This window comes from Patiria miniata, unplaced genomic scaffold, assembly GCF_015706575.1.
Source record: "Patiria miniata isolate m_02_andy unplaced genomic scaffold, ASM1570657v1 HiC_scaffold_13, whole genome shotgun sequence".
In the NCBI taxonomy this organism is placed as follows: Eukaryota; Metazoa; Echinodermata; class Asteroidea; order Valvatida; family Asterinidae; genus Patiria; species Patiria miniata.
Genome location: NW_024037051.1, coordinates 1,177,897 through 1,322,075, shown reverse-complemented (window position 1 = coordinate 1,322,075; position 144,179 = coordinate 1,177,897). Strand labels below are relative to the sequence as shown.

Below are 144,179 nucleotides of genomic sequence, written 5' to 3'. Positions count from 1 at the left end.
ATGATATTATGTCTTATAGACGAACATTCAACTGGGGCAGCAGGTCCGGTCCATGGACCACAGTTTTTGTACTTTTGCTGATCCATGCCATTCTTTTTATTTTTACAGAGTGGCTGAAAAAAAACAATAAAAAACATTGAGCGTCGACATTAGGCCGTCATAAATATATAGCAAAATGAAAAGTCGCAACTTTTCTTGGATGTTAAACTAATCTTAATTAAAGTATATAGGGGATATAGGATATGGCGCTAATTATGTACCTTCACAAATGTTGACGCATCAGTATAATCGTCCGTATCAATAATAACTAGAAATTGTGGTTGTGAACAACCACAGAGCTGTTCCCAATATTGATTATCTGTTGGACCCATAGACAAACCGCATTATGATTTGTTTTTATCAATAATACGTCCCTGACTATGCATGAACATAAAATCTGTCAAAGTTAGCCGGAAATCGGCTAAAACGGTCACTGTGGACAGGATTTGACCTAAGCGACACGTGCGCTGTGCGCAGGCTGACTGACATACGATATGTACAACGTACGTGCATGTACATGTACATGTACTGTACATTGTGGACGTCCTGTGCATATTTCAAAGCAGAGGTATTGTCAATCCGAAGTTTTAAGCGTGCGCAGGGCATGTCCGAGTTTGCTTATTGCCTCAGAGCTTTCAAATGTTTTAGACCTACCCTTCAATCGACAATTAAAGTAAAAACTAATATAAAAACTGCCATGGTTGATTTTTCAGGAATTTTCTGAGGAAAAAGGGTCTTTTCATTATAACTTCCGGTCTGATGACGTCATACACCTTAAACTTCGCACAAGTCTTAAGTGGGTCAAGGTCATCATACACACCAATATTTAGGTGATTCCGACAAACTTCGCCACAGACATCTATTCGAAATACATTTTTTAAAATTTTCAACCTGTCGCTAGAGGGCGCTCGAAGATTGCATGACGTCATCGGTAAATGATTTGAAGAATACTATCAGCCAAGAGACTAACACCGTTGAAAGCAAGTTCATATCTATTACCACTTTTAAATAATAAGCCACTTCCGGTTTTGGCCTTTTTCGACCGGAAGCAAGGGTCACGTGATTTCACGCACACTGAATGAAATAAAGACTTGAACCTACTCTACCACTTGCCGGCAACAGAATGCTGCGGACGCGTACGGTTGATTTCTTATGCATTTTTAAATATTAAAAGTGTTACTATTCAATTGCCTATAAATAAACACCGGATGACGTCATCATGACGTCATCATTACACAACGTTGTTTGAATCAGGGTCTTTGCTTGGACAAAGATTGGTGTAAATGAATTACTGGCAACGAGTCGAAAATGCCCTCTGAAAATTGACATTTTTAAAAAAAATTCTGTGTACAAAGTCTATGGGAAAAATTACATATTCAAAATTCCATAATAAATCACGTGATGACGTCAGCATGACGAAAAGTTTCGGCACACATCCTCAGATGATGATTAATAACTATGCTGAGTTTAAAGTTGATCGGATTTAAAATAATTGCAAAAGTGGCTTGTAGAATAAAAACGTGTACAAAACCTATGGGGAAAGCGGAAAAAGAAAAAAAAAAAAAAAACTAGAAATTGTGGTTGTGAACAACCACAGAGCTGTTCCCAATATTGATTATCTGTTGGACCCATAGACAAACCGCATTATGATTTGTTTTTATCAATAATACGTCCCTGACTATGCATGAACATAAAATCTGTCAAAGTTAGCCGGAAATCGGCTAAAACGGTCACTGTGGACAGGATTTGACCTAAGCGACACGTGCGCTGTGCGCAGGCTGACTGACATACGATATGTACAACGTACGTGCATGTACATGTACATGTACTGTACATTGTGGACGTCCTGTGCATATTTCAAAGCAGAGGTATTGTCAATCCGAAGTTTTAAGCGTGCGCAGGGCATGTCCGAGTTTGCTTATTGCCTCAGAGCTTTCAAATGTTTTAGACCTACCCTTCAATCGACAATTAAAGTAAAAACTAATATAAAAACTGCCATGGTTGATTTTTCAGGAATTTTCTAAGGAAAAAAAGTCTTTTCATTATAACTTCCGGTCTGATGACGTCATACACCTTAAACTTCGCACAAGTCTTAAGTGGGTCAAGGTCATCATACACACCAATATTTAGGTGATTCCGACAAACTTCGCCACAGACATCTATTCGAAATACATTTTTAAAAATTTTCAACCTGTCGCTAGAGGGCGCTCGAAGATTGCATGACGTCATCGGTAAATGATTTGAAGAATACTATCAGCCAAGAGACTAACACCGTTGAAAGCAAGTTCATATCTATTACCACTTTTAAATAATAAGCCACTTCCGGTTTTGGCCTTTTTCGACCGGAAGCAAGGGTCACGTGATTTCACGCACACTGAATGAAATAAAGACTTGAACCTACTCTACCACTTGGCGGCAACAGAATGCTGCGGACGCGTACGGTTGATTTCTTATGCATTTTTAAATATTAAAAGTGTTACTATTCAATTGCCTATAAATAAACACCGGATGACGTCATCATGACGTCATCATTACACAACGTTGTTTGAATCAGGGTCTTTGCTTGGACAAAGATTGGTGTAAATGAATTACTGGCAACGAGTCGAAAATGCCCTCTGAAAATTGACATTTTTTAAAAAAATTCTGTGTACAAAGTCTATGGGAAAAATTAAATATTCAAAATTCCATAATAAATCACGTGATGACGTCAGCATGACGAAAAGTTTCGGCACACATCCTCAGATGATGATTAATAACTATGCTGAGTTTAAAGTTGATCGGATTTAAAATAATTGCCAAAGTGGCTTGTAGAATAAAAACGTGTACAAAACCTATGGGGAAAGCGGAAAAAGAAAAAAAAAAAAAAAACTAGAAATTGTGGTTGTGAACAACCACAGAGCTGTTCCCAATATTGATTATCTGTTGGACCCATAGACAAACCGCATTATGATTTGTTTTTATCAATAATACGTCCCTGACTATGCATGAACATAAAATCTGTCAAAGTTAGCCGGAAATCGGCTAAAACGGTCACTGTGGACAGGATTTGACCTAAGCGACACGTGCGCTGTGCGCAGGCTGACTGACATACGATATGTACAACGTACGTGCATGTACATGTACATGTACTGTACATTGTGGACGTCCTGTGCATATTTCAAAGCAGAGGTATTGTCAATCCGAAGTTTTAAGCGTGCGCAGGGCATGTCCGAGTTTGCTTATTGCCTCAGAGCTTTCAAATGTTTTAGACCTACCCTTCAATCGACAATTAAAGTAAAAACTAATATAAAAACTGCCATGGTTGATTTTTCAGGAATTTTCTAAGGAAAAAAAGTCTTTTCATTATAACTTCCGGTCTGATGACGTCATACACCTTAAACTTCGCACAAGTCTTAAGTGGGTCAAGGTCATCATACACACCAATATTTAGGTGATTCCGACAAACTTCGCCACAGACATCTATTCGAAATACATTTTTAAAAATTTTCAACCTGTCGCTAGAGGGCGCTCGAAGATGGCATGACGTCATCGGTAAAAGATTTGAAGAATACTATCAGCCAAGAGACTAACACCGTTGAAAGCAAGTTCATATCTATTACCACTTTTAAATAATAAGCCACTTCCGGTTTTGGCCTTTTTCGACCGGAAGCAAGGGTCACGTGATTTCACGCACACTGAATGAAATAAAGACTTGAACCTACTCTACCACTTGGCGGCAACAGAATGCTGCGGACGCGTACGGTTGATTTCTTATGCATTTTTAAATATTAAAAGTGTTACTATTCAATTGCCTATAAATAAACACCGGATGACGTCATCATGACGTCATCATTACACAACGTTGTTTGAATCAGGGTCTTTGCTTGGACAAAGATTGGTGTAAATGAATTACTGGCAACGAGTCGAAAATGCCCTCTGAAAATTGACATTTTTAAAAAAAAATTCTGTGTACAAAGTCTATGGGAAAAATTAAATATTCAAAATTCCATAATAAATCCTAGATGACGTCAGCATGACGAAAAGTTTCGGCACACATCCTCAGATGATGATTAATAACTATGCTGAGTTTAAAGTCGATCGGATTTAAAATAATTGCCAAAGTGGCTTGTAGAATAAAAACGTGTACAAAACCTATGGGGAAAGCGGAAAAAGAAAAAAAAAAAAAAACTAGAAATTGTGGTTGTGAACAACCACAGAGCTGTTCCCAATATTGATTATCTGTTGGACCCATAGACAAACCGCATTATGATTTGTTTTTATCAATAATACGTCCCTGACTATGCATGAACATAAAATCTGTCAAAGTTAGCCGCAAATCGGCTAAAACGGTCACTGTGGACAGGATTTGACCTAAGCGACACGTGCGCTGTGCGCAGGCTGACTGACATACGATATGTACAACGTACGTGCATGTACATGTACATGTACTGTACATTGTGGACGTCCTGTGCATATTTCAAAGCAGAGGTATTGTCAATCCGAAGTTTTAAGCGTGCGCAGGGCATGTCCGAGTTTGCTTATTGCCTCAGAGCTTTCAAATGTTTTAGACCTACCCTTCAATCGACAATTAAAGTAAAAACTAATATAAAAACTGCCATGGTTGATTTTTCAGGAATTTTCTAAGGAAAAAAAGTCTTTTCATTATAACTTCCGGTCTGATGACGTCATACACCTTAAACTTCGCACAAGTCTTAAGTGGGTCAAGGTCATCATACACACCAATATTTAGGTGATTCCGACAAACTTCGCCACAGACATCTATTCGAAATACATTTTTAAAAATTTTCAACCTGTCGCTAGAGGGCGCTCGAAGATTGCATGACGTCATCGGTAAATGATTTGAAGAATACTATCAGCCAAGAGACTAACACCGTTGAAAGCAAGTTCATATCTATTACCACTTTTAAATAATAAGCCACTTCCGGTTTTGGCCTTTTTCGACCGGAAGCAAGGGTCACGTGATTTCACGCACACTGAATGAAATAAAGACTTGAACCTACTCTACCACTTGGCGGCAACAGAATGCTGCGGACGCGTACGGTTGATTTCTTATGCATTTTTAAATATTAAAAGTGTTACTATTCAATTGCCTATAAATAAACACCGGATGACGTCATCATGACGTCATCATTACACAACGTTGTTTGAATCAGGGTCTTTGCTTGGACAAAGATTGGTGTAAATGAATTACTGGCAACGAGTCGAAAATGCCCTCTGAAAATTGACATTTTTAAAAAAAATTCTGTGTACAAAGTCTATGGGAAAAATTAAATATTCAAAATTCCATGATAAATCACGTGATGACGTCAGCATGACGAAAAGTTTCGGCACACATCCTCAGATGATGATTAATAACTATGCTGAGTTTAAAGTTGATCGGATTTAAAATAATTGCCAAAGTGGCTTGTAGAATAAAAACGTGTACAAAACCAATGGGGAAAGCGGAAAAAGAAAAAAAAAAAAAAAAAAAAAGAAAAAAAAACTAGAACTATGTGGTTGTGAGTGAACAACCACAGAGCTGTTCCCAACATGTTTTTGATTGTCTATTGCACAGTACAAAATGATTCAATGATTTGTTCTAAACAAATTTTACTCTTAAATTGAAATTATAAATGAATCGGTGATGGTCTTGTTCGGGACACATTTTCCGAAGAGAAGCTGGTTGGGTTCTGAAAACATAAAATTAAAAATATATTTTTGGGAACAGGTCTGTTTGTACGAGATATAGACATATAAGTAGAGATCTATGTCTGTTTGCAACAGAAGATGCGGCTTTTCCGCATTATGATTTGTTTTTATCAATAATACGTGCCTGACTATGCATGAACATAAAATCTGTCAAAGCTAGCCGAAAATCGGCTAAAACGGTCACTGTGGACAGGATTTGACCTCAGCAACACGTGCGCTGCGCGCGGGCTGACTGACATACGATATGAACAACGTACGTGCATGTACATGTACATGTACATTGTGGACGTCCTGTGCATGTTTTAAAGCAGAGGTATTGTCAACCTGAAGTTTTAAGCGTGCGCAGGGCATGTCCGAGTTTGCTTATTGCCTTGAAGCTTTGAACTGTTTTAGACCTACCCTTCAATAGACAATTAAAGTAAAAACTAATATAAAAACTGCCATGGTTGATTTTTCAGGAATTTTCTAAGGAAAAAGGGTCTTTTCATTATAACTTCCGGTCTGATGACGTCATACGCCTAAAACTTCGCACACGTCTTAAGTGGGTCAAGGTCATCATATACACCAATATTTAGGCAATTCCGACAAACTTCGCCACAGACATCTATTCAAAATACATTTTTGCAAATTTTCAACCTGTCGCTAGAGGGCGCTCGAAGATTGCATGACGTCAACGGTAGATGGTTTGAAGAATACTTTTAGCCAAGAGACTAACACCGTTAAAAGCAAGTTCATATCTATTACCACTTTTAAATAATAAGCCACTTCCGGTTTTGGCCTTTTTCGACCGGAAGCAAGGGTCACGTGATTTCACGCACACTGAATGAAATAAAGACCTCAACCTACTCTACCACTTGCCGGCAACAGAATGCTGCGGACGCGTACGGTTGATTTCTTATGCATTTTTAAATATTAAAAGTGTCACAATTTAATTGCCTATAAATAAACACCGGATGACGTCATCATGACGTCATCAGTACACAATGTTGTTTGAATAAGGGTCTTTGCTTGGACAAAGATTGGTGTAAATGAATTACTGGCAAAGAGTCGAAAATGCCCTCTGAAAATTGACATTTTTAAAAAAAATTCTGTGTACAAAGTCTATGGGAAAAATTAAATATTCAAAATTCTATAATAAATCAGGTGATGACGTCAGCATGACGAAAAGTTTCGGCACACATCTTCAGATGATGCTTAATAACTATGCTGAGTTTAAAGTTGATCGGATTTAAAATAATTGCCAAAGTGGCTTGTAGAATAAAAACGTGTACAAAACCTATGGGAAAAGCGGAAAAAAAAAAAAAAATAAAATAAAAAATAAAACTAGAAATTGTGGTTGTGAACAACCACAGAGCTGTTCCCAATATTGATTATCTGTTGGACCCATAGACATATAAGTAGAGATCTATGTCTGTTTGCAACAGAAGATAGGGCTTTCCGCATTATGATTTGTTTTTATCAACGTCCCTGACTATCACTATGCATGAACATAAAATCTGTCAAAGTTAGCCGGAAATCGGCTAAAACGGTCACTGTGGACAGGATTTGATATGTACAACGTACAAAGTACGGGCATGTACATGTACATTGTGGACGTCCTGTGCATGTTTTAAAGCAGAGGTATTGTCCACCTGAAGTTTTAAGCGTGCGCAGGGCATGTCCGAGTTTGCTTATTGCCTCAAAGCTTTGAAATGTTTTAGACCTACCCTTAAATAGACAATTAAAGTAAAAACTAATATAAAAACTGCCATGGTTGATTTTTCAGGAATTTTCTAAGGAAAAGGGGTCTTTTCATTATAACTTCCGGTCTGATGACGTCATACACCTTAAACTTCGCACACGTCTTAAGTGGGTCAAGGTCATCATGTACACCAATATTTAGGCGATTCCGACAAACTTCGCCACAGACATCTATTCAAAATACATTTTTGAAAATGTTCAACCTGTCGCTAGAGGGCGCTCGAAGATCTCATGACGTCATCGGTAGATGATTAGAAGAATACTATCAGCCAAGAGACTAACACAGTTGAAAGCAATTTCATATCTATTACCACTTTTAAATAATAAGCCACTTCCGGTTTTGACCTTTTTCGACTGGAAGCAAGGGTCACGTGATTTCATGCATACTGAATGAAATGAAGACCTCAACCTACTCTACCACTTGCCCGCAACAGAATGCTGCGGACGCGTACGGTTGATTTCTTATGCATTTTGTAATATTAAAAGTGTCACTATTCAATTGCCTATAAATAAACACTGGATGACGTCATCATGACGTCATCATTACACAATGTTGTTTGAATTAGGGTCTTTGCTTGGACAAAGATTGGTGTAAATGAATTACTGGTAAAGAGTTGAAAATGCCCTCTGAAAATCGACATTTTAAAAAAAAATTCTGTGTACAAAGTCTATGGGAAAAATTAAATATTCAAAATTCTATAATAAATCACGTGATGACGTCAGCATGACGAAAAGTTTTGGCACACATCTTCAGATGATGCTTAATAACTATGCTGAGTTTAAAGTTGATCGGATTTAAAATAATTGCCAAAGTGGCTTGTAGAATAAAAACGTGTACAAAACCTATGGGAAAAGTGGAAAAAGAAAAAAAAAAAAAAAAGGAAAAAAAAAAACTTTAACGAAAACAATAGCTGTTCCCAATTGAAATTGGGAACAGCTAAAAAAAAAAAAGGAAAAAAAAAAACTTTAACGAAAACAATAGCTGTTCCCAATTGAAATTGGGAACAGCTAAAAAAAAAAAAATAGAGGTTGTGGTTGTGAACAACCACAGAGCTGTTCCCAGTTTTGATTCTCTATTGGACCATAAACAAAATGATTTAATGATTAACAAAAAAATGAAAGTAATAAATTAAAATTATTACTTTTAAAGATTCCACTTCCGGTACAACCTTTTAAATATTCATGACGTCATAGCATAACAATAATTATGTGCACAGTAATAATAATTCAATTTAATTATCTGTCAATATAGCTTTGTATTAATGTGAAATTTCAACCTGATCAGATTAATAATTCATGAAATATGATATAAGGGTCTAAAATTAGCACTTCCGGTAAAACCGGAGGTGAAGGTCACATGACCTCGACATGTCAATTTTTATCTATAACACTTCCCTGTCTGTATACCTGCCAGGTTTGAGATCAATCGGTCAAATAGTTCTATAGTTATAGGACTGTAAAGATTGTCTCATTAAATATTCATGATGTCATAACATGACAATAATTATGTGCACATTAATAATAATGCAAGAAAATTATCTGTCAATATAGCTTTGTATTAATGTGAAGTTTCAACCTAATCAGATTAATAATTCATGAAATATGATTTAGGGGTCTAAAATTACCACTTCCGGTAAAACCAGAAGTGAAGGTCACATGACCTTGACATATCAATTTTCATCTATAACACATCCCTGTCTGTATACCTACTACATTTGAGATCAATCGGTCAAATAGTTCCATAGTTATAAGACTGTAAAGAGTGTCTCATTAAATATTCATGACGTCATAACATGACAATTTATGTGCACAGTAATAATAATGCAAATAATTATCTGTCAATATAGCTTTGTATTAATGTGAAGTTTCAACCTGATCAGATTAATAATTCATGAAATATGATATAGGGGCCTAAAATGACCACTTCCGGTATAACCGGAAGTGAAGGTCACGTGACCTTGACATATCAATTGTCATCTATAACACTTCCTTGTCTGTATAACCTACCAAATTTGAGATCAATCGGTCAAATAGTTCTATAGTTATAAGGCTGTAAAAATTGAATCTATAAATAGATGTCACGTGACCCCTGATGACGTCACGATGACAACAAGTTTCGGCATACATCTTCAGATGATGGTTAATGACTATGCTGAGTTTAAAGTTGATCGGATTTAAAATAGTTCCCAAAGTGTCTTGTAGAATAAAAACGTGTGATATTTTTATTGAAATTGCATAAGTGTCCAACTTCCCCTAAAGCAGAACAAAAATCACTGAGACAAGTCTACTGATTGGCGAATGGGGGCGCCATTCACTTTATACGGTGTGCCGTTATATTTTTTTGGTGACGCGCAGCTGTCCTTATTTTGATCCCGTAAAAGTGTTCAGGCACAGCCTAGCCTGCGCGCCCGTAAAACCGTTAAAGTTATGTACTGCCCTCTTTTGGCGAGAATGAAGGGACGTAATGTACATTGAACGACGTTTCAAAGCCACGTGTACGTGCTATACAATTGTGCATGGTTTAAAGCTCTCTACCACAACTTGGGCAAGGGTATTTTTTGCCGACGTCGCGTCAACTGTGTGAACAATTTGACAAGCTGGGAACTTGGCACTGTTGAGGCAAATGTTTACGCTATCATTTAATGGGCAATTCAAGATTATATCTGTACGGATTGATTTTTCAGGAATTTTCTAAGGAAAAAAGGTCTTTTCATTATAACTTCCGGTCTGATGACGTCATACACCTTAAACTTCGCACACGTCTTAAGTGGGTCAAGGTCATCATGTACACCAATATTTAGGTGATTCTGACAAACTTCGCCACAGACATCTATTCAAAATACATTTTTGAAAATTTTCAACCTGTCGCTAGAGGGCGCTCGAAGATTGCATGACGTCATCGGTAAATGATTTGAAGAATACTATCAGCCAAGAGACTAACACCGTTGAAAGCAAGTTCATATCTATTACCACTTTTAAATAATAAGCCACTTCCGGTTTTGGCCTTTTTCGACCGGAAGCAAGGGTCACGTGATTTCACGCACACTGAATGAAATAAAGACCTCAACCTACTCTACCACTTGCCGGCAACATAATGCTGCGGACGCGTACGGTTGATTTCTTATACATTTTTAAATATTAAAAGTGTCACAATTTAATTGCCTATAAATAAACACCGGATGACGTCATCATGACGTCATCATTACACAATGTTGTTTGAATAAGGGTCTTTGCTTGGACAAAGATTGGTGTAAATGAATTACTGGCAAAGAGTTCAAAATGCCCTCTGAAAATCGGCATTTTTTTTTAAATTTCTGTGTACAAAGTCTATGGGAAAAATTAAATATTCAAAATTCAATAATAAATCACGTGATGACGTCAGCATGACAAAAAGTTACGGCATACATCCTCAGATGATGGTTAAGAACTATGCTGAGTTTAAAGTTGATCAGATTTAAAATAATTGCCAAAGTGGCTTGTAGAATAAATACGTGTACAAAACCTATGGGGAAAAGTGGAAAAAGAAAAAAAAAGAAAAACTAGATGTGGTTGTAACTGAACAACCACAGAGCTGTTCCCAACTTGTTTTTGATTGTCTATTGGATAGTAGAAAATAATGTAATGATTTTTGCAAAAATCTCTAACTTGTAAAATTGAAATTATTATCTTACATAATTGCACTTCCGGTAAAAACCGGAAGTAAAGGTCACGAGACCTTGACATATACATTTTCATTTATAACCCTTCCCGGTCTATATATTTACCAAGTTTCAGATCAATCGGTCAAATAGTTTTATAGTTAAAGGACTATAAAGATTGCCTCATTAAATATTCATGACGTCATAACATGAACACATTAAACTGCCCATTAATAATAATGCTACATATTTATCCTTTGATGTTGCTTAATACTAATATAAGGTGTCAACCCAATTAAATTTCTAATTCATTAGATATGATAATTAGGGTCTTAAATTAACACTTCCGGTAACACCGGAAGTAGAGGTCACATGACCCGGATATACCAATATTCATGTGTAACACTTCCCAGTCTGTATACCTGCCAGGTTTGAGATCAATCGGTCAAATGGTTGTATAGTTATAGGACTGTAAAGATTGCCTCATTAAATATTCATGACATCATAACATAACAATAATTAAGTGCACAGTATAAAAAATAATGCAATATAATTATTTGTCAATATAGCTTCGTATCAATGTGAAGTTTCAACCCAATCAGATTAATAATTCATGAGATATGATATAGGGGTCTAAAATAACCACTTCCGGTAAAACCGGAAGTGAAGGTCATGTGACCTTGACTTATCAATTTTCATTTATAACACTTCCCTGTCTGTATACCTACCAAATTTGAGATCAATTGGTCAAATAGTTTTATAGTTATAAGGCTGTAAAAATTGAATCTATAAATAGATGTCACGTGACCCCTGATGACGTCACGATGACGAAAAGTTTCGGCATACATCTTTAAAATAGTTCCCAAAGTGGCTTGTAGAATAAAAACGTGTGATATATATTTGAAAATGCATGTGTCCAACTTCCCCTAAAGCAGATCAAAAATGACTGAGACAAGTCTACTTATAGGCGAATGGGGGCGCCATTCACTTTTTACGGTGTGCCGTTATATTTTTTTGGTGACGCGCAGCTGTCCTTATTTTGATCCCATAAAACTTAAGGCTCTGTGCCTTAAGAACAACTATTAAAGTTATGTACTGCCCTCTTTTGGCGAGAATGAAGGGACGTAATGTACATTGAACGACGTTTCAAAGCCACGTGTACGTGCTATACACATTGTGGAAGTCCTGTGCACGTTTTAAAGCTCTCTACCGCAACTTGGGCAAGGGAATTTTTTGCCGACGTCGCGTCAACTGTGTGAACAATTTGACAAGCTGGGAACTTGGCACTGTTGAGGCAAATGTTTATGCTATCATTTAATGGGCGATTCAAGATTATATCTGTACGGATTGATTTTTCAGGAATTTTCTCAGGAAAAAGGGCATTTTCATTATAACTTCCGGTCTGATGACGTCATACGCCTAAAACTTTGCACACGTCTTAAGTGGGTCAAGGTCATCATATACACCAATATTTAGGCGATTCCGACAACCTTCGCCACAGACATCTATTCAAAATACATTTTTGCTAATTTTCAACCTGTCGCTAGAGGGCGCTCGAAGATTGCATGACGTCATGGGTAGATGATTTGAAGAATACTATCAGTCAAGAGACTAACACCGTTAAAAGCAAGTTCATATCTATTACCACTTTTAAATAATAAGCCACTTCCGGTTTTGGCCTTTTTCGACCGGAAGCAAAGGTCACGTGATTTCACGCACACTGAATAAAATAAAGACCTTAACCTATTCTACCACTTGCCGGCAACAGAATGCTGCGGACGCGTACGGTTGATTTCTTATGCATTTTTAAATATTAAAAGTGTCACAATTTAATTGCCTATAAATAAACACCGGATGACGTCATCATGACGTCATCATTACACAACGTTGTTTGAATTAGGGTCTTTGCTTGGACAAAGATTGGTGTAAATAAATAACTGGCAAAGAGTCGAAAATGCCCTCTAAAAATTGAAATTTTTTTTAAAATTTCTGTGTACAAAGTCTATGGGAAAAATTAAATATTCAAAACTCTATAATAAATCACGTGATGACGTCAGCATGACGAAAAGTTTCGGCATACATCCTCAGATGATGGTTAATAACTATGCTGAGTTTAAAGTTGATCGGATTTAAAATAATTGCAAAAGTGGCTTGTAGAATAAAAACGTGTACAAAACCTATGGGAAAAGTGGAAAAAGAAAAAAAAAAAAAAAAAAAAAAAAAAAAAAAAAAAAAAGGAAAAAAAAAACACTTTAACGAAAACAATAGCTGTTCCCAATTGAAATTGGGAACAGCTAAAAAGGAAAAAAAAAAACTTTAACGAAAACAAGAGCTGTTCCAAATTGAAATTGGGAACAGCTAAAAACTTTAACGAAAACAATAGCTGTTCCCAATTGAAATTGGGAACAGCTAAAAAGGAAAAAAAAAAACTTTAACGAAAACAATAGCTGTTCCCAATTGAAATTGGGAACAGCTAATAATAACAAAATATATAAGGCGCATGGTATCTGCAGGACCATTCAAAGGCGCTGGTCTCTACAGAATCACTCTGGTTCAAAACATTGAAAAGATGAGTCTGTAAATGTATCCTGATGAATACACTTTTTGGAATAGCGCCCTCTGTTGAGGGACAGTGTACCGCATAGCAACTAAAAACGCAATGGACGACCTCATGGTAGCTAATCTTTTCGACACCGACTTTAATCGTTTTGAATCTGAAATCTGCTGATGATACTGATCATTAATCACAATAGGATGCAAGGAGGTAACTTTCTGATGATTATATTGTCTTATGCAAGAAGTATTGTCTTTGAATTGGATATGATTTTATGATAATTTTGCGACTGAATTCTTAGTAATTCGCAACATGATAGAGATGATTACTTTTGTGTGCTCTAACCCAGTCCCGCTTTCTGATAATGTTAATCACACTTAAACATGTAATCAATGTACACTCTCGACATAATTTTGATTGTACTTTGTGATTTACTCTGGTTTATTCACAGTTTTCACGGAGCCAATAAATACATGTAGAACCTGATGAGGCTTTTGTCGAAACCCTTGCATTTCTATGACCTGCGACCTATGACCCACACCTGTGCGATTCCCCAGCTGTAGCACTAGAATTGAGGAGCTATACCACCTGAAGTGCTGCCGCTACAGAGTCTTATGGCATTTGAATAATGACACATCAGTTGTTTCCCTTAACTCGTCTGGTAATTAACGAATTCCCGAGACGTGATGCACAACTGGAATTGCGCCCGCTCCCCGCAGTAGCCAGGCGAGTTTTAGGAACAGATAATATCTGTGATAAACAAGGCCTGCTCGCAGGTTTCTGAAACCTCAATCTTGCAAAATGCAGTTAAAAGATCCACGCTTTTCAAAAATCTGAATGTAAAGTCTGAACGCGCATTTTGATGCTGAGGTAAAGATGTCGAGTATCCTCATTGAAAATCGTAATACATGTACACAGTACATGTATTATACTTTATTACGTATTCGTACGTATGAAATCATGATTTTGTAAGTTTACACCACAAAACCTGCATTGTCCACAACATACATGTCCCCCGGCCTCCGAAAAATGAGAAGCCCGCGCACTCGCCACAAACGCCGGTCAAACTATTGTTGCGTCACGACTTCAACCAAATTTTGCTTGTGAAGTTAGCAAGCTCTTCGCAGTGCTTACTGCTAATTCCGGCCTCCGTGAAATAGACTCCGTTAACAGAAAATCGTGTGCTTAGCAGCGCCATCAAATTGGGCCCAGGTCCCCACGTACTCTACGCGGTACCGTCATGATGCCACAAATTTATGCGGCTTACGTAAATGTGACACAAACTTGTAGTTCGGTATGTGAGTTGGAATAATCATGATTTATCAGAACTAAACAAATTTAAAGAATTTCTAATTTTGCATACACCTATGCTTTTTGTGTTAGCTGGTTGGTTCACATACAACACTGCTTAAGACAGAAACACGGATTTGATTGTTTTTGTGGACGACGACGACGATATTTACCCATACACTTATTGCATACAGGGATACTCAGAATTGATGTCTTTTGTAAGTTGGCAAGTACGTGCAAACTAAAGCGTTTGAGGGAAACAGAGATTTCATATGTTTTTTTAGCTGCTTGGTTCACATACAACGCCGGTTAAGACAGAAACACAGATTTGATTGTTTTTGTGGACGACGACGACGATATATACCTATACACTTGTTGTATACACGGATACTCAGAATTGATGTATTTTGTAAGTTGGTTGGTTAAGTACGTAGGCCTACAAACTAAAAGCGTTGGAGGGAAACTCAGATTCGGTGTATTTAACCGCCATTATTTTTCTGAGGCCTATAACTACACATCTGTTGGTCCGATGTGGTTGAAACTTGGTAGTAACCTATATTGGGATTTGTTATACATGCAGAAGAAAATTGTAGTCATCATGACGTCATCACAAGTCATGTTACAACACATGAAACGAGCATGTTTCTAAAGCTTATAACTACAGAACTATAGGTCATATTTAGCTGTAACTTTTTATGTACTTATATTGGAATGTGCTACAGATAAAAGTTAATTGCCGTGATCATACCGTCATCACAAGTTATGTGACGTCATATTAAACCAATTTTATGTCAGATTGGGTTTAATACATGTACATGTACATACATATATGTACGTTTACCGGGATGTGATGAAAAATAGTGTGATATTATCGTGGCGTCATTGCATGTTATGTGATTTCATGTCATGTTAACTAAAGGGACATTGTTTCTGTGGTCTATATGAATATCTAAAGAACTATACGTTGTAACTTAATTTGGTTGTAACTTGGTATGTGATCGAACTAAGGTCCGATTCGCTTGTAATTGTGTTATGTGCATAGGTCGTCAAGCATGAAACCAAAAGGGCCTTTCAAAATGTGCAGCGGTCAAAACAATTAATGTTGTCAATTTCTCTCAATTTTTGAAATATTTGTCCCATTGCTCTTTCGAAAAGTACCTTAAATCGTCACGTGTCATGCCTAACACTTTCTGTCATCGTCTCATCATATCGGTTGTTTCGTTTCAGCTAAATAACTGATTGAGTTGTAACTTCTTGTTATAGTGTCATACGTGAATTTAATAGTGACATCATGACGATGTCGTCACAAGTCGACGTCTCTCCAAACAGCCGAAACAGCTGTGTTTGTACACAAACACCTCTAGTTAGCTGTTCCCAATTTCAATTGGGAACAGCTATTGTTTTCGTTAAAGTTTTTTTTTTCCTTTTTTTTTTTCTTCTTTTTCTTTTTCCACTTTTCCCCATAGGTTTTGTACACGTTTTTATTCTACAAGCCACTTTGGCAATTATTTTAAATCCGATCAACTTTAAACTCAGCATAGTTATTAACCATCATCTAAGGATGTGTCCCGAAACGTTTCGTCATGCTGACGTCATCACGTGATTTATTATAGAATTTTGAATATTTAATTTTCCCCATAGACTTTGTACACAGAAATTTTAAATAAAATGTCAATTTTCAGGGGGTATTTTCGACTCTTTGCCAGTTATTCATTTACACCAATCCTTGTCCAAGCAAAGACCCTTATTCAAACAACATTGTGTAATGATGACGTCATAATGACGTCATCCGGTGTATATTTATAGGCAATTAAATTGTGACACTTTTAATAATTAAAAATGTATAAGAAATCAACCGTACGCGTCCGCAGCATTCTGTTGCCGGCAAGTGGTAGAGTAGGTTGAGGTCTTTATTTCATTCAGTGTGCGTGAAATCACGTGACCCTTGCTTCCGGTCGAAAAAGGCCAAAACCGGAAGTGGCTTATTATTTAAAAGTGGTAATAGATATGAACTTGCTTTTAACGGTGTTAGTCTCTTGGCTGATAGTATTCTTCAAATCATATACCGATGACGTCATGCAATCTTCTAGCGCCCTCTAGCGACAGGTTGAAAATTTGCAAAAATGTATTTTGAATAGATGTCTGTGGCGAAGTCAGTCGGAATCGCATAAATATTGGTGTATATGATGACCGTGACCCACTTAAGACGTGTGCGAAGTTTAAGGTGTATGACGTCATCAAACCGGAAGTTATAATGAAAAGACCCTTTTTCCTTAGAAAATTCCTGAAAAATCAACCATGGCAGTTTTTATATTAGTTTTTACTTTAATTGTCGATTTAAGGGTAGGTCTAAAACATTTAAAAGCTTTGAGGCAATAAACAAACTCGGACATGCCCTACGCACGCTTATAACTTCAGGTTGACAATACCTCTGCTTTAAAACATGCACAGTGTGTCCACAATGTACATGTACATGCACGTACGTTGTACATGTCGTATGTCAGTCAGCCCGCAGCGCACGTGTTGCTGAGGTCAAATCCTGTCCACAGTGACCGTTTTAGCCGATTTTCGGCTAACTTTGACAAATTTTATGTTCATAGACAGGGACGTATTTTTGATAAAAACAAATCATAATGCGGAAAGCCCTATGTTCTGTTGCAAACAGACATAGATCTCTACTTGAATGTCTATGGGTCCAACAGATATTCAATATTGGGAACAGCTCTGTGGTTGTTCACAACCACAATTTCTAGTTTTTTTTTTTTTCTTTTTCCGCTTTCCCCATAGGTTTTGTACACGTTTTTATTCTACAAGCCACTTTGGCAATTATTTTAAATCCGATCAACTTTAAACTCAGCATAGTTATTAATCATCATCTGAGGATGTGTGCCGAAACTTTTCGTCATGCTGACGTCATCACGTGATTAATTATGGAATTTTGAATATTTAATTTTTCCCATAGACTTTGTACACAGAATTTTTTTTAAAAATGTCAATTTTCAGAGGGCATTTTCGACTCTTTGCCAGTAATTCTTTTACACCAATCTTTGTCCAAGCAAAGACCCTAATTCAAACAACGTTGTGTAATGATGACGTCATGATGACGTCATCCGGTGTTTATTTATAGGCAATTGAATAGTAACACTTTTAATATTAAAAAATGCATAAGAAATCAACCGTACGCGTCCGCAGCATTCTGTTGCTCGCAAGTGGTAGAGTATGGTTCAGGTCTTTATTTCATTCAGTGTGCGTGAAATCACGTGACCCTTGCTTCCGGTCGAAAAAGGCCAAAACCGGAAGTGGCTTATTATTTAAAAGTGGTAATAGATATGAACTTGCTTTCAACGGTGTTAGTCTCTTGGCTGATAGTATTCTTCAAATCATTTACCGATGACGTCATGCAATCTTCGAGCGCCCTCTAGCGACAGGTTAAAAAAAATTTTAAATGTATTTTGAATAGATGTCTGTGGCGAAGTTTGTCGGAATTACCTAAATATTGGTGTATATGATGACCTTGACCCACTTAAGACTTGTGCGAAGTTTAAGGTGTATGACGTCATCAGACCGGAAGTTATAATGAAAAGACCCTTTTTCCTTAGAAAATTCCTGAAAAATCAACCATGGCAGTTTTAATATTAGCTTTTACTTTAATTGTCTATTGAAGGGTAGGTCTAAAACATTTGAAAGCTCCGAGGCAATAAGCAAACTCGGACATGCCCTGCGCACGCTTAAAACTTCGGGTTGACAATACCTCTCCTTTGAAACATGCACAGGACGTCCACAATGTACAGTACATGTACATGTTCATGCACGTACCTTATATATCGTATGTCAGTCAGCCCGCGCACAGCGCACGTGTTGCTTAGGTCAAATCCTGTCCACAGTGACCGTTTTAGCCGATTTCCGGCTAACTGTGACAGATTTTATGTTCATGCATAGTCAGGGACGTATTATTGATAAAAACAAATCATAATGCGAAAAAGCCCTATCTTCTGTTGCAAACAGACATAGATTTCTACTTTTTGTCTATGGGTCCAACAGTTAATCAATATTGGGAACAGCTCTGTGGTTGTTCACAACCACAATTTCTAGTTAGCTGTTCCCAATTTCAATTGGGAACAGCTATTGTTTTCGTTAAAGTTTTTTTTTTTCCTTTTTTTTTTTTTTTTTTGGCTTTTCCGCATTGTTGCGGAAAAGCCTTTCTTTTTGTTCTGATTTTTTTTCTTTCTTCTTCTTCTTCTTCTTCTTCTTTTTTCCCCAAAACCCCATAGACTTTGTACACGTTTATTCTACACGCCACTTTTGGCATTAATCTTTGTCATACATCATTCAAAGTTAGCATAAGCATAGCCCCTATAGCAAAGATGTGTCCCGAAGATTGATGTCATGGTGACGTCATCGACTAATTTATTATAGATTTTTGAATATTTAATTTTTCCCATAGACTTTGTACACAGAAATTAAAAAATAATTGTCGATTTTCAAAGGGCATTTTTGACTCTTTGCCAGTAATTCATTTACACCAATCTTTGTCCAAGCAAAGACCCTAATTCAAACAACATTGTGGAATGATGACGTCATGATGACGTCATCCTGTGTTTATTTATAGGCAATTAAATTGTGACACTTTTAATATTTAAAAATGCATAAGAAATCAACCGTACGCGTCCGCAGCATTCTGTTGCCGGCAAGTGGTAGAGCAGGTTAAGGTCTTCATTTCATTTAGTGTGCGTGCAATCACGTGACCCTTGCTTCCGGTCGAAAAAGGCCCAAACCGGAAGTTGCTTATTATTTGAAAATGGTAATAGAAATGAACTTGCTTTTAACGGTGTTAGTCTCTTGGCCGATAGAATTCTTCAAATCATCTACCGATGACGTCATGCAATCTTCGAGCGCCCTCTACCGACAGGTTGAAAATTAGCAAAAATGTATTTTCAATAGATGTCTGTGGCGAAGTTTGTCGGAATCGCCTAAATATTGGTGTATATAATGACCTTGACCCACTTAAGACGTGTGCGAAGTTTTAGGCAAATGACGTCATCGGACCAGAAGTTATAATAAAAAGACCCTTTTTCATTTGAAAATTCCTGAAAAATCAACCATGGCAGTTTTTATATTTGTTTTTACTTTAATTGTCGATTGAAGGGTAGGTCTAAAACATTTCAAAGTTTCGAGGCGATAAGCGAACTCGAACATACCCTGCGCACGCCTAAAACTTCACGTTGACAATACCTCTGCTTCAAAAGATGCACAGGACAGGACGTCCACAATGTACATGTACATGTACATGCACGTACGTTGTACATAGGCACATACATCGTATGTCAGTCAGCCTGCAGCGCACGTGTTGCTGAGGTCAAATCCTGTCCACAGTGACCGTTTTAGCCGATTTTCGGCTAACTTTGACATATTTTCTGAACTTCGGCTGAGAATTACTATGAGAAGGAAAAAGAAATCGTATTTTTTTACGCCTGTCATTTGATTGACAATATTCCCAAGAGTTAGAATAGCAAGTAATATTTTATAAGAATGTTTCAGTTTAAAGGAAAATCACTAATTTAAAGGTGCAGTTTTTCTGCTGTGGGATTTTTAACCTATTAACGTTTTCAAGCCACCATTTTCATAACTTGGCGATCTGGAATCGTCATCAAAGTTACAGCCAAGAAAGACCCTCATACAAAAATTATGCCAAGACTAAGACATCATGATGACGTCATCATCAAATGATTTATTATGGATTCATGAATAATTAATTTTTCTCATAGACTTTGTACACAGCTTTCTCCACAAGTCTTTCCCTATACAACACTGATATATCTTACTGAGTAGTTCTGAACTTCGGCTGAGAATTACCATGAGAAGGAAAAAGAAATCGTATTTTTTTTCGCCTGTCATTTGATTGAAAATATTCCCAAGAGTCAGAATATCAAGTAATATTTGATAAAAAAGTTTCAGTTTAAAGGCAAATCACGTATTTAAAGGTGCAGTTTTTCTGCTGTTGGATTTTTAACCCATTGACTTTTATGTGTACACGTTTTCAAGCCACCATTTTTATAACTTGGCGATCTGGAATCGTCATCAAAGTTACAGCCAAGGAAGACCCTCATACAAAAATTCTGCCTAGACTATGACGTCACGATGACGTCATCACCTAATTTTTTTATTGATTTTTGAAAATTTACGTACATATTGTGAAGTCTTATATCTACAGAAATGTAAGTCCGTTTGGGTTGAAACTTGGTATGTGGCTATACCAGGATGTGTTATAGATTAAAAATGAGGTGACGTCATGATGTCGTCATCCTGAGATTTTATATGAATATTTATTTGTTTGGACCTTTTAGCCATATCTCCCGAACGCAACATGCAAAATGCAAAATTCTTTTGACAGATTTTATGTTCATGAATATTCAGGGCATATTATTGATTAAAAAAAATCATAATGCGGAAAAGCCCTATGTTCTGTTGCAAACAGACATTGAGCTCTAGTTTTTTTTTTCTTTTTCCACTTTTCCCCATAGGTTTTGTACACGTTTTATTCTACAAGCCACTTTGGCAATTATTTTAAATCCGATCAACTTTAAACTCAGCATAGTTATTAACCATCATCTGAGGATGTGTGCCGAAACTTTTCGTCATGCTGATGTCATCACGTGATTTATTATAGAATTTTGAATATTTAATTTTTCCCATAGACTTTGTACACAGAAATTTAAAAAAAAATGTCAATTTTCAGAGGGCATTTTCGACTCTTTGCCAGTAATTCATTTACACCAATCTTTGTCCAAGCAAAGACCCTAGTTCAAACAACATTGTGTAATGATGACGTCATGATGACGTCATCCGGTTTTTATTTATAGGCAATTTAATTGTGACACTTTTAATATTAAAAAATGCATAAGAAATCAACCGTACGCGTCCGCAGCATTCTGTTGCCGGCAAGTGGTAGAGTAGGTTGAGGTCTTTATTTCATTCAGTGTGCGTGAAATCACGTGACCCTTGCTTCCGGTCGAAAAAGGCCAAAACCGGAAGTGGCTTATTATTTGAAAGTGGTAATAGATATGAACTTGCTTTCAACGGTGTTAGTCTCTTGGTTGATAGTATTCTTCAAATCATCTACCGATGACGTCATGCAATCTTCGAGCGCCCTCTAGCGACAGGTTGAAAATTTTCAAAAATGTATTTTGAATAGATGTCTGTGGCGAAGTTTGTCGGAATCGCCTAAATATTGGTGTATATGATGACCTTGACCCACTTAAGACGTGTGCGAAGTTTAAGGTGTATGACGTCATCAGACCGGAAGTTATAATGAAAAGACCCTTTTTCCTTAGAAAATTCCTGAAAAATCAACCATGGCAGTTTTTATATTAGTTTTTACTTTAGTTGTCGATTGAAGGGTAGGTCTAAAACATTTGAAAGCTCTGAGGCAATAAGCAAACTCGGAAATGCCCTGCGCACGCTTAAAACTTCAGGTTGATAATACCTCTGCTTTGAAACATGCACAGGACGTCCACAATGTACAGTACATGTACATGTACATGCACGTACGTTGTACATATCGTATATCAGTCAGCCCGCGCACAGCGCACGTGTTGCTTAGGTCAAATCCTGTCCACAGTGACCGTTTTAGCCGATTTGCGGCTAACTTTGACAGATTTTATGTTCATGCATAGTCAGGGACGTATTATTGATAAAAACAAATCATAATTCAGAAAAGCCCTATCTTTTGTTGCAAACAGACATAGATCTCTACTTATATGTATATGGGTCCAACAGATAATCAATATTGGGAACAGCTCTGTGGTTGTTCACAACCACAATTTCTAGTTTTTTTTGGCTTTTCTTTTTCCACTTTCCCCATAGGTTTTGTACACGTTTTTATTCTACAAGCCACTTTGGCAATTATTTTAAATCCGATCAACTTTAAACTCAGCATAGTTATTAATCATCATCTGAGGATGTGTGTTGAAACTTTTCGTCATGCTGACGTCATCACGTGATTTATTATAGAATTTTGAATATTTGATTTTTCCCATAGACTTTGTACACAGAATTTTTTTTTTTAAATGTCAATTTTCAGAGGGCATTTTCAACTCTTTGCCAGTAATTCATTTACACCAATCTTTGTCCAAGCAAAGACCCTAAATCAAACAACATTGTGTAATGATGACGTCATGATGACGTCATCCAGTGTTTATTTATAGGCAATTAAATTGTGACAATTTTAATATTTAAAAATGTATAAGAAATCAACCGTACGCGTCCGCAGCATTCTGTTGCCGGCAAGTGGTAGAGTAGGTTGAGGTCTTTATTTCATTCAGTGTGCGTGAAATCACGCGACCCTTGCTTCCGGTCGAAAAAGGCCAAAACCGGAAGTGGCCTTTTATTTGAAAGTGGTAATAGATATGAACTTGCTTTTAACGGTGTTAGTCTCTTGGCCGATAGTATTCTTCAAATCATCTATCTTCTGTTGCAAACAGACATAGATCTCTACTTATATGTCTATGGGTCCAACAGATAATCCATTTTGGGAACAGCTCTGTGGTTGTTCACAACCACAATTTCTAGTTTTTTTTTGGCTTCTTCTTTTTGTCACCTAAACCCCATAGACTTTGTGCACGTTTTTTCTCAACGCCACTTTTGGCATTAATCTTTGTCGTACATCATTCAAAGTTAGCATAAGCATAGTCCCTATAGCAAAGATGTGTCCCGAAGATTGACGTCATGGTGACGTCATCGACTAATTTATTATAGATTTTTGAATATTTAATTTTTCCCATAGACTTTGTACACAGAAATTTTAAAAAAATTGTCGATTTGCAAAGGGCATTTTTGACTCTTTGCCGGTAATTCATTTACACCAATCTTTGTCCAAGCAAAGACCCTAATTTAAACAACATTGTGTAATGATGACGTCATGATGACGTCATCAGGTGTGTATTTATAGGCAATTAAATTGTGACACTTTTAATATTCAAAAATGCATAAGAAATCAACCGTACGCGTCCGCAGCATTTTGTTGCCGGCAAGTGGTAGAATAGGTTGATGTCTTTATTTCATTCAGTGTGCGTGAAATCACGTGACCCTTGCTTTCGGTCGAAAAAGGCCAAAACCGGAAGTGGCTTATCATTTGAAAGTGGTAATAGATATAAACTTGCTTTTAACGGTGTTAGTCTCTTGGCCAATAGTATCCTTCAAATCATCTACCGATGACGTCATGCAATCTTCGAGCGCCCTCTAGCGACAGGTTGAAAATTAGCAAAAATGTATTTTGAATAGATGTCTGTGGCGAAGTTTGTCGTAATCGCCTAAATATTGGTGTATATGAAGACCTTGACCCACTTCAGACGTGTGCGAAGTTTTGACAAATGACGTCATCAGACCGGAAGTTACAATAAAAAGACCCTTTTTTATTTAAAAATTCTTGAAAAATCAACCATGGCAGTTTTTGTATTTGTTTTTACTTTAATTGTCGATTGAAGGGTAGGTCTAAAACATTTCAAAGTTTCGAGGCGATAAGCAAACTCGAACATACCCTACGCACGCTTAAAACTTCACGTTGACAATGCCTCTGCTTCAAAACATGCACAGGACAGGACGTCCACAATGTACATGTACATCGTATGTCAGCCTGCAGCGCACGTGTTGCTGAGGTCAAATCCTGTCCACAGTGACCGTTTTAGCCGATTTTCGGCTAACTTTGACAGATTTTATGTTCATGCATGCGCATAGACAGGGACGTATTATAGCACTCTTGGCATTAATCTTTTTCAGATATCATTGAAAGTTGGCATAAGCATAGTCCCTATAGCCAAGACGTGTCCCGAAGAGTGACGTCATGGTGACGTCATCAAGTGATTTATTATGGATTTATGAATAATTAATTTTTCTCATAGACTTTGTACACAGCTTTCTCCACAAGTCTTTCCCTATACAACACTGATATATCTTACTGAGTAGTTCTGAACTTCGGCTGAGAATTACTATGAGAAGGAAAAAGAAATCGTATTTTTTTACGCCTTTCATTTGATTGAAAATATTCCCAAGAGTTAGAATAGCAAGTAATATTTTATAGAAATGTTTCAGTTTAAAGGAAAATCACGCATTTAAAGGTGCAGTTTTTCTGCTGTGGGATTTTTAACCTATTGACTTTGTACACGTTTTCAAGCCACCATTTTCATATTTTGGCGATCTGAAATCGTCATCAAAGTAACAGCCAAGGAAGACCCTCATACAAAAATTATGCCAAGACTATGACATCATGATAACGTCATCATCAAGTGATTTATTATGGATTCATGAATAATTAATTTTTCTCATAGACTTTGTACACAGCTTTCTCCACAAGTCTTTTCCTATACAACACTGATATATGTTACTGAGTAGTTCTGAACTTCGGCCGAGAATTACTATCAGAAGGAAAAAGAAATCGTATTTTTTTACGTTTGCCATTTGATTGAAAATATTCCCAAGAGTCAGAATATCAGGTAATATTTTATAAAAATGTTTCAGTTTAAAGGCAAATCACGTATTTAAAGGTGCAGTTTCTCTGCTGTTGGATTTTTAACCCATTGACTTTGTACACGTTTTCAAGCCACCATTTTTATAACTTGGCGATCTGGAATCGTCATCAAAGTTACAGCCAAGGAAGACCCTCATACAAAAATTATGCCAAGACTATGACGTCACGATGACGTCATCACCTAATTTTTTTATTGATTTTTGAAAATTTACCTACATATTGTGAAGTCTTATATCTACAGAAATGTAAGTCCGATTGGGTTGAAACTTGGTATGTGGCTATACCAGGATGTGTTATAGATTAAAAATGAGGTGACGTCATGATGACGTCATCCTGAGATTTTATATGAATATTTATTTGTTGGGACCTGTTAGCCATATCTCCCGAACGCAACATGCAAAATGCAAAATTCGTTTTTGCATTTGGTCTGTTATGTAATAGCTATTCGCACAAAACTTGAAAAATGTGTGACGTCATCATGACGTCATCAAAATGCGATTTTGCAAAACTCATATCAGGAAAGGTCCAATTGTCATGAAACTTGGTGGGTAGGTAGTTAATCATACTAGTATGCAAAGTTCGAAGTGACGTCACGATGACGTCATCAACAAATTTAAAAATATTTGTCGATTTTCAAAGTGCGTTTTCGACTCTTTGCCAGTAATTTATTTTGATCACTCTTTGTCCAAGCAAAGACCTTGTGCACACACACATACATCGTAATGCCGAGGTCAAATCCTGTCCACAGTGACCGTTTTAGCCGATAGTCAGGGACGGGTATTATTGATAAAAAAAAAATCATAATGCGGAAAAGCCCTATGTTCAATTGCAAACAGACATAGATCTCTAGTTTTTCTTTCTTCTTCTTCTTCTTCTTCTTCTTTTTTCCCCAAAACCCCATACACTTTGTACACGTTTATTCTACACGCCACTTTTGCCCTTAAACTTTGTTGCATATCGTTCAAAGTTGCATAGACATAGTCCATACAGCATAGATGTGTGCGGACGAGCGACGTCATGATGACGTCATCATGGGTCACGTGACGTCGTCATTCATGTGCATATTACAAAGTGGGTGGGTAGACAATAACACTAGTAAACAAAATCTTGAATGACGTCACGATGACGTCATCGGTCGATTTTTAAAGATTTTTTTAATATTGCCAATTTTATTCTGCTAACAAAATTTAACACTTTTATTAATCCGATTCTTTTCAAACTTGGTACAGACTAAAACCACAATAAAATAATGAGCACTGCCAAGTATTGTTACGATGACGTCATCATTAGACATGTGACGTCATTGTTAACTTGTATATTTTAAGCCCCTATATCTCATGAACAGTACGTCAGATTGGGTTGAAACTTGGTATGGGGGTAGGCCGGGATGTGTTACAAATAAATATTGAGGTGACGTCATCATGACATCATCGTGTGATTTTATATAGATTTTTGAAGTTTTGGACCTTTATAGCTATATATCACGAACCCAATATGTTAAATTTAAAATTCTTTTTGTATTAGGTTAGTTAGGCAATAGGTGTATGTACAAAATTTGGAAAAATGTGTGACGTCATGATGACGTCATCAAACATGCGCTTTTTTGAAACACATATAAGATAATGTCCGATCGTCAAGAAACTTGGTGGTGGGTAGATAATAACACTAGTACACAAAATCTTAAATGACGTCACGATGACGTCATCAGTATATTTTGTTACAATTTTTTTAATATTGCTAATTTTATTCTGCTTACAAAATTTAACTCCTTCATTAATCAGATTGTTTTCAAACTTGGTACAGACTAAAACCGCAATAAAATAATGAGCACTGCCAAGTATTGTTACACTGACGTCATAATTAGACATGTGGCGTCATCGTTTGTATATTTTAAGCCCCTATATCTCATCAGCAGTAATTTAGATTGGGTTGAAACTTGGTATGGGGGCAGGCCGGGATGTGTTACAAATAAATATTGAGCTGACGTCATAATGACGTCATCTTGTGATTATATATATATTTTATATATGACAAATGCAATATGCCAAAATCAAATTTCCATTTGAATGAGGTTTGTTAGACAAAACGTAAATGCACACAGTTTTGCACAAAACAGAAAAACATGACCTCAATTTAAAAAAAAAACATAATGCGGAAAAGCCCTATGTTCTGTTGCAAACAGACATAGACCTCTAGTCTTTCTTTCTTTGAGTGGTCGGGCACAACCCGACCACTCTCTGTTATTGTTCTGGTAAATCTTTTTTTTTTCCGGACAATACTTCTCCGCGGCTTTTCTCATAAACGGTATATGGTATGAACTTGTAACTCTCAATATATATCGACCCTCAACCGAAGTGGTGCATATTACTCTGACGTCATGATTACGTCATCAGGTGTCAAATTACAAGTGATTTTATCTGAAAAAGTGACCAATTACTTTCACCTATAACTTTTGAACTAAACTTTCAATGATGTTTGTATTCTGTCATCAGATAGACCATTAATCGCTTAACAGTTTTTGTCGCGTACGTGAACTCGCTTGACCTTTACTTCCAGGTCTACCGGAAGGTCAAAGTTAGGTGAATTCAAAATGAAGACGTTAGTCTGAAATCAAAACAAAGCAACATTTCTTCCGAACGGTTCACGGTATGATCACAAAACCTTGTGTGAACTTGTACCGTGTTACGAAGATGTTATAAATTTTGTTACGTCATCATGACGTCATCAGGTATCAAATTACAAGCGATTTAAGGACAAATTTTAACAAAATAGTTTGCTTTATATCTTTTGAACTAAAAAGAGTATCGTGTTCGTTTTTTCGTGAGGTTGTAGACTATGCCGTGAGAAACATTTCGTGTTCCCGGACGCAAAACCGCTTGACCTTTACTTCCGGTGTTACCGGAAGTGCAATAAAAACTGAATATAACTCAAAAGCGGAAGCATTTTACAACAGACATATATATTATGAAAGTGTTTAGTGAGGAATGCAAGATGCAAAAAACAGTGTGATGACGTCATCATCCGAAAGGGCGCCCCCTATTGGCACATAAAATAGAGTTTTTCTTCTTTAATTGTAAAACCATCCGTCCAAATTTTACCAAATCGCCCCTTGACATTCTCTGATTAACCACAGATAACTTGGCAAGGTTTCAAATTCATGACGTCATCGAACCGGAAGTTGCCTTAAGGAGAATTTGAAAAAGATCATGGTTTTAATTTAATTCTATCATTTGATCCCTGTCATATCTTCGAAGTCCAAATAATGATATCCATTACAATGTTCACCTAAAAAATCAATCGTGAGAGATATAATCTGAAATTGTCCATTAAATGATAGATTAAACATTGGCGTCATTTGTGCCAGGCGCGTGGCTTGTCAAATTGTTCACACACGTGACCCGCCGCCGACAAAAATACCCTAACGGTAGTCCGTCGCTCAAAAATCCAATGAAAGCGTAGAGCTGGGTGTGCGTGAGTGCACTGCATGTACAGGACATTGTACATGTACATGCATTCAGTGCAGATGCTTGTTGGAACGGGGCCAAACACGTGGCGCGTAGTCTTGTGCTCAAGACACTTGGTCTTCTATAACAAATCCCATAGACTTTGTGCACGATTTTTCTCGTCAGCATTTTAGTCATAAAGCACACTCATTATGACATTGAAACTTCGTTGGCGAAGATGGACGCAATGATGACGTCATCATGTGATTTATTATGAAATTTTGAATATTTATTTCAGCCCATTGACTTTGTACACAGTTTTTCCACTTTGTGCCCTTCTTTTTCAAGGGACCTTTTTGGCCACTTTTCAATGGGGCATCTTCATCAAAGTAACACCAAGCAAAGACGGAATGCTAAGATTGTGCCAGAACAATGACCCGGGCATGATGACGTCATCAGGTGTCACGTGACAAGCAATTAAACTTTGATATTTTTTTATCTTTAAAAATCTATATAAAAGCAATAATGAGATCTGTCGTCTTGCTGTTTGTGGCATGTGATAGAGTAAATTAAGTCTTTATTTTTTAACGTGTACGTAAAATCACATGACCTTTGCTTCCGGTCGAAACCGGAAGTGGCTTATTATTGGCTTATTATTTAAAATTGGAAATAGATATGAACTTGCTTTCAACGGTGTTAGTCTCTGGGCAGACAATATTCTTCAAAACTTGTACCGGTGACGTCATGAAATTCTCGACCGCCCTCTAGCGGCAAGTTTAAGAATGTCCAAAATGCATTTTGAATAGATGTCTGTGGCGAAGTGTTTTGTAATCGCCTGAAAACTGGTATATATAATGACCTTCATGCAAACAACACATGTGTGAAGTTTGAAGTTGATGACGTCATCAGACCGGAAGTTACAACGAAAAGACCTTCTATTCTTCAAAAATAAATCAATCCTGAGAGATATAATCGTGAATTGTCCATTGAATGATAGCTTAAACATTGGCGTCAATTGTGCCAGGTTCGTGGCTTGTCTAATTGTTCACACACGTGACCCGCCGCCGACAAAAAAAACCTTAAGTAGTCCGTCGCTCAAAAATTCAATGAAAGCATAGCGCGTCGCCGTTCGGCCACGGCATAGGGCGCGCACGCCCGCTGAACGTAGCCTGGCTTTTCGTTTGCTTTTCGCGGGCGTACATGTACATGTACATGTCCAGTTATTAGTACGTAGACTCTGAGAAAGTCTGAGGAGAAGTACTGTCGTCACGCGTGTACGACTAAAATAGATCGCTGCTCGCGTCTTCGTCTTGACATAAAAGCAAGACAGAAAAGCGCGCATGCGCAGTTAATGTGTCAAAACCGGGGTTAAGCTTGTACACTGCATGCACACTGTGATTCGGAAAGTAGAATCAGTGCACTTGCTACGCTGTTCGTTTTGTTAGTCTTTACATAAAAAATATTTACCATAACTTAACTGGACAGTGTTTCATAAAATAGTTGTCTACCCGACCACTCTGCGTTTGTAACAACAAACGCCAAGCTCTAGTAAATCTTCTTTCTTTCCTTTTTTTCCGGACAATACTTCTCCGCGGGTTTTCTCCTAAACGGTATATGGTATGAACTTGTAACTTTCAACATAAATTGACCCTCATCCCTAGTGGTGCATATTACTCTGACGTCATGATGACGTCATCGGGTGTCAAATTACAAGCGATTTTCGTTGAAAAAATGACGAACTCCTTTCACCTATAACTCTTGAACAACACAATCAATCATGTTCCAACCTTGTATTCAGATAGACCTTTATTTCCGGGTCAACCGGAAGGTCAAAGTTAGGCGAATTCAAAGACATTAGCCTGAAATCAAAACAAAGCAAAATTTCTTCCTAACGGTTCACGGTCTGATCATAAGACATATTGTGAACTTGTACCTTGTTACAAAGATGTTATAAATTGTGTTATGTCATCATGACGTCATCAGATATCAAATTACAAGCGATTCCAGGGCAAATTTTGACAAAATCGTTTGCACTATATCTTTTGAACTGAATAGAGTATCGTGTTCATTTTTTCGTGAGGTTGTAGACTATGCCGTTAGAAACATTTCTTGTCCCCAGACACAAAACCGCTTGACATTTACTTCCGGTGTTACCGGAAGTGCAATAAAAACCGAATATAACTCAACAGCGGAAGCATTTTACTACACGCATATAAATTATGAAAGTGTTTAGTGAGAAATGCCAGTCACAAAAAGTGTGACGACGTCATCATTCAAAAGGACGCCCCCTAGCGGCACATTTAATATTGTTTGCTTTCTTTAATTTGAAAACCATCCGTTCAAATTTTACCAAATCGCCCCTTGATATTCTCTGATTAACCACAGATAACTTGGCAAGGTTTCAAATTCATGACGTAATCAGACCGGAAGTTACTTCTATGAGAATTTGAAAATGATCATATTTTAAATTAAATTCTATCATTTGATCCATGTTGTATATCTTCGTAGTCCAAATAACGATATCCATTACAAATTTACAATTTTCACCTTTTGCTTCCAAATACTGTGACGTCATCAAACCGGAAGTAAGGTGTTATGAATACTACACTTATATTTTCCAGATTTTCATGCGTTAATTAACTTCACAATGGATATTTATCCACAAATCAGTATCACTTCCCGTTTGTGAATAATGACGTCATCAAGCAAGAAACTAGAGGTTCGCGTTTGTTGAGTTACAAACGCAGAGTGGTCGGGCTGGCATATTCTCTTGTGTTTACAGTGACTAAATCATAATTGAACTGCACAATACCCCTCCCTTTACCCTACACCCATTACCCTGTGTTTTTTACATAGAAAATCACACAACCTGCAGTTGAACTTGTTGCTACCTCGACAAGACTTGTATGCCTATCAGGAAGCGCACATCTGGTGCTGCATGGATGGCTACAACCAGTTGGGACTATTGGTAGAGTTAACGAAGTCTCTAACGTCGTTAGAATTTATGCAACAGAATTATGCTAATCTTAAAATAAAATGGCTTTTTTGTTAGCTGTTTCGGTGTACAATTGACAGAGCGTCTCATGTCGTTAAAGTTTATGAAACATAATTGTGCTAATTTTAAGATAAAATGGCTTTTATATTGTTTTTGTTGTTGTTGGTCTTTTGCATGGGTATAATAAAATTCTGCACTGAATTTATGACAACGGTAGACTTGACGGAGCCTCTAACGTCGTTGGAGTTTATGCAACATATGCTAATGTTATCATAAAATGGCTTTTATGTTATTTTTTTCTTTTGCATGGGCATAATAAAATTCTGCACTGAGTTTACGACAGAAAAGTTTGTGGCTACACGCTGTAGAAATATTAATTTTCAGCATTCAGATATGAGAGGAAAACTGGCGAGGCGCGATTTCAATCGGTTATGGGGAAAAATGTCAGAAAATGGACGAGAATATTAGAATTGAATTCATGGTCAGAATCGGAATCGGTAGACTTGAGGGAGCCTCTATGACGTGTTTGGAGCTTAATATATGCAACATTTGATTATCTCAATATCAAAAATAATGTCTTTTGCATGCATGGGCTTCCTAAAAATCTGCACTGAGATAACGAAAAAAAAGTTTGTGGCTACACTGTCGAAATATTAAATTTCTGCATAAAGGTACGAATTAAAGAATCAGTCATCAAAATGTCAGGCTAACCCCTTGCAATGTTTGCCAATTTTGGTCAAAAAATTAAAATGCTCCAAACTTCCTGGAAAGACTCCTAAGGGACCCTGGAACACATTCCAACTCGATTTAGGGACAGATATATCATTAATAAGAAATTCATATTTTAGCCAAATTTTATGAAAAATGTAAGGCTAACCCCTTGCAATTTTTGTCAATTTTCGTCAAAAATGAAATTGCTCCAAACTTCCTGGAAAGACTCCTAAGGGACCCTGGAACACATTCCAACTCGATTTAGGGACGGATATATCATTAAAAAGAAATTCATATTTTAGCCAAATTTTATGAACAATGTAAGGCTAACCCCTCGCAATGTTTGCCAATTTTGGTCAAAAAATGAAAATGCTCCAAACTTCCTGGAAAGACTCCTAAAGGACCCTGGAACACATTCCCACTCGATTTAGAGACAGGTATATCATTAAAAAGAAATTCATATTTTAGCCAAATTTTATGAAAAGAAATTCATATTTGAGTCATATTTTATGAAAAATCTCAGGCTAACCCCTTGCAATGTTTGCCAATTTTGGTCAAAAAATTAAAATGCTCCAAACTTCTTGGAAAGACTCCTAAGGGACCCTTGGAACACATTCCAACTCGATTTAGGGACAGATATATCATTAATAAGAAATTCATATTTTAGCCAAATTTTATAAAAAATGTAAGGCTAACCCCTCGCAATGTTTGCCAATTTTGGTCAAAAAATTAAAATGCTCCAAACTTCCTGGAAAGACTCCTAAGGGACCCTGGAACACATTCCCACTTGATTTAGAGACAGGTATATCATTAAAAAGAAATTCATATTTTAGCCAAATTTTATGAAAAGAAATTCATATTTGAGTCATATTTTATGAAAAATCTCAGGCTAACCCCTTGCAATGTTTGCCAATTTTGGTCCAAAAATTAAAATGCTCCAAACTTCTTGGAAAGACTCCTAAGAGACCTTTGGAACACATTCCAACTCGATTTAGGGACAGATATATCATTAATAAGAAATTCATATTTTAGCCAAATTTTATGAAAAATGTAAGGCTAACCCCTTGCAATTTTTGTCAATTTTCGTCACAAAATTAAAATGCTCCAAACTTCCTGGAAAGACTCCTAAGGGACCCTGGAACACATTCCCACTCGATTTAGGGACAGGTATATCATGAAAAAGAAATTCATATTTGAGCCAAATTTTATGAAAAATGTAAGGCTTACCCCTTGTAATGTTTGCCAATTTTGGTCAAAAATTTAAAATGCTCCAAACTTCATGGAAAGACTCCTAAGGGACCCTGGAACACATTCCAACTCGCTTTAGGGACAGATATATCATTAAAAAGAAATTCATATTTGAGCCAAATTTTATGAAAAATGTCAGGCTAACCCCATGCAATTATACTTGGACGCAAAAGAGATAAAGGGGAAACAAATATTCTTGGTTCTTTGCTGCAGCCAAAAGCAGCTATTTATTAGACCAAAACTTCTTGAGATAACCAAACGATGGATCATCACTATGGTCCCTTAAACTTATTAGTGGGCACACCTGACCCAAACCAATTGGACCTTTACCTTGGTCATCTTTTTGTGGGCACACCTGACCCGACCCAGTTGGACCTTTACCTTGGTCATCTTTTTGTGGGCACACCTGACCCGAACCAGTTGGACCTTTACCTTGGTCATCTTTTAGTGGGCACACCTGACCCAAACCAGTTGGACCTTAACCTTGGTCATCTTTTGCGGGCACACCTGACCCAAACCAATTGGACCTTAACCTTGGTCATCTTTTAGCGGGCACACCTGACCCAAACATGGACCTTACTTTTGGTCCTAATTTTATTGTGTTGTTTTTAATTCCATGTGATATTAACACAGATGTGCTGTTCAATCGTCGTACGGCTGGATCGAACAATAATCTCTCGTGGAACAGCAGGAGAGTTTGCAAGTCTGGGTAATTCATAAATCTCTAATGAACATAAAACGTTATTAAACACTACATTCTACAAAAACAGTTTTTCAAAACAAAATACCATGGCTGTCTGACTCCCGCAAATAAGGCCAAACGCACAGCGTCCCAAGGGAAAGACAGACCAACAAGCATGACCAAATTACACTATGAAACAACAGTCATGCGAAAAAAGCTATAATGTAGGCCACATTACAAAAAGGCAGAAATGGCTTGGCACAGATTATCACGAAAAACGCGATGCCTAGAGGAGACAGATGTACTGCATCAAATGTATAGAGGGCAGACTCAGTCCACTTGAATTGTGGATGATGTAAATTACTAACCCCCATCCAACTACCCTGAGACCGCGCCCAGCGGTTCAATGTACGCCGTTTTTTCTCCATCCCTTTCTGCGACCGAGCCCCGAAATAGTACAGACGCGGTAATAAATCGGACCAAATCACTGTGGCATGCGGGAATTGCTCGGCACAAGTACGCATTGATAAAACTAATCTTTGTCTGAAGGAAAATTCATCGACCGCAATCAAATCGTTAGTTCCCAGATGAATAAGCAGAATTGACGGGGGAGGGCCAGGTATATCTGTCAACAGCTGATGTACATTACCTAGTTGTGCACCACTTTGTCCTTGCCACATCACTGTGAGTGGGAGACTTAAAGGGGCTTCCGCCCAACGCACTATCGAATCTCCCACTATCCATACCGGACCTAGGAACAATGCAAAGGACATTATGGCCGTGAATAATCACCGATTTGCTTGTCTGAAAGTATACTGGTCTACACCCCTGGCCAGGGAGAACTTGGCACAGGACGTATGCATGTGGCAACCGCGTTTGAGCGCCATCGACCCATGGATTGTATGCTTTCTCGAGGGACCCCCATTTGAAATGCCACAGAGGCTGCTCCTATCCGCAAGGAATGACCTCTAATGCGGTCGGCAGGTATGTTGTTAAATGCAAGTGCTTTCTTAAGTACTGCGTTGAACTGATAACGAGTAAGGGGGCTACAATCAAAATGGCAGAAGTATGGACCTGCGTGGTGTGGACGTACCTGAGCATATGTGCGCAGCGCTGAAACTGGACAAATAGAAACATTATCAGATGGCTGTAAACATACAAGTTGTGGAGGACCACGGTGATTATTTTTACTCTGTTTGAATGATATGTTAACAGAACATCCGGAATTGTTGTGCCAAAAATTCAACGTCAGAATCGGTAATCAAAGATGGTTGGGTTTGACTAGATCGTGAGTTAGCCGTGAATTCTCCAATACGCATGAAACCAAAAAACGCACTTAAAATTGCTGCTGAAAACATTTGGGACTCATACAGAGATGAACAAACATGGGGAAGAGACTGCACGATCTGAGTTAGCATTGGTATAGAAATGGGCAGGCGAGAATCTCGTGAGGGGCGTGCGCGGCGGCAACCCTCAAGTAGTTTGGAAACCAAATAATCTTTAGTCGGGTCAGGCCAACCTTGTAACCTGTGTTTGTATCCAACTGCCGACACGTAGGTAGCAATGGTAGATGGGGAAATAGATTGCAATGACAGCCAGGCTATAAACTGCCGGATCTCATACGTATTCGCCGGGTTCACCCCTGATAGTCGCTGTTGACGAAACCGACAAAATGAAACCCAACCCGTTTCATATGTTTTATGAGTACCTGGAGCTAATGAAGCGTCTAACAGCCGGCGCATTTCATTCTCTACCAGACCGCAGGAAGATGAGGTAACGGAGTTGGGATCGGGTCTGCTTGTGGGGCCAGTTCGCGGAAACGGGACATCTGGAAACGGGATAGAGAGTCAGCAATTTCATTGTGTACCCCGGGCACATGCACGGCTTTGAAAACAATATTATACTTCAGGCATTCTAGAACAAGTAGACGCACCAGATGCATAATCCGTGGGCAGGGAGATGATTGCTTGTTAATAATATGGACAACGGCCATATTGTCAGTGTTAAACCGCAGTTTGCGGTTCCGAAAACTAGACGCCCAACCAAGGATAGCGACCACTATGGGAAAGAGTTCGAGGAATGCAATGGATGGCGGGTGGGTTAATATATCAGAGGACCACTGACCTTGCATCCATTTCCCATCAAAATATGCACCAAAACCTATGCTAGCGGCCGCGTCAGTGTACAAAGCAAGTGTTTCGTTATCCTCCCATTGCCGTCCAGAAAACGCTGATACGCCATTAAAACGCCCTAAGAATTCTAACCACATGAGTAAATCAAGTCGCGCTCCCTGAGAAATACGAACTTTGTAGTGGGGCCGGTTCAAGCCTTTAGTGAGGTTGGTTAATCGTCGCAAAAAAGCCCGACCTGGGGCGATCGCCCTGCACAAGAAATTGAGTGAGCCTAATAGCGACTGCAGTGACACAAGCGTGGCCTTTGTCTTACTCAAAAATGCATGAATTTGATTACAAGTTGCACGAACTTTCTCCTGAGGTACTTTAACTAGGGCATGAACAGTATCTATTTCTAAACCCAGATACTTAATAGTTTGTACCGGTCCTTCGGTTTTCTCATGGGCTAAGGGGACAATTAGCTGGGCACACATAGATTGGAAAACATCTAGTAATCGTGAACATGAGGCAGATGAGTTGCCCACAAACAAAAAGTCATCAAGATAGTGCGTGACTAAAGATGTGTGACCCATGTGCTTAACTTGAAATTCCAGAAATGAACTAAACTTCTCAAAAAGCGAGCAGGAAATGGCACATCCCATTGGCATACATTTATCGAAGTAAAATTGACTTTCAAAGGAAAACCCAAGCAATTCATAATCAGTAGGTGCATGAAACTGGCAACAAACGAAATGCAGACTTAATATCGGCTTTAGCTAACCAAGCCGATTCCCCCACGTTCATGATCAAATCAACGGCCTCATCGAATGAGGCATAGTGAACTGCACATCGTTCCCTGTCGATAAACTCATTGATGGAGTCACCGGCGGGGTACGAAAGGTGATGAATTAGTCGAAAAGTGTTAGGCGTACTCTTGGGAACCAATCCTATGGGGGAACACTGTAGATTAGAAAATGGCCGGTTGTTATAGGGGCCCACTATCCTGCCTAATCTGATCTCTTTCTGAAGTTTTTCTTTAACGACCAAGGGGCGTTCCGATGCTGAAGCTAAACATTTGGAATCACGCGGCCTACGTGGACCGTCATACCCTAATGAAAACCCATGTTTAAAGCCATTACTCAAAATATGACCGTCATCTGTGAGCGGGTAATGTGTGAGCCATTGATCTAAAACGGTCTGATTAATTGGCGTTGGGACCACGAAAAGAATTCCCTTTGGAAGGAAGTTGAGTTATGGAAGGGGGTGGTGCAGTATGGCCTGAGGAAGTGGCAGTAGAAAATGGTTTATTGTAATGTCCGCCCTTGATGGAATTGGTGAATGGAACTCTGGGCTGACGGGGACCGGGTTGTGACTGCGTACGCTGCGTGAACACATTGCGGGGCGAACCCACTGAGCAACGTGATGCTCCGTGGCTAGGGCGCAGGCACTTGCTACAGGTATGAGCATATTTACAACCAGGAAATGCACAACCGTGATAACTATTGAAAGCAAAGCAGTGCCCAGGCCTTATGTTCTTAGAGGTCGTTGCCCCCATTTGGCTGTTAACAGCACGACTGACAGATACGTTAGTCACCGGAACCGCGGCAACCGTCACCCAGAGTTCCATGTCTATTTCTCCCCATGAACGAGACGGTTCAATTTCCATCTTTAAACGAAACTGCTCGTCATATGTACGCCACCCGAACCCTGTGAACTGGGTGGACGCCATGCGAACGATTTCACAGTATTTTAGCAGTTGTGCAAATCTATGGGTGTGTTTCTCTAAATAAATTGTCATAGACGTATGAAAGGCGGATTGCCATACCAGGAAAGACTCGATCGGCTTTCGAGATGGGCCAGGTTTTTTGAGTACCAGGTTGTCTCCTTCCATTGCAAAGGTTCAATTGGAAGGCTCAGATCGTGAAAATACCGCATGTGCGGTATCGTTAAACAGAGGCGCCAAATCTACATATTGCCCGGACCAAATCTTGTCCTTTGTACTCTGGGCCACATGAAAACCCAACGATGCACACTTACTGATTTGAAACAATGGGACAGGGCGGTCATCCTCTACATGAACTCCACTAAATGAAATTGTCTGCTTAGTGTAAGAAGTACATTGAATACCATACTCACCACCCCCAGGACTACTAGAATTGATCAAACTAGGCCTTGGCACAGAGTCATTGTTCATATTGGCATGAGGCAGTTCATCTTGTAGTTGAACTCGGGGAGGATGCACATCCAGGATTGCCGGCTCATCCGCATGAATCTCCTCTGGGGCCGGGTTGGGGTGCGTTCGGGGTCGCCATCGTCCACGGCCTCGTCCACGGCGAGCTGGTGGCTCCGGTGCACGACGAGCTGGTGGCTCCGATTGGTAAGCAACAGGTTGGCGCGATCTCTTCGGCTGAGGCGCTCCGTCAGCATCTTCTCCGGCTGGTCGAACTGCTGTCTTCTTTTTGTAAGGCATGTCTACAGCGTCAACGATGAAATACGTCGGTGTTCTGTCGTCCTTTCGTCCGTCCAACAGGAGCTGACAAGTGAGCGATTTCTCAATATCTTGAAAAATCGAGATGAAACGTGAAGACGAGGGAACAGAATGACGAAAAATAGAAGTTTTGGTCAAGTTTCTTGCTGAAAAGCTGCAACGCAATGATGGCCGCCAAGCCTCGTGGTCTTGGCTAAATACCTAGGCCATTGGACAGACCTTTCATCTGATTGGTCAGGGTAAGATATCATGAATCTTCATTGGTCAATCTAAACCTCACAATCTGCATATCAGCAAAACAAGACCATATTTGGTAAGGAATTTGTTTCCTTCGGTTTCTTGCGCAATTGGTCAACGGAACATCTTCAGATTTCGCAACCAACTCGAGACAAAGGCTGAACGTAGTTTGTTGCGCAACTCAAAAACGACATAAAATTAAAGTGCACCAAGTATAAAGCATTTTATCTTTCAGAGATAAAATCAATTTTTGTCAAGTTTTGTCAAAAAATAAAATTGCTCCAAACTTCCTGGAAAGACTCCTAAGGGACCCATGGAACACATTCCTCCTCGATTTAGGGACAGATATATCATTAAAAAGAAATTCATATTTGAGGCAAATTATATGAAAAATGTCAGGCTAACCCCTTACAATGTTTGCCAATTTTGGTCAAAAAATGAAAATGCTCCAAACTTCCTGGAAAGACTCCTAAGGACCCTCGAACACATTCCAACTCGATTTAGGGACAGATATATCATTAAAAAGAAATTAATATTTTAGCCAAATGTTATGAAAAATGTAAGGCTAACCCCTTGCAATTTTTGTCAATTTTCGTCAAAAAATTAAATTGCTCCAAACTTCCTCGAAAAAATTCCTAAGGGACCCTGCAACACATTCCAACTCGATTTAGGGACAGATATATCATTAAAAAGAAATTCATATTTTAGCCAAATTTTATGAAAAATGTAAGGCTAACCCCACGCAATGTTTGCCAATTTTGGTCAAAAAATGAAAATGCTCCAAACTTCCTGGAAAGACTCCTAAGGGACCCTGGAACACATTTCTACTCGATTTAGGGACAAATATATCATTAAAAAGACATTCATATTTGAGCCAAATTTTATGAAAAATGTAAGGCTAACCCCTTACAATGTTTGCCAATTTTGGTCAAAAAATGAAAATGCTCCAAACTTCCTGGAAAGACTCCTCAGGGACCCTGGAACACATTCCCACTCGATTGAGGGACAGATATATCATTAAAAAGAAATTCATATTTTAGCCAAATTTTATGAAAAGAAATTCATGTTTGAGTCATATTTTATGAAAAATGTCAGGCTAACCCTTTGCAGTGTTTGCCAATTTTGGTCAAAAAATGAAAATGCTCCAAACTTCCTGGAAAGACTCCTAAGGGACCCTCGAACACATTCCAACTCGATTTAGGGACAGATATATCATTAATAAGAAATTCATATTTTAGCCAAATTTTATGAAAAATGTAAGGCTAACCCCTTGCAATTTTTGTCAATTTTCGTCAAAAATGAAATTGCTCCAAACTTCCTGGAAAGACTCCTAAGGGACCCTGGAACACATTCCAACTCGATTTAGGGACGGATATATCATTAAAAAGAAATTCATATTTTAGCCAAATTTTATGAACAATGTAAGGCTAACCCCTCGCAATGTTTGCCAATTTTGGTCAAAAAATGAAAATGCTCCAAACTTCCTGGTAAGACTCCTAAGGGACCCTGGAACACATTCCCACTCGATTTAGAGACAGGTATATCATTAAAAAGAAATTCATATTTTAGCCAAATTTTATGAAAAGAAATTCATATTTGAGTCATATTTTATGAAAAATGTCAGGCTAACCCCTTGCAATGTTTGCCAATTTTGGTCAAAAAATTAAAATGCTCCAAACTTCTTGGAAAGACTCCTTAGGGACCCTGGAACACATTCCAACTCGATTGAGGGACAGATATATCATCAATAAGAAATTCATATTTTAGCCAAATTTTTTGAAAAAAGTCAGAATAACCCCTTGCAATTTTTGTCAATTTTCGTCAAAAAATGAAATTGCTCCAAACTTCCTGTAAAGACTCCTAAGGGACCCTGGAACACATTCCAACTCGATTTAGGGACAGGTATATCATTAAAAAGAAATTCATATTTTAGCCAAATTTTATGAAAAATGTAAAGCTAACCCCTTGCAATGTTTGCCAATTTTGGTCAAAAAATGAAAATGCTCCAAACTTCATGGAAAGACTCCTAAGGGACCCTGGAACACATTCCAACTCGCTTTAGGGACAGATATATCATTAAAAAGAAATTCATATTTGAGCCAAATTTTATGAAAAATGTCAGGCTAACCCCATGCAATTTTTGTCAAGTTTTGTCAAAAAATAAAATTGCTCCAAACTTCCTGGAAAGACTCCTAAGGGACCCATGGAACACATTCCTACTCGATTTAGGGACAGATATATCATTAAAAAGAAATTCATATTTGAGCCAAATTATATGAAAAATGTCAGGCTAACCCCTTACAATGTTTGCCAATTTTGGTCAAAAAATGAAAATGCTCCAAACTTCCTGGAAAGATTCCTAAGGGACCCTGGAACACATTCCAACTCGCTTTAGGGACAGATATATCATTAAAAAGAAATTCATATTTGAGCAAAATTTTATGAAACTTGTCAGGCTAACCCCATGCAATTTTTGTCAAGTTTTGTCAAAAAATAAAATTGCTCCAAACTTCCTGGAAAGACTCCTAAGGGACCCATGGAACACATTCCTACTCGATTTAGGGACAGATATATCATTAAAGAGAAATTCATATTTGAGCCAAATTATATGAAAAATGTAAGGCTAACCCCTTGCAATGTTTGCCAATTTTTGTCAAAAAATGAAATTACTCCAAACTAACTTGAACGACTTCTAAGGGACCCTCGAACACATTCCAACTCGATTTAGGGACAGATATATCATTAAAAAGAAATTCATATTTGAGGCAAATTATATGAAAAATGTCAGGCTAACCCCTTACAATGTTTGCCAATTTTGGTCAAAAAATGAAAATGCTCCAAACTTCCTGGAAAGACTCCTAAGGACCCTCGAACACATTCCAACTCGATTTAGGGACAGATATATCATTAAAAAGAAATTAATATTTTAGCCAAATGTTATGAAAAATGTAAGGCTAACCCCTTGCAATTTTTGTCAATTTTCGTCAAAAAATTAAATTGCTCCAAACTTCCTCGAAAAAATTCCTAAGGGACCCTGCAACACATTCCAACTCGATTTAGGGACAGATATATCATTAAAAAGAAATTCATATTTTAGCCAAATTTTATGAAAAATGTAAGGCTAACCCCACGCAATGTTTGCCAATTTTGGTCAAAAAATGAAAATGCTCCAAACTTCCTGGAAAGACTCCTAAGGGACCCTGGAACACATTTCTACTCGATTTAGGGACAAATATATCATTAAAAAGACATTCATATTTGAGCCAAATTTTATGAAAAATGTAAGGCTAACCCCTTACAATGTTTGCCAATTTTGGTCAAAAAATGAAAATGCTCCAAACTTCCTGGAAAGACTCCTCAGGGACCCTGGAACACATTCCCACTCGATTGAGGGACAGATATATCATTAAAAAGAAATTCATATTTTAGCCAAATTTTATGAAAAGAAATTCATGTTTGAGTCATATTTTATGAAAAATGTCAGGCTAACCCTTTGCAGTGTTTGCCAATTTTGGTCAAAAAATGAAAATGCTCCAAACTTCCTGGAAAGACTCCTAAGGGACCCTCGAACACATTCCAACTCGATTTAGGGACAGATATATCATTAATAAGAAATTCATATTTTAGCCAAATTTTATGAAAAATGTAAGGCTAACCCCTTGCAATTTTTGTCAATTTTCGTCAAAAATGAAATTGCTCCAAACTTCCTGGAAAGACTCCTAAGGGACCCTGGAACACATTCCAACTCGATTTAGGGACGGATATATCATTAAAAAGAAATTCATATTTTAGCCAAATTTTATGAACAATGTAAGGCTAACCCCTCGCAATGTTTGCCAATTTTGGTCAAAAAATGAAAATGCTCCAAACTTCCTGGTAAGACTCCTAAGGGACCCTGGAACACATTCCCACTCGATTTAGAGACAGGTATATCATTAAAAAGAAATTCATATTTTAGCCAAATTTTATGAAAAGAAATTCATATTTGAGTCATATTTTATGAAAAATGTCAGGCTAACCCCTTGCAATGTTTGCCAATTTTGGTCAAAAAATTAAAATGCTCCAAACTTCTTGGAAAGACTCCTTAGGGACCCTGGAACACATTCCAACTCGATTGAGGGACAGATATATCATCAATAAGAAATTCATATTTTAGCCAAATTTTTTGAAAAAAGTCAGAATAACCCCTTGCAATTTTTGTCAATTTTCGTCAAAAAATGAAATTGCTCCAAACTTCCTGTAAAGACTCCTAAGGGACCCTGGAACACATTCCAACTCGATTTAGGGACAGGTATATCATTAAAAAGAAATTCATATTTTAGCCAAATTTTATGAAAAATGTAAAGCTAACCCCTTGCAATGTTTGCCAATTTTGGTCAAAAAATGAAAATGCTCCAAACTTCATGGAAAGACTCCTAAGGGACCCTGGAACACATTCCAACTCGCTTTAGGGACAGATATATCATTAAAAAGAAATTCATATTTGAGCCAAATTTTATGAAAAATGTCAGGCTAACCCCATGCAATTTTTGTCAAGTTTTGTCAAAAAATAAAATTGCTCCAAACTTCCTGGAAAGACTCCTAAGGGACCCATGGAACACATTCCTACTCGATTTAGGGACAGATATATCATTAAAAAGAAATTCATATTTGAGCCAAATTATATGAAAAATGTCAGGCTAACCCCTTACAATGTTTGCCAATTTTGGTCAAAAAATGAAAATGCTCCAAACTTCCTGGAAAGATTCCTAAGGGACCCTGGAACACATTCCAACTCGCTTTAGGGACAGATATATCATTAAAAAGAAATTCATATTTGAGCAAAATTTTATGAAACTTGTCAGGCTAACCCCATGCAATTTTTGTCAAGTTTTGTCAAAAAATAAAATTGCTCCAAACTTCCTGGAAAGACTCCTAAGGGACCCATGGAACACATTCCTACTCGATTTAGGGACAGATATATCATTAAAGAGAAATTCATATTTGAGCCAAATTATATGAAAAATGTAAGGCTAACCCCTTGCAATGTTTGCCAATTTTTGTCAAAAAATGAAATTACTCCAAACTAACTTGAACGACTTCTAAGGGACCCTCGAACACATTCCAACTCGATTTAGGGACAGATATATCATTAAAAAGAAATTCAAATTTGAGCCAAATTTTAGCCAAATGTTATGAAAAATGTAAGGCTAACCCCATGCAATTTTTGTCAATTTTTGTCAAAAAATGAAATTGCTCCAAACTTCCTGGAAAGACTCCTAAGGGACCCTGGAACACATTCCAACTCGATTTAGGGACAGATATATCATTAAAAAGAAATTCAAATTTGAGCCAAATTTTATGAAAAATGTAAGCCTAACCCCTTACAACGTTTGCCAATTTTGGTCAAAAAATTAAAATGCTCCAAACTTCCTGGGAAGACTCCTAAGGGACCCTCGAACACATTCCAACTCGATGTAGGGACAGATATATCATTAAAAAGAAATTCATATTTAAGCCAAATTTTATGAAAAATTTAAGGCTAACCCCTCGCAATGTTTGCCAATTTTGGTCAAAAAATGAAAATGCTCCAAACTTCCTGGAAAGACTCCTAAGGGACCCTGGAACACATTCCCACTCGATTGAGGGACAGATATATCATTAAAAAGAAATTCATATTTTAGCCAAATTTTATGAAAAATGTAAGGCTAACCCCTCGCAATGTTTGCCAATTTTGGTCAAAAAATGAAAATGCTCCAAACTTCCTGGATATGGACCTTGGAACACATTCCAACTCGATTTAGGGACAGATATATCATTAAAAAGAAATTTATATATTAGCTAAGTTTGATGAAAAATGTTAGACTAACCCCTTGCAATTTTTCTCAATTTTCTTCAAAATATGAAAATTCTCCAAACTTCCTGGAAAGACTCGTAAAAGACCCTGGAACACATTCCAACTCGATTGAGCGACAGATATATCATTAAAAAGAAATTCATATTTTAGCGTCACACTCTCTGGTGCATGGCGGCGAGTTCGATCCAGACGTAGACATGTCTTCTCTTTGTCAGAAATTATATCTTGGGGGTTCAGAGATCACAAGGAATATTTCGCTAACGGACAGAAGCAGCACAGTGCAGTATGCAAGTCATGTGGGCTGCGGATTTCGGAGAAGTCTGAAACAACTTTACCAAGCAAAAACAACACTTTTTAGTATGTGTACGTGTTAAATTTCTTGGAATATCAAATATAAATAACGGTGTTAATTCCCATAATGCTTTAGATTAAAAATAAATGTACTCGGGATGTACTCGATATCTTTGTACTCGTACTCGGCCCGTACTCGGACTCTGAAAAACTCGAACTCGGATTTTTGGCCGAGAACTCGACTAAAAAGTACTCGGACTCGGCCCGTACTCGGCACTGTGTGTACTCGGAAAACTTTATACTCGAGTTTTGGTACTCGACTACAACACCGCCTCAAACTTTTGTACCAAGGAGCACCAAGGAATGGGAAATTGCACATAGGCAAATGATGAAGGGTACCAAGGCAAACGATGGAGGACACCAATGTATATGAGGACACAACAAAGCAAAATAGTACCCACCATGTCTGTACAATCCACGCTTGAAAAAAAAGCCCCCAAAAGCCGCATCGCCGCATCAATTCCGGAACTTTGGTCTGACCACAGAATGACTAGTTTTTGTTGGCCTTATCACGAAATAGATAAGATTTTACATAAAAAATAGGAATTTCCAAAGCGTGTTGTTTCGTTGCGAATTGAAGTATTTTATGTAAGGCACATTTAGTCCGAATTTCAGCCCAGGAAATTAATTCTGGTTAAAATAGGAGCATTTTGAAAGTACACTTTCAAACTCAAAAACTTCAGTTCACGAGAACAAAAAAGTGACTCCACAAGGATACACATTTCAGTATGGGTGATTTCAAAACATTACACTTTGGAATCCTGGATATATGCGTGCTGTGTTGATCTAACTTGTACAAAAGTATGAAGGTGGCCTTGATATACAATAATATCAAAGCCCACAGTAAAAACGATAAAGGCTACTTCATCATGCCTTTTCGTGTACAAGGTTATCATTCTCTGATCCTATTCTATAGAGCAGTTCTGTAGACATGTTCAACATGAGTAATGACAATTGAACCATGCACTTTGTTGAAGGGTAGTTTAATTTTCAACAATGGGAGGGAGCAATAATAGGGTTGGAAACACGAAAACACGAATTGTTCACCACTAATGTTGGTTTGTTTTTCATCTTAATCAGAATCAATATTTCCAAGTAACATTGTGTTCAATGTGAAATGAACATTTCTCATAATAACTTCTATTGATGCATACAAAATTTTGATTGTCGACTCAATATTCTGGATCTTGCATCAAGGGTTGACGATCTTTTTTCCCCAAAAAACAAGCGACTTTATAACACAGTGGTCATTTCTCTTGAAAGAGATGCGCCATGCTGAATCTTAAATACTCTGCAGCTTTAATAATCCGTGAAATATTGTTGCACACATTTCTAGCCATGCGCTGTTTCTATCTACACTTTTCTTGTAAATACTTTGTACTCATTTAAAAGGATAGATATATATTTCCTTGCTCTCCTTAAAGGTATGGTTTTAAGCGAAATGAGCTACAATTGTCCCTTCATCACCTACGTTTTCCAAGAAATATTACAGCAAAGCTTTCGGTTTTTTTCTTAAATATTTCTGTACATAAGACTTCATGAACCATTCTCTAATTTTTGGAACAGGTTAAACCAGTCAAAAACATTACAAAAATGTTCTCAAAACATTTTATGAAATTTCAATTCTAGCTACTTAACAATACTTTAAAAAATAATATTTCTTTCTCTACATCATTTGGTTTGATCTTTAATATCACAATCAACCCGTAGATATGATTTGAAGACAAAAGTATGTCTTGCTTCATGTAAATACATAATTGTGGTGTCAGCTTAACAGTAATAATGGTCTCCTCTGAACTTTTGATTCAGATGTAATCACATCGCATCAGGTATCTGCTATCGGTGACAAAAAAAATTTAAAAATGAAGACTTACAATTAGTGCATTGGTCATAAGTGTTAGCTATGAACATTTTATGGTAAAGTTGGTCTTTAAATATCTCTGCGAGATCCAAAAAAAAAAAAAAAACATTTTTATGTAAAGTTAAATGTTAACACTAAAATGACGTTTCGGTTATGAGAATAAATGGTTCGCTCTATAGGCTAATTGATAGACTTAAGTGTCCTTAAAACTGTAAACAATTGACAAAAATATTCAGGTCTGAACAGGTCTCCAAAAAGGTCTCGGCTGCTGTACCAAGTGCTTGTTTCCAAGGACCATGCATGTGTGTCTGTTGTTAAAGAGGTTGTGGAATGCTCGAAGACATTTCCGTCATTTTTCGGGTATATGTAGCCTAAGGTGTGATGAAATAAAAATGACTATTGTGTCTGTCATGAAATGAGTACAAAAGGTACTTTCGAGAGCTGTTCTTCGGGTCCTGTTTCGACCCGAAGGTGCAATTTGTGTAAAAGTCGTCGTTGGGGGCAGCAAACAAAACATAGTAAATCCTGACGTAATAAACAGGACTCGTTTATACTACGCTGCATCGGGAGTCCTGTTTATTACGTCACGATTTACTATATGTTTTGTTTGCTGCCCCCAACGACGACTTTTACACAAATTGCACGTTCGGGTCGAAACAGGACCTAAAAAACAGCTCTCAAAAGTACCTTATGTACTCATTTCATGACAGACACAATAGTCGGTTTTATTTCATCACACCTTAGGCTACATATACCCGAAAAATGACGGAAGTGTCTTCGAGCATTCCACAACCTCTTTAACAACAGACACACATGCATGGTCCTTGGAAACAAGCACTTGGTACAGCAGCCGAGACCTTTTTGGAGACCTGTTCAGACCTGAATATTTTTGTCAATTGTTTACAGTTTTAAGGACACTTAAGTCTATCAATTAGCCTATAGAGCGAACCATTTATTCTCATAACCGAAACGTCATTTTAGTGTTAACCTCTGTGGCAGTTGCTTCCCACAAGCGTTCAGAAAGTACCAATTATAAAGTGTGGTTTCGAAATTAGATTAGTTCTGTTACTCGAGTATCGGTTTGGGTCGACGGTTCTTGCCTATAAAAGTGGGGGGGTTTTGTTCTGATTTATTGTAGTCCATGTAGGAGGCATTTGGGCAGATTTTGTGTGACCAGACAATACATACACATCAGCTGGCTAATTAATCAGAATATCTTTTTCCCGAGTGTTCGAGATATACATGCATGCCTAACTAGCTTTTTAAGCTTTCACAATTATACCTCTTTATTTAATCTCAATCACTCGCTCCATCATCCAAATCACGTGCTCCTGCGTCCTCAGCTTACGGGGCGTCTTGTACTGCATGACAGAAGCCGTTGTCATGGCCACCCTAAAGTCCCTTAGCTCCAGAAACGTACCTGTCCTCACGGATTTCAGCTGGGCCGGGGAGATGGTGTTGGATACCCGCAGGCCGCTGTAGTAGACGTGTTCTTGCTGAAGATGTTCATCAAACTGAAATGAAAGTGGACACTTGTCTCGTTACCAAATGGGTAGCTCTACAAAAATATTGATATAGTTGTACGTGTATTTGCGACATCTTGCGCGCGGTGATTTCAAAGAACCTATGCATTGTCATATTTCTGTTATATAGCAACACAAACTAGTAACTAGTACATCTAAAAGTAAGGTTGGTTATCTTTGAAAATTCGCTTCAGAGTTGACTGAATTACCTTTGACCTTTGCTCTTCTGTGACTTCATTCAGCTCCCTCTTGTCAGGATCGACCTCAAGAAATACGATGTAGTATAGCTCTGTGACGAAACAAAAGGTCAGACAGAAAAAAAACCGCTCAGTGGTTGTTGCAGCATTTTTAGTATTTTAGGAGTCGGAGTAGATTTTTAAATAAAGCTTACCTGAACTTTCAGGATCGTAAATTGGGCTCTCTGCGCATGTCCAATCCACTAGTTGAATTCCTGGCCAGCCTTGAATGGTGTTCTTTATGGCAGCGTCAACAACTTGGGTGTTCACTTTCTCGTAGACTAAATTAAGATATTCTCCTGACCTGAAAAAGAGCGTCATTAAACAATGCGATGCACTGTTAGCTGGTGCCAGAGGGCCAGCTATAGTGATATCGTATAGGACTACAGAATGCATGTCCATTGTGTATACCAGATGCATGAACAGACTTCCAGTGAAAAGCCATTCTGAATTTTTTTTTTGTCATCAGCTTTATTATGATTACGTATAGTCTTGGTTTTGTTTACCTGTAGAGCATGCGCATGACAGGACAGTTCTCGTGGAATCCCACAATCTGGATGACATCTCCATTCCGATAACGATATAGCCCGGAGCGCGTGGTCAACAGCAGTTCATATCTGCCACCGACCTCAACCTCGTCAATGAGAAGAGTCTTTGGGTCTTCATCCGAACTGTTCAAAAGAAACTAAAAAGTTGAACAAAGAAATCGACTAGACAGAGGTAATGGGACATGTAGCCTCCGGATTACCAAATCGGCGCCTTACCAAGAGAGCTATCCATTTGGCCGGTTTCCTAATATGTCAATGTATCTGTTCAGAGGCGCTAGTCAGAAGCCATCAATCCGAATGGGTTGAACAAAGAAATCGAATAGATAGCGGCATTTGGACACGCGGCCTCCGGATTACCGTATCGGCGCCCTACCAACAGAGCTGTCCATTTTGCTGGTTTCCCAATTAAATTGTGTCAATTTGTTTTGTTAAAGGGCGCTTTTCAAAAGCCATAAACCCATATGCCATGTGCCTAGGGATCACGCCCTAAGTCAAGATGCTTACAATAACGCAAATTTACAGGAAATACGGGAATCACTCAGAGATACCATACGGATTTTTATTACAACTTTCCATGATGAAGTAATCTTTTGGTATTAAAAAAAAAAAATAGGAATAAGAAAAGGGAGGACAAGTAAAGTGGACCACTTTGTCTTCTATAATAATCACACACCTGTTTTGCTCCGGGATAAACTCCAAGACAGCCATGTGGGGGCAGGGAGCGTATCGAAGCTCTTTCTCATGCAGCCACATGTTGATCGCGAGGTGGCCTACCTCTGTGCCGCCGTATCCCCAACTGAAGCAAGGAACACCTAGCCAAGACAAGATCAATGGTTATTTAATACCGATACATTTTTTAAGACAATTGTATTAATGAAGATGGCAAATATTAACTTGGCACTTAGTATTCCCCTTTTTTGGTGGGACCAATACATGAATCGATTCTGTTGGGCTCCGGTTCTTATGTGTAGTTTCATAGTGCTTGCGTAGATTGAATTTAAGGCACACACTCTTCAGATTTCTATTCAATTTAACTCTTACCATAACTAAATTTTTCTTCTAGTTTCTTCTTGAAACCCATGATGTCGATTCCCTCAATGGCGACCAGATGAGGCCAGATTCTCTTCAAATGCCATGGAAGCCTTTCTCGAATTCCCTTCTCAACTTGAATACTTGGGCCTTGTCCAGTCTGAGATAGCGTTGGATTGACCGGCGTATATCAGGGTCTAGAGGGATCTTAGCATTGATCTGCCCGGTAGATAGATCATCTAACATTGCTTGCCAGTTGGTCTCCAGACACTTTAGAGCTCGGTACAATTGGGGAGTAAACATGGTAGACAAGAGAGCGAGATTGGTGTCGGCAATCGCGAACAGCATGTGAACGTAGGCGGCAGAAGGCTCATTTGTGATAGTGAAGGCCGGTGGAGGAGAGCTGAGCTCCGATAAACGCATAGTGTCCTCCTGTTTGATGAACATGTACGGAGAAATGACACGGCCAGTTTTGGTGAGAGAGATTTTGGGATGGATGTCGAAGAAACGGCGTTTCTGTACAGGGCTTGGCCGGTGAGCACCCTGGTACAAAGCCAAGCGCCTGATCTGCATGCAGAGTGCATCTCCCTCTAGCCAAAAAGAAACCAGTGGTATTTTCTTCCCGGCTCTGGTGGTTCCCGATGTGACGCCGAATCGCACGGGCTCCTCGTCAAGAAAGACGCCTTCTTCTCCGTCTGCCAGCCGCTGGATGTAATCCCTGTAGTGATCGTACGTGGTGAGCGGATGCTTCTTGCGGAGGTCTTCCACTGATTGGATCTCCCCAAGACGGTTCTTGCGCCCGTACTCCGTCTTGGCATGTCGACTGGTCAGCTCCCGGATCAGATCTTCCTGGGCTTCTCGCGGATGTTTCCACATGTGATTGATCTTTGCCAAGATGGAGGGCGTGGCTAGTCGTTCACCCTGGCGCCACCTGTAGGACATGAGTAGGGTTGTGAGGGTGTGAATCTCAGAGCATCGTAGAGTCGAGATGTGGAAGGCAATCAGGGATGAGATGCCCAGCAGCACTGCCGCAGCACCTAATCGATCAAGGTCATTCATGTGAGTAAAATTTGTTTGTATAATAGGGACGTTTGTATATTAAATTCTCTCCGTAATTTCAGAGTGGCAGCATTTGGTAGTATTTTGGCATAAGCGATTCGACGTGCAGCAACGACCCGCGCATGATTTCGCCCCGATCACCACATTTTCTTTATGGTATATGTTTTCCGTTGGGTAGATGTCCATGAATAAATACCTCATTTTTTACAAGCGTACTCAGTTTCGCCAGAGGGGTTTGCGAGACCAAAATAGCGCTGCTTAATATGTATCTCCCAATGCGTCACTAACAGTCGAGCCTGATGTAAAAACTGGCCACAATTCTATTCAACTGATTTCAGAATGGCTGAGTCTGTTTCTGCACTCAATAGGGGACGTTGAACCATTGATGTCAGAACTCTCTAACCATTTTTTTAAATTATTGCTGAAACAAAACAATTGTCAAAAAAATCCGCCGGGGGGGGGCAAAGTTCCTCCCCCCCCCCCCCCCCAGGATACGCCACTGCTAGGTTGACCCTCTGTGTCCAGGAAAACTATTCAAGCTAGACCATTGGATGTTGTAATTATTTTCAGCCAACGGTAAATTTCTATTGTTGACCCGATAAAGTGGGTTTGTTTGAGATTAAGGTGGAGCCATAATTATCCCAGATAATCAGTTGGGATTGTGCCTGGCGTACATGGACTAGTATAGATTTCATTAATTCTTTGGAAAATGAAACCTAATCCCCTCCCCCTCCAAAAAAGAAAAGTCATTGGAAACGACAACTCACCTACTGTTACTCGGAGGGCCAGATGGGATTGAGAAGTCATGCAATAGCTGAGAAAGACCGCAGCTAGGAGCGAGGAGATGAAACCCCAGCATGCACAGCGAAGATTCCAAGTAACCGCCATTTTGACTGGAGGACCTAGGTGGCGTCGGTGTGTACATTTATCAAAACAAATACCCGTACACACGATAAGGCTACTTCACCGTGCCCTTTGATATCATTCCCTTATCCTAAACAACTTCAACAATTAGAAAAGTAGATGAGAATGCAGAAGACACGATAATACGAGTTGTTTGCAACAATAAAGTTGTTTTTGTTTTCTAAAAAATAAAAGAAAGGAACTGCGATGTGCGAACCCTTGGGTTTGTGATTATGGTAGCTTGTCACCATGTGTGAAGAATTTCTTCTTCCTGGGACTGACCAGTAAATGACACTCTTTCCACTTAGATTTTCTTCTACTTCAGTATTTGATTTAATGAATGGGAGTCTCCATACTCTCTACGATATGAAGGAAATAACAAACCCCAACCACCAGGTATTAAAGACATTCCACTGCCTCGAGTTTAAATGCAAGAGAATACTACAGTGCAGTGGTCACTGTTTTTGAATCCGAGCACAATCCTGCTTCCAGCTCGTCAAGGTTTTCATTGTGCGGTCCATGCAAGGAATAACAGTGGTCGTTAGGAAGGGCGTCCTTTGGGACGCAGCGGTTTTAAATAATCGATTCCCCACATAAATATATACACATACAATCAATAATGAAATAGCACTTACTTCGATGTTAGATGGTAATTTTTCAAATTATTTATCCATTATAACTTTCACTTTGCAACTGAACACTCTGGATCCATCATCAACGGCTGACAGGCTTTTGCAAAATATCAACATTCTGACACTGCGGTTAATTCTCTTGGTAGAGATGTGACATTCTAACTCTTAATAACGAAATGTTAGTACATGAGCTATTCAATTTTGCGTGGCACATTTAACAATTTATGAAAATGGTTAGACATTAGATTGGTTTCCTTTCAACCAGATGTTTGAAATAGGATAAGTAAACAATCCAAAGCATGAGATTTTCGGGGATTTCAGGACGCAGTGCCCTTTTAAGCTCTACTCCATATCAAAACGGGTAATGGCCCGCGAAACCCTGGCAGAGAATACACATCGACTGCGCTGGCCTATTCTAAGGACAGACGATCCTGGTAACTGTTGATGCACATTCAAAACGGCCTCAATTCTTCCAGACAACCACTTCACTATCAAGCTGGACGACTGATCTCCTAAGGGGCATTCACGCCCAACACATTGTCCCTAAGCAACTTGTTAGTATCAATGGTCCGCAGTTCAAATCAGAGGAATTAAGGATCCTGAAACACCATGGAGTGTGGCACATAGCTTCAGCTCCTTATCACCCAACGACAAATGACTTGCAGGGCGCTTCGTCCAAACCTTCAAGAATGAACCGAAGTCGATGGAGGGGGAGACAAGATTAGTAATAAGGTGCCTAAGGTTTGGGTGCCCACTTAACCCTTTTAACCTACTGTGGCAAAATGAGGAATGTCCCCCAAAACCATGTTCTGAGTAATCAACGCCTGAAGTTGGATGCACTAGAAAAATCATGCAAAATCAATATGTTTTTTTTTCTTATTTTTAAGTAGCCAAGGTATCCAAGATTCACACTATGCATTTTTGTTCAATACCCCCAAAAGTTGGAAACTAAATAACGTTTTCCACTGCCGTTGGCGGCGCAATGCGTATTTCTTTTCTTTTTTTCAAAGCCGGTTTTTTTCACGAAATGAGGTTGGCGAAGTTCGGCGAGACACTGTTGAATTTCCTGGCATATCTTTGGAATAAATTTCGCTATATAAATAGATTTGGTATCATTGAAAAGCCAATGATTTGTGCTTTAACATGATGTACGTAGCTTGAAGAGTCACAGGTGGGGGATATTCCTCATTATGATATGGCAGGTCATCAGCTTCGTTGTCTCTTCAAAACTTTTGAATCAGATATAACCACAAGTTAACAATTTCAAGTATCGGTATTGATATAAAAAAACCGTATCGAAAGAGGAGACTTAAAATGATAAAGTATTAAGAAGTGTAAGATTGTCATTATTTAGACTGATTTTCTTTCACGGAATGTAGGCGTGCCGTGTAAAAAGACGCATCTTTATTTTGTACATATGCGTGCTGTGACGTCATTCAACACTAAATCAGCCAAACTAGGCATACAATACTTCATTCTTGTGCATGTGGTTGGTCCGGTCAAAGGTCATCCAGGATAAAGACGACCGAACTGCAGAAAGCACCATAAGAAACCGATACAGCTTTCTTGTCATGTCTCGAAGATCACTTCTGTATGTTATCCCGAATGACCCATGATCCGTTATAATTAACGCATGCACACTTGAAATACCAAATTGACCATTTTATCAAAAAAATGATAAGCATTCACATGTTAATCAGTAAAAATCCCTTTTTCCTAAGTGGTGTGCGAGATGATAACTAGCTTTTTGACTTTTTGCAATAGTCTCCCTAATTGGTCTCGATCACTCTCTCCATCAGCCAAATCACGTGCTCTCGCGTCCTCAATTTACGAGGCGTCTTGTACTGCATGACAGAAGCTGTAGTTTTGTTCACCCTGAAGTCCCTTAGCTCCAGAAAGGTACCTGGCCTCACAAATTTCACCCGGGATGGAGAGATGGTATTAGACTCCCGCAAGCCGCTGTAGTAGACGTGGTCTTGCTGAAGATGTTCATCAAACTGAAATGAACGATGAAAATAGTCTCGTTACCGAAGGATACCTCTAAAACTGTTGATATGTTAAACATGTATTTCCGACAGCCTTTCCGACACATTACTGGCTTTTACTTTAAAGAACCTGTGCATAGTAGGCCTATGTCATAATCTCATACGAAGGAAAACAAACTCCCTTTATAAATCCAGAATATTCAAAGCTCGTAACTATTTGTGAAACTTCTCTAACTTTGGAGTTGACTTAATTACCTTTGACATTTGCTCTGCCGTGACGTCATTCAGCTCCCTCTTGCCAGGATCGACCTCAAGAAATACAATGTAGTATAGTTCTGTGCCGAAACAAAAGGCCAGAAAAGAAAAGGAAAGTTATCGCGTCATTAAATCGCTCCTCAGTGTTTGTTGCAGCATTTTCAAAATCTGGTGATTCAAAGTAGTTTTTAAATATAGCTTACCTGAACTTTCAGGATCGTAAACTGGGCTCTCTGCGCATGTCCAATCCACTAGTTGAATTCCTGGCCAGCCTTGAATGGTGTTCTTTATGGCAGCGTCAACAACTTGGGTGTTCACTTTCTCGTAGACTAAATTAAGATATTCTCCTGACCTGAAAAAGAGCGTCATTAAACAATGCGATCAAACTTTTAGCTGGTTCTAGAGGGCCTAGCCTAGTGTCCCTATCTAGCTCGCGGACTTTAATACTGACTGTCACTTGTCAGATGGACTTCAATTATAATATAATCCTATGGTATAGGTTTACAAAATGCATATCCATCATACAGGGTGAGTAAAAAAAAAAAACGAAACCCAAATGTCGGGACCATTGCTTTAGTGAAGTTCTAAATGTAGCACTTTTAGAATCTAGGATATAAAAGCCCGAGTCATAAGCTTTCTTTTAGTACAAGAATCATTCAAATCACTTGTGTACTGTTCAAGTTATGGGCTTTTAAACACAACCACCGTTTTAAAGTTCTGTCCACGGATCACAAAAAGGTAGGTGTTCTTTCAGCAAAATGAAAACAAATCGCAAAGGGATGTGAATTGTTTTCGTTTTGCTGAAAGAAAGCACACTTTCTGTGTGATTTGTGGACAGAACTTTAAAACGGTGGTTGTGTTTAAAATTCTGTAACTTCAAAAGTACATACGTGATTTGAATAATTTTTAAACTAAAAGAAAGCTGATGAATTGGGCTTTAACATCCTAGATTTTAAAAGTGCTACATGCAGAACCTCACTAAAACAATAGTCCCGACATTTGGGTTTCATGTTTTTGACTCACCCTGTATAGACCAGATGCATGAAAAGACTCCCATTGAAAAGCCATACTGAATCAATTAAATTTTGCCCGCTCTGGCATCAACTTTCTAGGATTACTTGGTTTTGTTGTTTACCTGTAGAGCATGCGCATGGCAGGGCAGTTCTCGTGGAATCCCACAATCTGGATGACATCTCCATTCCGATAACGGTATAGCCCGGAGCGCGTGGTCAACACCAGTTCATATCTGCCACCGACCTCAACCTCGTCAATGAGCAGAGTCTTTGGGTCTTCATCCGAACTGTTCAAAATTAAAAGGTCTCAAGTTGAACAAAGATATCGACAAGAGTGGTAATTGGACATGGCATGCAGCCTCCGTATTACCGTATCGGCGTTCTACATGTACCTACAAAGCTATCCATTTTCCCCCAAGAGTATCTCCCACTGTTCAGAGGCACTAGTCAGAAGCCATAAATCCGAATGCCATGTTGCCAGGGATTGCGGCCCGGATGTCACGATGCAAGCAAAATAAGCAACGTCGCAAACCTAGGAAATATGGGAATCACTTTTCACATTAAACCACAATGGGAAAGTGACCTTGTGTATTATCACTACATAATGATTGTGAAGTCGACCCATAACAACAATTATTTGAACTGGAAAAATAACAGAAGGAATTAAATAGATTGACCATTTTGGGGGTTTGCTTTCATGGCAAAGGAATCTGTAAGTATTTCAAGAAACTAAGGATTCGAAAAGGGGAACAAAAATAAAGTGGACCATTTTTTTTTCTTCTGTGATTATCACACACCTGTTTTGCTCCGGGATGAACTCTACGACGGCCATATGAGGACAGATGGCGTATCGAACCTCTTTGTCATGAAGCCACATGTTGATCGCCAGCTGGCCTACCTCTGTGCCGCCATATGCCCAATTGAAGTATGGAACTCCTAGCCAAGACATGACCAGTGGTAAGTTATTACGAATCATGTTTTAGACAAGTGGATAGATCAAGATGGCTTACGACACTTGACAGAGTTTCCTTTTTTTTCTTTTTTTTAGTAGGACGAGGATAATGATTTGATTCTGTTTTGCTCAGGTTCTTTCACAGTGCTTACGCAGATCGTATTTAAGGCGCACGATGAGATTTAGGTTCAAATTAACCCTTACCATCAGTATATGTTTCTTCAATTTTCTTCTTGAAACCCGCGATGTCGATTGCTTCAATGGCGATCAGATGAGGCCAGATTCTCTTCAAAATGCCATGAAACCCTTTCTCGAATTCGCTTCTCAACTGGGATACGCGGGCCTTGTTCGGTCTCAGATAGCCTTGGAGAGACCGGCGTGTATCAGGGTCTAGAGGGATCTTAGCATTGATCTGCCCGGTCGATAGATCCTCCAGCATTACTTGCCATTTGGCCTCTAGACACTTCAGAGCTCGGTACATTTGGGGAGTAAGCACGGTAGACAGGAGGGCGAGATTGGTGTCAGCAATTGCGAACAGCATGTGAACGTAGGCGGCAGAAGGCTCATTTGTGATAGTGAAGGCCGGTGGAGGAGAGCTGAGCTCCGATAAACGCTTAGTGTCCTCCTGTTTGATGAACATGTACGGAGAAATGACACGGCCAGTTTTGGTGAGAGAGATTTTGGGATGGATGTAGACGAAACAGCGTTTCTGTACAGGGCTTGGCCGTTGAGCACCCTGGTACAAAGCCAAGCGCTTGATCTGGCTGCAAAGTGCATCTCCCTCCAGCCCAAAAGAAACCAGTGGTATTTTCTTCCCGGCTCCGGTGGTTCCCGATGTGACGCCGAATCGCATGGGATCCTCGTCAAGGAAAACGCCTTCTTCTCCGTCTGCCAGCCGCTGGATGTAGTCACTATAGTGATCGTACGTGGTGAGAGGATGCTTCTTGCGGAGGTCTTCCACCGATCGGATCTCCCAAAGACGGTTCTTGCGCCCGTACTCCGTCTTGGCATGTCGCCTGGTCAGCTCCCTTATCAGATCTTCCTGGGCTTCACGGGGACGTTTCCACATGTCAGTGGCCTTTGCCAAGATGGAGGGCGTGCTTAGACGTTCACCCTGGTGCCACTTGTAGGACATGAGTAGGGTTATGAGTGTGTGGCTCTCAGAGCATCGTAGAGTCGAGATGTGGAAGGCAATCAGAGATGAGATGCCAATCAGCACTGCTGCAGCGCCTGATGCAATGAAATGGATTCATAGGAGTCAGTCAGGCAAGCCTGGTAAAACTGGTAACAGGACGGATTTAGTTGATTCAGATTGGCCATTCACTGCATGGAAGTCTTTCATGCATGTGGCGTACATACACAATTGGTCGGATTGAGCAATGACCGGCTCTCTTTACCGGCGAACAACCAGGCTAAGCCATACGTGAGAGTGTGTAAGTCAGTGGGTCAGTCAGTGATGAGATTGGTACAAAGAGGACATAAGCCTGGCCCGCAGGCAACTATGTTAATAAGACCATTGGCTGTACAGTCGTTATTTCAGCTATCCGTAAATTTCTGTTCTCTTCATAATTATTTTATAATATAGCAAATGAGCCCATAGAGTGGGTCTCGTTTGAAATAAGATGGAGACACACTTATCCCACGTAATACGTCTTGGTATAGGTTCCATATACAATTTAGAAAGTTGCAACTTTACCCCTAAAAAAGGATTTTTGTTTGTCAATAAAAGCAACAACTCACCTGCTATGACTCGGAAGGCGAGATGAGACTGAGGAGAAAAGCAACAGTTGAGAAGGACCGAAGCTAGGAGCGACGAGATGAACCCCCAGCATGCACAGCGAAAATTCCACTTTACCGCCATTTTGATTATAAGACTTCAGAGTGGGCGTGTCGGGTCTTTTGAATCTTCCACTTTGGAATCCGTTATGCCTGCTGTGATCCAACATACTTAGTAAGTGGCGTCGATGTATACTTATCAAAACACACGGCACAGTTAACACGTATGAGATTGTTCCCAATTTGCTGTTCTATTCATAAGAACGTCTCTATTCATTATAGTCGGGTAGCATTACTGTAAAATTTGTAAGCAATTTGGCCTGGAACGGCTCTATTTTGCAATGGAGCGTAGGCGTTTATCTCCAAAATGGCGATAGACTTGAGGAATGCTTTTATAGGGGTGATCAACTAGATAGAATTTTCTCCCGAAAGTCATCGGTTCCCCCCCAAAAAAAAAAAACACCGGAAAATGAAAGATGATGAAATAAGCTTTATACACCTTGGAAGGTTCACGAGTCCATTTCTGCACCCCCAAACTCGTCTGCTGCTAGTACTAGCCAGTGGCCCACCCATTGGGTTTTTTTTAATGGGGGCAGACTATATTGACGTTGGTGGCACCACTTACACCCCTATTATACTACTCGAAAATTGACCTAATACATATCACCAAGGTCAAATCGTGGGATTAAATTTAAAAAAAAAAGACGAAACAACCCCTTGGTGGGGGGCTCGAGCCCCCCGAGGCCCCCCCCCCCCCCCCCCTTGGGTGCGGCACTGAGCTAGGCTAGTCTGTTTTGGCTGCTCAACTACCTCCCGTTTTGATAATGTGAAATATTTATTGAAGGTTTTTTGGGGTAATTGGCTTGGAAAGACTACATACTTCCTTAGAATATTTGGAACGTTGGGCGTAACAGCCTAGATCGGAAAAATAACCACTTCGCCCCATTACCACCTCTTCGCATGTGACATTGGTTGCCTTTCATCTCAATCCAATGGTGGTCACTTTGCCAGTCGCATTCCGTTGGCCGCGAGCTTTATCAAATTAACTTCAAATTCGAAAGTTTTTTCCAGCAACGTGGGAAATAGGCCGAAAGCTCGCGCCTTAAAATTACATTTCCTTATAACACAATACTTTAGCTATTTTTGTATCAATTTCCAAGGCTGGTCGGCCGAACAGCGTTGGAAAAAAAAACTGGCTTTTTTGCAAATACTGTCCCCAATTGACAATATCTAGTTAGTCCGCATTTGTTTGCAATCGATTAAACATCTATGAACGGATACAAGCCAGCTAGACTGGTTCCCAGACCTTACAACTCCCAAATGTCTATGAATTGCTCCGTTTCATCTTAAATGGAGTCAGGGAACCAGACTACAGGAAACTGATTGTTTTTATTGGTTTTTATAGCATCTACGAACCCAAAACGTCAAAAGAGACAGTGTAACCATATTTGCTATGTATTTCTGTCTATCTATCCATTTCCGAAAATTACAGCAACAGCAAATGATGTTAATTCCCTATGTTCTCGACATGTAATTATGCAAGATAATCTGATTTTTTGAATCGCACTTCTGGTCCTGCACATAAGGCCTGTGGCTACTCAAAAAAAAACAGCATCAGTAGACCTCAATATGGAGTTTGACGGAACCTGTAACGTCCTTGGAGTTTATGCGGCAAAATGCTCATCGTCTGAAATAAATATTTATGACTTTTTTGTTTTTGCATGGGCATACTGAAGTTCTGTTCTGAGCTAACGAACAAATAATGGTTTGTGGCTTCACTGTACGAAATTATAATTATTTAGCTCAGAGCAGAACTTTATTATGCCCATGCAAAAACAAAAAAAGGATAAAAATTCCTTTAAATGACAAGCATATGCTGCATTTGCAGAAATTAAAAAAAAAAAGGTATTTTCTACAAAATAATGCAACATATGCTTCTCCAAATAAGGCCCAGTAAAAAAAAACTACATTTTTGGGGGAAAAATGGAGGTTGCATGGCTTTATATTTTTACTTTTTATTTTCAAGATGGCAGCCATTCTTTTTCAAATTTCCGACAACCGTTGGTTTTTATACTGTTCAAAGACACAAAAATGGTACAGACATGCTCGACAAGAGAAAAACATATTTACAGTGGTTTTCAATTATGTTTTGTTAAGTATTAGTTTTACAAGAATTACAAGAATTAAAAAACACTGCAATAGATTTCTCTATTTTGAGTAAATGGTAAAGGTGTTGAAGGAACACACATTCAACACATTTTTGGTGGCCCAGATTGATACCATGCCATGAATGCCGACTAAAGATTATCCGGGGCTGGCATTAAGACTTGTCTTTGCGCACATTGACCTCTTCACCTCGACCGGGGATAGAGAGAGAAGACAGAGAACGAGAGAAAGGAAAAATTAAAAACGTGACGCTTGGTGTGACATTTTGATCAACAATAAATATATGAACTGACTTCACGTCTGTGTCCAAAAATCCATGCAACACGAACATTCATGACCGCCATGCATCCACGTTTTTCATTCAACTACAACCCAACAAAAACATTAGATTTATAGATACAAGAGATACTACTTTACTAGTAGAGATCGAGGATTAAGATCGAGGTACTTAGATTTGCTTACGATCTGGATGAAAAGTAAAATTTCTATCTGATATTGAACCCTCACTTGGTTTAGGTTCGGTTTCGGTTTCGGTTCGGCAATGTTTATCCGAACATATTGGCTGGGTTCGGGTTCGGCAGCAAATTAGAACGTCAACACATTTGCTGCGGGAGTATACCTGTTAAGTTGTGGGGTGCTGTGGTCCATTGGTTACGGTGTTCGTTCGACTCGTGTCCCGTGGTATGTGGGTTCGAATCCTGACTGGGAACAAGGTGCTTGTGCTCTTGAGCAAGGCACTTTACCATTTTTGCTTCGTCCTTTGGATGGGACGTAAAGCCGTGGGTCCCGTGTGTTGTGTAATGCACTTATCGCAGAAGGGGTTAGCCCGCCGGTGTTTCTGGCAGTGACTGCAATATGCACCGCAGCACCTTGTAAACCCTTATAAAGGTGCTACATAATGGGTATCACATAATTGCCTGCATTAAGATATGATAGGCAAACGTGAGGGTACGACCACCTAAAGGTCGAAGTTTCCGCATTGAACATTTGAATAATTAGTTTTGTTGATAATAATGTTTTAATAATAAAAGTTATATTCAGTTATCACTACACTGAAAAATAAAGATTTTTTTTTCAAAGACAATATCTACCACCTCACTAAAAAGAACAGGCTACTCAGATCAGTTCAAAATGTATAAATGAAAGTATTTTGTCAATTTTGAACCTTATATCGCTTGTACTTTGTTGCATCGGATCACAAAATGTTAAAATGACTCTTGGTTCGGTACATGAGTTATTATAACAATCTGTATTTTTTAAATATAATTTTATGTAAGATGACGTCATAATGACGCCACACTATATCTTGCGATCAAGCTTAATGTAAACACCGAGTTTCTGTTGTATGCGTTGTCCGTTTGAAAGAAAAGCTGCGGAGAAGTATTGGCCAGAAAAAAAGACAGAAAGAAGAAACCAACACGAAACGAAAATGTGATCCTCATTGTACTGCTGGTAACGCCGATAGTAAATGTCAAATGGCTTTGCGGCTGGAAATAAGAATACATTGCCTGAGGCAATGTCTAGCCTGCAACACTACACAAAATGGGAACGTTACTCTAGCCTGTTTCCTTGTAAACGTATAATTCAAAATGGACCAGGGTTTAAATTCATACATTTTCAAATCAGCAAAATTCCTGTGATAGTTTTTAATCATCGGCTGAATAAATCAATTTTAAATACCAAGTTTTATCGTCATCGCGTTAACAATTGGAAGAACTTCTTTTTTATTTTAAGGATTCTGTTTGCATTTTGAATTCACCTACCTTTGATCTTCCGGTAGCTACCCCCAGAAAGAAAGATCAAGCGATTCCAGTACACGACCAAAACAAATCATCAAGGTATGCTCTATCAGACTGCATGGTACGAAGATGATTGATCATTTTGTTCTCGAGTTATAAGCGGAAGAATATGTGTCGCTCTTTCACTAAATGACGTCATCATGACGTCAGAGTAATACGCAAACCTGTGGCTCAGGGTTGATGTTGGTTCAAATTTTCAAGTAATACCGGTCAGAAGAAAACCCGCGGAAAATTATTGTCCGGGGGAAAAAAGAAAGGAAGAAAGAAGATAAATCCCGACCATTGTCCGATCACCAAATTACTGCACAACACTTTGTTGGCACATGATGCGCGCGTACTGTACACCTGCAATGCGTAAGACTGTACTATTATTTACTTACAGTCAAATTAGGTGTTTCAAAATAATTTGGTAGTTTGGTTTCGTATTGTTTGCAAATGTTGTAGATTACCTTTAAACACACTGCCGTGAAAGACCGTTTGTGTTGTTTTTATGTTCAATATTCAAAAGGTTAGAACTACAGTTTGGCCTTTGGAAACGCAAAACGTATACGAAGTAGAGTGTAACAAGGTTTGGCTGACTGCAATCGTGTCTCCTAGACAACCATTTTCAGGATTTTTAAAACCATGAAGCGTCTGCAATTCGCAAAACGCTCCCAAAGATAATGTTTACTTAAGAAAGATATCTGGCCGTGACCAGAATCCTAAAACCACCGATAATTATAACTAGCAATTTTCTGCTTCAAACACTATTGTTGGCGTTAAGCAAATCGCACGCCTTTAAAAGGTTTCAGATGTGATTCGTAGTGTTTAAACGTACCGCAAAAAAACTCACTTTTCAATCTTGCTCTTCTTGACAGTTTTCTCCGTTTGTCGTCTGAAGTTGAATATGAGCTTTGGTCGTTGTGAGAATATAGAGGCCGTTCCTGCTTTAAAAACTCGCCATCGATTTCCCAAGCAGTGACTAAAAAACTCGGCCCCTGTTTGTGATTGGCCCCTGCCCGCTGCCAGTCAGACATCACCAACTCCCTCATTGGTCAGCAGGATGTATATATGCTAATTGTTACTGATTAAAATTTTCAGTGAGACTATATTTAATTTGAACTTCAAATTACCTATGCTCTGTGCATGGTCGTATTTATATTTGCACAAATCTCGTAAAGCTCCGTTGGCATACGTACGTACACAGTGTACATGTACGTTGATATCGCACGCGATGCAATTAGTATCCTATAACATATTTCTAAATAGGTCAGGGGTTGTGAAAAAGACTGTACAGTCTATCTGGAACCACTTCCCTGATAGAAAATATATATACATAAAAGCTTAAAATAACTATATTAAACTGTAAATGAGAAAGAACACTATTTAAAATGTAAAATTTAAAAGAAAAATTAAACATTTAAACAATTTTGAAATTCGAAAATAAACTGAAGTAGGAGTACAATAAGGAACTGAAAAGCCTAATATACGAGTGTAAAAATATTTAACTAAAGAAATAAAATGAAATGAAATAAAAATAAAATTGTAAAATTAACACGATAAAACTCACTGCCCAACAAAAACAAGGGAGATTAGATAAAAGTATGATCGAAAAAATTACACGCAAAAATGAAGCATTAAAATGTGTAAATATACAACTGATTATTAAATAAGTGACATTAAACAACGAAATGTCGCAATCAATATGCAGAGTAGTAGATATGTTGTTAATATTATTACAATTATAATCTCGACATATCTTTGCTACTTGCTACTATTGTCCTTATGATTTGTTGATTGGGAGGACTCAATTTTTTTCTGCGATCATCGTCAGTTAAAAACATGAATAAACCAAGAAATTGATAAAACCATCATTAACCTTTGTTAATGGCCGACCAGCCGACCAGCCTTGGAAAAATACAGTTTTTCATGAAAATGTCATGAAAATGTCATGAAAATGTCAGCACACCAGGAGCCATGATTTTACAGGATGCTTTAGACTGTCAATCTCTAACAATTCAGTAAGGTATTTCGTGATAATTTGGTCATTTTGTTTTTTGATGTTTGCCAATGTTGTATCTTCCCTTTAAGTCAGATTATAGCAAAGGCTCTAAGGCTTGGAAAAGTCCATTTTGCTGATCAGAATTAAAAGAAAAAGACACTAAAATAAGTGTCTGTGTTCAGACATGAGGGAAAGCGGACCCTCCTCGTTATCTGGTGCAGTGACCAAAGGGTTCATGGGAATGATCCCTCCTTTGAGAGGGATCGGACCGACCAGTCAGTGAGAACTGACGATATCACTCGCAGTTAGTCGTATTCAGAGGAAATGAATCAATTTTAATCATTTTCTTTTCCAAACAAATCTTAATTTATACTTTATATCCGCTCATTTCCAATGCAAAATAAATTACAGTATAGTAGAAATGCACAACTGTTGACACAGTTGGAGGCCCATGCATGTTCATTTTAAAGTCTCGCCTCTTAACACCTGCTGACTTTGGCAGAAATAATGCCAGGCGAATACACCGGCGCGTTCGATTAGCCTCATTTCGCGGCTTCTAAGAGTGTAAACCTCGTGTATTAACCAGGAATCTACTTGAACGTACCCATTGCTCACTTAACCAGGGAAGCCTTCCAATTTTCAATGATCTTTTTCAATGCTGCCATCTAATTTGATGGCATGTGTCTTTGTTATACTCTCTTATTAAGATGCAGTTGCAGAAGTCGGTGTCGAATAACGGGATAAGGATCTACTTGGGGGAAGAAGCCGCGGAATACGTTCTGTCAACAAATATCTCAAGTTGGACTTTGAACATTATTGTTTGCTCAGTAAAGGAAATATATATATTGGCACGTATGGCTACTCAAAAATAGAATTTTCTTTTTTTTACATTGCCGACCCTATCTGTCATTATTATATACTGCAGCCAGCAAACAGTACAACGCCAGATATCATAGGGCCTGGACAAGAAAAGCGCTAGCAAAGAACACTCGTTAATAAAAATTTAAAAAAACCACTCTGACCACGGTCCCATGGTTCAACAAATTTATTGAAATCGCGTACTGATGTGATTGCATTTCAAACAAGCGCTTTTCTTCAAAATGGTACAATGGATATACATGACACTTTCACCAAATATGTCCAAAATACCAGCCTACAATATATCTCATTTGCACTTGTTTTGATAATAAGTGCTGCATATTTCTAATTGAGTGGTCGGGCACAACCCGACCACTGATTGGAGTTGTTGCGCTTAATCTTCTTTGAGTGGTCGGGCACAACCCGACCACTGTCTAGAATTGTTCCGATTCATCTTTCTGTCTTTCTTTCTTTCTTTCTTTCTTTCTTTTTTTTTCGGACAATACTTCTCCGCGGGTTTACTCCTAAACTTGTAACTTCGAACACATATCGACCCGATCCCGAGTAGTGCATATTGTGCTGACGTCATGATGACGTCATCAGGTATCAAATTACAAGCAATTTAGTGTTTCTATTTTTTAATCATTACAAATCGATATAAAATCAACTGGAGAGACCGGAACTTGTTTTTAACGGCAGTCAATAGAATATTACTGGGTCTTCAATTTACTTCGTGGGTGTCAAATCATACGACCCTTACTTCCGGTCGAAACCGGTCGAACCCGGAAGTGCCTTGTAATTTAAAAATGGTATAAGATATGAACGTGCTTTCAACGATGTTAGTCTTCGGCAAGAAAGTACTTTTCGAAACTGTAACCGATGACGTCATGAAATATTAGAGCGCCCTCTAGCGGCAGGTTGAAAAATGTCCAAAATGAATTTTGAATAAATGTCTGTGGCGAAGTTTGCTGTAATCTTTTGAAAATATATGATGACCTTAATGCAAACAACACACGTGTGAAGTTTGAAGCCGATTACGTCATCAAACCGGAAGTTACAACGAAAAGACTTTTTATTCTTCAAAAATCGCAAAAAAATCAATCGTGAGAGATTTAATCTTAAATTGTCCATTAAATGATAGATTAAACATTGGCGTCAATTGTGCCAGGCGCGTGGCTTGTCAAAATTGTTCACACACGTGACCCGCCGCCGACAAAAATACCCTAACGGTAGTCCGTCGCTCAAAAAATCAATGAAAGCGTAGAGCTGGGTGTGCGTGAGTACACTGCATGTACAGGACATGGTACATGTACATGCATTCAGTGCAGATCTATTATTTCATCATCGTCATGCTTGTTGGAACGGGGCCAAACACGTGGCGCGTAGTCTTGTGCTCAAGACACTTGGTCTTCTATAACAAATCCCATAGACTTTGTGCACGATTTTTCTCGTCAGCATTTTAGTCATAAAGCACACTCATTATGACATTGAAACTTCGTTGGCGAAGATGGACGCAATGATGACGTCATCATGTGATTTATTATGAAATTTTGAATATTTATTTCAGCCCATTGACTTTGTACACAGTTTTTCCACTTTGTGCCCTTCTTTTTCAAGGGACCTTTTTGGCCACTTTTCAATGGGGCATCTTCATCAAAGTAACACCAAGCAAAGACGGAATGCTAAGATTGTGCCAGAACAATGACCCGGGCATGATGACGTCATCAGGTGTCACGTGACAAGCAATTAAACTTTGATATTTTTTTATCTTTAAAAATCTATATAAAAGCAATAATGAGATCTGTCGTCTTGCTGTTTGCGGCATGTGATAGAGTAATTTAAGGTCTTTATTTTTTAACGTGTACGTAAAATCACATGACCTTTGCTTCCGGTCGAAACCGGAAGTGGCTTATTATTGGCTTATTATTTAAAATTGGAAATAGATATGAACTTGCTTTCAACGGTGTTAGTCTCTGGCCAGACAATATTTTTCAAAACTTGTACCGGTGACGTCATGAAATTCTCGACCGCCCTCTAGCGGCAAGTTTAAGAATGTCCAAAATGCATTTTGAATAGATGTCTGTAGCGAAGTGTTTTGTAATCGCCTGAAAACTGGTATATATAATGACCTTCATGCAAACAACACATGTGTGAAGTTTGAAGTTGATGACGTCATCAGACCGGAAGTTACAACGAAAAGACCTTCTATTCTTCAAAAATAAATCAATCCTGAGAGATATAATCGTGAATTGTCCATTGAATGATAGCTTAAACATTGGCGTCAATTGTGCCAGGTTCGTGGCTTGTCTAATTGTTCACACACGTGACCCGCCGCCGACAAAAATACCCTTAAGTAGTCCGTCGCTCAAAAATTCAATGAAAGCATAGTGCGTCGCCGTTCGGCCACGGCATAGGGCGCGCACGCCCGCTGAACGTAGCCTGGCTTTTCGTTTGCTTTTCGCGGGCGTACATGTACATGTACATGTCCAGTTATTAGTACGTAGACTCTGAGAAAGTCTGAGGAGAAGTACTGTCGTCACGCGTGTACGACAAAAAATAGATCGCTGCACGCGTCTTCGTCTTGACAAAAAAGCAAGACAGAAAAGCGCGCATGCGCAGTTAATGTGTCATAACCGGGGTTAAGCTTGTTCACTGCATGCACACTGTGATTCGGAAAGTAGAATCAGTGCACTTGCTACGCTGTTCGTTTTGTTAGTCTTTACATAAAAAATATTTACCATAACTTAACAGGACAGTGTTTCATAAAATAGTTGTCGACCCGACCACTCTCCGTTTGTAACAACAAACGCCAAGCTCTAGTAAATCTTCTTTCTTTCCTTTTTTTTCTGGACAATACTTCTCCGCGGGTTATCTCCTAAACGGTTTACGGTATGAACTTGTAACTTTCAACATATATCGACCCTCGTCCCAAGTGGTGCATATTACTCTGACGTCATGATAACGTCATTGGGTGTCAAATTACAAGCGATTTGGCAAATTCTCATAAAAGTAACTTCCGGTCTGATGACGTCATGAATTTGAAACCTTGCCAAGTTATCTGTGGTTAATCAAAGAATATCAAGGGTCGATTTGGTAAAATTTGAACCCATGGTTTTAAAAGTAAAGAAAAGAAACAATATTTCATGTGCCGCTAGGGGGCGCCCTTTCGGATGATGACGTCATCACACTGTTTTTTTGTGTCTGGCATTCCTCACTAAACACTTTCATAATATATGTGTCAAATTACAAGCGATTTGAGAGGAAAAAGTGGCCAAATACTTTCACCTATAACTCTTAAACAAAGTGATCAATTACGTTTCAAAATTAAAACAAAGCAAAATTTCTTCCGAACGGTTTACGGGATGATCATAAAACCTAGTGTGAATTTGTACCATGTTGCGAAGATGTTATAAATTTGGTTACGTCATCATGACGTAATGTAAGGGTAAAGTGATGGAAGGGCAAATTTTTACAAAATAGTTTGAGCTATATCTTTTGAACTCAATAGAGTATCGTGTTCGTTTTTTTCTTGAGGTTGTAGACTATGCCTTGAGTAACATTTCTTGTTCCCGGACACGAAACCGCTTGACCTTTACTTCCGGTGTTACCGGAAGTGCAATAAAAACTGAAGATAACTAGGAAGCGGAAGCATTTTACTACATTTTACTACGTTTTAATATATTTGTTGGAACAAATAAGAAAGCGACTGCTTACAATAATAGTACTGCTACCACATAATTTCATCATATTTGTTCACCAGGGACTGCAAAATCACAGCTCTTATAAGAATACACCCAGGGGAGGATCCAGGAATTTGTACAAAATCACACAAAGCATTCAATACTAATATTCTAGTCTTTTTTCTGATTTCTTTCGGCGTAACTCGCATATCAACACTGATTCTTTAATTCGTACCTTTATGCAGAATTTAATATTTCGACAGTGTAGCCACAAACTTTTTTTTTCGTTATCTCAGTGCAGAATTTTAGGAAGCCCATGCATGCAAAAGACATAAGCCATTTTATTTTTGATATTGAGATAATCAAATGTTGCATATATTAAGCTCCAAACACGTCATAGAGGCTCCCTCAAGTCTACCGATTCCGATTCTGACCATGAATTCAATTGTTATATTCTCGTCCATTTTCTGATATTTTTCGCCATAACCGATTGAAATCGCGCCTCGCCAGTTTTCCTCTCATATCTGAATGCTGAAAATTAATATTTCTACAGCGTGTAGCCACAAACTTTTCTGTCGTAAACTCGGTGCAGAATTTTATTATGACCATGCAAAAGAAAAAAATTAACATAAAAGCCATTTTAGGATAAAATCAGCATATGTTGCATAAACTCCAACGACGTTAGAGGCTCCGTCAAGTCTACCGTTGTCATAAATTCAGTGCAGAATTTTATTATACCCATGCAAAAGACAAAAACAACAAAAAAAACAATATAAAAGCCATTTTATCTTAAAATTAGCATAATTCTACCAATGTCGTAACCTTAGTGCATAATTTTATTATGCCCATGCAGAAGACAAAAACAAAACAAAACAAAAAAGCCATTTTATTTTAAGATTAGCATAATTCTGTTGCATAAACTACAACGACGTTAGAGGCTTTGTTAACTCCACCAATAGTCCCAACTGGTTGTATGCTTGAGTAGCCATCCATGCAGCACCAGATGTGCGCTTCCTGATAGGCCTACAAGTCTTGTCGAGGTAGCAACAAGTTCAACTGCAGGTTGTGTGATTTTCTTTGTGAAAAACACTGGGTAATGGGTGCAGGGTAAAGGGAGGGGTAATGTGCAGTTCAATTATGATTAGGCCTAAGTCACTGTAAACACAAGAAAATATGCCAGCCCGACCACTCTGCGTTTGTAACTCAACAAACGCAAACCTCTAGTATTTTCTTTAATTTGGGTCCAGATCATTCTGACTCGCCCCATAGTAATGCGTTATTCGGCAAACTTGGAAACATGAGCCAGATAAATCCAGTTGGTTTGTTTGGCAGTACTACGATTAATTGGAAATTAATTAAAACTTTAATACATCACAACTCATTACTGGTATTTGGTGGGGGTTTTTGTGCATCGATATATACCTGCATAATGAATCCAGCTCAAAATTGATCCGCTATTTAATGCGTTACAATGTATTAAAACTGTCATATCAAAAACAAACATCTACTAGAGATTCGCGATTCGCGTTTGTTGTTACAAACGCAGAGTGGTCGGGTAGACAACTATTTTATGAAACACTGTCCAGTTAAGTTATGAATATTTTTTATTTAAGAACAAAGTATCAGGAAATTAAATCCTTTCCAGGACAATCAATTAAGTTTCAGTAAACATTCCATGTACACATACAAGTTATTTCTGGCTTGATAACGTCATTAGTCAAAACTACGGGAAGTGAATACTGATTTAGTTCGGAGTGGATGTTCATTGGGAAGTTAAATAACGTATGAAAATATTGAAAATATAAGTGTATGTATTCTTCTGGTTTGAAGACGTCACGGTGTTCGGAAGCAAAAGGTGAACATTGTAATGGTATCGTTATTTGGGTTAAGATATACGACATGGATCAAATGATAGAATTAAATTTAGAATACGATCGTTGGCAAATTCTCATAAAAGTAACTTCCAGTCTGATGACGTCATGAATTTGAAACCTTGCCAAGTTATCTGTGGTTAATCAAAGAATATCAAGGGTCGATTTGGTAAAATTTGAACCCATGGTTTTAAAAGTAAAGGAAAGAAACAATATTTCATGTGCCGCTAGGGGGCGCCCTTTTGGATGATGACGTAATCACACTGTTTTTTTGTGTCTGGCATTCCTCACTAAACACTTTCATAATATATGTGTCTGTTGTAAAATGCTTGAACTGCTTTTGAGTTGGTACAAGTTCACACAAGGTTTTGTGCTCAGACCGTGAACCGTTTGGAAGAAATGTTGCTTTGTTTTGATGTCAGGCTAACGTCTTCAATTTGAATTCACCTAACTTTGACCTTCCGGTAGACCCGGAAGTAAAGGTCAAGCGAGTTCACGTACCCGACAAAAAATGTTTAGCGATTAATGGTCTATCTGATTACAGAATACAAACATCATTGATTGTTTAGTTCAAGAGTTTTAGGTGAAAGTAATTGGTCACTTTTTCAGATAAAATCACTTGTAATTTGACACCTGTTGACGTAATCATGACGTCAGAGTAATATGCACCACTTCGGATGAGGGTCGATATATATTGAAAGTTCATACCATATACCGTTTAAGAGAAAATCCGCGGAGAAGTATTGTCCGGGGGGGATTAATCGCAACAAATCCAAAGAGTGGTCAATAATATGTTCACTAAGTTTTAACAGTGTGGGAATGGATCTTTACTTACAATATGTGTGATTTCCTTTTAATAATAATAATCAGGGCACTTATATAGCGTTCTTACACAAACTGGTATCACAACGCTTTACACAAGAAAACAATTAAAGTGTATAATACAAAATGATGAAAGGAAATAATAACAACCTATGGGGCAATTAAGTCTGGAAGAGATGTGTTTTCAGCAATGTTTTGAAATCAGTGAGGGAAGTGGCATGACGGATTTCATAAGGAAGATTATTCCAGAGGTTTGGAGCAGCTGCATAAAAAACTTTTTCTGAGATTGAAGAACGAGTTTTGGGCTTAATGAGGATTCTGGTATCGGAACTGGAACGCAGGGTACGATTCGGCTGGTACGGGGTGATGAGTTCAGTGAGATAAGACAGAGCACTGTCACTCAAACAATTATAAGTGATTGTTAATAACTTGAAAATGATTCGTTCATTGATAGGAAGCCAGTGAAGTCGTTGAAGAAGAGGCGAAACATGGTCTGACTTTTTTGCCATAAAAATGAGTTTGGCTGCTCTGTTTTGGAGTCGTTGTATGCGTTTGATGTCTTTGCTGGGTAATCCTTGAAGAAGAGAGTTGCTATAGTCAAATCGAGATGTGACAAGAGCTCGCACAACATGGTGGCATGTGGTTTCATCAATTAGGCTACGAATGCGAGACAAGCTCCTAAGATGAAAATTGACCGTTTTACAAAGTGTGGAAATATGTTGAGACATACTCATGGCAGAATCGAACACAACACCCAAATTCCTTATAGTAGGGGATGGTTTGATTATGGTATCTTCAAGCGTGAGAGAGACTGCGGGTAACAGTTGACTTATTCTTGGTTGTGCAGCGACAAACAATTCCGTTTTTGCATGGTTGAGGAGAAGCATGTTTTGGCACATCCACTTGTTGATGTCCGAGATACAGGTTGTTAAAACGGTGAGAGATTGCTCTATATCACCAAGCTTTCGGGGATCAGTGCAAACATACAGTTGAATGTCGTCAGCATAAAAATGAAAACTGACACTCGGGTGTTGTCCGATTATGTCTGACAATGGGTAAATATACAAGGAAAATAGCTGCGGTCCAACACAGGAACCTTGAGGTAAACCATAGGTAAGCAATCTGGAACCAGAGTAACCATTAGCTATCTTAACCATACACGTTCTGTTTGTAACGTAAGTCTTAAACCAGTTAATGACATTCTTACTAAATCCAAAGACATCTGACAATCTGCCCAACAAAATACTGTGATCGATAGTGTCAAACGCAGCTGACAGGTCTAGCAACACCACCAGGACAGCCTGTTGATTGTCAATAGCATGCATAAGATCACTTTTGACCCTCAACAAAGCTGTCTCGGTGCTATGGCCAGACCTGTATGCTGATTGAAATTTACAATACAAGTTATTATTCTCAATATGTTCAGTGACACGTTTTAAAACAGCTTTCTCAATTACTTTAGAAAGAACAGCAATATTAGATACTGGTCTGTAGTTTTTCAAAACGTCCTTGTCCAAGGAAGTACTTTTCAGTAGTGGTGAGACTACCGCATGTTTGAGAGTTTCTGGGAAGATTCCTGTAGACAGTGATGTGTTGACAATGGATTGGATGGCTGGAGCAATCGTGCACAGATTTTGCTTAAGAAGCCATGTGGGAAGTGGATCTATCATACAAGATTTATTGTTTGAGTTCATGATGATTTTACGCAATTCGTTGTGGTCAGCCACGACGTATCATGATACGATTCGATAACTCCTCCTTTAAAATTAATTATAATTTTCTGCCTTCCTTAATTTGACAGAAAGTAGTGTTTTAATCGTATAGAAATACTGTCTTGTAAACACACGAGACTGTTATGTCTTCAAAAGGGTGGTCTAACAATAACTCTACTGGAAAAAATAGTATTAAATGTACATTATAGGTTCATTGTTTGTTTGTTTTTTGTGCATTTTTTTCATATGAATCTACAAATTTTCTCAACTCAGCGGATAGTATACATTTTTAGAAAACAGTGAAAACGTGCCGTGTCAAGGCCAGAACCAGAGAGCTTACTGCCGGGGGTGAGGCTGTACAAGCATTACATTCACTGTGTGGACTTCCGAACAAAAGAGGTCCACATAAACCAGGTAACAGCGACTTTGTGTGGACTTGCCCACGTCCACACAGTGTTTCCCCATCTCTGGAAAACAGGTTTAGAGGCATTTTTTCTGTAGCAAAATAAAGAGCAACACTAAAGGGAATCGTAGGGGGAAAATGGGTTGAAAGAGTTTTCCAAGTGTGAGTAAACTGAGTTTTTTCACAGGTTTTTGCTTAACTACACGAAAACAAAGGAATGTCCACACTATAGGTATGAAAAAAAAAAATTCACAATTGAAATATGGCCTTATTTGAGAAAAGTTCGGTCACTGCCGGGATTGGGGGGTTTAGCGGCCCCTCCGCAACCCTGGATCCGCCACTGCATGTGCACCATTTGTGGGGGGGGGGGGGGTCTCGTAACTGGATTCCGTTGTTGATGCATGTAAATTGGGTACACTTTTTAAAGCTGCCTTCTATATTGATTGTTTCCTTTTTGAACGATACCATTTTTGGCAGAATATGGCACTATACCCATCTTTACCTTTAGCAAGGTTTTTCTAATTAAATTGGTAAGTCCGTTTTCAGGTAATTACCAAGTTCCTTTACGTGCCTTTAAGATTAATGTAATGTTCACATTTTTAGTGACAGGTACTTTAAGGTAACCGGAAGACAAAGATTTTCTCAAAATTGAGGGCAGCACATGACATCCTTCCCCATGTCACTCGGCATTGTCTGCTGCATCTAAGGACGCACGAAGAATGGTTTGAAAGTCCCGGACTCTGGCAATGGAGGAACCTGAGTGGGGAAAAAAAGATTAAAGAATCCACTTCAGTGAATCGGCTTTTTTATTACCACCCGGAAAAAAGTTGATGTTAATCACAGTGGAAGAGCCCCTATACCTTGCATTAGAATATCCGGTGAAACTATTGACTCTTGTTTGTCAATCGAAACAAATATTCTACCTGTTTAGTGAACTGGTCCTGGCATGCCATGCGGATTCTCTCTGCCGTGGCTGGGCTGTCTAGACGGAATGCTCGAGGGATGCCGGCATCCTCCCTGGCTGATTGGACGGCATCCTTGATTGCGAAGAAGATGGAAGCTGCGAGGAACAAGGGAGGTTCTCCCACAGCCTGCGAGAAAAAAAAGCAGATGCCCCTCCATTTCAATGAAGTTTCTTTCACGGTTCCATAATATTTAATTGAAATAGATTGGTACCCATTGTGGACCCTTTCTGTCTGTCAATCAAACAATGCAAACTGACCAATTGGACCACGACTTTTGGTCAGGTGACCAAGTTCAGTCAAACTCGCTCACGTGCACTTTAAGAGAAGTACGGAAACCCGAGGTGGGTTGAGTTTATGACCGAATCCGGCGGAATGGTCAATCGGAACATGCACAGGGTCTTGGTTCTTGGTTCATTCTTTTTCAATTTTTACGAGGTCTCGTTGAATCTCTGAAATTGCTTGGTGAGAAAAATCACAAACTCTGAAACATGCCTTACACTGTTAATGTTACGGGCACTTTGGATAGCATCGTCTTTCCTTTTTTTCATTGGCAGTGTTGGTATAAAATGAATTGCTATTGACCAATACGGGCACGCTGTGACTTCTAACATAGATGCCCCTTCAATGGTCACCGGATCCCACCATAGATTGACATGCATGTGCATGATGTACTGATAGACCTAGTTTTCAAAATGGCCAGCAGCGCGCATCCAGAAATAGGTTCTATGAGTAGGCTTCTTCAGTTTGTTTCTTTATTCAATCGGGGGGGGGGGCCGAAGCCAAGATATGGTTTGGGAGAGTTATAGGCCTACAATGTCAATAGTTTTGTTAACTCTTTGTATTCTGTTTTGGATTTAGTTGAGGACAGCTGCATTGACTGAGTTGTGCTGACTCGGAATTAATACAACATTTTTGAGAGTGGAAAACTGTGCCGAGTTTCCCTTGTCGGCGTTTGGCTATAGTCCTAAGTTGATTCATGCTACATTTAAGTATTAAGCTTGCCTTTGATGAGCAGATGGCGAATGGGTTAGGAGCCCTGGTCAACAGACTGACATTGAACTCGGCCGGTATGTCGCCAAAGCTGGGGATCTTATAGAATCCAGGACCAGTGGTCAGCAGCTGACCAGACGGGCTGACCCGATAGTCCTCCAGGACAAACAGGCCATAGCCCTGGACGAAACCTCCTTCGATCTAAAGAAGCAATTCGGAGAACAATTTCTAGTTCAATACCAATCAGGAAAAAGATACTTCGTCGTCATTGTTACCATCATTTCAAATGTCGTTGGGATTAATTGACGTCATTTTATATTTCAAGTGGCAACCACTATCATCCTTGTCTTCATATTTTGATTGTCTCTAATGTCTCAACTGTCATTTGTGTCACCTCAATGTGATTGTCTTTCATAGTCAGTATCTTCGCAACCCTGAAGGCAATCTCACTTTGACTTTAAAGAATTACCTGTCCCACATCGATTGCCGGGTTGAGACTGTCACCCACATCCATGACGATGTCGGTCCGTAGCACCTGGTGATCCCCAGTCAAGCAGTCAATCTCCACTTCAGAGACCGCCACACCGTACACGAAGTAGGCGTAAGGTTCTCCTTCGCATGTCTCCCAGTTGAAGTGTACATCACGCGCCTTGCCCAATCCAGTAGATGACAGACTGATGCGGTCTTTGTACGCGGCGTCGACCCAGCTCTCCCAGGTACCTTTGGGATTGTCCTGGATGAAGGGTTCCAGTCGGTGCAATAGAGTTTCACAGGCCTCCTTGACGGCCATCCCGTTGAGATCGGAGCTGAAGCTTGCTGCCGTGTTGGAGGTGTTCGGCACGCTGCTCGTGCTGGTCTCGCTGACGTGAATCTTCTCCTGAGGAATCCTCAGCGTCCTGCTGGCTACTTGGATCATCTTGGTGTGCAACCCTTGACCCATCTCGGTACCTCCATGGGAAACCAGGACTGAACCATCGTTGTAGATGTGCACCAACGCGCCGGCCTATTGGATGATACAGAAGTGGTCTGGTATTGAAAAGAGTCACATAAGTGCAGTGACGTGCAAAACTATGCAAACCGATAGCACTGTTTTATATGGGCCTTATTCACGAGTCGGCCATATTGGATTGAGAGTGATGTAAAATTTTGATTTTTGGAATTGTGTAGAGAAATGAAAGCAAGTTAATTACTAATTAATTCCAGTCTGCTTCAATGAATAATTTCAAATCTGTAATTAAACGTTCCCTTATGTTTAAAGCCAGATTTAAAAAACAAAATGACAGTAAAATAAGGCTGCATTATGCCTGCATAAATAGTCTGGCGCCATCCCATTCAACAGTTAACAATTAATGACATGCTTTCAGGGAACTCGACAAAAATGGCCAACTCGTGAATTAGGCCCATATGTGTACTTATGAATTCTTCAACAAATGTATATATTGGTCATGTAGTGAGACGTCTTTTACGAGGCACCGTACAATTGGCACACAGCCCAGAAAAATTTGTACAAACGCGCACTCAGTGCCGTGAACGCGCGAATATCAGCCCTTTTCTGCCTGCACACCAAAGTGTGAGTATCGTGTGCATAGATTTGTGCTTGAAAACCAACATTTTAGTTTCAAATGAGCGAAATTTGTATTTTCTTTACATTCTAATGTCACAATGCAAGTTCTCTGCTACCGCTGGGATAGGTGTTAGTTTATTTCATGTTGACGAAAGGGATTTGGGGTGAATTAGTCTTCGTTATCTCAAAGTTTTAATCACCGTGTGTCACATGTTGATTTATTGTAATACGACTGTTTCATGTCAGGTGCAATATGGAGGCCTAGTTCACTACACAGCCGTACACTGTCCAGGCGTTCGGGGAACTTCGGGGAACCTGATTAAAATATTAGAACCAAGAATATTAGGAACCTGGGAATCTTAGGAACCGGGGCAACTTTAGAAATACAAACTTTGTGATTATAATTTATCATTGGCAACGTTATTACAATTTATAGAGCTGGAAGTTATATGATTTTTGTAACACTTGTTTTGTGAGTTAGATTGAGATTCAGATCCAGAACTATCGTAATTGATTTTGTAAACAAGTAATCTGTAACAATTTCATGAGACCAAACATAATTTGACTCCTCCTGGTGTTTTGATTTTGTCTGTTTGTCTTGGGTTGTTCTTGGCGTCCTTAAATCTAATCATTTGAGCGGACCTCCTTAATGGCGTACCGCTACAGTAAGATGCGGACTAGGATATGAAATGTAAACTGAATTTGTATCCATACCTGATTACGGTAGTTCTGGTTGAAGGAAATACCAAACTTGGTGGGTGTGACAGCAAGACCACGCTTCCTCCATCGATTCTTACTGTGAACAAAGCATTAAGTTATCATGAAGGCAGTGGTACTACCATTTCGTCGCGGTACGTTCCATGCAAATTTCGTTTGGACAATGTATGCACACAGTGCCCCACTAAAGAATCATAATCGGCAACAATGGTAATCGGCAAAATTGAAAAAGCTGTAAAACACATTGAATCTTCATCAGCAGACTTTCTACTTGGTTTGTGGTCCTCCGAAATATTCCATCTAGGGAATTTAAACTGGAGGTGTGGTGTAGTGAGAGTGGTCAAGATTAGGTTTTGTCACTAAGAGCTTTCTTATAAAGGAGTCTGGGTTGGTAAGCGCCACCGTTGAGTCCGGGAGGTCATTCCAATTTTTAAGTGTTCTTAGGAAAAATGAGAGGCAATTGTGTCGGTCCTGGCCTGGTGGATTTGGAACTGTCTGTTGTGTCCTCTTCGTGATCTTCAAGTTTTGGGGTTGATGTATTTCGTGTAGTCAATGTCCATTAGTCCATTCAGGATTTTAAAAAAGCAAAAGATGCGGTGCTGTTTTCTTCTTTCTTCCAAAGGTGTCCAATCAAGATCTTTCTTGAACTTCATTTTTAAAATAAGTTGTGTGGTTAATTTCAATCGGCATATCATTGGTATAGGCCTACATGTCCAGTTTTGGTATTATGGAGGTTTTCTCGCGTGCTGTTCTTCCAGGCGTGCTATTGAAGTTCTTTTCCCGAACATTTTTATCCCAACTAGATTCGTAACTGGACATAATTATGATGTGTTTTAGTCTATAGCCGTCTTCTTCAACTGTTTGTCCTTGACTCATTTGCGTCTTTACCTGTTATACTGATCCACTTCGCGTCTCCGATTGTCGTAGTCACCTTTCGTGAGGCACTCATCCCAACATCGCTCTAGATTCCAATATTTCAACTCCTGGCCATAATGCGTCAGGTCCCCCTCCTGGTAAAAGTTGATGTCTCGCACCTACAAGTATACAGGGTGAGTAAAAAAAAAAGCGAAACCCAAACCTCAAAAATTACATTTCATATTTAAAAAAAAAACATACGTAGCACCAAAATTAATAATGACTGGATAGCCAAATTCATTAGCTACTTTCAGAAGAAAAAAAAATGAAATTGCTCAATCCGTTCAAAGAATATCACCATTTAAACACAATGACCCTAAAACCCGTCTCGTCCAAAAATGCGATTTCAAGAATCGTCGTCACAATTGTCTTCAAACATCACTACCGATAAACCCTCAGTTTAAAAGCTAAAAATATTCAACAAAGTCCTTTTGAAGGCCCGTCTTCAACAAAAGTGGATTTTATAAATCCTATTTTTTGCCTAACCAGTGTTGTTAATAAAGATATTGTGTACTACAGTTGTTGAAACAGTATTCTGTGTCATTTTCTTTGTTGTTCCAAATAAAACACAAAATAGTTTGGGTTTTTTGTTTGGACGAGACAGGTTTTAGGGTCAGTGCGTTTAAATGGTGATTCTTTGAACGGATTGAATATGATATTTAAATAGGGTATCTGATAGGAATAGAGTATGCAAATTACGTGAAATTTTAGTTACATTAGTGAATACGATATGTACTTTATGCCTGTGTTTTCTCGTGTGAAATGAAGCGAGCCACATATTCTTTGAACATTTTTTCTCTAATTCGGGCACTTTCTTTAGACTCACGTATATACACTCAGGTTGTCCACACGCCTGAGATTTTCTTTTGGATGTAAATGGCAGTTACGCTGCTACAGCTCCTTTTTATGTTCTGAACTTTCATTTTGGAGATATGCTTATCATTACATCACAAAATGTGTTGTCATTCTTTTGTCTATAAGTTGAGTCAGAGCCAAGTATCACGATACATTATTTTCGTATCGCGATACCGCATCGCGATGTATCGCTACATCCTATACTCTATGGTTTGATGCGCACATGTTTTATTTCTTATACCTTGATCTGCGTCAGTCCACATTTCAAGGCGATATCTGACATGATCGTCTCCGCCACCAGCATGGCCTGGGGGCTTCCGAACCCCCGGAATCCCGTGTTGGATGCCAGATTGGTACGGCAGAGGATTCCATTCACGCTGACATTGGGGCATTTATAGCAGTTGTCCATGTGGAACATTGTCCTTTCCAAAACCTGAAAGTAATCAATAATTTCAGACTTTATTTGTGTGCTGAATAAACATCGTTTAGGACAAAGATGTGACCGTCGTAGGCTAATTAAGTTTACAAAAAAAAAATCATGCCATCCAAAAACTGTAAAGGATGTTCACGAATCGATAAAAAAACGTATTTGGACGTATTTAAAGTATCCATTAAAATAAGACCAATGAATATTGAATGATAAACTAAATATTCACGAGAAATTAAATATCCAGCTTGGCCGGCTCATGCGTTGTCGATGTGTAACGTGCCACTAGTCTTCCGGACACGTCAATCACTATGGCCGGGTGCCTCCAACTTAGTTCTGCACGACGTGTGCATCCAAATTGTGCTAAAAAAAACCCATATGTTTCCTAAATATTAAGTTCACATTGCCGGAGCTTCCTGGATTTGTCTTGGGTAAAATCACAAGGTGAGGTGAAAATTGATGTGTTCGGCGGCAGGTAAGTGGTGGCCTAACTACTATGGAATTCTTCCCGCATATTCTTCCCGCATAAAGAATGTGTTGTATTTTATAACACGCCATCGTTAAAACAAAAATCTTTAACGACATGTGTACAACCGTCACAAAACTATGATCTAGTCTTACATTGACTGAAAAGTCGTAGGTACTCCCAGCGTTGGAGTACATATCGATCTCCAGCGCCCTCAGTTGGCCGTAGCTTGTTACTCCTACTTTGTAACGAGCTAGGTACGGGTGTCGTGTACCTGATGTCATCATGTCTTCATTTCGATCAAGCATAAGACGAATTGGGCGCTTGACTCTGAAAAGTAGACAGAGCGATCGATTCCATGAACATGGGAATTTTTTGAAATCTGTGCAATGGACAATGTCTTGTATTTAAAGGAAAAATACAACATTTGCAAACATCAAAAAATTAAACTACCAAATCATTTTGAAATACCTTGCTTGACTGTTAGTGAATGACAGGGTAAAGCATCCTGTAAAATCATGGCACCTGGTATAGGCCTACTGTCATTTTCAAGAAAAGTGGTATTTTTGTATCAATTTCCAACGCTGATCGGCCGACCAGCGTTAGAAAAAACTGGCTTTTTTTTCAAATACTGGCCCCAGTTGACCATCGCACTTGTTTGCAATCGATTACACACCTATGAACGGGTACAAGCCAGCTAGACTGGTTCCCTGACCTTACAATTCCCCAATGTATGTAAACTGCTCTGTTTCTTCTTAAATGGAGTCAGGGAACCAGACTACAGGAAAATGATTGTTTTTCTTGGTTTTTATAGCATTTTCGAACCCAAAACCTCAAAAAAGTCAGTGTAACTATATTTGCTATATATTTCCAACCCCCCAATTCCATCCATTTCTGAAAATTACAGCAAAAGCAAATGCCTAATTTGCATGAGCAACTCGTGAACACACTGTAACACATGTGGGCCCACCTGACATACCTAGTGTCGACATTCCTTTGTCTTGGTGTAGTTAAGTAAAACCGGAGCAAAAAAAACACCTTATTTTACTCCCACCCAACCCAATTATTTTTTGAACCCATCTTTTTAGTCATGATTTCTTTGAGAGTTCGCTTTATTTTGCGACTGATAACCCTAACCCAAAAATGCCTCTAAACCTGTTTTCTCGAAAGGGGGAAACCTTGTGTGGACCCGGCTTAGTCCACAGAAGGCTCACACATCCTGCATCGTGTGTACCTTACCAGCCAGTCTGAAGAAATCCTATTGTGCTGTGATTTCAAAAAAAGTCACTGAGGTGTACTCATGGGTGTATCAACAACAAGTGTGTATGGTTCTGCATACCGGGTAATATTCGTGTGTTGTTTGATGCCTGTACATATTTTTGTGCATGGTCACGGAGTGTTTGAAAACTTTCAGTAATACATATATATTTTAACAGTTACTATTTCTACTTACGTGCAAAAATGATAAATAAGGGCATTGGACCCATCGCCAAAGCATAATATTGAAATTTTGCTTTTTTGACCTAAAATGAGAACCGATGCGTCAAATGTCACGAAACTTGACGCTAGATGTCGCAACCACCTCCCAAACAACATATATTGAGAAAAAGGTCCTTGTTTGAAAAAATAATATTTTATGTGCAAAAGTGATAAATGAGGGCATTGGACCCATCGCCAAAGCATAATATTGAAATTTTGCTTTTTTGACCTAAAATGAGAAATAAACAACACAAAATATCCATATATTTTTAAGACATCGTGTTATTTTTGAACTACGAAAGCTATCCAAAAAATGGCCACAAAAAGTGATAAAAGCTTACCTTAAAGTATTTACGTTCGATAATTCTTCAAAAAATAATGGAAAAATCAGGTCGTGCACACCATGATACACCCCGCAAGTCAAGTACGGGAAACTTGCCAACACTGTCATGACAAATATACGACCAGTACGACCTCGAAATAAATTCACTAACACGGAGAATACATACAAAGATTGATCAAGTTCCGTGAATTAACTTGCAAACAATTCCGTGTTTTTTTGGCATTTTTACGAGTCCAACCGCACCTGCAATACACCGCGCGGCTGGCATTGCATAGACTGGTTACCGCATTTTTATCGTGCCTTCCTTGGCCCGGCGGTGCGGCGGGAACACGTTCATCGCACGTGTTCTAATTATCGTCACCGCGACATCGAATTGCGAATTCGTTAGGCCTAATGCAAAGCGAACCGAAAATAACGGAGGTAAGGCCCAAACAAAAAAAGTCTCCGGTTTCTGGTATGCAGCTTGCCCCAAAAGTGGTGCGGCGACGCGGCTTTTTTTTTTTTTTTACCTGTTTTTTTTTTTTTGGCTTCAAATGTCGGCCGATGACTGCAAATGGTGCCCGACTAAACTTAGTGCACATATATGGGAGTCCAGAGAAGCCACATAAATCTTATTCTCGATCATAACCCAATCTAAAAACACCTTAAAATTGTGCAGCAGCAGAATTCCAGTCAAACCAGTGAGTTTGGCGGTTTTGAAACATCATCTTGTATTGAAAAAAAAACTTTTTCATTTTGCCGACGCGCATGGCTACGGCGACGCGCGCGCATACCAGAAACCGGAGACTTTTTTTTTGGCCTTAGGCTGAAAACAAGTTAGTAAGTAGGCGAACAAATTAATACCACCATTTTTTGACACGTTTTGTGAAGACAGAAAAAGACAACAGGATTTTTAAAATTTATTCGTTCATTTATTAGTATTCTTTTTTTTTTAACTTGCCGAAACAATGTTTAGGGTAGCGGCTTAAATAAATAGGGTGGGCCTAATAAAACTGTTCCGTCGTACGGCCGACTACAGCAGCGCTCCTACGGCTGCCGCCAATCTATACTCTGCGTCCGACCCCGATTGGAGGGGGATGAGCCGTTTTTATCGGAAAGAATGCAGGAATCAATGTGCCTGTTGCTTGCGCCACATCACTTGCAGCCGACTAAGGCAACAAACTTGTCAATCACAAACCGTTATTGCGCCATTACTTGATGAGCCATTAGCCACCTATTTATTACAGGATTATCACCTTACACAAAGCACTAGCCTGACCGTGCGGGATTAAAAACCGCAAAGGCAAAGCGCCCGAAAACAACCCTATTTTAACCGAGAAGCAAGACTGGATGTGAGGGATTAAATCCGCGAAACTGACCGCAGAGTTAATGAGCAACTCTGGAAGCCAAGTCCCGAAAAGACACCTGTTTTAACCGTGTACTTTTTGGTCCCATTATTTAACCGTGTTTCAATCGTGTGCCGGCACGGTTAAAATGTGTGGTTTCCAGATTTAACCGTCAAACTGCATTTTTAACCGTGTACATTTTCATAGTGTGTGGCCCGTGTAAACCGCGCTTGGCCTTGATGTACACGGTACGTGAACAAGGGCGGATCCAGAACACAATTTTTTGGGGGCCCAAAAAAATTTTGGTCCCCCCAAAAAGTGGGGAAAAAATTTACGGCGTTGGGTTCGGGACCCGCTTAAGGGCCCCCAAAAAAATTTGGATTCTAGATGCTCTGTACGTGGTGCGATCTGAGGCAATTTCTGACCCCAATTTTATTTTGGAAAAGATGGTGGTGTACTCATTGCCTGCCTTTATTGCGATGTCACATCAAAAAAAAAAATGGTTTCGTTTTTTTTGGGGGGGGGGGCATGGCCCCCTTTGGCCCCCCCCCCCCCCCGGATCCGCCCTTAGGTGAAGTTTTTTTTATCAGCCGAATTGGATTGGATTGGATTGGATTGGATTGGATTGGATTGGATTGGTTTGGTTTGGTTTGGTTTTGGTTTGGTTTGGATTGGATTGGATTGGTTTGGATTGGTTTGGTTTGGTTTGGATTAGATTGGATTGGGTTGGGTTGGATTGGATTGGATTGGATGGGTTTGGATTGGTTTGGATTGGTTGGATTGGGTTGGGTTGGATTGGTTTGGTTTGGTTTGGTTTGGTTTGGTTTGGTTTGGATTGGATTGGTTTGGATTGGTTTGGATTGGTTTGGTTTGGTTTGGTTTGGGTTGGGTTGGGTTGGGTTGGGTTGGGTTGGTTTGGATTGGATTGGATTGGATTGGATTGGATTGGGTTGGGTTGGATTGGATTGGATTGGATGGGGTTGGGTTGGTTGGTTTGGATTGGTTTGGATTGGTTTGGATTGGGTTGGGTTGGATTGGTTTGGTTTGGTTTGGTTTGGATTGGGTTGGGTTGGGTTGGGTTGGGTTGGTTTGGATTGGATTGGATTGGGTTGGGTTGGATTGGATTGGATTGGATGGGGTTGGGTTGGTTTGGATTGGTTTGGATTGGTTTGGATTGGGTTGGGTTGGATTGGTTTGATTTGGTTTGGTTTGGTTTGGTTTGGTTTGGTTTGGTTTGGATTGGTTTTGATTGGTTTGGATTGGTTTGGATTGGGTTGGGTTGGGTTGGGTTGGGTTGGGTTGGGTTGGTTTGGATTGGATTGGATTGGATTGGATGGGGTTGGGTTGGTTTGGATTGGTTTGGATTGGTTTGGATTGGGTTGGGTTGGATTGGTTTGGTTTGGTTTGGTTTGGTTTGGTTTGGATTGGGTTGGGTTGGATTGGTTTGGTTTGGTTTGGTTTGGTTTGGATGGGGTTGGGTTGGATTAGATTGGTTTGGATTGGGTTGGGTTGGGTTGGGTTGGGTTGGGTTGGTTTGGATTGGATTGGATTGGATTGGATGGGGTTGGGTTGGTTTGGATTGGTTTGGATTGGTTGGGTTGGGTTGGATTGGATTAGTTTGGTTTGGTTTGGTTTGGTTTGGTTTGGTTTGGTTTGGTTTGGTTTGGTTTGGTTTGGTTTGGTTTGGTTTGGATTGGTTTGGATTGGTTTGGATTGGGTTGGGTTGGATTGGGATGGGTTGTGTTGGGTTGGGTTGGGTTGGGTTGGGTTGGGTTGGGTTGGGTTGGGTTGGGTTGGGTTGGGTGTGGTTTGGGTTGGGTTGGGTTGGTTTGGATTGGATTGGGTTGGGTTGGATTGGTTTGGTTTGGATTGGGTTGGGTTGGGTTGGGTTGGGTTGAGTTGGTTTGGATTGGATTGCATTGGGTTGGGTTGGATTGGATTGGATTGGTTTGGATTGGTTTGGTTTGGTTTGGTTTGGTTTGGTTTGGTTTGGTTTGGTTTGGTTTGGTTTGGTTTGGTTTGGTTTGGATTGGTTTGGATTGGTTTGGATTGGGTTGGATTGGGTTGGGTTGGGTTGGGTTGGGTTGGTTTGGATTGGATTGGATTGGATGGGGTTGGGTTGGTTTGGATTGGTTTGGATTGGGTTGGATTGGGTTGGGTTGGATTGGTTTGGTTTGGTTTGGTTTGGTTTGGATTGGGTTGGGTTGGATTGGTTTGGTTTGGTTTGGTTTGGTTTGGTTTGGATGGGGTTGGGTTGGATTAGATTGGTTTGGATTAGGTTGGGTTGGGTTGGGTTGGGTTGGGTTGGGTTGGTTTGGATTGGATTGGATTGGTTGGGTTGGGTTGGGTTGGATTGGTTTGGTATGGTTTGGTTTGGTTTGGTTTGGTTTGGTTTGGTTTGGTTTGGTTTGGTTTGGTTTGGTTTGGTTTGGTTTGGATTGGTTTGGATTGGTTTGGATTGGGTTGGGTTGGATTGGGATGGGTTGGGTTGGGTTGGGTTGGGTTGGGTTGGGTGTGGTTTGGGTTGGGTTGGGTTGGTTTGGTTCCGGTTTGGTTTGGGTAAGTTCGGCGGAACCCGACCACTCTTTGGATCTGTTACGATTAATCTTCTTTCTTTCCGAGTTTCTTTCTTTCTTTCTTTTTTTCCGGACATTACGTTTCCGCGGTTTTTTTCCTAAACGGTATATGGTATGAACTTTTAACTTTCAATATATATCGACCCTCATCTGAAGTGGTGCATATTACTCTGACGTCATGATTACGTCATCAGGTGTCAAATTACAAGTGATTTTATCTGAAAGAGTGACCAATTACTTTCACTTATAACTCTTGAACTAAACATTTAATGATGTTTGTATTCTGTATTCAGATTTGGATGGGGTTGGGTTGGTTTGGATTGGTTTGGATTGGTTTGGATTGGGTTGGGTTGGATTGGTTTGGTTTGGTTTGGATTGGTTTGGATTAGATTGGATTGGATTGGATTGGTTTGGATTGGTTTGGATTGGTTTGGATTGGTTTGGATTGGGTTGGGTTGGATTGGTTTGGTTTGGTTTGGATTGGTTTGGATTGGATTGGATTGGATTGGATTGGTTTGGATTGGGATGGGTTGGGTTGGATTGGATTGGATTGGATTGGTTTGGATTGGGATGGGTTGGATGGGGTTGGATTGGATTGGATTGGATGGGGTTGGGTTGGTTTGGATTGGTTTGGATTGGTTGGGTTGGGTTGGATTGGTTTGGTTTGGTTTGGTTTGGTTTGGTTTGGTTTGGTTTGGTTTGGTTTGGATTGGTTTGGATTGGTTTGGATTGGGTTGGGTTGGATTGGGATGGGTTGGGTTGGGTTGGGTTGGGTTGGGTTGGGTTGGGTTGGGTGTGGTTTGGGTTGGGTTGGGTTGGTTTGGTTCCGGTTTGGTTTGGATAAGTTCGGCGGAACCCGACCACTCTTTGGATCTGTTACGATTAATCTTCTTTCTTTCCGAGTTTCTTTCTTTCTTTCTTTTTTTTCCGGACATTACGTTTCCGCGGTTTTTTCCTAAACGGTATATGGTATGAACTTTTAACTTTCAATATATATCGACCCTCATCTGAAGTGGTGCATATTACTCTGACGTCATGATTACGTCATCAGGTGTCAAATTACAAGTGATTTTATCTGAAAGAGTGACCAATTACTTTCACTTATAACTCTTGAACTAAACATTTAATGATGTTTGTATTCTGTATTCAGATAGACCATTAATCGCTAAACATGTTTTGTTGTGTACGTAAACTCGCTTGACCTTTACGTCCGGGTCTACCGGAAGGTCAAAGTTAGGTGAATTCAAAATGAAGACGTTAGCCTGAATTCAAAACAAAGCAACATTTCTTCCGAACGGTTCACGGTATGATCACAAAACCTTGTGTGAACTTGTACCATATGACGAAGATGTTGTAAATTTTGTTACGTCATCACAACGTCATCAGGTATCAAATTACAAGCGTTTTAAGGGCAAATTTTGACAAAATAGTTTGCGTTATATCCTTTGAACTAAATAGAGTATCGTGTTCGTTTTTTCGTGAGGTTGTAGACTATGCCGTGAGAAACATTTCGTTTTCCATGACGCAAAACCGTTTGACCTTTACTTCCGGTGGGAGTGAAACTAGAAGTTATGCAAGATTTTTTTTTTTCACGTGTGATATCTTTGAGAAAGTAGTATCCACTTCCTTTCATCCTTTGATCTGTCCAAAATCAACAGCAATTTAATATTTATGGGTCGGAAAATCTCGTCTTTTCTTTTGTTTCTGTCCCCTTCACGTTTATTTGTGGCTCTTCACTCTTTCTTCCTTGTAATGAGAAACTCCCGTTAAAATAACTTACTTATTAGCTGCGACAGCACAGATCGCCGCGTAGACGGACGATTTGGTTATCTTCCCACCAAAACCTCCACCGAGGCGCTTCACTCGAGATACCACTCGGTGCTTTGCTACACCCAAAGCCCTGGCAACCATGGTCTGGTACGAATAACAGATAAAAAAAAATAAGTAGCCTTGAATAAAATTTAAAAAAAAATTCTCTAGAAATTGTGTCCCTTTTTTCAAGTAAAATGCATTAACTTTTTGGAGTTGATTAAAAAAAAAACCAAATGCTGTCTTAGGAACATCTGCAGAAGAATGATATTATTGTTTACAACATCAGAATGTACGTTTTCAATTCATTTTTTTGTCTGCCCAGAAGTATCCACAAAACATCACGGAACAGTTGTTAGGCCTACTGTACATATTTCAACTGATTTTGTCGGATTCTCCAGATACATCAGAAATAATTACTGTTTCGTAACCGCCATGGAACCATCGTTAAGAAACAGAAATTGGAGATGTGCACATGGCTGGAGCAGTTACAAATAACAAGCCTGCGGCGTGCGATAGTACTGACATTGTCAGTACATTTTTAAATCAATTTTACCAATTACTCCGTCCTATTTGTCATCAAAAATGTCACGCTGTACAAGTTCCCGATTGAGACATAGCCAAAAAGCATTGTGAGTGCCCTTTAACCACGGTTGAACTTTTGACCCAGACCTTCTGAGGCAAAGCTCGGACCCAGGCCAACTCCAATATGATTTGTATTGTCCAGCTCCAACCACAAGGCTTGGGAAGTATATACTGCGGTTATTACTCGAAGCCTGGAAACAGGTGGTCCTCATCCTTTTGAGTTGAAGTCTAAAAGGACATGTAGTCTTAGGCTGTTATGGTTGGGGAGGCAAAAACCAGGCAGATAAAAATTGAACTTTTTTTCGCAGGGGTACTGACCAAATACAGAGTAATCTGGGCATGTATACCCTTTTTTGGCTTGAAACCGTTTTCTTGAGCGAAGAGGGCCTTTCTTCATCTATTTAGACACTATAAGAAGGGATTATGTTCTCCAAAACGCCTAATGACGGGATTGTGCTAGACCGTAACAGCCAAGTGCCATCACATACTGAAAAAAAAATCAGTGCTGTGGTGGAGTACAGGTAAAATAAAACGATAGCGGCTCGCAGGGTTAACAGTTGCTCCCAAAAATCTAGACCTCCATTGTACTATTAGTACAAACCACGTACATACAAATTAGTTTCACGTCAGTATATGTATTAATTGGTTTTCCAACCTGTATCCTAGATGGTGCCTGGGAGGCTGAGATGACCTCGACCTCCCCTCCTTCTCCCGGGATGACCAAGGTGGTAATTGTCTCCAGGTAGAAGTGCTCCTGGGCACCAATCTTTAGCTCTCCCTCGATGATGTGATCCGAGCTGTCAAAGGCTTCTTTCACGTTTCCCTTCCGGAGGCGGTAGCCGTCAGGGAAGAAGGAGTTCTCCTCAATGGCGTCCTAATAATGGAGTAAAAATAGTTATCTTATAATCTGTCCCTCTTTGAAAAACAATCAGCGACGTACCTCTAATCCTGTTGGTCGGGAGCTGGTTCTTCCACGGAACCTCTCCATGTCCGACGGTTTGGGGTTTTTTTTTTTTTTTTCAAGTGAATAGATTTTACCAAAGGGCATTTTTTTCACTGACCCTTCTTCGCTAGTTTCTTACGCCAATTTCTGCCTCGTCACGTCCATTCATTGTTATAGTTCCTAACGTTAGCACTGCGAGATATTTGTCAAATTTCATGTTTTCCTCGTACTGCCTTTCTTTGGAATTCCCTACCTCAACTTGCTTGCCTTTCTACCCACCAATCGTCACAATTCAAACGAAATGTGAACAGATACCTTCTGCAACAATGACTTCTTTGTCTGATCTTTCTGGTTTGTTATCCTCACCCTTCAGTGGTCACGGCCTTGCGTTTGGACGGTTATCCAAATAAAAAAGAACATTATTCTTCAGCACCTAGCCCTCCTTTCTTTAGGTCAAGTGATTCGGCTAATAAATACCTGTATAGTGATAACAGTCGGCAGCTCTTCGTACTCCACTCGCACCAACTTGGCAGCTCTCTGCGCGATAGCCTGGTTGTCAGCTACTACCACCCCGATCACCTGGCCTATACTATTCACCTGTTGTTGAGGGGAGATATTTCACGGATTTCATTTGAAGGTCCGCATTTTCCATAAGATACCTGAGACAAAAACTTAAGCTATCTCAACCTTGGTGATATTAATTGCGAAGATAATAGGAAGAACGACACAAGGTTTTTTTTTTTAACATCTGTTCGTATCAATCCACCCTTGACCACGTGAATTTTCATTGAACACAATCTGTTATGCATGTGTCCCTTGTGGATTATTATTTTAGATTGGGAAATGTCTATCAAGTAGCAATACCTCAAGTGTTATGTATGTGTACAGCTTTAGGTATTAAAGAGGTTGTGGAATGCTTGAAACATTTCCGTCATTTTTTGGGTATTATGTAGCCTAAGGTGTGATGAAACAAAAACGACTATTGTTTCTGTCATGAAATGAGTACAAAGGGTACTTTTGAGAGCTATTTTTCAGGTCCTGTTTCAACCCAAACGTGCAATTTGTGTAAAAGTCGTCGTTGCGGGCAGCAAACAAAACACAGTAAATCGTGACGTAATAAACAGGACTCCCGATGCAGAGTAGCATAAACGAGTCCTGTTTATTACGTCACGATTTACTGTGTTTTGTTTGCTGCCTGCAACGACGACTTTTACACAAATTGCACGTTCGGGTCGATACAGGCATGACAGGACTTGAAAAACAGCTCTCAAAAGTACTTTTTGTACTCATTTTATGACAGAAACAATGGTCGTTTTTATTTCATCACACCTTAGGCTACATATACCCGAACAATGACGGAAATGTCTTCGAGCATTCCACAACCTCTTTAAAGGCCGCCCTTGTATTTACGTACACTCTAAAAACGCTTGGGTCAGATCATAGCGAAAGGACACACCTGGAGTCTGAAACCAAATTTTCTCGGTTCTTTTTCCTGGTCAAAAAGTTACATTTCTGGGTCATTATGACCAAGAAGAGTGTCATGTTTAACCCTGAAAAGGACTGACCAAATTAGGATTCAGATTCCAGTTCAATCTGACCCAGGAGTTTTTAGAGTCCGGTGTAGCGTGAATATCCGACTCCATGAAATGTGGACTCATTGGTAGTACTGCGCACGCTTGAGTACGATACTATGCTAGTTTTAGGATCGTTTCGGGAGAGTGACCTGTCACGTGCAAGGGATCAACCAATAATAGGGAAATAGGGGTCCGATTTTCATAGGAGTCGGATTTTCATGTGACACCGGCATTCTACCTCTGGAGGCTTTCAGCTGGGTAAGGAGATACTTCCATTAATTGGGGCAAATGGGAAGAAGAAATTAAAGGTGGCCTGGAATTTACCTCTTTCTCGGCAAACAAAAGATCGTCATACTCTTGTGACGTTCCTGACATGTTGCTTCCTGGCACATCGTCAGCACTCACGTACGAATGCACTCCGTCAATTGCGAGTGCTTCAGTGGTATCAACGGATCTGACCAGGAATAATTATCAAAATGATATCAGATGATCTGAGGAACGATGAATACGTCAATCGGCTTGGCAACTAATGCAAACTGAACTAGTCGCACAGTTTTCAACTATGGCTTCCTCCCAGTAACACTGAATAGAAACTCAATACTGATTAATGTCTAGTTCGGGTTGACTTCGCTCTTTTGTATCATATTGAGCAGTTAACATTGTTGTCTCCGCAGGGACGGATCTAGCTTTCATGAAACGGGTGGGGGCGGGGTTGATATATAAGGGGGATTTAGTCTAAGGCATGCCGAAGACACGCCCTGCTGGGGGGGGGGGTTCCGGGCATGTACCCGGACAATTTCGAAATCTGCAATGCCTTCCTCTGCATTCTAAGGCAATTCGAGAATACATTTAGGGACTTTTCATTTACTATTTTTAGCATGTCATTTATTGTGGCCCCATTTTACTAGTAGACCCTAGGCCTTATCATAACATAGGTCAGCAGCTAACCCCCTTGGAACCGCTACTGCCTCGTCTGCAGTTTCAGAGAGGGGACCATTAATGAAGTGTTATTCTGAAAACTTTGTGTAACGTTATGAAAGAAAAATTACTTAAACCTGAGATAAGTCCAGTGTTGCACTCAAGCTACTTGTTATGGATCAAGTACATCACAAGTCGTGTCACGAGTAGATTCACAAGTCCAGTTATGGAATGGATAGCATAGGTTTTCCCGGCCAATTTCCCAAAAATGTTCATTCACTTCTGAAAATCGGTCATTCATTTTCGTCTGAAATTGAGAATCGCTCTGAACACGCGTTTCATTTTCGCTACAAGAGCATTCGATTCCATTTCAGTTCAATCAATTAAGTGAATGAGCAGCACCTTTCGTTTATGTCCATTCAGATTCGTTCACAAGACTTCTTTTTCGCTTTTAGAGGGCGATTTCAAACATACACCATTCTACTTTACTTTTAGTTTAATGCCATCAGCACCAGATACAATTAGGGGTTTCTTTTTCATTAACCGTCAATCAAATTAGCTGTACCTGAAATCAATTTAGAAAAGGTATGCTTGCGTAAATGAATGCACATGTAACGTAATTGACCGTCTTTTTCTCAAAACCGATGCACGGACAATGAAAACGATTGAACTATCGTTGAATTGAAATGGGATTAAAGACGTGCATTCAAATTCAGACGAAAAGGAATGACCGATTTTCAAAAGGGAATGAACATTTCAGGAAATTGGCCGAGAAAACCTATATTAAATGAATGCCTCTGTGCAAGTGTATTTGAAGGCTAGCTCGACATTCTTTCCCTGTGCTCCTCTGATACTTGTGATTGGATTTGTAAGTCAAACTATAATTCAGTTGTGGGAGTTTTGTGAAGACGTCATAACAATAACAAAATACTTAATAACATAAAAGACAATTGTTATGTTTTATTTTTCGTTTCCTTTGCAAATGTTCCTCAGGTGATTTGGAACTTACAAAATATTGGCGTGTGCCTTCTTGCTGAGGACCAGTCCCAGATACAGCTCAACTTTTAGAGAAAAAAAATATCAAATAACTCGTCAGTTAACATAAGATTACTTACGGGTAATTATGAATTATTTTAAAACGGATGAACACGACAACACACACAAAAAAACTAGAATGATTATAAATAGGCATAACTTAAATAACTGGTAGAGCATTCCTGTACCGATTTAGTTTAATGTACGCTTCAGGGTATTTAGAATCATTTTTACTACAATATGCACTTTACTTCACGAAAAACAAAATATCATTACATATATTACCATGCAGAAGAGGATGCTAGCACCTAAATATCGATACAATGTCCAGTAATAAAAACATTTCCAGTTCAGGAAACTGTATTTGTTTCACACTACTTTAAATGCATTTTTACCAACAAATAAGCATATTACAAAATATGACTTACTCTCGTTATGAGGCATGTCATCCACGTAGACAGCTTCTCCTGTGACCTGTTTGAAGGCAGATTGATGGGTCAAAGGTCGGCCGACGGCGTCTGAATCAGGTTGGCCTGATGGTACCTCCTGAAATCACGAGAGAAAAGTGATTCCTTAAGTCAATTTAATTCATCTTCATGATTTAAAGAAATAAAAGTGATATTTAACATTGATGGAACCACCACGTTCGGCTTCGAATGTGTCCCGTTGCACGATATGTAGTATTGCTTATGTAGAGGCAATATGGAAGGGGAAATTATTTTGATTATGTAAACGTTATATTTAGGTGTACTATCTTCTGGTACCAATCAGCTCATGAGTATCAATAAAGAAACACCATATCTGAACTGGGAATAAATTTTCTTCAGTAACTGAAAACGATTATAAACACAGACATTTACAACACTCCCATTTAGCTTCGATATTTAGTGGTTCGTGGGGGGGGATCAATCAATTAGAAATCATTAAAAGGCTTCGGTAGAAAAACGACTCTTTGCTCCATAAAAGACATCTAGCCAATCAAATTACCTGATACATCTGAACACCTCGCGCGGAGTTCTTATGGTAAGGCACGTTGGCTGAGCTGAAGGATGGTGGCATCGTCGAACCTCTCAAACCAGGCTGAAATTATGTTGAAGATAAATGATGTCACCAAACAAAGGTTGTATATGCAAATATTGAAGTTTAACTTATTATTTTCCCAAAATTCATTAAAGAAAAGATATTTGTAATGCTTGACAAAACACAGCGGCACATCACAGTGTAACTCGCTTAATTTTATTGTAAGCAATGCGCAGACACAGACCAGAAAAGAAATAGGTAGTTAAAACTGTTGTAAGTAGCTGCTGCTCTTCATAAAGATCTCGACTTTTGTTTGATTCACCTGTTTCAGATGTATTTGTTCCAAGACGGCGAGGTAGAACTTAAAGAAGAAGCTGAGGGTGAGTGATTGTCGATAAGGCTCCATACCGCCTGGGGCACCAGGAGTTAGAGGTAGATCCTCGAGCAGTAGAGGGGTCATGACCTCCACTAAACCATCACTCCAGGGTCTGATAAGAAGATCAAATCAATTTACGGCTGGGAGCAAGCTAGATCGAGGAGTGGTCGACTAGTGGTTGATTTGTGACTTAACTGACGCACGCGCACTAATAACAACACACGAACGTCTCCAGTCAAACGATGGTCAAAACACCATCAAGAAACTTCTTGATGCTAGCTCTTCCTGCGCACTTTGTATGCGCCCTACAGTGCCTGAACTATAGTCCAACTATCGTGGTTGAGCTACAGTTTGAGCGAAGATAGTCGAACTGTGGTTTAAAACTACAGGTCTCGCTTGCACTTGCTCAAGGCTATATCACCATACGAGCAAATTATACAGGCACCGCCAAGCGTTGGGCTCGATATGATGCCACCGTGTCAAATTTCAATGTCGCAATATTTTACTCAGGCCTATGATCTTCCTTTATAGAAATAAGAATAAAATAAATGCAATGCTTATAATTATAGCGCTTCATATCGTATCAACAATCTCAGAGCGCTTTTACAATTATTCCCCTCTTCATCAGGCCTCGAGACCACGCGGCAGCCGATATCAGCGCACATTCGGTCCTCTACCGTCACAGGTACCCATTTATACTCCTGGCTAGAGAGAGTCAATAGCAATTAAGTGACTTGCAAAAGGGCTCAAACACCATGTTCCTTTTTTAGTTATCACAAAGTTCACCTTGTTTCCGATTCACTGACTCTCTTATGAAATAGACCTGCTTAAACCTCATCTTGGCCCACAAGTTTGACTTGGCGGATGACTACCTAGACCCCCAGATCACATTTGTTTGGGAACAACTTTACTAGGCAAGTTTCGTCTCGTTACGACAATGCATGTCGCTTGCCGACATCGACAGACGGTACAGACGCCTTGGCATCTTTTTTCAACGCGTATACTTAACGTCAACACATCTTTTAAAGCACCCACAATATTTCAAGTGGTATAAATTGAGTGAAGGAAAAGCTATAATAGGCCTATGCTGGTACGACATCGTACCTTCCCATGATGTTTTTCATTGTCTTCGTAGCTAGCACTGTTGTTGGAGCCATACCACCGTACGCTATGGTGCAATCCTGTACTTCATTAGTACCCGGCTTCAAGACCACTCTCATACCAGCATTGACTATGGCGATATCATCCTCGCGACGTGGAGATTGCTTGTACCCATAGTAATACTCATTCTGGAGTGAAAAAAAGTTCACAGATGTTGTATTATTGCGTTTATCCTTGAGCAGACGTTGGAGCATAAAGTCATAGAAGTTATCGCTCATAAGGAACACATAGGTTGCTGAATACGAATGACCTCAAATATCTTTACTTTGGTTGGGAAGGTCCGAGAATGTTTCCGGTAACATATCCTTATTGCTTTTAAAATATTAATGCTACTACTTTTTAGTCTTTCTATTTCGTAGTGAATTTAAAGAACAATTTTACCTCTGACGTGAAGGGGACATTGATAGCCAAGATAATCTCGTCTGTCTTGATAACATTCTTCCTATATCCGGTGAAGAAGTTGCCGTCCATGTTCACGGTACGTTTACCTTATCAGCGAATTGAAACGGTGTGTGATAATTATTCAGTGATGCTGGATTATTTAGATGAAAATGCTAAAAACAATGTATCAATGTCCATTGGGTGCATTCATCACATCATTATCTTACCTGAGCTTGAGACAAGTTCAACGGTACACACGGCCGCCATGAGCAGCGGGTTCAGGTCGGAAATGGGACTGCCTGTTGCTATATTACCTCCGATACACTGAAACAAACAAACCCAAAGATAATGATAATGACAGTGTGGTGCTTAAATGGCGCTTGATATGAAACTTCACAATTATTACGATATCCCAGTGATGTTTAGCTGGCCATGAGACAAACTTTGCAAGTGCAGCTCGGGATCAGCGCAGAAGACTAGTAAAGCATGTTCATTAAAAACTGGTGAATTTCTATACAATAAAGTTGACTAAAAAGCTTGAAAATACCATATGCATGCAGAATGTTCTTTCAAGCAAGGCCATGACCTCAGGGTATACGCTGATTATTTCGTATTGGCTGTTTTTGTCGATTGATCGTTCATTGGGTGATAGTTACATGACGAGTTTATAGTACATGACTATATATAACGCTTTGTGGAGCGCCATGGCCTCGAGCTCTTGGGCAATGAATTCTTGGTCTGCGGGCAATTCTGCAGGCTGTGGGTTTGATTCCAGCCTGGGGTTATGGTGCCTGTGCCCTTTGGGCAAGGCACTTTGTCATTCATTGCTTCTCTCCACCCAGGAGTAAATGCGTACCTGATGGGAGGGCATATATGGTTATTGTGGTTGATTTTAACTGCTTTGCGCCGAAATGGCAGCATCCCACTGTATATACTCCCCAGGGAGCTGAGATTGTCTTTGGAATGTTTCATTGGCCCAATGAGCAGGGTAATAATGATGTAACGCCTTGAACACCAATACTGGTGAATACGTGCGCTTTTTAAGTACACATTTTATTATTACTTTGTGTACTACGGTTTGTTTCACAGTAATACTCAATAATGGACATAGCAAAGGAGAAAAAACAGAAACGAAGCAAATCTGAACTTACAGCTACGTTTCTGATCTGGTGCCCGGCAAACCAGCGCAACATCTCCACAATGGCTGCAAAGACACGCGTCTTGTGTTCTGGTAAAAGGACAATAATTATGGAGTAAATGTTCAGTTTAATGTAGAATATGGATATTTTGAAATGTTGGCTTAAACATATGGGTCATTCTATAAATTTGGGGTCCAAAGTGTGACATTTTTCCCGTCCCTGTTACCTTGGTACTTTGTAATTTGCCATTCGAGCATCATTAAAAGTGACTTCAAATGATTGTTTATTTGTTGGGTAGGTAGTTTGCTATTCATAATCACTCTTGGAGGATGACTGTATTAAGGAGTGCATCAGAATTATACAATCATAGATGTCAGATGTAACATGGACGGGAAAAAAAGTGGACCCCAAATTTTTGAATGCCCTATATACGTTTGCAACCTCTTGCTGTATATAAATAACTTACCTGGTTCCTCCTGTATGATTTCCTTCATATAGTCACCGACTGACGTCAGTGACACAGAAGCGCCAATTCTAACTCCAGAAGGCGTCTTCTCGACGCTAGTCAGCTCAGGGATGTAAGTGATATCGACGAGAACGGGATAGCATTGGTTCTTAAACTTGACTTCAACACCTGGTTAGAAAAAAAGAAAGTAACACTTTTAAATCTTGTCAATTCTTATATGAAATAAAGACGTTCAAGAAATGGTCCTGTGATTACTTCGATCGCCTTTGTTACACACTTGAGAGCCCTTGAGTACAACACCGTTGTCCTTAAAATGTGTTGTTCACGTGTTAACAATAATTATTATACAGTTTTTGCCCATAATTTTCACTTTTTAACTGTAATCTGTAAAATAATAATAATAATAATAATCACTGCAAAAAAATAAGGCGTGCTATATTTTAGCAGAATTGCTTTCCACCTACCAACTTCTGAGTTGCCTGCCACCACCTTAGCTTGAGGGTTGTTAGCCTTCAATTCCAACAGTTGTCGAAGTGTTACGGGACGGAACCAAGTCACGCGATCGCTTGCAAATTTCTGCATTCTCGGTGTCGTTTCTTTCAAAGTTATCTATGCAAATTGTTTCAGAAATGTTAACATTTGAAACGTGAAAGTTGAAAAATAATAAATGCCTCCAGACATCTTGGATCTGTTCTGACAATGTTTGTCACAGGCATTCTTCAAGTGTACGAATCTGATAGACACCACTATTAAAGTAAGCTGCAATACAGCAATACATATAGTAAAGTCCATACATTTAAAATGCACATTGCTATTTATAGTCAATTTAAGGAGTTGAGAAAGTTTAATCTAGCTACGAGTTGTAATTGGCGTAACTATGAAATAATAATACCAGAGTCTTATATAGCGCACGTATCTACCATCAATTAGGTACTCGAGGCGCTTTTAACTATATTTATTTTTAAAGACAGATAAATGAAGTTTATGAGAAATGTGAGACCCATTATGTAGCACCTTTATAAATGGTATACTAGGTGCTGCGGCGCATATTGCAGCCACTGCCAGGAACACCGGGGCAAACCCCTTCTGGGATACGATTTACTGGGTACTTTAACGTGCATCAAGTGCATCACCTGCTTGACGTCCCATCTGAAGGATGGGAGCAATAATGGTAAAGTGCCTTGCTCAAGAGCACACGCACCATGTTCCCCGTCAGGATTCGAACCCATGTACCACGGCACACGAGTCGAACACTGTAACCATTGGACCACACCGGCCCAAATACATGTAGGCCTACCTACTCAAACTCACCATCAGCTCTGGAGGGAAAATCGATTCTTGGGAGGGGTCGTAGGGCGCGAACTCGCTTGGGTCAAACATTTTCGTCGAAACCTATATGCAACATTTGAAGCAAAATAAACAGAAATAATCAGCGAAATTCTCGGTCAAGGATAAGCAAGAACGTCTGCCCTTATTAATGCACTAGGCAAGAAACAACAATTTTCATTTTTTAGAAATTGAAAGTCACCAGAATCGCCATAACTATGCGCCCGCCGAACCACTGAGCTACCGTACGTGACCAATGACTCATGACGTGCCGTCACATTTCTGTTCTGACCAATCACAGCCCCTGTGCGCAGTGGGCGGGGCTTACTGGATCGGTCCGGTCCATTAGTCGATGCGCGCCGTTTTGATTGACAGGCAGGACAAATCCATTGTGTATTGGCTGCAACGTTTCACGAAAGTGTAGTACGGCAGATATATATAGGTGATGGATTGTGCCTTTGATGATACAAGCATGGACATTGGCACACAGTTGCGTCATGAGACAGATCTTTGGCTAAAGGGCCATCGCAGATTTGTCCTTTGAACAAATATAGGTACAATAACAAGCAATGACAGCCATTTAAAAATTTTGACAAATGCTTGTTATTCTACCTATTTTTTTTTCAAAGGTCAAATCTGCGATAGTGTTATAGCCAAATATATTTTTAAGACATACTCTGACTGTGTGCCAAATTTCATGTTTGTGTCATCAAAGGCACAATTCCCCTATCTGCCCCTATATAAAGGAGCCACATCTTCCACCCCCTATCCCTTACAATCACACCTACCCCTTCCTCTTGTCCATCCACGTTACTTGGTACATTCCTACAGCATGCAGCGTTATTCCCTCCACAACATCCTTCCTGCACGGACCAAAACAAATCATCAACAAAACAATAGACTCATGTTACAAAATATTGGGTAAAGGTATTGTAGGTTTTGAGCAACACACAAAGCGAGTTCGTCTATTCAATTTAATGTAACTTTAAGAACTGATGTTAAAGGTTATCCAAATGTCATGCTCTTGGAGTACACATTCCTATAATTAAAACAAAAATGCTTTCCAGCTCTTAAATATTTAGACTGAAGTACAATCACTAAATTGATTCAATAAACGTGATATCTCCAATGTTTCTACCCAGACAATGACGTCATTTAATACAGCGCCTCATTTGCTCAAAACTGGTCTAAAGGTTTCTCAAAAGGTACATACAAAATAATGAAAAGTCAATCGGTGGGTCTATAGATGTCCGTTTTGAAGGTGGGTCTACACTTATTGTAAAAAAAAAAGGTACAGTAATTTGCAGGCAGTCGTACTCAAGTCCCCGGTTTCTGTACTTCCAATTTTTTGTTTACTCCCTAACCTGCAATGCAAACTATCGTCTCATGTTATGTAATTTTAGGTCATATTGTATGTGGAGTGCCGTGGCCTCGTGCATTGAATTCGTGGTCTGCGGGTAATTCTGCAGGTTGGGGGTTCGAGTCGAGTCGAGTCCAGCCTGGGTTGTGGTGCGTTTGTACTTGTGCATGAAACTTTGTCACTATTTCGTTTATCCACATCCAGGAGTAAACTGGGTACCTGTGAGAGCAAAGATGGTTATGGTGATTGATTTTAGCTTCTTTGTGCCGAAAACGCAGCATCGAGCTGTATACTTTCTAGGAGCTGAGATTGTCCTTGGAGTGTTTCATTGGCCCAGTTAGCAGGTTAATAATGATGTTGCGGTTTGAGCACCAGTACTGGTTGACAAGTAGGCTTTGTGAATACACATTATACATTATATCAAAGTTTGCCCGTCAAAGAATCAGGAAGTAATTGGACCTTAGTGAACGTTTTGTAGCCTTGTAAGATGGGTCTGTAGCCCGTGCAACGACACAGATTGCCCTCAAAGGCGCTCTCGATCTCCTCCATGGTAGGTTGTGGTCTGTTCCTCAGCAGAGTGTACATAGACATGACAATACCAGGAGTACAGAAACCACACTGGGATCCGTGGGCCTTGGCAAGACGCTCCTGGAGAAAAATAGAAAGAAATATTTCTAATTTGTTTTTATTCTCTGCTTAGTTTTCATGCTTTTTCCTCGATATTTTTGAGGTGCACATACCTGTACTGGATGGAGTCTGGTCGTGGTGCTGCCGATCCCTTCTACAGTTGTGACGGCCATACCATGCACAGAACAGATGGGGGTCAGGCAGGCATTCACTGCAAGGTGACTGCAAAGACAACCGGCCGCATCCCATTAATAAATAGTTAAAACGTGTTACCTGATACTTAAGGTACACATTGCTAAATGCCAGTGTACGTTTTATGGCATGAGGTAAAACATAAAATATAACCAGTCCAATTCAAACTAGTAGAGGTTCGCATTTGTTGACTTACAAACGCATATATAGTGGTCGGGCTCGCATCTATTTCATGTCATAAACTTTTGCCTAGATGCTATTATCGTTGAAAGCAAGTTCACATCTTTTTTCCACTTTCAATTAATCAGGCACATCCGGTTTGAACAGGGAGGAAAGGTCACGTGATTTTGTACATAATATCAAAAATGAAGACCATGGATTATTCTATACGTTTCTGTAAACAGCAAAATCAGATCTGTCACAGTTGATTTTATATTGATTTTCAAATACTACATCTAGAAATCTTTGGTTGCTTGTAATCTGATACTCGAGGACGTCACAGTGACGTAATCACCAGAAAGCGCGGGAGCTATACTGTGCTTTTTGAATAAAAATCTGGATTATATCTCTCGAGGTTGATATTTCAGCAATTCTTTTAAGGTTTAAAGGTATTTTCATTGTAACTTCCGGTCTGGTGACGTCATCAATCTTTCTCCCCCTCAACTTGTTCTTAGCATGAAGCTGATTATATACATCAATTACAAAGTGATTACAGCAATCTTCAGAGTGATTACAGCAAACTTCAAAGTGATTACAGCAAACTTCGCCACTCGCATCAACTGATTATACACTTTAAACAGTTTTCAAGGTGCCGCTATCGGGTGCTCTGACATGTTATGTAATTTGTTTCTAAAGTATACAACCTAGCCAGATTCTAACATCGTTGAAAGCAAGTTCACATCTTTTTCACTTTCAAATTATAAGGCACTTCCAGATTGGACCGGGAGAAATGGTCACGTGATTAGCAGAGACAAGATACAATGAAGATCCTGGATTATTCTATCAATTCCCGCAAAAGTCAAATTCAGGTCTCTCACGGTTGACTTATATTGATTTTCAAAGATTAAATCTAGAAATCTTTTCCCATCCATTAGGGGAAGTTCTCAGTTGTTTGCAAGTCCGATGAGCCATATGGACAGACTTTACTTGGTGATAATACTCTTACCTGATAGTTTTGTCCTTGGGTGAGTATTTGGACACCATGATGGTACATGCCCCACAACCTCCTTCCCCGCATCCTAGCTTACTACCAGTCAGACGTACTTCTCAAAGTCAAGGAACCTACAACAGGTGTTTCTGCCGGTATGCTTTCATTTACTGACTTAGGTCGTATCCGAATCACTTTAAGTGGCTAAGGCTAGTTGTCTAGGTCCTTCGCTCGTACCCCCCGCCCTGCAAACAGGACGCTGGGATACTCTGATGAATTCACGCTCTGATTGGTTGGATTTTGCGCGACCAGTGACCTGCGCGTCATCAAGGTCATGACTCTGCAAGGTTTGAAACGGCCGTTAAGACTTGGATTCATTACTCTTTTATTCCAGTTTAGAGATGTTTTTTCTCAATGAAAAAAGCGTAATAATGTAGGAAATTCTGTAAAACTTATCTGTGTTGTAAATTTACAATTCCCGTCACTCGCTCAGGCTCCTTTACGAGCCACGAACGGTCGGATTGCATTATGCGACGCTCAAAATGTTGTCCACATGGTCCGCAATGAAACAGAAATCACATCAGGTATGAAATGTGCGTAATTCTATGGGAAGTTTCGGATAGCATTTGAGCACATTGTCTAAATGCGGTCTTGAACAGCTGCAGCCAGATGCTTTATACATAGGTCATAGGCCATTTCCTACACAAGATTCTGTGAAGCTCATCAGAGTAATATCCCAGCGTCCTGTTTGCAGGGCGGGGGTACGAGCGAAGTCTAGGTCCTCGTATTGCAACTACGTTGGGGAAATTTCTGACAATAAACGTAGCCGAAGCTCTGGAAGTCCGTTTCGGACACAACCTATAGCCTATGGTGTCCATATCGACGCAGACTGCGCAGACAGTGCGCAGAATCGTCAGCATGCGAGATACATAGTTTGCGCCTGTCTGGGTTGTCGGCGACTTTTCCGGATGAACTGTCTCCATTCTGTCTGCGTTGCAGTTTGGGTCTTGTTTGCGTCGCTCTCTGCGTTGCTTATGTCGATATGGAACATAGGCTTAAAGCCTGGTTTCCATATCGACGTTAAGCTTACGCAGACTGTGCAGACAGTACGCGGAACCGCCGTCGGCAAAGTTTAACCGATCGTCTGCGTGGTAATTTGCGTCTGTCTAGGTTGTCGGCGACACTTCCGGTTGAAATGTTTTCATTATGTCTGCGTTGCAGTTTGGGTCCTGTTTGCGTTTCACTTTGCGTTTTTTACGAATCGATATATGAAAACTCACTCACAAGATATCATTCGTGCGAAGCGATTTCTATTCACTCGCTCGTAATAGAGAATATCAGGCCATTAATTGGCATCTAACATTATATGTGCGCCAAAAATACTCGGTTGTTCTCCGTCTAATAAATAACTGGCTATCCTAGAGTGCACACTGACTAACATGCTTGGAAAGATTCCCATGATCTGGCCATCACTTAGTTTCCCCTTAAATGACCTATCAGCCATCAGAAAGTGATAATATGCCATAAAAAGTCAAAATTAGCAGTTACAAATTTTTAATTTTTACTGAGAAAGACCAGTCCCATAGGGTTTATGCACAAGGTAAAAAGTGATAGCCAAGAATCTTTCCACATGTTTACATAAACAGTATACAAACTATACATTCCATTATTTGCGTAGTGCATCATCACTATATAATCAATTTGGCCATTGATTATAACCTTGGTTCAATAGTGGCGTCGTTTAAGTTAAAATTACGTCACACTTACTAAACGGATGGGTTTCAGCCATTTTAAATATCAAGAAATATACGTGCGTCGGAGAGCATCATCTGAATAAAAAAAATCTAAAGATATTATGCGCCCCCCCCAAAAAAAAAAAAAATTATAAAAAAACAATGTCAACCAAAATTGTGAAAAAAAAATTATGGAAATCGACCGAAGAGTTTATAGGATTAATCAGAGGAAAAACCTAGCTCCCACGTCCTGAGAAGATTTGCAAACCCAGATCGGACAGGTTCAAAGGGCATGTTGATCTAACCACTATGGATCACGTTTTATACGTCAGATCATTGTCGTTGCCACCCGATATATGCAGCGAACAAATATTAGGTAACAATCCTGGATTTCTGTGCAAACGAATCAGATAACAATTATCACGGACTGGATTTCTATGTAAACTACGGTCTCGTTGTTGATCGTCGCACTGCTCTATGCACTCACACATACTTGATTAATTGACTTTCTTATATTATCAGCTGTGGGCCACACACCTTTAAATTAGATAGGAATATTGGTTGTTAGGATGTGGAATTTGCTTTTTAGGTCACACAAAGATGGACTTTGCTTCCTGCCTGATTAACGTATTTTTGATGCAAACATAAAAAAATAACTGCGAAATCATTATGACACTTTAATACCGTATTTGACTGTAAATAATGGCACTTGGTGTGCTGTCATTTTTAAGAAAAGTTAAATTGTGCATCAATTGCTAACGATGGTCGCCCGACCATCATTGGAGAAAACAAAACCTGATTTGTTTTCGTCTACTGCCCCCAATTTACAAAATCTAATTCTGATGACAAGTCAGCATTTTGTTTGCAATCGCTCAACAACTGTCAACATCTGTAGACTGTACTACAGTACACAATATCTTTATTAACAACCCTGGTTTAGCCTAACAATGTGATTTATAAAATCCACTTTTCTTTTAAAAGACGGGCCTTCTAAAGGACTCTGTTGAATATTTTTTTACTTTTAAACTGAGGTTTAATCGCTTGTGAAGTTTGAAGACAATTGCGACGACGATTCTTGAAATCGCATTTTTGGACGAAAGAGGTTCTAGGGTCATAAGTTTAAAAGGTGATGTCCTTTGTGAGCCAATTGCGGTAATTTATTTTCATCTAAAAGTAGCTTATGAGTTTGGCTTTCCAGTCATAGTGTTTGGTGCTACACTCCTTTTTCTAAATATGAAATAAAAATTTGGGGGTGTGGGTTCCGCTTTTTTGACTCGACCTGTCCAACTCAAATAAGGTTTAGGCCAACATTCTGCAAAATAAAACTAAAACCCATAATGTGTTCCCGCCAAAGCTGCAGAACTATACAAGCAGCGCGCGAAATGGAACAACGTTTATTTCGAAAGGATACACTTGTTGCGAAGATACGTCAATAAAGTCATTGCTGGATCCACATGATGATCAACGACCTGTATTATTAAAGATGAAAATATCTTGGACTTCAAGTGGTCTGATATTTGCATTGCAAGGCTACATCTTTTGTACTTTTCAATATTTTGTACTCTTTGCATACAACCAAAATCACAACTGTGTGCCATGTCTATTTTTCGGCTTCACACGGTTACACCTCTATGTTCCGACTCCATTCCTATTCCTAACCCTAACCCTAACCGGGAGTAACACAATGTTATGTGCGGGTACGTTGTCGAAACATAAAGGTGTCGGAACATAATAGTGCAGTCATCGGCTTCCGCAACTCCCTTCAAAAAAGACTTCAATTTTGGAGGCACATGGAGGCAATTGCAGAATACCCCGCCACTCGATTTCGTAGCCGGGAGGTCACGGTTGGTTGACCTCAATAAACTTCTCAGCGCTACTTGTATGTACATGTACTATGCGTCCGCATGCTCCATTGCACTCCCACCTCGTAGCCGCGTAGCCGCCAACAGGGTAGTTGGTTTGGACTTAAGAATTTTTTCAGCAACTCCCATTCCTTTGGCCTAAAATGTTGCCAATATTGCATCAATACATCAATCCTTTGCCAAGTTGGTAAATGCCAAAAGGTGAAACACTTTCCATTGGTATAAAGTGCAACTCGAAATCGGGGAAAGCAAGTGTTTAGTAAATTTACTCGGCATAAAAAGAGATAAGGTATCAGAACTAAAGAAGCAGTGGGCCTACCTTTTTCCCATTGCAGAAAAATAACAGTGTGTCCACCGCATCTCCCATTTTGGCCACTGTTCTTTGGATACTGAGTTGAAGCATAGAGCAGCAAAACCCCTGGACACTGGTTTTAGATGTTCATCCGGCACTCGTCAGTATAAAAATGCGATATTGCGGGCAATGTATAATTATGTATACACATGTATGTACCAGAGCGAACCGGCTTGGACCCGTTTATCCTAGATGATAGTCAAAGCGTGATATTGATTTTCGTATCAAAAGCCAACAACCTTTTATCAAATCCTTTGAGGTCAAAAAAAAGACCCCATGTAAACCGGCCAAAAGTGCACAGCCAGATGACCTTGGACAAATAGAGATAATCTCCCGTGCATACACACTAGCACTGCCTAGCACGTGTACAATAATCAGACCCTACGCGCTGAGCCATGAGCAACGTCAAATTTTATTGGAGTTTAGATGAACAATTATTTTGTAAATGGATACACGCGAGCCTAAACCTCAACCAATCACAATAAGAGTTACATTATTGGAAAGCTGACGAGACGAAGAAAAATGATTCGAGAGATCTAAGCTCCCAGGTGGCGCTATTTAATGTTGTGATGATGTTAATGTACCAGTTCTTGGCTAAACGCGTGGTTTTACACACAAAACAGGGAGATTTTTGACCAAAAAATGCAGTGTTTAACATCATTTCGCGAGTGAAAATCAGTGTTTTATTCAGTTTTTCTTTCATTTTCTGAAAGAGTATATTGTTAGGGTCATACTGTAGTGAGATCTAAAGGTATACTCTGTCGAATAATGAAGTGGTGGCGACAGATGTGAAAAAAGGCCAGTTTTTAATGATATTTTCGCCGTGTTCTCTCATAGAGGTACGTTGCACATAAAAACCGGCCCCGGTGGGTTAGTTCCCGAAGGAATCCATATTGTTCAACCTTATCTAGTTTATTCATAGAGCAAGGAACAGATTTTACTACAATGTACCATGGCCGTTAATTAAGCAATTGTGCTATCAAGGTAGCCTTCAGTTGACCAATGCACAAAGCCCCGTTTGACCTCAGTTTCGTGTCCCGAGGTCACGCACGCATGGCCCAAAAGCCTACGCGAGATTTTACGAGACTGTTTTCGAGACTACAGAAAAACACGCAAAGTACCTGGATACATGCACTGTTTGGCCGAGATGGCTAGGTTAGTGAAAAGTTGAAATTGTGTGCTTTATTTTGATACCAAATATAACTGCTTTTGACAAAAAGAAAGTGTTGTTACGACGTGTCAAACAAAAATCATAGTTTATAGCAACAAATGAGAGGGCCGATAGCTATTAGGTGTACATTCGATTTTTTAAAAAGGCCGAAAGAAATGGCAAGGTTCATTTGATACTGGATAATAGTCTACGCTTCATCTTCATGTACGCGTGTAAACGTATAGGCCTGAAAATTGTAAATAGCACGCGCGAACGTGCAATGAATGACTCATGAATATTAAGCAGGCCGGCTATCTCGAGCTCGACCAATCAGTGGGAATTGTGGAGTCACAAGGTCACCATGTCTGGGTTCCTTAATTGCTCTGGTTCTGGTCGTTACGCACAGGTCGGTACGGAAGCAACCTCGTCCCCAGGGTGTCGAGCAGTACGCGCCCACCACTACCTGCTCTCTCACCCTGGTATTGGATCATTTGCATGTGCAAGATTTTTGAACACGTATGCAAATTAGGAGAAGTCTGGTGCCAGCCTGTGCGTTACATTTGCGTTTGTTTTTGTATGCGGTGTCTGGGGTAAAAACAGAATCAATTCGTCGCAGCGCGAGGCATGGCGTGAGTTACGAAAACATGATTTTATTTTAATTAAACTGTAACGATCTTAACGAGACAACATACAGTATCACATTTCATATTAATATTAACAAACTGGAAAGGAAATGAATATTTTCGAGAAGGCGTGGACGAATGATCGCGAAAACACGTACTGCACGTTGTGAATAACAAGTACACGATATAAATCCATTTCTAGCCAATGGCGGTATCGACTTCGGAATCAGGATGCAGGAAGTTTCCTATCCAGGGTTTACTATTGGAAACAACGTTGGAAATAAAGCACTGGGGACGAGGTTGGTACGGAAGCGTATAATATATGTATAGGTCGGAGTGGTTGGCGCAGTGAACTAAATTTTAAAGTGGGCCTTCTACTTCTAGGTGCTCAATTCCCTTTTTAAAAGCTTTGACATTGGGAGCAGAGCGAATGTTGGGTGGTAGTAGGTTCCATTCCCTTGTAGTTCTTGGGTAGAGTGGATATTGATAGCACAGTTTGTTGAAATTTGGCGAGACAATGATGTAAGGATCGAAGTTCTGTCTTGTTGCATGATTGTTGTTACTCAGTATTGTGGACTTCCTTGCAGATTGTTGTGGGTGCAACCCTGCAATTAAATTCCCATAGACACTAGTGCTAAATTCCCATACTTCAAAATTCTTTTAAAAATACTCAAAACTCGCACAGGTATTCAAGCTGCACAGAAAAATGATGATCAACATGTCATCTTTCGTTTTCTTTTCATTTTTTGTGGGTTGACCATTGACTTTTTGAGATATTCTCACCCAAAGAAGACGACCCTATTTTCCCCAAGGCGGAAAAGTAGCCATCTTGAAAAACGATCCCTCCACAACATGGCAAAATAGCGCCACTTTCGAGCCCAATAGCATCCAAAATGTTCAGAATTGAAAGCCCCAAGTCTCTTCAATTCCCCAATTTTACGGCGCTCAGAACTCTCTAATAATAATAAAGAATATTTTGAGGGTATATACTTTTATTCATGAGCTCGGCGGATGGATTTAGGCCTATTTACCGGTGTGCACCCTTGTCAGTCGTAGTCGGATCTGCGTAGTTCGAGGGTGTCCCACTGAGAAGACAGCATGCTGTTAACCCTGGATCTCCGCTTAATTGTAATCATTACATACGAAGCGCTAGCGCGGGGCTGCTCGCCGTTGTACCTTCTCCAAGTTCATCTTGTTGTTGTTGTTGAAGGGATCTCATGCGGTTCCACAATACATGTACATTTGTACTCCAGTTTGGGTCTTACTAATGACTTGTATGCGTTCTCTTTGACGGATTTACTGCATTCGTGAAGATTTCTTTTAAGAAGGCCGAGCGTTCTGTTAGCTTTCCCAGTCACTTGATTTATGTGTGTGCGCTTTTACAATGTGCTTAAAAAGTTTTAATAATATGGCGACGATCTTTTCGCGTTATGAAAAATCGAAGTTGTTGAAAACATTAGGTGCACATCGAATTCTTAAAATATTTACATTACGTTCACGTAATAGATGATGGTTCATTCTTTCCTGTGATTACTCGTCGTTGTCGAATAAAAACGGAAATTTCATCACGTAATTTTTAGTCGATTTGTCTGTGAAATAATATTGTCAAAATCCATCTAATTCCTTTTTTTTTTTAGAAAAAATACTTTGACAGATGTATATGATAGGTCTTTAACTACCTAAAACAGCTTTGTTTGTGTGGATCGGTTGTGGTCTGCCATGAAAATCGCGAATTTTCTGAAGCCCTTTTTACGGCCATCGTTCGCTGGCCTCGCGTTGCTGTCAGTTGTGTGGACGAGAAAATATCTAGAGCAGTTTCACGCGTGACACAGCAACTGACTGTGTGCGTGACACGGCCACTGACGGTCCGTGTGACTTCCACGGCAATACTGTTCGTCCGTGTACAGTGTGTCCGGGCCGGCGCGGGGCGTATCGCACAGCTTCCCCCGCCCCCCCCCCCACCCCCCAGACACGTTCCCCTGTGATTTTTTGTCAATTGTTCTACTATTGTAGTAATGATCATTAGTGCTACTTCAGACAGTCATTAACAAAGTAAGACACACTGAGCAATTTCATTTCGAGAAAAAATCCACACATTTTATTTTTATCGATAAAGTACATATGCAAACAATGCTCATAACATGAATAACATGAATGACTACATGTACAAGTACCTTCAATTGCTTGATTGTACATGCACTCTTAAATAACAGTGGATAAGCCATAAACAATGTGTGAACAGTGGAGAATGGTTTTTTTTTTGGGGGGGGGGGACTTTTCATATTAACACCCCTATCTCTGAATATCCTATTTACAATTACAGTCAGCTCATTCATACAAAAAATACTGTACAGTCAATTTCAAATGAGGCCCTAAAACATGTAAAACAGGGAATAATAAACTGCTTTAAAATATTACATACATGTACATGACTGTATATCTACAAGATCTACAAAAGAAACAAATGGCCAATGGTTTGCAATACCGGTACATATAAGTGAACTCTTTGTGTGATTGAAGCAGATTTGCTGTTAAGGCTGTGCATCGGAACCGGGTACCCAAGTACCAAACTGCCCAAGTTGGGGACCGGTTCCAGATTATGGAATTCAGAACCGTAACAAGATTTACCAATGGAGTACCGAAGTGTGACGTCATTTAGAACCAGAAAGTGTAGTGCAAACGAATGGAGTACGCGCGCGTGTTGGTTCACAGGCTGAATCACGCGCTTAATGTCTTTTACACACATTTTGTGCGCGTGACGTTTTCACTTCGGTACTCCATTACAGTAATTAGTAACTTGTCAGATGATGTAAAAGAAAGGTTTGGATGTCATTTATGGGTTATTTTCAGAATGGAAACCAGGCCACATGGAAATGGAAAAACAAAGCAGATTCACGTTTTAAGACGTTTACGAAATTGCAATTTACATTGTAAAGTTCAAGAGCTCACTGTACACACTTGTAATTTCTGTACTGACGTGATACCTGTAGTATTTCATATGGACTTCTATAAATAATCTGTACAGCAACTTCCGAGATATAAATTTTGGGGTTGGTTTTCCCAACAGGTACCCGGGTACGCGTCTTTTTTTCAATCGGGTACCCGATTCCTATACCACCCCTATGCAAACCCCTATTTTGCTGTTGATTCAGTTGATGAGCACAAAGGAAAATGGGGAAGAATTCGATACAAGGACATCACTAATTTTCCCCTGCAGTGTCTATCAGCCATCAGAAAGCGATAACATGCCCTAACAATTTAAATTTAGCAGCTAAAATATTGAAGCATTACCGAAAAAACTCCTGGAATTTTGCAGAACAGTCTCATAGGATTTGTGCACAGGCTGTCAAGTGATGTCCAGGTATGGAACTCTCTCCAAAAAGTGTTCACCATGCTTTAAAAATATCAAAATACATCATGAAGTTTGTTGAAGACTCGTGTCATTTCGCACGACATTTCGGGTATCACTTTACCCTAACCTTCCCAAGTCCTCCCGAATCCTCTTTGCAAAATGGAGGGTTTTGCAGGATTGAGGTTACATGGCAAAAGTCTGCTGCTGATTTCGGAGGACGCACTGTGTCAAGGACTTGGGCCGGACCTTGTGTTGTTTATGCTCATCCTTGCATAAATTTAGGCCTACAATTATACTTGAAATCCTCCGTACTGCTCCAGGATGTCACTGGCTTTGCCTCAACATACATTGTAATGACAGTGATTGCCGGAGGATTTTGCAGCATTGAGGCAGTAGTCACTCCTCCAACGACCATATTCAAGAAAACAACGGAGCATTTTGTAGGATTGAGGCTGTATTCATTTTTACATGGAGGCAATTGGGGGATTTTGCAGGATTGAGGTTACATCCTAGCAAAACTGCCTAGGGAGATAGGGTTAAATTGACACCTCTTGAGCAAATGCTAGCAAACTATACACAGACTCAACAGCTTCAACAGCCTCAAGGGATGTTTCACATACCGGAGCCGGTAATTGTTTGTCCTTCCTCTTTGCCTTCTTGTCTGTCTTTTTCTTCTTGTGAATCTTTCCTTTAGTCAGGTCCTGGTTGTAGAGTTTCACTGCGGAGTACAACCTCTCGGACATGGTTCTGGCCGTCTGCTTCAGGCCCTCAAAGCTGGCGTCGTTCAAACCCTGCTGAGCCGGCGCGCTCTTCAACCACCTCCGTAAGCAGCGGTCGCTCGGCAAGGCGAACAGCTTGAGCTTGCGATAGAACCTGTAGGCCGCGGGGCTCTGGCAGAGCAGAGCGTAAGCCTTGCGTTTGTCACTATTCGTGTAGCGTCTACCCTTGGTTCGTTTTGTCCCGATTTGCAGCTGACTTTCAAAGAAATGCAGGGTGGTTTCGTCGAGGTATTTGGCCGATTCTTCGACGATGTCTTTAACCGTAACAGTGGGGTCTTTCGTTGTTTCAGCGCTGGCCTTTAAAACTTTGACCTTCTTTTTGAGTCGAAATATTTTGACCCGGTCTGTGGACTTTGCGAGATTGCACATTGTCGCAACCTCTGCAGTGTCTGGAGGGGCTTCTGTGAGTGTGAGCACTGAAAAGAGACAAGTCAAAACAAAATACAGAAGCGTTATAACGCCTCAATTGAGAAATAGCGATCATTTACGGAAAAAAAGGTAAAAAAAAAAAAAAAAAGGTGAAAACTTTCTAGTTGAAATTGCTCAGACATTTAGCCCAACCACCCTGAATCCTTCAAAATCCTCTTTGCCAAAGTGGAGTGATTTGGAGGATTGAGTTCACATGGCAAAAGTGCGTTACTGATTTTGTAGGATGCACTTTGTCAAGGTCTTGGGCTGGACCTTGTCTTGTTTTTGCTCAGCCATGCATATATTTAAGCCTGGATTATGCTTGAAATCCTCCGTACTGCTCCAGGATGTCACTGGCCAAGCCTCAACATATTGACAGTCACTGCCGCAGGATTTTGCAGGATTCAGGCAGTGGTCACCCCTCCACGGACCATATTCAAGAAATAATGGAGGAATTTGCTGGATTGAGGCTATATGCTATTTTTCGATGAGGCCAATTGGAGGATTGTGAAGGAATGGGCTACATCCTAGCAAAAAGGCCTGGAGAGTTAGGGTTAAGAATGAATGAGACTGGAAAATAGGGCAGTGCTTCGTAGCTGACTGAATTTATCACATGGGCAATTCCACGGTTACTCACGTTACATTTTTGACGTACTTTTGAGTTTCCTTGAGCTGTAATTACCTTACTGAAAAGGTTTAATAACTGTTATCCCCATGGTAGATGGAGTAGACATAGACCTACCTAAGCACCAAAGATGACATCCAGAAAAATGTGTTATGTATGATAAACAAGACGCACAAAATCGGTTACTCACATTACATTTTCGTAACGTGAGTAACCGAGTTTGTGCGTCTTGGTTATCATACACATTTTTCTGGATGTCATCTTTGGTGCTTAGGTAGGTCTAGGTCTACTCTATCTACCATGGGGATAACAGCTATTAAACCTTTTCAGTAAGGTAATTACAGCCCAAGGAAACTCAAAAGTACATCAAAAATGTAACGTGAGTAACCGTGGAATTGCCCACATGACAAATTCTGTTGTTTCTCTTTTCGAATGGAAAAAACATGATGAAAAGTAGGCACCGGTACTGTAAGTTCAGGTTTGTGAGGAAACATCACTTCGGGCAATGCTTAACCTCAGGGGCGTATGACATACATTGTAACCACTTCTATGACGTATTTCCAACAACAACAAAAACAGCTTTAAATCCCATGCATAATTTACTACATGTACATGTAGGAACCATACCCATCGTGGCAAACTCCAACACAATATGTGACCTACTGTGGCAAAATGAGGAATGTCTCCTAAAACCATGTTATGAGTAATCAACGCCTGAAGTTGCATGCACTAGAAATATCATGTCAAAATCGATATGTTTTTTTTTTCTTATTTTTGAGTAGCCAAGGAATCCAAGACTCACACTATGTATTTTTGTTCGGAAAAAAATACTCCCAAAAGCTGGAAACTGAAGAAAGTTTTCAACTGCCGTTGGAGGCGAAAATGCATATCGTCATCGACACCACGAAGTAACACTCTACCGTGTTAAACCATACTTTTTTCGATTTTCAGTTTTGGATTTTTAAACATTATTCATCAAGGCCTACCATTGCACAAAGTTTCAAAGCTTCAAGAGCTTTACTTTAATAATTACGCTAAGTATCCATGGCAACTTTTGCGCAAAAGTGACAATTTTTGTTTTCATGAAGTAACACTCAAGTTCCATTTACCATTGCAATGCATGGCGCGCACTCTGCTCATAAGTGAGCAAAAAGGTTTTCACGAAGTAACACTCTTCTTGTAATAAGTTGTATGAGCGCGCGCGCTGACCTGAAATTGCACTTTCCTCGTGTTGAATACATTGAAGAGTGTTACTTCGTGAAAACGAAAATTTACAGTTTCGCAGCCTTTTCAGTTTCACGAACTAACAATCATCTTTTTCCTCTTATTTCTTGTTTATTTAATAAACAAACGGGTGTAAAACAGCAGATTTAATCAATTCAATTCATCAAGTGTCCACAACAAGAAACCCAACTGAAAATACTCTGTCGTTTTGACGCAAAGTGTTGTTTTAGAAGGCGTTCCAACTTTAGTTGCCGTTTTCTCCGATTGCTAGTTTTTACTGGTATGTAGATGGGTGTTACTTCGTGGTGACGATATGTCTTTTTTCAAAGCTGTTTTTCTTGAAATGAGGTTGGTGAAGCTCGGCGGGACACTGTTGAAGTTCTTGTGGCATATCTTTGGCATAAATTAAGCTACATAAAACAATTTGGTATCAATAGAAAGCCAATGATTTGCGCTTTAACATGGTGTACGTAACTTGAAAAGTCAACAGGTGGGGGTTATTCCTCATTATGACATGGCAGGTCAGATATGGGAAACTACACAAACCCTTTTTCTGACTTTGATCCTGGAGGTGTGCCAACCCAATGTGAAAGACTGTCAGTTTAGGGGTACCGTACCCATCCTGACAGATTCCAACAAAACATGCCATTGGGGTTTGATGGGCTGGGGTAGGTTACTGGGTTAAGGCGGAGCAATTTGGTTTTTTTTTTGTTAGGAAGATTTCCCATACCTGGATCAGTCTGTGAAGGCGTGGATTGTAATTGTACATCACACCTGCTGGCCTCACTGGTAGTGCTTGCCTCACTGGTAGTGCTTGCCTCACTGGTAGTGCTTGCTTCACTGGTAGTGCTTGCCTCAATGGTAGTGCTTGCCTCAATGGTCGTGCTTGCCTCACTGGTAGTGCCTGCCTCACTGGTAGTGCTTGCCTCACTGGTAGTGCTTGCCTCGGTAGTTTCTGTGGCCCTCGCATAGCTGTGGTCTGCTGGATCTTGTTCCGTATCCGGGCTCACGTCTAAATATTAAAGCGATGATAGTAAAGCGAGTTAGTAAAACATGCTCAACAAATGCTACACTATAGATCCTCAGCTAAGGCCATTCATAAATATATACAGTCGAGTCTCATTAATACAAACTCGTTCGGACCTAGCCAAATTGTTTGTTACATGTATATCGGAATTTTGTATTAAGAGGAACATCAGTCCCATTCATTGTGCACATAAATGCACAGTCGGGACCAAGGCCTTATGTTTGTTATAACCAGAATTTTGTATTAACTGAGTTTGTACTAACGAGAGTCGACTGTATGTGCTTGGTCAGTATTAATCTCTCTGTTTAAGACCGCTTGGAGTCTGGGTGCTGATAATTACCCGAGCCTTCGGCTCGGGTTATTATCAGCACCCAGACTCCAAGCGATCTGAAACAGAGTGATTAAAACCTCCCAAACACACATTTATTCCCTTATTTAAAAATTCTGACATCGACGGTGCTGATGTACGTGTACTGTAATAGACACACATTTCTCATCATACCTGAATCTTGCTCACATGTCTTTTCGGGGCTTCTTGTAGTAGTAGTAGTAGTAGTAGTAGTAGTAGTAGGCCCAGTGCTTCCGGTACCAGCACCTCTTCTCGCTCGCTTTCGCTTCGGAGGCAAGTCCGAGACACTGAACACAGTGGGAACTGCATTCCACACCAGTCTTCCGGTGCACAGGATTTGACGTTTTTCAAAATGCTCGGAGCATATCCTGCAGTTTCTGTAGCGGTAGTCCGCTGGCCTGTCACGTAGGTCATCTCGCCCTGTTGATACCACCCACTTAGCAGATCTGCGACCACAAAAAAATGGGGTACAGGACACATTAATGTCACTGATATTGTATACAGTGGAACGTCGCTATACCTGATATCGCTGTACCGAACATTCGGCTATACTGAACTTCGTACTTGGCTTCCGATTCTTGTGAACAAAACATACATGTACCAAACATTGTTGTTAAAAAATGCTAACAGAAGAGCAACTAAGAGGTTATTATTTCCAGACATCTGTCTGTTTGTCTTTCCACGACATCGCACCAGATGAAAATTAAAACCACTAGCGCACCTGAAAGCAGTATGATACCCACATACACCGTGCACTCTGCACAAAGGCATGTATGCAGACGACCAGTGGGTAGAGCAATTTCGAAAATCTATTGTGATGACGGGACGCGCTTCATGGGTATTAATAATACGTACAGAAGACATGCATGACAGCTGTGGCAATGGACGTTTTCTGGAGAATCGCCACCAAAATCATCAACAAATTCCATATTGTAGTCTTTCTTGTTCTGTTTGAAGTCGTTTATTAGCTTCATGAATGACTGCTGCATGGTATGAGATATGGATTTTCCTAAATCCCAATCTGGGTTGGGATAATACTAGAAGAAAAATTGACCATTTTTGTAATACACTAGACGATATACGGTCCTGGCTTTCGGGCCTCTTAAGTTACGATCTACTTGCCGCTAACGTACAGATAGTAGTGCCTCCAGCTCTAAATGCGATAAGCACTGGAGCTGGAGTTACTCAAGCTATCTCAACATGACTCATGAGCTGTCGCGCAACTACAGTGGAACGCCGCTATAACGCACATTGTGGGATCCACCGAAAGTGTTTGTAATAACGATCGTTCGGTACAGCGAGTTTGAACCGCCGGTACCCTCTTTTGACCAATAGTGAACTGCCATTTCTGCACATTTCGCGGCCGCACGAGGAGTCGTCATGAAACTCAGAAAGGGGTGGTTTTCCCGTTTATTCCTTGAGGAAATAATAGCCATCTATCGCTCTTAACATTTAAACATGATATAGGCCTAACCATGGGTCGTTTGATGTTCGGGAATTAAAAGTGGCCCAAACAGTGTTTAATACATGAACAACCGGTAGAGTTTTTGTTAATCTGTTGACTTTTTCCAACAACAATGTTCGGTACGTTTTGTACATTAAAACCGGGAGCCAAAGATGATGTTCGGTATAGCCGAATGTTCGGTATAGCGGTGTTCGATATAGCGGCGTTCCACTGTATATTAAATAGCATTCCTCAAGTTTTAGGTTTTTAAATCGAATCATTCTTTTTATTAAAAACTTTGGCAACAGCTCAATTCCAACCTAAGTTATGGCTTCGATACGTAGATGATACATTCATCATATGGCCACATGGCCCGGACAAGCTTGATGGTTTCCTCCGCCATCTCAACCAACAACACCCGAGTATACAATTCACCATGGAAACTGAGACATCCGATTCATTGCCTTTCCTTGATGTACTCATTTCCAAACGGGCCGATGGTTCACTTGGACACTCTGTGTACAGGAAACCTACACATACAGACCGATACCTCAATGCTCATTCATTCCACCCACCATCAGTGAAAACCTCGGTGAACCGCACCCTACTTCGAAGGGCACATATCATCAGTGATGATGAACACCTACAATCCGAACTGAAGCACCTCAATAAAGTGCTAAGAGACAATGGGTACAGACCTAAGAATCACAGCCTCGCACCGGATTCGAGCATGTCTCAGACCCTGAACACACCCGATATGCCGGTTGCAGTCCTTCCGTATATTGGCCATGCATCACACAAGATCCAGCGAATCCTCCGTGAAGCCAATATTAAGGTCTACTACCGAACTCGCAATAAACTCGAAACGAAATTGTACACCCACAAAGACAAGCACAACCCGAGAAGTCAAGCAGGAGTTTACCGAATTCCTTGCTCATGTGGCAAAGTGTACACTGGCGAGACTGGCAGAGACCTCACTACCAGGCTTAAAGAACACATAGCTCACGGCCGCAGAGGGGAACTTGACAAATCGGCAATTGTCAAACACTCTGCTGATCTGGATCATGTTGTTGATTGGGAACAAGCGGAAATCATAGCCCCAGAGAAACACTGGTACACCCGTCGTATCGGAGAAGCTATTGAGATCCACAAACATGACACTGTCCCACAAGATATCGGCTACTTCATAAGCCACATATGGCATTCAGTTATTCCAAGTTGCAACACCCGTGGCTCACAGCCAACTGACACACCTGAGCGAGCAGGACACTCAGCGGGCATCCCTCAACACAATGCCCAAGGCTCACAGCCAACTGACACAGTCGAGCGAGCAGGACGCTCAGCGGGCATCCCTCAACACAATGCCCATGGCTCACAACCAACTGACACACCCGAGCGAGCAGGGCATGCCCAGCAAGCACTCCTAATCCTAACAAACCCTACTTAAGGAGTAGCATCTCCAACTATCTTCAGTCTCCTGACAATAACTAGAGCAGGCTAGTCGAAACGTTGAGACCAAAGACAAGTTCTTTTAGAACTTACAGCAGGACTGTTCTAAACGGAACAAAAAAAACTACTTAGCAAGTTGATAATAAGCAGGACAAGTTCTTCTCAGAACTAATATCTTCTAAGCAGTAGTTATTACCACATGGTGTTACCGGGCAAAACCGAAACGATACGTATAGGCCTAATACCCAAACGCGAGTTTAGACATTTCCTATACTGCCCCACACAAAATTGTCATTCAAACGATTGTTGCTCTGTTCCAAACAAGCCTTTTCAGCTTTAAATCACTCCTAGATACATAAGTATGGATACATTTTCATTTCATTTCATTAAAAAATGTAAACATATCTACTAAAACGCACCTCACTTCTTGCAAAAGCAGAAAAAAAATCAGGCGATCGTGTAGTGCACGGTGTAGTGTAGGGCCCCTGTTTTGTTTTGATCAAATTAGAGTCAAAAATGTTTTATATTGCTCAAAAATAACCTTTACAATCAAAAGCAACTTTTCTTCATTCTAATCTAATGACACCCATTTTCCAATTTTGAACAGTTTCTTTGGGTAGAAATCACGATTTTCCTGCGCGGTTTGTGCCTTGCGATTCAGCGCGCTGTGCATGCTCACTTTATTTTCAGGTTGCGTGTTGTCACTGTCATCGTCATTTTACCCCCAAATTTCCCTCAAAAAATCAATACCCTGCCCTATATCTATGAGTATGAGTCATACCTGTTTATTGAGAATGTCGCCAACTAGTTTGGTCGGTCTTATAATTTTAAAGTGGATTTTGTTACCTTATTATAGGAACCGGGGCCTACACTACACGATCGCCGTAAGTTGTTACAGAACATGCAGGAACGATGCATCAGCATACCATTTTCTCTGGTTTTGTACTATTACAAGCGTTAATTTGATGTTAATTTGATGCATCTTTTGAAAATTATAATTTTTGGGTAGGCCTATAAGGACCTGGCTTTCGTTTTTAATCCCTGGAAATAGTTTTAGAGGATTTTTTTTTAAAGGGAAATAGTCCGGGGACCATTGATGTGATAGTCTGTTTGACGTTGAATAATAATATTACGTCAGGGAACCAGACAATTCCGTAACGTATTTTGATCGCGCGATATTTTTATGGCAGTGGATATTTTGCCGGAGACGGCAAACCTTTAGTAAACGTTAGTTTGCCGGATATGCACTGAACATGCGCAGTTACTGTTTTTTTGTACTTAAACATTTTCCGGTGACAAATTTCAGTCTGGCTCCATGCCAATATTATCGTAGTAACCTCGTATTCACAAGATGGGATTCAGACCATTTTATAATTTCGGACTTTATTTCCCTTTTAAAAAAAATCCTCCGGACCCACAAATCTGAAAAAGAAAATGTAAGACTCTGCAATAAAATGTTTGAGACATGTTAAAATAATAAAAGAAGAATATTCTTATTTATTTGGGGATGGGAAAAAAATCTTAAAAATGTGGCGGGGATCGGTTTCGAACTCGAGTCTTCCGCAGTAGAGCTTTTGCTTAACCACTACACCAAACGTGCTACACAACTTTTAGTGGGAATTTAATACATCTTATAATTCAGCCCTATCTTAAAGAGTACAGCGCCCTCTGTTGATATGGATTGTCGCCGGCAAACCTTTAGTGAACGTTAGTTTGCCGTCATTACCTCCGGCAAAATATCCACTATCTATTGGCATTTTATTTTTATTGTTTAGCTTCGCCTTACCTCTCACTGTCTTTTGGAAAACGGTAGAAAGAGTTATGTGGTGTTTTCTTCGGATTATTGGTGCAATTAGGTGCGGAGCACCAAACCTTCGCTCTTTTCTCCGGCATAGTCATGATTGTGCACTTACGACAACAAATCTTCAAACTTCGGTACTCCAGACATGTAGTATAGCGCCACCAAGCGGCCTTGGAAATAAGACAGGCCCCAATCTGATCCAAATTTCCTACCATCATCATTCGCTTTACGGGAGTCTGGGTAGCAAACTATTAATAATTGACCTTGGGAAGTTGGAAAGTCCCACGTGTGTACATATACGTGTTGTTTGACCAGGCTGATCTTGGCACGAAAATCGGGCCGGATTTTCGACTGGCCGGATTTTTGGCTAGGCACTATTTTTACGGCGGCGCACCGCCGTGAGGATTAATTGCCACTACGGTGGCCCTAAACAGTCATTGCAAATGCACATTAGGAGAAAACGAATTATAAAGGAAGTTCAACTTCTTATCACGGTGGATTACCTTAAATAACTGAAAATGTTGTTTATTCGACTCTAAAGTAAATCGTAATGAAGACTGTGGCAATTGTTTTTCACAATTGGGAATGTTAATGTTATAAATGTTAACGTTACTGAACTAAGGTTCTGCCTTATAGCCGATGAGAGGGCGCTATATCCGCCAGACTACTCCTTGAGTAGTGTTGCGTTGCGGGAAGGACCGGGTCCCATGCATGAGTCCCGGGGGGGGGGGGTTGCCTGATTTCATATCTTTCTTTCCTGTTTTTGCAAAACTTTCCATTTTTTTCATAGAAATTAATACTCATAAGGCCTGGCCGTGATCATCTTTTCCCAAAATACATGGTTGTTTAGTGCCCTCTACGATACTTTTATGACACGTACGTACACAGGTATTATAATAATTGTAAAATGATTTTGTACCCTCCTAAATGCCGGAAATTTCCCGTTCCAATTGCTTACACGGGTTCAGGGACATCCAAAGTGTATTCTATTCGCGCCCGGAATAAATCGGTATTGAAACAGAGTCAGCCCGATTGAATTAATCCAACGATTGATAATTAACGTACAAAACAGCCGTTTTCCAAAGAAAATACGGATATCCCATTTTGAAATGATTTTGTACCATCCTAAATGTCCGAAATGTCCCGTTCCAATTGCATACACGGGTTAAGGGACATCCAAAATGTATTCTATTCGCGCCCCGAATAAACCAGTATTGAAACAGAGTCAGCCCAATGAAATTAATCCGACAATTAATAATTACGATACAAAAGACCGGTTTTCCAAAGAAAATACGGATGTCCCATTTTGAAATGATTTTGTACCATCCTAAATGTCCGAAATGGCCCGTTCCAATTGCATACACGGGTTAAGGGACATCCCAAGTGTATTCTATTTTGCGCCCCGAATAAATCAGTATTGAAACAGAGTCATCCCAATTAAATTAATCCAACGATTGATAATTACGAAACAAAACAGCCGTTTTCCAAAGAAAATACGGATATCCCATTTTGAAATGATTTTGTACCATCCTAAATGTCCGAAATGTCCCGTTCCAATTGCATACACGGGTTAAGGGACATCCAAAGTGTTTTCTATTTGCGCCCGGAATAAATCAGTATTGAAACAGAGTCATCCCAATTCAATTAATCCGACGATTGATAATTAACGAACAAAACATTCGTTTTCCAAAGAAAATACGGATATCCCATTTTGAAATGATTTTGTACCATCCTAAATGTCGGAAATGTCCCGTTCCAATTGCATACACGGGTTAAGGGACTCTCAAAGTGTATTCTATTCGCGCTTGGAATAAATCGGTATTGAAACAGAGTCAGCCCAATTAAATTAATCCGACGATTGATAATTAACGAACAAAACATTCGTTTTCCAAAGAAAATACGGATATCCCATTTTGAAATGATTTTGTACCATCCTAAATGTCGGAAATGTCCCGTTCCAATTGCATACACGGGTTAAGGGACTCTCAAAGTGTATTCTATTCGCGCTTGGAATAAATCGGTATTGAAACAGAGTCAGCCCAATTAAATTAATCCGACGATTGATAATTAACGAACAAAACATTCGTTTTCCAAAGAAAATACGGATATCCCATTTTGAAATGATTTTGTACCATCCTAAATGTCCGAAATGTCCCGTTCCAATTACATACACGGGTTAAGGGACATCCAAAGTGTTTTCTATTTGCGCCCAAAATAAATCAGTATTGAAACAGAGTCAGCCCAATTAAATTAATCCGACGATTGATAATTAACGTACAAAACATTCGTCTTCGAAAGAAAATACGGATATCCCATTTTGAAATGATTTTGTACCATCCTAAATGTCCGAATTGTGCCGTTCCAATGGCATACAGGGGTTAAGGGACATCCAAAGTGTATTCTATTTGCGCCCCGAATAAATCGGTATTGAAACAGAGTCAGCCCAATTAAATTAATCCGACAATTGATAATTAACTTGCAAAACAGTCGTTTTCAAACGAAAATACGGGTATCCCATTTTGAAATGATTTTGTATTATCGTAAATGTCCGAAATGTCCCGTTCCAATTGCATACATGGGTTAAGGGACTCTCAAAGTGTATTCTATTTGCGCCCATAATAAATCAGTATTGAAACAGAGTCAGCCCAATTAAATTAATCCGACGATTGATAATTAACGTACAAAACATTCGTCTTCGAAAGAAAATACGGATATCCCATTTTGAAATGATTTTGTACCATCCTAAATGTCCGAATTGTGCCGTTCCAATGGCATACACGGGTTAAGGGACATCCAAAGTGTATTCTATTTGCGCCCCGAATAAATCGGTATTGAAACAGAGTCAGCCCAATTAAATTAATCCGACGATTGATAATTAACTTGCAAAACAGTCGTTTTCAAACGAAAATACGGGTATCCCATTTTGAAATGATTTTGTATTATCGTAAATGTCCGAAATGTCCCGTTCCAATTGCATACATGGGTTAAGGGACTCTCAAAGTGTATTCTATTTGCGCCAAAATAAATCAGTATTTAAACAGAGTCAGCCCAATTAAATTAATCCGACGATTGATAATTAACTTACAAAACAGTCGTTTTCCAACGAAAATACGGGTATCCCATTTTGAAATGATTTTGTACCATCGTAAATGTCCGAAATGTCCCGTTCCAATTGCATACATGGGTAAAGGGACTCTCAAAGCGTATTCTATTTGCGCCCAGAATAAATCAGTATTGAAACAGAGTCAGCCCAATCAAATTAATCCGACGATTGATAATTACGATACAAAACAGCCGTTTTCCAACGAAAATACGGATATCCCATTTTGAAATGATTTTGTACCATCCTAAATGTCCGCAATGTCCCGTTCCAATTACACACACGGGTTAAGGGACATCCAAAATATATTCTATTTGCGCCCCGAATAAATCCGAACTGAAACAGTGTCAGCTCAATTAAATTAATCCGACGGTTGATAATTACGAAACAAATCAGCCGTTTTCCAAGGAAAATGCAGATATCCCATTTTGAAATGATTTCTGTACCATCCTAAATGTCCGAAATGTCCCGTTCCAATTACATACACGGGTTGAGGGACATCCAAAATGGATTCTATTCGCGCCCCGAATAAATTGGTATTGAAACTGAGTCAGCCCAGTTAAATTAATCCGACGATTGACAAATAATGTACAAAACAGCAGTTTTCCAAAGAAAATACGGATATCCCATTTTGAAATGATTTTGTACCATCCTAAATGTCTGTAATGTCCCGTTCCAATGGCGTACACGGGTTAAAGGACATCCAAAGTGTATTCTATTTGCGCCCCGAATAAATTGGTATTGAAACAGTGTCAACCCAGTTAAATTAATCCGACGATTGAATAACCTGGGCAGTTCTGCACAAACTATACCTTGTTCGGAAGCTTGTGATGAGGCCCACAAGCTGGCAAAAGGACAAGTCCTGAAACCCAGCAGTTGCGGAGAAAATTCAAGATTTAGCGCATCAATTCCAGTAGTACCCCTATGTGCAGTCAGTCTATACAGCAATGCCTGCAAGCGCCCGCGACACGAACTTCGTATATCGCGGTCTAAAGGTACCTTAACCTGGGCAGTTCTGTACAAACTATACCTTGTTCGGGAGGTTGTGATGACTCCAACAAGCTGGCAAAAGGACAGGTCCTGAAACCCAGCAGTTGCGGAGAAAATTCAAGATTTAGCGCATCAATGCCAGTAGTATCCCTATGTGCAGTCAGTCTATACAGCAATGCCTGCAAGCGCCCGCGACACGAACTTCGTATATCGCGGTCTAAAGGTAACTTAACCTGGCAGTTATGCACAAACTATACCTTGTTCGGAAGCTTGTGATGAGGCCCACAAGCTGGCAAAAGGACAGGTCCTGAAACCGAGCAGTTGCGGAGAAAATTCAAGATTTAGCGCATCAATGCCAGTAATACTCATATGTGCAGTCAGAATATACAGCAATGCCTGCAAGCGCCCGCGACACGAACTTCGTATATCGCGGTCTAAAGGTACTTTAACCTGGGCAGTTCTGCACAAACTATACCTTGTTCGGAAGCTTGTGATGAGGCCCACAAGCAAGCAAAAGAACAGGTCCTGAAACCCAGCAGTTGCGGAGAAAATTTAAGATTGAGAGCATCAATGCCAGTAGTATCCCTATGTGCAGTCAGTCTATACAGCAATGCCTGCAAGCGCCCGCGACACGAAATTCGTATATCGCGGTCTAAAGGTACCTTTACCTGGGCAGTTCTGCACAAACTATACCTTGTTCGGAAGCTTGTGATCAGGCCCACAAGCTGGCAAAAGGACAGGTCCCGAAACCCAGCAGTTGCGGAGAAAATTCAAGATTTAGCGCATCAATGCCAGTAGTACCCCTATGTGCAGTCAGTCTATACAACAATGCCTGCAAGCGCCCGCGACACGAACTTCGTATATTGCGGTCTAAAGGTACCTTAACATGGGTATTTCTGCAAAAACTATACCTTGTACGGAGGCTTGTGATGAGGCCCACAAGCTGGCAAAAGGACAGGTCCTGAAACCCAGCATTTGCGGAGAAAATTTAAGATTTAGCGCATCAATGCCAGTAGTACCCCTATGTGCAGTCAGTCTATACAGCAAAACCTGCAAGCGCCCGCGACACGAACTTCGTATATCGCGGTTTAAAGGTACCTTTGCCTGTGCAGTTCTGCACAAACTATACCTTGTTCGGAAGCTTGTGATGAGGCCCACAAGCTGGCAAAAGGACAGGTCCTGAAACGCAGCAGTTGCGGAGAAAAGTTAAGATTTAGCGCATCAATGCCAGTAGTACCCCTATGTGCAGTCAGTCTATACAGCAATACCTGCAAGCGCCCGCGACACGAACTTCGTATATCGCGGTCTAAAGGTACTTTAACCTGGGCAGTTCTGCACAGACTATACCTTGTTCGGAAGCTTGTGATGAGGCCCACAAGCAAGCAAAAGAACAGGTCCTGAAACACAGCAGTTGCGGAGAAAATTTAAGATTTAGCGCATCAATGCCAGTAGTACCCCTATGTGCAGTCAGTCTATACAGCAATACCTGCAAGCGCCCGCGACACGAACTTCGTATATCGCGGTTTAAAGGTACCTTTACCTATGCAGTTCTGCACAAACTATACCTTGTTCGGAAGCTTGTAATGAGGCCCACAAGCAAGCAAAAGAACAAGTCCTGAAACCCAGCAGTTGCGGAGAAAATTTAAGATTTAGCGCATCAATGCCAGTAGTACCCCTATGTGCAGTTAGTCTATACAGCAATGCCTGCAAGCGCCCGCGACACGAACTTCGTATATCGCGGCCTAACGGTACCTTAACCTGGGAAGTTCTGCACAAACTATACCTTGTTCGGAAGCTTGTGATAAGGCCAACAGGCTGGCAAAAGGACACGTCTTGAAACCAAGTGGTTGCGGAGACAATTCAAGATATAGCGCATCAATGCCAGTAGTACCCCTATGTGCAGTTAGTCTAACAGCAATGCCTGCAAGCGCCCGCGACACGAACTTCGTATATCGCCGTCTAATGGTACCTTAACCTGAGAAGTTCTGCACAAACTATACCTTGTTCGGAAGCTTATGATAAGGCCAACAAGCTGGCAAATAGGCACGTCTTGAAACCAAGTGGTTGAGGAGAAAATTTAAGATATAGCGCATCAATGCCAGTAGTACCCCTATGTGCAGTCAGTCTAACAGCAATGCCTGCAAGCGCCCGCGACACGAACTTCGTATATCGCGGTCTAAAGGTACCTTAACCTGGGAAGTTCTGCACAAACTATACCTTGTTCGGAAGCTTGTGATGAGGCCCACAAGCTGGCAAAAGGACAGGTCCTGAATCTCAGCAGTTGCGGAGAAAATTCAAGATTTAGCGCATCAATGCCAGTAGTACCCCTATGTGCAGTCAGTCAATACAGCAATACCCGCAAGCGCCCGCGACACGAACTTCGTATATAGCGGTCTAAAGGTACCTTTACATGGGTATTTCTGCACAAACTATACCTTGTTCGGAGGCTTGTGATGAGGCCCACAAGCTGGCAAAATGACAGGTCCTGAAACCCAGCAGTTGTGGAGAAAATTTAAGATTTAGCGCATCAATGCCAGTAGTACCCCTATGTGCAGTCAGTCTATACAGCAATACCTGCAAGCGCCCGCGACACGAACTTCGTATATCGCGGTTTAAAGGTACCTTTACCTGTGCAGTTCTGCACAAACTATACCTTGTTCGGAAGCTTGTGATGAGGCCCACAAGCTGGCAAAAGGACAGGTCCTGAAACGCAGCAGTTGCGGAGAAAATTCAAGATTTAGCGCATCAATGCCAGTAGTACCCCTATGTGCAGTCAGTCTATACAGCAATACCTGCAAGCGCCCGCGACACGAACTTCGTAATCGCGGTCTAAAGGTACCTTAACCTGGGCAGTTCTGCACAAACTCTACCTTGTTCGGAAGCTTGTGATGAGGCCCACAAGCTGGCAAAAGGACAAGTCCTGAAACGCAGCAGTTGCGGAGAAAATTCAAGATTTAGCGCATCAATGCCAGTAGTACCCCTAAGTGGAGTCAGTCCATACAGCAATGCCTGCAAGCGCCCGCGATACGAACTTCGTAATTATACCTTGTTCGGAAGCTTTTGATGAGGCCCACATGCTGGCCAAAGGACAGGTCCTGAAACCCAGCAGTTGCGGAGAAAATTCAAGATTTAGCGCATGAATGCCAGTAGTACCCATATATGCAGTCAGTCTATGCAGCAAAGCCTGCAAGCGCCCGCGACACGAACTTCGTGTATTGCGGTCTAAAGGTACCTTAACCTGGGCAGTTCTGCACAAACTATACCTTGTTCGGAAGCTTGTGATGAGGCCCACAAGCTGGGAAAAGGACAGGTCCTGAAACCCAGCAGTTGCAGAGAAAATTTAAGATTTAGCGCATCAGTGCCAGTAGTACCCCTATGTGCAGTCAGTCTATACAGCAATACCTGCAAGCTCCAGCGACACGAACTTCGTATATCGCGGTTTAAAGGTACCTTTACCTGGGCAGTTCTGCACAAACTATACCTTGTTCGGAAGCTTGTGATGAGGCCCACAAGCTGGCAAAAGGACAGGTCCTGAAACTCAGCAGTTGCGGAGAAAATACAAGATTTAACGCATCAATGCCAGTAGTACCCCTATGTGCAGTCAGTCTATACAGCAATACCTGTAAGCGCCCGCGACACGAACTTCGTATATCGCGGTTTAAAGGTACCTTTACCTGGGCAGTTCTGTACAAACTATACCTTGTTCGGAAGCTTGTGATGAGGCCCACAAGCTGACAAAGGGACAGGTCCTGAAACCCAGCAGTTGCGAAGAAAATTTAAGATTTAGCGCATCAATGCCAGTAGTATCCCTATGTGCAGTCAGTCTATACAGCAATGCCTGCAAGCGCCCGCGACACGAACTTCGTATATCGCGGTTTAAAGGTACCTTTACCTATGCAGTTCTGCACAAACTATACCTTGTTCGGAAGCTTGTGATGAGGCCCACAAGCTGGCAAAAGGACAGGTCCTGAAACGCAGCAGTTGCGGAGAAAATTCAAGATTTAGCGCATCATTGCCAGTAGTACCCCTATGTGCAGTCAGTCTATACAGTAATACCTGCAAGCGCCCGCGACACGAACTTCGTATATCGCTGTCTAAAGGTACCTTAACCTGGGCAGTTCTGCACAAACTATACCTTGTTCGGAAGCTTGTGATGAGGCCCACAAGCTGGCAAAAGGACAGGTCCTGAAACGCAGCAGTTGCGGAGAAAATTTAAGATTTAGCGCATCAATGACAGTAGTACACCTATGTGCAGACAGTCTATACAGCAATACCTGCAAGCGCCCGCGACACGAACTTCGTATATCGCGGTCTAAAGGTACCTTTACCTGGGCAGTTCTGCACAAACTATACCTTGTTCGGAAGCTTGTGATGAGGCCCACAAGCTGGCAAAAGGACAGGTCCTGAATCCTAGCAGTTGCGGAGAAAATTCAAGATTTAGCGCATCAATGCCAGTAGTACCCCTATGTGCAGTCAGTCTATACAGCAATACCTGCAAGCGCCCGCGACACGAACTTCGTAAATCGCGGTCTAAAGGTACCTTAACCTGGGCAGTTCTGCACAAACTCTACCTTGTTCGGAAGCTTGTGATGCGGCCCACAAGCTGGCAAAAGGACAGGTCCTGAAACGCAGCAGTTGCGGAGAAAATTCAAGATTTAGCGCATCAATGCCAGTAGTACCCCTAAGAGGAGTCATTCCATACAGCAATGCCTGCAAGCGCCCGCGATACGAACTTCGTAATTATACCTTGTTCGGAAGCTTTTGATGAGGCCCACATGCTGGCCAAAGGACAGGTCCTGAAACCCAGCAGTTGCGGAGAAAATTCAAGATTTAGCGCATGAATGCCAGTAGTACCCCTATATGCAGTCAGTCTATGCAGCAAAGCCTGCAAGCGCCCGCGACACGAACTTCGTGTATTGCGGTCTAAAGGTACCTTTACATGGGTATTTCTGCACAAACTATACCTTGTTCGGAGGCTTGTGATGAGGCCCACAAGCTGGCAAAATGACAGGTCCTGAAACCCAGCAGTTGTGGAGAAAATTTAAGATTTAGCGCATCAATGCCAGTAGTACCCCTATGTGCAGTCAGTCTATACAGCAATACCTGCAAGCGCCCGCGACACGAACTTCGTATATCGCGGTTTAAAGGTACCTTTACCTGTGCAGTTCTGCACAAACTATACCTTGTTCGGAAGCTTTGTGATGAGGCCCACAAGCTGGCAAAAGGACAGGTCCTGAAACGCAGCAGTTGCGGAGAAAATTCAAGATTTAGCGCATCAATGCCAGTAGTACCCCTATGTGCAGTCAGTCTATACAGCAATACCTGCAAGCGCCCGCGACACGAACTTCGTAAATCGCGGTCTAAAGGTACCTTAACCTGGGCAGTTCTGCACAAACTCTACCTTGTTCGGAAGCTTGTGATGAGGCCCACAAGCTGGCAAAAGGACAAGTCCTGAAACGCAGCAGTTGCGGAGAAAATTCAAGATTTAGCGCATCAATGCCAGTAGTACCCCTAAGTGGAGTCAGTCCATACAGCAATGCCTGCAAGCGCCCGCGATACGAACTTCGTAATTATACCTTGTTCGGAAGCTTTTGATGAGGCCCACATGCTGGCCAAAGGACAGGTCCTGAAACCCAGCAGTTGCGGAGAAAATTCAAGATTTAGCGCATGAATGCCAGTAGTACCCATATATGCAGTCAGTCTATGCAGCAAAGCCTGCAAGCGCCCGCGACACGAACTTCGTGTATTGCGGTCTAAAGGTACCTTAACCTGGGCAGTTCTGCACAAACTATACCTTGTTCGGAAGCTTGTGATGAGGCCCACAAGCTGGGAAAAGGACAGGTCCTGAAACCCAGCAGTTGCAGAGAAAATTTAAGATTTAGCGCATCAGTGCCAGTAGTACCCCTATGTGCAGTCAGTCTATACAGCAATACCTGCAAGCTCCAGCGACACGAACTTCGTATATCGCGGTTTAAAGGTACCTTTACCTGGGCAGTTCTGCACAAACTATACCTTGTTCGGAAGCTTGTGATGAGGCCCACAAGCTGGCAAAAGGACAGGTCCTGAAACTCAGCAGTTGCGGAGAAAATACAAGATTTAACGCATCAATGCCAGTAGTACCCCTATGTGCAGTCAGTCTATACAGCAATACCTGTAAGCGCCCGCGACACGAACTTCGTATATCGCGGTTTAAAGGTACCTTTACCTGGGCAGTTCTGTACAAACTATACCTTGTTCGGAAGCTTGTGATGAGGCCCACAAGCTGACAAAGGGACAGGTCCTGAAACCCAGCAGTTGCGAAGAAAATTTAAGATTTAGCGCATCAATGCCAGTAGTATCCCTATGTGCAGTCAGTCTATACAGCAATGCCTGCAAGCGCCCGCGACACGAACTTCGTATATCGCGGTTTAAAGGTACCTTTACCTATGCAGTTCTGCACAAACTATACCTTGTTCGGAAGCTTGTGATGAGGCCCACAAGCTGGCAAAAGGACAGGTCCTGAAACGCAGCAGTTGCGGAGAAAATTCAAGATTTAGCGCATCAATGCCAGTAGTACCCCTATGTGCAGTCAGTCTATACAGTAATACCTGCAAGCGCCCGCGACACGAACTTCGTATATCGCTGTCTAAAGGTACCTTAACCTGGGCAGTTCTGCACAAACTATACCTTGTTCGGAAGCTTGTGATGAGGCCCACAAGCTGGCAAAAGGACAGGTCCTGAAACGCAGCAGTTGCGGAGAAAATTTAAGATTTAGCGCATCAATGACAGTAGTACACCTATGTGCAGACAGTCTATACAGCAATACCTGCAAGCGCCCGCGACACGAACTTCGTATATCGCGGTCTAAAGGTACCTTTACCTGGGCAGTTCTGCACAAACTATACCTTGTTCGGAAGCTTGTGATGAGGCCCACAAGCTGGCAAAAGGACAGGTCCTGAATCCTAGCAGTTGCGGAGAAAATTCAAGATTTAGCGCATCAATGCCAGTAGTACCCCTATGTGCAGTCAGTCTATACAGCAATACCTGCAAGCGCCCGCGACACGAACTTCGTAAATCGCGGTCTAAAGGTACCTTAACCTGGGCAGTTCTGCACAAACTCTACCTTGTTCGGAAGCTTGTGATGCGGCCCACAAGCTGGCAAAAGGACAGGTCCTGAAACGCAGCAGTTGCGGAGAAAATTCAAGATTTAGCGCATCAATGCCAGTAGTACCCTAAGAGGAGTCATTCCATACAGCAATGCCTGCAAGCGCCCGCGATACGAACTTCGTAATTATACCTTGTTCGGAAGCTTTTGATGAGGCCCACATGCTGGCCAAAGGACAGGTCCTGAAACCCAGCAGTTGCGGAGAAAATTCAAGATTTAGCGCATGAATGCCAGTAGTACCCCTATATGCAGTCAGTCTATGCAGCAAAGCCTGCAAGCGCCCGCGACACGAACTTCGTGTATTGCGGTCTAAAGGTACCTTAACCTGGGCAGTTCTGCACAAACTATACCTTGTTCGGAAGCTTGTGATGAGGCCCACAAGCTGGCAAAAGGACAGGTCCTGAAACCCAGCAGTTGCAGAGAAAATTTAAGATTGAGCGCATCAGTGCCAGTAGTACCCCTATGTGCAGTCAGTCTATACAGCAATACCTGCAAGCTCCAGCGACACGAACTTCGTATATCGCGGTTTAAAGGTACCTTTACCTGGGCAGTTCTGCACAAACTATACCTTGTTCGGAAGCTTGTGATGAGGCCCACAAGCAAGCAAAAGAACAGGTCCTGAAACACAGCAGTTGCGGAGAAAATTCAAGATTTAGCGCATCAATGCCAGTAGTACCCCTATGTGCAGTCAGTCTATACAGCAATACCCGCAAGCGCCCGCGACACGAACTTCGTATATCGCGGTCTAAAGGTACCTTAACATGGGTATTTCTGCACAAACTATACCTTGTTCCGAGGCTTGTGATGAGGCCCACAAGCTGGCAAAAGGACAGGCCTGAAACCCAGGAGTTGCGTAGAAAATTTAAGATTTAGCGCATCAATGCCAGTAGTACCCCTATGTGCAGTCAGTCTATACAGCAAAACCTGCAAGCGCCCGCGACACGAACTTCGTATATCGCGGTTTAAAGGTATCTTTACCTGTGCAGTTCTGCACAAACTATACCTTGTTCGGAAGCTTGTGATGAGGCCCACAAGCTGGCAAAAGGACAGGTCCTGAAACGCAGCAGTTACGGAGAAAAATTAAAGATTTAGCGCATCAATGCCAGTAGTACCCCTATGTGCAGTCAGTCTATACAGCAATACCTGCAAGCGCCCGCGACACGAACTTCGTATATAGCGGTCTAAAGGTACCTTTACATGGGTATTTCTGCACAAACTATACCTTGTTCGGAGGCTTGTGATGAGGCCCACAAGCTGGCAAAAGGACAGGTCCTGAAACCCAGCAGTTGCGGAGAAAATTTAAGATTTAGCGCATCAATGCCAGTAGTACCCCTATGTGCAGTCAGTCTATACAGCAATACCTGCAAGCGCCCGCGACACGAACTTCGTATATCGCGGTTTAAAGGTATCTTTACCTGTGCAGTTCTGCACAAACTATACCTTGTTCGGAAGCTTGTGATGAGGACCACAAGCTGGCAAAAGGACAGGTCCTGAAACGCAGCAGTTGCGGAGAAAATTCAAGATTTAGCGCATCAATGCCAGTAGTACCCCTATGTGCAGTCAGTCTATACAGCAATACCTGCAAGCGCCCGCGACACGAACTTCGTAATCGCGGTCTAAAGGTACCTTAACCTGGGCAGTTCTGCACAAACTCTACCTTGTTCGGAAGCTTGTGATGAGGCCCACAAGCTGGCAAAAGGACAGGTCCTGAAACGCAGCAGTTGCGGAGAAAATTCAAGATTTAGCGCATCAATGCCAGTAGTACCCCTAAGTGGAGTCAGTCCATACAGCAATGCCTGCAAGCGCCCGCGATACGAACTTCGTAATTATACCTTGTTCGGAAGCTTTTGATGAGGCCCACATGCTGGCCAAAAGACAGGTCCTGAAACCCAGCAGTTGCGGAGAAAATTCAAGATTTAGCGCATGAATGCCAGTAGTACCCCTATATGCAGTCAGTCTATGCAGCAAAGCCTGCAAGCGCCCGCGACACGAACTTCGTGTATTGCGGTCTAAAGGTACCTTAACCTGGGCAGTTCTGCACAAACTATACCTTGTTCGGAAGCTTGTGATGAGGCCCACAAGCTGGCAAAAGGACAGGTCCTGAAACCCAGCACTTGCGGAGAAAATGTAAGATTTAGCGCATCAATGCCAGTAGTACCCCTATGTGCAGTCAGTCTATACAGCAAAACCTGCAAGCGCCCTCGACACGAAATTCGTATATCGCGGTTTAAAGGTACCTTTACCTGTGCAGTTCTGCACAAACTATACCTTGTTCGGAAGCTGGTGATGAGGCCCACAAGCTGGCAAAAGGACAGGTCCTGAAACGCAGCAGTTGCGGAGAAAATTTAGATTTAGCGCATCAATGCCAGTAGTACCCCTATGTGCAGTCAGTCTATACAGCAATACCTGCAAGCGCCCGCGACACGAACTTCGTATATCGCGGTCTAAAGGTACTTTAACCTGGGCAGTTCTGCACAAACTATACCTTGTTCGGAAGCTTGTAATGCGGCCCACAAGCAAGCAAAAGAACAGGTCCTGAAACCCAGCAGTTGCGGAGAAAATTTAAGATTTAGCGCATCAATGCCAGTAGTACCCCTATGTGCAGTCAGTCTATACAGCAATACCTGCAAGCGCCCGCGACACGAAATTCGTATATCGCGGTTTAAAGGTACCTTTACCTATGCAGTTCTGCACAAACTATACCTTGTTCGGAAGCTTGTAATGAGGCCCACAAGCAAGCAAAAGAACAGGTCCTGAAACCCAGCAGTTGCGGAGAAAATTTAAGATTTAGCGCATCAATGCCAGTAGTACCCCTATGTGCAGTCAGTCTAACAGCCATGCCTGCAAGCGCCCGCGACAAGAACTTCGTATATCGCGGCCTAACGGTACCTTAACCTTGGAAGTTCTGCACAAACTATACCTTGTTCGGAAGCTTGTGATCAGGCAAACAAGCCGGCAAAAGGACAGGTCTTGAAACCCAGTGGTTGCGGAGAAAATTTAAGATATAGCGCATCAATGCCAGTTTAGTACCCCTATGTGCAGTCAGTCTATACAGCAATACCTGCAAGCGCCCGCGACACGAACTTCGTATATCGCGGTCTAAAGGTACCTTTACCTGGGCAGTTCTGCACAAACTATACCTTGTTCGGAAGCTTGTGATGAGGCCCACAAGCTGGCAAAAGGACAGGTCCTGAATCCTAGCAGTTGCGGAGAAAATTCAAGATTTAGCGCATCAATGCCAGTAGTACCCCTATGTGCAGTCAGTCTATACAGCAATACCTGCAAGCGCCCGCGACACGAACTTCGTAAATCGCGGTCTAAAGGTACCTTAACCTGGGCAGTTCTGCACAAACTCTACCTTGTTCGGAAGCTTGTGATGCGGCCCACAAGCTGGCAAAAGGACAGGTCCTGAAACGCAGCAGTTGCGGAGAAAATTCAAGATTTAGCGCATCAATGCCAGTAGTACCCCTAAGAGGAGTCATTCCATACAGCAATGCCTGCAAGCGCCCGCGATACGAACTTCGTAATTATACCTTGTTCGGAAGCTTTTGATGAGGCCCACATGCTGGCCAAAGGACAGGTCCTGAAACCCAGCAGTTGCGGAGAAAATTCAAGATTTAGCGCATCAATGCCAGTAGTACCCCTATATGCAGTCAGTCTATGCAGCAAAGCCTGCAAGCGCCCGCGACACGAACTTCGTGTATTGCGGTCTAAAGGTACCTTAACCTGGGCAGTTCTGCACAAACTATACCTTGTTCGGAAGCTTGTGATGAGGCCCACAAGCTGGCAAAAGGACAGGTCCTGAAACCCAGCAGTTGCAGAGAAAATTTAAGATTGAGCGCATCAGTGCCAGTAGTACCCCTATGTGCAGTCAGTCTATACAGCAATACCTGCAAGCTCCAGCGACACGAACTTCGTATATCGCGGTTTAAAGGTACCTTTACCTGGGCAGTTCTGCACAAACTATACCTTGTTCGGAAGTTTGTGATGAGGCCCAAAAGCTGGCAAAAGGACAGGTCCTGAAACGCAGCAGTTGCGGAGAAAAGTTAAGATTTAGCGCATCAATGCTAGTAGTACCCCTATGTGCAGTCAGTCTATACAGCAATACCTGCAAGCGCCCGCGACACGAACTTCGTATATCGCGGTCTAAAGGTACTTTAACCTGGGCAGTTCTGCACAGACTATACCTTGTTCGGAAGCTTGTGATGAGGCCCACAAGCAAGCAAAAGAACAGGTCCTGAAACACAGCAGTTGCGGAGAAAATTCAAGATTTAGCGCATCAATGCCAGTAGTACACCTATGTGCAGACAGTCTATACAGCAATACCTGCAAGCGCCCGCGACACGAAATTCGTATATCGCGGTCTAAAGGTACCTTCACCTGGGCAGTTCTGCACAAACTATACCTTGTTCGGAAGCTTGTGATGAGGCCCACAAGCTGGCAAAAGGACAGGTCCTGATCCCAGCAGTTGCGGAGAAAATTCAAGATTTAGCGCATCAATGCCAGTAGTACCCCTATGTGCAGTCAGTCTATACAGCAATACCTGCAAGCGCCCGCGACACGAACTTCGTATATCGCGGTCTAAAGGTACCTTAACCTGGGTATTTCTGCACAAACTATACCTTGTTCCGAAGCTTGTGATGAGGCCCACAAGCTGGCAAAAGGACAGGGCCTGAAACCCAGGAGTTGCGTAGAAAATTTAAGATTTAGCGCATCAATGCCAGTAGTACCCCTATGTGCAGTCAGTCTATACAGCAAAACCTGCAAGCGCCCGCGACACGAACTTCGTATATCGCGGTTTAAAGGTACCTTTACCTGTGCAGTTCTGCACAAACTATACCTTGTTCGGAAGCTTGTGATGAGGCCCACAAGCTGGCAAAAGGACAGGTCCTGAATCCCAGCAGTTGCGGAGAAAATTCAAGATTTAGCGCATCAATGCCAGTAGTACCCCTATGTGCAGTCAGTCTATACAGCAATACCCGCAAGCGCCCGCGACACGAACTTCGTATATCGCGGTCTAAAGGTACCTTAACATTGGTATTTCTGCACAAACTATACCTTGTTCCGAGGCTTGTGATGAGGCCCACAAGCTGGCAAAAGGACAGGGCCTGAAACCCAGGAGTTGCGGAGAAAATTTAAGATTTAGCGCATCAATGCCAGTAGTACCCCTATGTGCAGTCAGTCTATACAGCAAAACCTGCAAGCGCCCGCGACACGAACTTCGTATATCGCGGTTTAAAGGTATCTTTACCTGTGCAGTTCTGCACAAACTATACCTTGTTCGGAAGCTTGTGATGAGGCCCACAAGCTGGCAAAAGGACAGGTCCTGAAACGCAGCAGTTGCGGAGAAAAATTAAAGATTTAGCGCATCAATGCCAGTAGTACCCCTATGTGCAGTCAGTCTATACAGCAATACCCGCAAGCGCCCGCGACACGAACTTCGTATATAGCGGTCTAAAGGTACCTTTACATGGGTATTTCTGCACAAACTATACCTTGTTCGGAGGCTTGTGATGAGGCCCACAAGCTGGCAAAAGACAGGTCCTGAAACCCAGCAGTTGCGGAGAAAATTTAAGATTTAGCGCATCAATGCCAGTAGTACCCCTATGTGCAGTCAGTCTATACAGCAATACCTGCAAGCGCCCGCGACACGAACTTCGTATATCGCGGTTTAAAGGTACCTTTACCTGTGCAGTTCTGCACAAACTATACCTTGTTCGGAAGCTTGTGATGAGGACCACAAGCTGGCAAAAGGACAGGTCCTGAAACGCAGCAGTTGCGGAGAAAATTCAAGATTTAGCGCATCAATGCCAGTAGTACCCCTATGTGCAGTCAGTCTATACAGCAATACCTGCAAGCGCCCGCGACACGAACTTCGTAATCGCAGTCTAAAGGTACCTTAACCTGGGCAGTTCTGCACAAACTCTACCTTGTTCGGAAGCTTGTGATGAGGCCCACAAGCTGGCAAAAGGACAGGTCCTGAAACGCAGCAGTTGCGGAGAAAATTCAAGATTTAGCGCATCAATGCCAGTAGTACCCCTATGTGGAGTCAGTCCATACAGCAATGCCTGCAAGCGCCCGCGATACGAACTTCGTAATTATACCTTGTTCGGAAGCTTTTGATGAGGCCCACAAGCTGGCAAAAGGACAGGTCCTGAAACGCAGCAGTTGCGGAGAAAATTTAAGATTTAGCGCATCAATGCCAGTAGTACCCCTATGTGCAGTCAGTCTATACAGCAATACCTGCAAGCGCCCGCGACACGAACTTCGTATATCGCGGTCTAAAGGTACTTTAACCTGGGCAGTTCTGCACAAACTATACCTTGTTCGGAAGCTTGTGATGAGGCCCACAAGCTGGCAAAAGAACAGGTCCTGAAACCCAGCAGTTGCGGAGAAAATTTAAGATTTAGCGCATCAATGCCAGTAGTACCCCTATGTGCAGTCAGTCTATACAGCAATACCTGCAAGCGCCCGCGACACGAAATTCGTATATCGCGGTTTAAAGGTACCTTTACCTATGCAGTTCTGCACAAACTATACCTTGTTCGGAAGCTTGTAATGAGGCCCACAAGCTGCAAAAGAACAGGTCCTGAAACCCAGCAGTTGCGGAGAAAATTTAAGATTTAGCGCATCAATGCCAGTAGTACCCCTATGTGCAGTCAGTCTAACAGCCATGCCTGCAAGCGCCCGCGACACGAACTTCGTATATCGCGGCCTAACGGTACCTTAACCTTGGAAGTTCTGCACAAACTATACCTTGTTCGGAAGCTTGTGATCAGGCCAACAAGCTGGCAAAAGGACAGGTCTTGAAACCCAGTGTTTGCGGAGAAAATTTAAGATATAGCGCATCAATGCCAGTTTAGTACCCCTATGTGCAGTCAGTCTAACAGCCATGCCTGCAAGCGCCCGCGACACGAACTTCGTATATCGCGGCCTAACGGTACCTTAACCTCGGAAGTTCTGCACAAACTCTACCTTTTTCGGAAGCTTGTGATCAGGCCAACAAGCTGGCAAAAGGACAAGTCTTGAAACCCAGTACTTGCGGAGAAAATTCAAGATATAGCGCATCAATGCCAGTATTGTACCCCTATGTGCAGTCAGTCTAACAGCCATGCCTGCAAGCGCCCGCGACACGAACTTCGTATATCGCGGTCTAACGGTACCTTAACCTGGGAAGTTCTGCACAAACTATACCTTGTTCGGAAGCTTGTGATCAGGCCAACAAGCTGGCAAAAGGACAGGTCTTGAAACCAATACTTGCGGAGAAATTTAAGATATAGCGCATCAATGCCAGTTTAGTACCCCTATGTGCAGTCAGTCTAACAGCCATGCCTGCAAGCGCCCGCGACACGAACTTCGTATATCGCGGCCTAACGGTACCTTAACCTGGGAAGTTCTGCACAAACTATACCTTGTTCGGAAGCTTGTGATCAGGCCAACAAGCTGGCAAAAGGACAGTTCTTGAAACCCAGTACTTGCGGAGAAAATTCAAGATATAGCGCATCAATGCCAGTAGTACCCCTATGTGCAGTCAGTCTAACAGCCATGCCTGCAAGCGCCCGCGACACGAACTTCGTATATCGCGGCCTAACGGTACCTTAAACTCGGAAGTTCTGCACAAACTATACCTTGTTCGGAAGCTTGTGATCAGGCCAACAAGCTGGCAAAAGGACAGGTCTTGAAACCCAGACTTGCGGAGAAAATTCAAGATATAGCGCATCAATGCCAGTAGAACCCCTATGTGCAGTCAGTCTAACAGCAATGCCTGCAAGCGCCCGCGACACGAACTTCGTATATTGCGGTCTAACGGTACCTTAACCTGGAAGTTCTGCACAAACTATACCTTGTTCGGAAGCTTGTGATCAGGCCAACAAGCCGGCAAAAGGACAGGTCTTGAAACCCAGTACTTGCGGAGAAATTTAAGATATAGCGCATCAATGCCAGTATAGTACCCCTATGTGCAGTCAGTCTAACAGCAATGCCTGCAAGCGCCCGCGACACGAACTTCGTATATCGCGGCCTAACGGTACCTTAACCTGGGAAGTTCTGCACAAACTATACCTTGTTCGGAAGCTTGTGATCAGGCCAACAAGCTGGCAAAAGGACAGGTCTTGAAACTTAGTACTTGCGGAGAAAATTTAAGATATAGCGCATCAATGCAAGTAGAACCCCTATGTGCAGTCAGTCTAACAGCCATGCCTGCAAGCGCCCGCGACACGAACTTCGTATATCGCGGACTAACGGTACCTTAACCTGGGAAGTTCTGCACAAACTATACCTTGTTCGGAAGCTTGTGATCAGGCCAACAAGCCGGCAAAAGGACAGGTCTTGAAACCCAGTACTTGCGGAGAAAATTTAAGGTATAGCGCATCAATGCCAGTAGTACCCCTATGTGCAGTCAGTCTAACAGCCATGCCTGCAAGCGCCCGCGACACGAACTTCGTATATCGCGGCCTAACGGTACCTTAACCTGGGCAGTTCTGCACAAACTATACCTTGTTCGGAAGCTTGTGATCAGGCCAACAAGCTGGCAAAAGGACAGGTCTTGAAACCCAGTACTTGCGGAGAAAATTTAAGATATAGCGCATCAATGCCAGTAGAACCCCTATGTGCAGTCAGTCTAACAGCCATGCCTGCAAGCGCCCGCGACACGAACTTCGTATATCGCGGCCTAACGGTACCTTAACCTCGGAAGTTCTGCACAAACTATACCTTTTTCGGAAGCTTGTGATCAGGCCAACAAGCTGGCAAAAGGACAGGTCTTGAAACCCAGTACTTGCGGAGAAAATTCAAGATATAGCGCATCAATGCCAGTATTGTACCCCTATGTGCAGTCAGTCTAACAGCCATGCCTGCAAGCGCCCGCGACACGAACTTCGTATATCGCGGTCTAACGGTACCTTAACCTGGGAAGTTCTGCACAAACTATACCTTGTTCGGAAGCTTGTGATCAGGCCAACAAGCTGGCAAAAGGACAGGTCTTGAAATCCAGTACTTGCGGAGAAAATTTAAGATATAGCGCATCAATGCCAGTAGTACCCCTATGTGCAGTCAGTCTAACAGCCATGCCTGCAAGCGCCCGCGACACGAACTTCGTATATCGCGGCCTAACGGTACCTTAACCTGGGAAGTTCTGCACAAACTATACCTTGTTCGGAAGCTTGTGATCAGGCCAACAAGCTGGCAAAAGGACAGTTCTTGAAACCCAGTACTTGCGGAGAAAATTCAAGATATAGCGGATCAATGCCAGTAGTACCCCTATGTGCAGTCAGTCTAACAGCCATGCCTGCAAGCGCCCGCGACACGAACTTCGTATATCGCGGCCTAACGGTACCTTAACCTGGGAAGTTCTGCACAAACTATACCTTGTTCGGAAGCTTGTGATCAGGCCAACAAGCTGGCAAAAGGACAGGTCTTGAAACCCAGTACTTGCGGAGAAAATTCAAGATATAGCGCATCAATGCCAGTAGAACCCCTATGTGCAGTCAGTCTAACAGCAATGCCTGCAAGCGCCCGCGACACGAACTTCGTATATCGCGGTCTAACGGTACCTTAACCTGGAAGTTCTGCACAAACTATACCTTGTTCGGAAGCTTGTGATCAGGCCAACAAGCTGGCAAAAGGACAGGTCTTGAAACCCAGTACTTGCGGAGAAAATTTAAGATATAGCGCATCAATGCCAGTATAGTACCCCTATGTGCAGTCAGTCTAACAGCCATGCCTGCAAGCGCCCGCGACACGAACTTCGTATATCGCGGTCCTAACGGTACCTTAACCTGGGAAGTTCTGCACAAACTATACCTTGTTCGGAAGCTTGTGATCAGGCCAACAAGCTGGCAAAGGGACAGGTCTTGAAACCCAGTAGTTGCGGAGAAAATTTAAGATATAGCGCATCAATGCCAGTATAGTACCCCTATGTGCAGTCAGTCTAACAGCCATGCCTGCAAGCGCCCGCGACACGAACTTCGTATATCGCGGACTAACGGTACCTTAACCTGGAAAGTTCTGCACAAACTATACCTTGTTCGGAAGCTTGTGATCAGGCCAACAAGCTGGCAAAAGGACAGGTCTTGAAACCCAGTACTTGCGGAGAAAATTTAAGATATAGCGCATCAATGCCAGTAGAACCCCTATGTGCAGTCAGTCTAACAGCCATGCCTGCAAGCGCCCGCGACACGAACTTCGTATATCGCGGACTAACGGTACCTTAACCTGGGAAGTTCTGCACAAACTATACCTTGTTCGGAAGCTTGTGATCAGGCCAACAAGCTGGCAAAAGGACAGGTCTTGAAACCCAGTACTTGCGGAGAAAATTTAAGATATAGCGCATCAATGCCAGTAGGACCCCTATGTGCAGTCAGTCTAACAGCCATGCCTGCAAGCGCCCGCGACACGAACTTCGTATATCGCGGCCTAACGGTACCTTAACCTGGGAAGTTCTGCACAAACTATACCTTGTTCGGAAGCTTGTGATCAGGCCAACAAGCTGGCAAAAGGACAGGTCTTGAAACCCAGTACTTGCGGAGAAATTTAAGATATAGCGCATCAATGCCAGTATAGTACCCCTATGTGCAGTCAGTCTAACAGCCATGCCTGCAAGCGCCCGCGACACGAACTTCGTATATCGCGGTCTAACGGTACCTTAACCTGGAAAGTTCTGCACAAACTATACCTTGTTCGGAAGCTTGTGATCAGGCCAACAAGCTGGCAAAAGGACAGGTCTTGAAACTTAGTACTTGCGGAGAAAATTTAAGATATAGCGCATCAATGCCAGTAGAACCCCTATGTGCAGTCAGTCTAACAGCCATGCCTGCAAGCGCCCGCGACACGAACTTCGTATATCGCGGCCTAACGGTACCTTAACCTGGGAAGTTCTGCACAAACTATACCTTGTTCGGAAGCTTGTGATCAGGCCAACAAGCTGGCAAAAGGACAGGTCTTGAAACCCAGTACTTGCGGAGAAAATTTAAGATATAGCGCATCAATGCCAGTAGTACCCCTATGTGCAGTCAGTCTAACAGCCATGCCTGCAAGCGCCCGCGACACGAACTTCGTATATCGCGGCCTAACGGTACCTTAACCTGGAAGTTCTGCACAAACTATACCTTGTTCGGAAGCTTGTGATCAGGCCAACAAGCTGGCAAAAGGACAGGTCTTGAAACCCAGTACTTGCGGAGAAAATTTAAGATATAGCGCATCAATGCCAGTAGACCCCTATGTGCAGTCAGTCTAACAGCCATGCCTGCAAGCGCCCGCGACACGAACTTCGTATATCGCGGTCTAACGGTACCTTAACCTGGGAAGTTCTGCACAAACTATACCTTGTTCGGAAGCTTGTGATCAGGCCAACAAGCTGGCAAAGGGACAGGTCTTGAAACCCAGTAGTTGCGGAGAAATTTAAGATATAGCGCATCAATGCCAGTATAGTACCCCTATGTGCAGTCAGTCT

General features: G+C 40.8%; 3 protein-coding genes and 1 pseudogene across 4 annotated transcripts; all 4 read right to left on the bottom strand.

Annotated features, from left to right (window-relative positions):
* Positions 1-48,567: 48,567 nt before the first annotated feature.
* LOC119721467 lies at positions 48,568-52,717 on the bottom strand (annotated as a pseudogene).
* Positions 52,718-55,133: 2,416 nt separating this feature from the next.
* LOC119721466 (probable indole-3-acetic acid-amido synthetase GH3.9) lies at positions 55,134-62,159 on the bottom strand. The gene is made up of 8 exons (XM_038191548.1): positions 62,131-62,159; positions 59,310-59,443; positions 57,774-58,799; positions 57,415-57,553; positions 56,740-56,904; positions 55,808-55,956; positions 55,605-55,684; positions 55,134-55,361 (listed from the first exon to the last, which is right to left on the bottom strand). Exons 1-8 carry the CDS (start codon positions 62,157-62,159, stop codon positions 55,134-55,136), a joined length of 1,950 nt encoding a protein of 649 aa, XP_038047476.1.
* A 10,861-nt stretch (positions 62,160-73,020) lies between these two features.
* On the bottom strand, positions 73,021-107,557 carry LOC119719495 (xanthine dehydrogenase/oxidase-like). Its single transcript, XM_038188984.1, has 29 exons — positions 107,233-107,557; positions 106,463-106,520; positions 103,337-103,433; positions 102,093-102,201; positions 101,812-102,000; positions 100,781-100,855; positions 99,978-100,058; positions 99,131-99,275; positions 98,667-98,834; positions 98,213-98,289; positions 97,289-97,385; positions 97,062-97,168; positions 96,624-96,808; positions 95,466-95,631; positions 95,111-95,203; positions 94,552-94,669; positions 94,098-94,149; positions 92,495-92,624; positions 91,074-91,193; positions 90,309-90,527; positions 89,040-89,173; positions 81,692-81,866; positions 80,885-81,076; positions 79,762-79,907; positions 78,871-78,952; positions 77,062-77,595; positions 76,605-76,793; positions 75,561-75,728; positions 73,021-75,393 (listed from the first exon to the last, which is right to left on the bottom strand). Exons 1-29 carry the CDS (start codon positions 107,314-107,316, stop codon positions 75,340-75,342), a joined length of 4,044 nt encoding a protein of 1,347 aa, XP_038044912.1. The 5' UTR covers positions 107,317-107,557; the 3' UTR covers positions 73,021-75,339.
* A 5,142-nt stretch (positions 107,558-112,699) lies between these two features.
* LOC119719484 (THAP domain-containing protein 11-like) lies at positions 112,700-121,797 on the bottom strand. 2 transcript variants are annotated; one of them, XM_038188963.1, is made up of 4 exons: positions 121,482-121,797; positions 116,956-117,248; positions 116,157-116,438; positions 112,700-113,585 (listed from the first exon to the last, which is right to left on the bottom strand). In XM_038188963.1, exons 1-4 carry the CDS (start codon positions 121,715-121,717, stop codon positions 112,927-112,929), a joined length of 1,470 nt encoding a protein of 489 aa, XP_038044891.1. In that variant the 5' UTR covers positions 121,718-121,797; the 3' UTR covers positions 112,700-112,926. The 2 variants fall into 2 exon arrangements, with proteins under 2 accessions (XP_038044891.1, XP_038044899.1); XM_038188971.1 differs by lacking the exon at positions 121,482-121,797 and adding an exon at positions 119,169-119,534.
* Between the last annotated feature and the right edge of the window lie 22,382 nt (positions 121,798-144,179).

Coding starts and splice junctions, on each gene's coding strand:
- LOC119721466 (XM_038191548.1), bottom strand. CDS start 62,159: ATGGACCACAGCACCCCACAACTTAACAG. Junction 56,905..57,414: donor TTCATCCCGGAGCAAAACAG/GTGTGTGATAAT, acceptor AATTTTGAACAG/TTCGGATGAAGACCCAAAGA. Junction 55,685..55,807: donor TTACGATCCTGAAAGTTCAG/GTAAGCTATATT, acceptor GTTTCGGCACAG/AACTATACTACATTGTATTT.
- LOC119719495 (XM_038188984.1), bottom strand. CDS start 107,316: ATGCTTCAACTCAGTATCCAAAGAACAGTGGCCAAAATGGGAGATGCG. Junction 102,202..103,336: donor CCCAAGGACAAAACTATCAG/GTAAGAGTATTA, acceptor TTGTCTTTGCAG/TCACCTTGCAGTGAATGCCT. Junction 102,001..102,092: donor CCAGACTCCATCCAGTACAG/GTATGTGCACCT, acceptor ATTTTTCTCCAG/GAGCGTCTTGCCAAGGCCCA.
- LOC119719484 (XM_038188963.1), bottom strand. CDS start 121,717: ATGATGATGGTAGGAAATTTGGATCAGATTGGGGCCTGTCTTATTTCC. Junction 117,249..121,481: donor TTTCCAAAAGACAGTGAGAG/GTAAGGCGAAGC, acceptor TTGTGGTCGCAG/ATCTGCTAAGTGGGTGGTAT. Junction 113,586..116,156: donor GCCTTCACAGACTGATCCAG/GTATGGGAAATC, acceptor GTCTCTTTTCAG/TGCTCACACTCACAGAAGCC.